Source organism: Dipteris shenzhenensis, chromosome 5 (assembly GCF_047967505.1).
Source record: "Dipteris shenzhenensis isolate YYH24624 ecotype China chromosome 5, Dip_SZ_1.0, whole genome shotgun sequence".
Lineage (NCBI taxonomy): Eukaryota > Viridiplantae > Streptophyta > Polypodiopsida > Gleicheniales > Dipteridaceae > Dipteris > Dipteris shenzhenensis.
Genome location: NC_141600.1, coordinates 60,215,293 through 60,359,471, shown reverse-complemented (window position 1 = coordinate 60,359,471; position 144,179 = coordinate 60,215,293). Strand labels below are relative to the sequence as shown.

The following is a 144,179-nucleotide window of genomic DNA, read 5'->3' as shown; positions in this document are numbered from 1 at the left end:
TTTATATTTATTTATTTCATAATTTATATATATATTATAATATCTTTATAAGAAAAAACAAAAAGAGAGGAGAGGGAACCCTTCCTTGCAAAATTGTATTTTTTTGCCCCTTCTTCGAAGGCCCATTTTCTTGGTCATTTGGAGGCTAAATTGTACCCGTATTGAACCCAATTGTCACACATGTAAAGATCTACTATAAATCAAGTTTTTCAAAATGTTTAGCCATCGTTTTTGGGCTCCGGTAGTCGCCTCATGTAGGCACTAATTTTGACCCGCCACTTGCTTATTTTTTACCATTTTTGAGTCCACGAATGTCGAAATCATAATTGGACTTCACAGTCATATGCACCCATCTAAAAGTCACAAATAGGACTTGTTTATGCACTTAAGATCAGAAAAAAGGCTAGAACCTACCTACTTCCGGGAGCTTTCTTCGACCCTCAATGCTCTTCAAGAATTCAACCTCTCACCATCGACAAGTAGCATGGAGGAAATCACAATGGAAGAAGCAATAAGTAGCGATGATCAAAATCCTTTAGAACACCTTAAAGAACAACGCAACTACAACAACAACAAAAATGGCAGATGACACTTTGGTAAATTGGAAATGCTAAAGTATAATGGACAAGGGGACCTCGCCAGGTTCTTTTAAATCTTCGATGCAGCATGTTGTGCTAAACGTAACCAGTCAAATGAAACCAAAGCCGCTTGGTTCTCGATGGCCCTAACCGATGAGGCTTCGGAATGGTACCTCGACCTTCTCGTAGAGGAAAGAGCCACATGGGCACTGCTATTTGACCAGTTTCGAAGAAGATTCCAAACAAAAAAGGCTACAAGATGGCCCTGCATTCAACTAGGCAATATAGATATGCGCAAGAAGGAAAAGGTCAAAACATAGTTGGGAAGAATGAAAAGATCAATAGCAAAGTGTGATCCCTGTCCAGATGACAAGTATATCATAGAATAGTTCATTTCTACTCTGAAGAAATCCGTTCACAAGGACATGAAAAAAGTCAGTAGCAGCTATGCACATTTCAGCGACGCTCATGAAGTTGCAATTGACATTAAGGATGGCATGACCAATTCTGACAGTGATAGTGATGGCTATAAATCAAGTCAACGTGATAATAAATCTTCAAATAAGGGAAGCACTTCCCACAAAGATTGCACCACCGAGGACAAAGTGGAAGCCATGGCCCTAAGAGTAAATGATGAAATAATGCAAGCCATCAAGCAAAAGTTGCATGTCTCTCAGCCACCATAGTACCCATGGAGAGAAAATGTTTGGTGCCCACACTATATGGCCAACCATACAGCCAATGAATTCCCAATCTTAAGGAGTAGACTAAACCCACCAAAAGTGGCTCAGCCCCCACGGTTATGGTGTCCCATTTGCAATGCTGTAGGGCATGATGTAAATACTTGTTTCTCTAATATGAGGGTAGCACAACCCCAGCCACAACAATACCAACAGCTACCAATCCTAGTGTACATACAACCAGCATTGGCACCTAATGCACAAGTGCCACATCTCAACCCACTCCCAATGAGAAAACAAGTACCTCAACTAATGAGGAATCCCAATCCTTCATAATATCCACGGGCCCCCAATCTTGCTCCAATAGTTCCGGTGCAACAACTCCAAATGGAAGAGCTAGAACCTCGTTATGAGTATGAAACAGAATACCCTATGTACTACATGGATGGTGCCGAATGACTCATCCCAGTGTATGTAAATCAAGTAAGACCCACCACATATCGAACACTCATCAAATGTTTTGGTTGTGGAGAAAACCATCACATTGCTGAATGCCCACACAAGGGTAACCCCATTACATTCCAACCTGTGTGCAAGGAATGTGGAGTTAGGCATGCTTGCATGGATTTCCCACTAAGAACAAATCCTCAACCAACCACGGAAGTAAAACCTGATGTACTCCTGGGGATGATGTGTGGGAAATCACAGTGTGGCAACATGAAGTGTGGCATCACAGCTAGTCTTGATCATAACAAGACAACAAAAAGGAGTAGCACGACAAAAACTCCTTTTCACTCAAAAAGCAAAGAGCCCTCTAGCAAAATAAGCCATGTCAATCCCACAACATGCCTAGCATGTCCACGGAAAGTGCCACCTAAGGAGCCAAGGAAGCATGTGACCCCAATGCTGAGGCTGAAAAGACATGCTACCAAGCCTTGAAGCAATGGGTTCAACAAGAACAAGAAAAATTTGAGATAAATAGGATGGTAGCAGTAGAGATCACAGCACCATCAACACCCAGCATTGACATGATCATCCCAACAATTTCCAACAGGTGATAGAGCAACATGCAAAACATCCCCAATTGGATGGCACCACACTAGCAAGCTTGATAAGTTACCTCATCACAATGCCAATTGGGACCTTACTAAGAAATTGCCCTACAATGTGGGAGAGTTTCAAGGGATGGATCGAATCTTCACAATACTTTCCCCCACCGAAAGAAGAGAAAAAGGTAATTTCAGTAAAATTTGGTGCTCGAGATGACAAAAAATGTAACCATTCTACTGGAGCATAAAGCCTATGGTTAATACCTGGCAATAGTGGATGGTGGAGCCAAAGTAAACATTTTGGCTAGAGAGCTATATGAAGAATGGGACCTACCTCCAATGCAGAAGGCCACATTTAACATTCGCCTAGTTGACCACACAAAAATGAAGCCATTGGGTATCATTGACAATGTGTCAACAAAAATTGCTGGAGTATGATTCACGCTCCAATTTACTATCTTGGATCTTCCCAAGGGTGCCATAGCATACCAGATATTGTTGGGAAGACCATGGCTTTAGGAAGCATCAGTATTCCATGATGGGGGCACCGATAGGATCGCTATCCAAAATAGAGAAACCGCTGTCAAGATAAATCTGGGAACAAGGGAAATCAAACCCACTATTCCTAGAAATGTTAAAGACACTTATTCCACTATAGCCACCAGTCATGCATCCCCTATACCTACCAATGCACAAAAGCCCACAGAAGGGGATACACAAAGTAACATCAATAATTGGATACAAACGTTGGCTACAATAGATAATTGTAAAACAACACATCTAATGTTGCCAGATGTGGATGCCCAAATGATACAACTAGAAGCACGAATCTGGGATGATGAATTAGAAGTAGTGGAAATGCCAGTCTTTATGACAAGTGTCAAATGGGACAGTGACCCTAAAGAGTCCATAATAGAAGGCTATGGTGCCGACATAGAGTGGGATATGGAAACAGAAGTTGATAAAGCAACCTTGGAAGGCCAAGTATTTGACAATGACTTGGCAATCCTATAGGCACTCATGGCCATTGAATACCCCAAGATCGACCCTCCAACACTATCCAATAGCAACCGGTCTAGGAAAAAGGAGGGTGTCCAGTGCCAAAAGGCCAAGATAGAACACTTCAACGAATTCGAAAGAATGCAGACCAAAGTGGTAGGATTGTACTTAACTAAGCCCACAAAAGCACCTGAGTCCCCAAATTTTAAATGGGATCCTAAAGGGCTTGAAGGTGTTTGTATGGCCGAAGAGCCACTCCTTGGGAGTGCGACTCCTATTGAAAATCCATCATTGGTCTCACAAATTAAAAAGCTTAGAAAGTTCAAACCCAATGTGAGAATGAAGAGTGAAATGGTGAGTAGTAACAGAAAAGAACAACAAGGGAACACAGGTGAATTGGACCAAATATCTTCTAGTGGAGCTAGCAGCCAAGCAAGCACATCAAAGTGCCATGAAGGACTAAGGGAAGTTCCCAATTACTTCAAAAACTACACTAGAGGAGAAGCAACAATAGCAATGCCTAGGCCAGTCAGGGAATCAGAGCTCAAAGAAATAGAGAATATTGAGGATACCCCAGTTTAGCCAAGACAAGGAAATTGAATCTTGCCTTGAATGGTGAAGATGAAAATCCTATGTACATCGGTGAATAGCTTACTCTAGAAGAAGAAAAAGAATTGAGAACAAATGCAGCAACAGCTCCTTGCACAAAATGCTCTAGCAAAAAGTAGAAAGGATTCCCTACAAGCCACGGTTTCTCTCCGAGAAAAACACCTACAGTTATCTGATGCCTTGAACCAAAAGGAAAAGGTCGAGTTATCCCTTTCCCATATGCAAGCCACTTGTGATGATATGAAGAAGGAAATGGTGCACTTAAATGAAAGATTACTACTTAAAGAGGATCAGCTCCATGCCACATTAGACACATACAATGAGTTGCAGAACATCATCAAAGAGGGTGAACATCAAATTCAAGTACTAGAGAAGGAATGCATGGCATCAAGAGAGATACTTGTGCACACCAAAGCAGAACTGGACGCTCAAGAACAAGAGATACTCCAAATCCGCATACTTAATGATCAAATTCCAGGGCATCCAAAAGCAGCTCAACAATTCAATAGTCTAAAGCTTGCATACACCTCCACATTGGGTAAGTATAAACATAAGTGCATGGAGTGGCAAAATAAAAAAGCAATAATATCCAAGTTGGAAATTCAACTACTAGGTCAAGCCGATGACGATGTAGAGGGGTCAGCACAAGATCTTTTGCTACAAGGCATCACTACATTATACCAAGAGCTTGTTGCCGACCTCCAGTAAGAGGATCACCTTGAAGGAAGAATACGCATACTCTGGAAACACTTGCAAATCAAAATGTTACATGCTACTATCTTGTCTCGATTGTACTAGACCAATAAGCACAAAGACTCTACGAGATCTATGCTAGCATATGCAAGATCTATCTACCAGCATATGGGTGCCCACCATTAGTGAATTTTAGAGGCAATTCCCAAACATGCAATCAAGACGAGGATGGGACCTCTCCGGAATTTCAATGAGTATCTTGTTGAGATATCAAGCTCCACTCGTGATATGCCAAGGTGATCATTGTGCATTTATGTCACCGACTTGTTAGCTGCAGATGCGATTGGTACACTGCCCATGAATAATAGCTGGATGACAGCTATCCTTATGTACTCTAGTTCGTGGCTCAGTTAGTATGCCACCTTAGTTAGCTGAGTTTAGTTTGAGACCCACATATAGGGTTCTTCTATTTCTTTGTACTAGAGTTCTTTTGGCTTTCACAACTAAGAAGAGGAAAAGTGTTTTCAGCCTCCATCTTTGTGTGTATTCCCCCATTGTGTATGTGAGAAGGCCGCAAGTGAGACTCCTTCCCTCTCTCCCACTATCTTCACATGGTATCAGAGCCTGGTTCGTGGTAAGGAGCTCAAGAAAGCAAACCAAGTTCGCGGTATCCTGGTAAGAGAACTAGTGTTGCTTTCCTTTTTCGAGTTTGGGAGCAAATCTCTACAGGTAGCATAGCCAGAAAGTGCAAGAGTGCATTGTCTCAGATTGAGATGCCCTTCGCGGTGTGGCGACAGTGTCTTGATTTTTCTGATTCGAGGCCATTTTGGGGCCCATTTTGGTGGCGGGGCCCTGTTTTTGCTGTGCGACCACTGCTCTGTAGGTCGGTGAAAGGTTGCCGTAGAAATTGCATCGTATGCCTATGTGCAGAGATATTGGGAGTTACAGAATCATCCTTATTGCCTGTTGATGCAAAATCGTCACTAGGAAGTGACTATGTGGTCAAATACCACTTTTGTCAGTTTTGTAGATTTGCCCTTGTGAGGCAGAAGCTGTGTTTTTTGCAGTGACAGAATATTTTGCAGTGTTCTGTAATGGCGTCTGATTCTCTTTCACAGATTGTCACTAAAAAGCTTGACAAGAACAACTTCCAAGCATGGAAGTTTAGAATGACTAATTTCTTTATGGGAAAAGGCTATTGGGAGTTCATTACAGGAAATGAAGAAGAACCGGTTCTTCCTAATGTTCCCAATGAACAGGAAATGCAGGCATTTAAAGGATGCCATGAGAGAGCTAGAAAAGTTATGTACTGGCTATCTATCAATATTTCAGATTCTATGATTGTGCATATTCAGGATGCAAGTACGCCAAAGGAGGCATGGGATACTTTGGCAAAAATGTACAGCACAAATACAAAAGCTAGGAAAATGCAGCTCAAGCAGGAGTTGCACAATGTGCAGAGAGAAAATATAAGCATCAATGACTACCACATGAAGGTGAAGAAAATTGCATATGCACTTGCTTCCATTGGGTCGCCAGTGGAAGATGATGATCTAGTTTCTGTGACCTTGAATGGTCTAGGAAAGGATTATGCACAATTCCGAACATCCATTGCCGTCCGTGAAAAGTTTCCTGATTTTGAGGAGTTGTTTGCTCTTCTAATTTCTGAAGAGCAGAGAAATGGTGGTGCATCTTCTTCAAGAGGAACTTCAAAAGAAACTGTCTTCTATTCAAATGCTAGAAGAGGTAGAGGTAGAGGTAGAGGTAGAGAAGGCCGATCTGGAGGCCGTGGTAGAAATCAGAATATGCAACAAACTTAAGAAAACCAGGCCTATGGAGGAGGACGTGGTAACTCTAGGCGCAGGGGGAGCCAAAGAGGTCATGGTGGATGGCAGAGAGGCCAAAATGCAAACGGCAATGTTGAATGCTACTATTGTGGTAAAATGGGTCATATGGCTAAAGACTGCTACAAAAAGCAGAATGACATTATGAACGGAAAATTGCAGCAAGGCAATTATGCATCTTCTAGTAGACAGGGTGATGACAGAAATGAGCATCTATTTATGGTGCAACACATGACCAATTCTGTGACAAGTGTAGAAGAAAGAAATGATGTGTGGTATGTTGACTTAGGTACATCAAACCACATGATAGGTCATGCAGAATGAATGCAGGATGCAAGGAAAATGGAAAAACTAGGATTTGTGGAGACTAGTGGTGATACTGCACATCCTATTGTGCAGATTGGTAAAATTCCTTTGTCTATGCAGGATGGGGAAAAGAAATACCTGTCTGATGTATTTCATGTCCCAAATATCACTAAGAACTTGGTTTCTGTTGGTCAAATGGTTGAGCAGGGCTTGCAGGTCAGATTTAATGTTCATGGATGCTTTGTTGAGGATATGAAAAATAACAGTCGCTTCATAGCAAAAGGAAAGAAGAAGGGCTAGATGTTTATGTTGGATGTGGACATGCGTGAATTGAGTGCAGCGATGTTTGCACATGGGACCGGTGTAGTTACAGATATTGATATCTGGCATAAACGCATTGGTCATATTAATGTACGATGACTTAAATCAATGCAGGCCCAAAACATTGTTGCAGGATTGCCTAAATTCAAGGTTGCAGAAATGCATAAGGTATGTGAAGCCTGTTAATTTGGAAAATAGGCAAGGAAACCATTTCCTAGACATGTTTAAGAGAGTAAGAAGCCATTGGAATTAATCCACTCTAATGTGTGGACTACTAAAGCTGCATCTATTGGAGGCTGTCATTATTTTGTCACTTTTATTGATGACTACAGTAGAAAAGCTTGGGTGCATTTTATGAAAAAGAAAAGTGAAGTGTTTGGGCATTTCAAAGCTTTTAAAGCTATGGTTGAAAAAGAAACAGGCCTGCAAATAAAATGCCTAAGGTCAGATGGAGGGGGAGAGTATCATGCTGATGATTTGATCATCACAGGTGATAGTGATGAAGATATCCTTCATGTGAAAATGCTATTGAAGCAGAAGTTTGAGATGAAGGATTTGGGAGAGCTGCGGTATTTCTTGGGCATTGAGGTGATTAGATCACCAAGTGGGATATGGCTCTTACAGATGCAGTATAGATTGGACATGCTATCCAAATATGGGATGATAGGCTGTAAGCCTATTTCAGTTCCTTTGGAGTAGAATGTGAAGCTGAGTGCAGATGCAGGTGAGTTTCTGGAAGACCCTACTATGTACAGACGCATAGTAGGAAGTTTGATTTATATGACTATTACCAGGCTAGATTTGAGCTAAGGATAGCTGTCATCCAGCTATTATTCATGGGCGGTGTACCAACCGCATCTGTAGCTAACAAGTCAGTGACATAAATGCACAACGGTCACCCTAGCATATCACGAGTGGAGCTCGATATCTCAACACTCCCCCTCGAGCTCCAATCCCAATTCTTGCACACCAAGAAGGTCTCTGAACTTGTGTAGCTTCTCTGCGCCCAATGCCTTTGTGAATATGTCAGCTACTTGATCCTCTATGCTGACATAAACTAGATCAATAAGACCTAGTAAAACCTTCTCCCACACATAGTGATAATGCACCTCAATGTGCTTTGTTCTAGCATGATAGACTGGGTTATTTGCCAAGTGTATACTACTCATGTTGTCACAATAAATGACAAATAGCCCATCAGTAGACTGATGCATATCATAAAGTAGCTTATGCAACCAAGCTACCTAACATGCAGCCATTGTTGCACCCCTGTACTAAGCCTTTGTGCTCAACAAGGCAACTGTAGGCTATTTCTTGCTGCTCTAAGTGACTGCAGCACTCCCAAAAGAGAACACATATCCACTGGTAGATCGTCTATCAGAAATACTACTAGCCCAATCAGCATCAGTCTATCCATGCAACTGTATCTGAACCCTAGCCTCATAAAATAGTCCATATTGCAATGTGGACTTCACATACCTCAGTATGCGTCTAGCCGCATCCAAATGCGGTTTCCTTGGAGCCTGCATAAACTGACTTACCAATCTGTAAGCATTTGGAAAAGTTTGCATCAAGCAATAATGAAGGACTCTCATTCATCAAGATTGGGCCTTCAACTTCTTGGTTCGTGAAGAGCACAACAACCATGAAGGAACCCACATATTCTCACAGCTTCAACTAATCAGCTCCCATAGCATTTCCAACAAATTCACTTAGCGCATGGTATGCAATCAGCTTAAATATTCAACTTGTGGGTGTTAAGGAGCAACCCATGCTTCTCCATTTGAAGAAAGCTCACTTGTTCAAGATGAAAGGAAGTAATTGAATGACTTAGCTATTGACGAGTCCCTATAATTGAAGGTTTTTTTGGATGATCCAAAAAGCCGAGTTTCAAATATCAAATGAGAAAGCAGATCTTCTCAATCATAAGGATTTAAGAGTAGCATATATGGATGCAAAGATGCAGCCCAACACCTATAAGAGCAACTTGCAATATGAAGAAATAATTCAGCCCAAGATTGGGGATATACTACAATAACAAAATGAAGAACAATTTAGCTTGTATATGCAGCCCATGTACTTTGCATTTTAAGAAACTAAAACTGTCTTGAATGGGAGCAGCAATGGAATTTCGAATAGGAAATTCTATCAATGCTCAAGCTTTGGGACTATCAATAAACAATCCAACAGTTTAGTATGCATAATTTTGAAGCTCAAATAATTCGGGACATGGAGTAGAGGTATTTTTATCCCTACAATTTCTGATTTCCATCAACAAAAAGATTCAGATTATCATCATGGCAAAGTCTAAAAAGAAGAGTTAGAGCAAGCAATGTCATTTATGCAGTAGTGTTGATCATAGTCTGAAAGATTACTATATGTATTTGTGCAAGCATTGCAAGAAATACGGGCATCAAAGGAAGTATTGCACTGATCTTTTGGAGCAAAATTTCTATAAAATATTTCCAACGTTATGTGAAAAAAAAGCAATCCGAAAAGTCACAAAGCTCTTGGATAAGCTTTTAGAATATTCAATTTTACTTGATAATGCAAAGGATTGGTATGCCAAATGATTGCAGATCTTTTCGATATATTGCTGATATCTTGGAACTTCAAGAAAGAGTTCAAATTTTGCAGTCCAAATATTCTCATGAGGAAGATCATGATTTTGATTCCAATTCAGATTATGAAGATGATTCCAAAGATGAGCAAGATATTTGCTGTATTTATTCAAATATTTCAGTTTCTAATCAAATTACAGATGTTTCAAATCAGATCAGATCAAAAAGTCATTCCAAACAGTCTGAAAGCAGTTTCAGACATTCCGAAAGCAAGTATGGACAACCAAAGAAGTCAAGTATTTGTGAGGATTATGCAATGACAATCAGTTCTGGGTATTTTCATAGACAAATGGAGCAACATGACAATGATCTATCAAGTAATGACAAGGATGATAAACATGATTTCTTTCTAACAAAGAATGATGGGAATATTGAAGATTCATAAGATGATTGTGCATGTTATGCATTTGCACCAACTTTTGCTATTGATGTGATGTGGAAGCAAGAGAAGATCAATCCGAATGCATTCTTTGAGGAGCCTGACTATAGAAGCCCTTACAACAAAGAAGGTTTGGGATATGTTTCTAATTCTAAAGAAAGTCAAAGCAATGAAGTTGATATTGTTTTTGATAGTTATGCAATTGATTATTTGAAGATCTCATCTTTCATCTATGATGATGATGATGATGATGATGGAGCTCTTGAGGAGTATGCAGAAAGAGTACCAAATGTTTTTTCTGTGTTCAATGAGCAAATGGATAAACAACCAAAGATAAAAGAGTACCAAAGGTTTGATGCCAATGTTGAAGATAATGGTTCATCTCATGATGTATATGAGGCTGATGTTCCTATGATGCTCATATGTGTCAAGAAGGTGCAGTTATTCAGCAATTTCTATTGTCCTTTGAGGATGAGTATGCCTTGTTGGAAGGATTTGTTCAAGCACAAAGACAACCAGAAGGAGTTGATAAGATAGTGATGCAAGGAGGAGAAGAAGAAGAGCAGCTTGAGAGCCAAAGAAGCCAACATGATGTCATGGATGAGGTGTTATGCTTCAATGATAAGCATATTAATGAAGAGGATGAAGTGGTGGATCAGTTCCTACTTTCTCTTGAAGATGAAGATGATGTATCTAATCAGGTTCATGCTTTGATGGATACACATACTATGCAAAAAAGACAGGAAGCATGTAGTCCATGTCTATGTAAGAAGGCAAATTCAGCTTTCATTTTGAGTGACCTAAAGATGGATTCTTCTCAAGTGGTATTATGGATTCCAAGAAAAATGTATGGACATAAATCTCATCAACTTGGATCGTATTTTGAATATTAATTGGGTGTGTTTCAGTCTATGCCAAAATGCATACCTAGTTGGGAGCAACAGTGCAGTTTACTGATTGGCAATTTTGAGGAGCTTCAAAATCAGGTCAAATGGACTGATTTGACTGATGTTAGATGGCTGAGAGTTAGTCATGGACATGGTTTATACCCACCTAAAACAGTTTTTGATTTGGATAACTCTAACCCATTCATCCGAGTGTGTTTTTTCAGCAAGAAAGTTGATTTTCTGCAGTCCACAAGTGACAATGCATGGCAAAGTGATGATCCAATTGAGGGGGAGGTAAACAAAGAAAAGAAGTCAGATGAAGATAAATCTGAAGACCAACTTTTTCAAGATTTCAAAATGCAAATAAGTTCAGTTCAATCATTGGGTGAAGAGAATGGTAAGGACAATGTTCCAGAGGAATCACTCATTGAAGTGGTTTCCCAAACAGAAATTTCAGCTTTGAAGGATGATATATATGGAATGTTTTATGATGCTTTTATTGAGTTTGAGGATGAATTCTATGATGCAAAAGATGATATTATGCAATTAGAATTTGGTTTACATTCAAATTTGAATGATGGTATAGTTTTTAGCCTTTGGCAAGATGCAAGTGCAAGAGCACAATGTGAAAAATCAAATGCAAATGCAACAAAAACAAAATCAAAAAATGAGAATGCTGATGTTGATGTTGATGTTGATGATAAAGAAATGCAAAAGGTGAAAGATGAGGGTAAGTGGAAGAGCCCAAACTGGATCCAAAAAAGCCCAAAAAGGAGCCAGAAGAGACCGGAGGAGTTCCAAAATCACCTCTACTTCATACCACAAATATGCAGACACTTGGCAAGTATTCAAGGTCAAAATGTACAGCAAATGAAAGCTTGGAATCATGAAAAACAACAAAAAGAAATTCAGCAAATAGTTTGGAAGTATGTCCGACAACAGAAAACAGTTTTGGCATGTTTCGGATAGTCCGAAAGTCCGATTATCAATTTGATTTCAAAGAGAGGAATTTCAAAAAGTCTAAATGACAAAAAAGCAGTAATTTTTGTGTTCTTTAATTCAGTATATGTTGTTCAAGCAGTTCTGATAATTTATACCCAAATTTAGAATGTTCAAATGTGGTGGATTTCATTCCGAAATCAGAATTCAATCATTGAAATCAATGAAATTCAGAGTTCAGATTTTCAGTGGTGGTTTGATGAATGGAATCTAATTTAGATTTTTCAAAGACAATAGGAATTCAAGAAAGACAAGCGTCCAGGACAGAGTTGAAGCTCCTTCTCCCTGCATCCATTGCAATTGTGAATAAAGTCTATGGACTTGTACTATTTCCATTGTATAGACTCTCTGCTATCTCCTATGTTAACTATTGATGTGCTACATTGGTGTCAGAAAAGTAAAAGAGAGTATTTCCCTTTTTGGTTATCATTAGATGTGTGTGTGGTATTAAGAAGAGAAAGGTTCCTCGAGAGGAAACTTGAACGTCTGAGCGGTTACCATTACACATAGTAAAATGGCAAGAGTGGTTGCCATCACACATGAGTGGCACAAGTGGTTGACATCACACATAGTAAAATGGAGCGAGCATTGGTCCTCCCAATCACTAATTGATCTCATTGAACCATTTATGTTATGAGAATTGGGATTATCCTATTATTTTTTTAATATTTCAATATTTAGTTGTGAGATCTAGCATTTTGTTGCACAGCTGATGCAGTGTCTGCTTGTTGTTCGTATGAGTGTCTAGCACTATGTGCACCACTTATACAATGAGTGTGTAGCAGTGAGTGCACCACTTACGCTACGAGCGATGGTATGTGTAGCAGTGTGTGCACCATCCGTATGCATGGCTGGATATATGGCTATGTCCATATGAGTGCGTAGCAGTGTGTGCACCACTTACGTGATGATAGTATGTGTAGCAGTGTGTGCACCATGTGATGGTATGTGTAGCATGTGTGCACCATCCATCTATGATTTGTTGATTTTGCATCGCCTAAATGCTAAAAGATTGAATAATATTGGCGATTGATTCCAAGGTGTCTTATGCTTGAAAATATTTGCATTATTGATGGGTGTTGTGAATTCATGGGAAGAGTAACTAATCGGGCGATGGCTATTGGTGGCGGTAAGCATTTTTGTGTGCATAAGGTGCAACCAGTGATGTGGGGAATAACTAATGCTTACTTTAGAAAGCCTAGTTTTTGAAATTACAAACACTCATGTACATATTTTAATTTTTGGAACATAAGAGGCTTAGCCTAAGCATATTAGCTAAAGTCGGAAAAGCAAACTCTATTTCTAGAAAAGGCAAGCTATTTTGGAAAGGTTGTGTGTGGCTTATCTCCAGTTCATGCATGGAAGAGATGTACACGAGCGTGTAACAGTTGTTGCTCGAAATTCTAGAATCAATCAGATACATAGGAAGTGGAAGACGAGAACCACTACTATGAGGGGAGATTGCACCCAGTGCGCTTGTCTTCTTTTTCGTTTGTGAGCTTTGAAATATCATGCATATTCTTGTGTATAGTTTTTGTTGTGTTTTTCAACGATTTGCAGGGCCCGTGAGGGATGCTCATTGTAGTGGTATCAAATCAAAGGCTTCATTGATCTGTAGCACGGGTTGCACGCGGGCCTACAAGGAAAGCCGCAAATGGTTAAAGTGTGAAAGAAAGTGATGCAAGGGCACGAGAAAAGATTCCTTCACATGCCATACTCAAGTGAGGACGCAAGCAAAGCAGAAGAAGAAAAGAGTGCGGCAAAAGAAAATGAAAAAAAAAAATCACAGTTTCGCAAGAGAGAAAGTATTGCACAGTAGCACGGAGAACAGTCGGAACCCACCACCAACAGTCGAAGCTCCATCAGAGCATGCAACCAAGGTGGAGCTAAACTATTCCACATATGATAAAGAATTAGTTGTTGTAGTCCATGCCATTAAACTTTGGAAGCACTATCTTATGGGTTTTGAATTACTTAATTAAGACTGATCACCAAAGCCTTAGACATCTCCTTACTCAACCAGTGATCTTTGATAGACACATAAAATGGGTTGCCTTTATTGATGATTTTAAATTGATGATCCAATACCAACCAGGCAAAGATAATGTAGTTACTGATGCACTGAGCTAACGACCTAGATTATATAATATCTCAATCATCGAGGGAGACCCTTTTGGGCCTATGAAGGATGCATATGCTAATGATCGAGACTTTTCAAAAATTTGGCATAAAATTAAGCAAGCCAATGGTACCCCTATGGCCTCTTATTCCATTCATGATGACTGCCTTTTCTACGAAAAATGCTTGTGCATCACTGTATCATTTCGGCGTTTGGTACTAGAAGAGGTGCATCAACCAACCTACATGGGGCATAGAGGTATCATTACAACGTATCAAACTATAGTTCAAGATTTTTTTTGGCCCAAGCTTAAAGTTGATGTTGCATCGTTTGTTGCACAATGCCTTATTTGCCAAAAAGTCAAGAGCTACAAGGGCAAATATCAAGGTTTGCTTATGCCTTTACCCATTCATGCTAGTCCATGGGAACAAATCTCTAAGGATTTCATTACTGGATCTCCTGTAACTAGCTCAGGTTTCAATATGATTTGGACTATCATAGATAGATTTAGCAAACAAGCTTATTCTATTCCGTGTAAAAGGACTTTGACACCAATTTAAGCTGCTCATTTGTTCATCAAGCATATTTTTATTCACCACAACCTTCCGAAAGTAATCCTCTCACACCGAGATAGTAAATTCTGTAGTAACTTCTGGACAACACTTTTTAATATTCTTGATACGAAGTTAGACTTCTCCACTGCTTTTCATTTGGAGTCCAATAGTCAAACTGAAGTCACACAAACTACTATTTGTGACATGCTGCGTGCTTATGTATCAGGTCAACCAGGCAAATGAGACAAATATTTACACATTTTACAATTTGCCTACAACAATACTACACACTCTACTTCAGGTAAACCACCATTTTAAGTTGTCTATGGCATGACTATTCCTACTCTATTGACCCATCTTAAGCATCAAGTAGAGGCTGCTAACTGATTCACTCAGGACTTCTCTATAATTTTGACTATTGTTCGTAAGAATATAGAGCACACTCAAGCTATATATACTAAACGAGCAAACAAGGGGTGAAAAAGAGTTATATTTGAAAAAGACGACCTAGTGATGTTACAAATTGAAAATCGTCGACTTAAGAGACACAGCATGTTGTAAAGTTGGCCCCTAAATCCTATGGTCCCTTTAAAATTTTAGAGCATATCAATGACAATGCCTATCGGTTAAAATTACCGCCACATTGGAAAATTCATAATTATTTTCATGTGCATCTCTTGAAACGTTTTCATGGAAACCCACCAATTCGACCTATTATAGAGGGGGCACCTTTGCTTGAAGGAGAGACCTAACTATTAAAGCGAGATCATATCATTGATACACAAATTACTAAGACAAGACGTGGAAATTCATATCCCATTTATCTTGTTACATTCAAGAACCACTCTGTAGAGGATGCCAAGTGGATGCTCGCAAGATATTTTCACCAGTACCCTAATTTGTTGACTACCTTTCTGTCACGCAATTGAGGATCATTGCGATATCAAGCAAGAGGGATGTTACGAGAATTGAGAGTATCCCATTATTTTTTAAATCTTTCAGTATTTAGTTGTGAGATCTAGCATTTTGTCGCACAGCTGATGCAGTGTGTGCTCATTGTTAGTATGAGTGTGTAGCAATATGTACCACTTACGCGATGGGCAATGATCTGTTTAGCAGTGTGTGCACCATGGCTTGATATATGACTATGGCTATATGAGTGTGTAGCAGTGTGTGCACCACTTACGCGATGGCAGTATGTGTAGCAGTGTGTGCACCATCCATATGATTTTATGCATGTGTACCATGCGATGATATGTCGCATGTGTGCACCATCCATCTATGATTTGTTAATTTTGCATCGCTTAAATGGAGAAAGATTGAATAATATTGGTGATTGATTCCAAGGTTTCTTATGCTTGAAAATATTTGCATTATTGATGGATGTTGTGAATTCAAGGAAAGAGTAACTAATTGATGTAGGATCAATAGGCAAGGAGAGAGAGAGTGCAGGTAGCAAAGAGTCGATAGAGTCTGCTGTCAAATCTTAGATAATGAAAAGATACAAGTACAAGGTACTTGTACCTAGACCTAGGACTAAGTGTCCTAGGTGTCACATAGGACTAAGTGTCCTATGTGGCCTAAAAGGCACTAACACTACAAGTGCCTACACTTATGCCTACAAGGCACATACCATGGCCTATAGGGCATCACTAGAACCACCAGAAGATGGCCTACAAACCCCCCTCCATGGGATGGGCTGAAGTACTCTGGAAACGTCTCAGAATACTTGGTAGTTTCTGGTCATGGTGGCACATGTTCATCCAAAAGGATATAGCCACCTATGAATGTACAAGGGATGTCAGATCATGTAACAAAGGGAACCAACTGTAAAGCCTGTTGGAAAACTTTGAACTTGGGACGAGGAAGTGCCTTTGTAAACATATCTACTATATTGTCCTCTGTGGGAAGATAGGACAACTCTACGTCTCCTGCTGACAACCGCTCCCGAACATAATGATAGTGAACTTCAATATGCTTGGTACGTGCATGAAACACTGGGTTACATGCAATGGCCAAAGCACTCTGGCTGTCAGTGTAGACAATAGTGAAAGATGTCTGGCAAATACCAAGATCTGTAAGTAACTGTCGAAGCCAAACGCACTCTACTATAGCGATGAAAGCTGCCCTGTACTCAGCCTCACAGCTAGACGTCGCAACTGTTGGTTGCTTCTTGCTGAGCCAAGAGATACATGAATTGCCAAGCAAAAAACAATTGCCAGTATGTGATACTCTGGTGTCGAAACATCCTGCCCACCGTGTAAGCATGCATGGTAAGTGAACCCTGATCACCATAGAAGAGGGCTAAATCCTGAGTGCCTCTGAGATATCTGAAGACTCTCTTCACTCCCTGCCAATGCTGTGAACTGGGCATGTGCATGAATCTGCTGAGCTGAGATACTGCATCTGCAAGTCAGGTCTGATGTGACATAAATAAATAAGGCATCCAACAGCCTGCTGATAAAGAGTGATATCACATGGTGGGCTCCCATCATGAGCTGAGAATTTGAAGCCAGGGTCCACTGGAGTAGAGATTGGCTTGCAATCATCAAACTGACAATGACCAAGGACCTGTCCAATATACTTGGACTGAGACATCATGATACCCCCCTCAACATGAGCAAACTGAATGCCCAAATAATAATGGAGCTGTCCCATGTCTGACATGTCAAAAATCTGCTGCAAATCAACCTTGAAAGTTGCAATTTGCTAAGTATCTGGGCTCGTGATAAGCATATCATCCACATATAAAATCAGCACTAAAAAATCAAATCCACTCCCACGGACATAAAGAGTGGGTTCTGTGGGACTATTCTGAAAACCAAGGGATAGTAAGTGTGCATGAATTTTGGCATACCATGCCCTAGGTGCCTGCTTCAAACCATAAAGGGCTTTTCTAAGCCGGCATACCTTGTTTTCAGAATTAACAACCTCAAAGCCAGGAGGTTGTGTGACATAGACTTCTTCCTGCAGATCCCCATGAAGAAAAGCGGTCTTGGTGTTAAGTTGGTGCACTTGCCAATGATGATGGGCTACAATGGCAATGACACATCTAATGGTAGTAATCCTGGATGTGGGAGCAAATGTCTCCTCAAAGTCAATGCCTTGTTGTTGGGCATACCCTTTTGCAACAAGACGGGCTTTGTAGCGATCTATGCTACCATCAGATTTCCTTTTTAGTTTGTAGACCCACCGCGTTCCAATGGCATGCTTTCCAGGAGGGAGATCTATTAATTGCCATGTGTCATTTTTGGCAATAGATTGTAACTCAGCTTTCATTGCATCCATCCACTCTTTGCTGTCAAAAGCATCTTTATGGCACAGAGGCTCTTCATTGCAAGCTGTAGCAAGGAGTGCAAACTCAAGAAAGTGACCATGCTGTCTATTCCCTAATCTTGTCCGGGCAGCAAAAGGCTAATCTTGTTTGCTGTCCCTCAATGTATCAAGAAGCCATCTGGGAACTTGCCTTTGCTGTCTATTGACAGCTCTTTCTTCAATGACTGCATCATGAGTAGTGGGATCATTTTGTGCTGGAAGAGAAACCTGCAAATCAACATGAGGTTGTGGCTGATTATTGCTTAGTGGAGGGCCTGCAGGAGGCTCATGTTGCTGGTCAAAATCCTCTTCTGATGATGGTAGAGGTAACCAAGATTCAAAGGCATCAAACATGTCAACATCTGGCTTTGCTTTGCAGTCCACAAGAGGAGAAGCTGAATGTTCAGCAAAGATCACATCTCTACTAACAATAATCTTCCCAGTATTTGGTTGATATAACCAATACCCTCTGCTCTTCTAGCTGTAACCAATAAATATGCATTTGATTGCCTTGTCATCAAGCTTATGTCTCAATTGAGATGGTACATGAACATATGCAAGAGACCCAAAAACTCTCATGTGTGAAAGTGAAGGCGTCCTGCCTTTCCATGCTTCATAAGGTGTAATAATCTTCAATGCCCGTGTAGGTGATCTATTCAGCACATAGTTGGCACACATTACTGCATCAAGCCAAAATTTATTGGGCAAAGACTTGGCCTTAAGCATGCATCTGGCCATCTCCATTGTGGACCTGTTTTTCCTTTCAGAAATAGGATTCTGCTGGGGGGTGTAAGGAGTAGTGGAATAATGCCCCGTGAAGACAGAAATGCATCAAACTCCTTTGACATATACTCTCCCCCCCATCTGTGTTGAGGGTGACAAGCTTGCATCCTGATTCATTCTCAACCATATTCAGCCATCTCTGAAAGCATAAGAAAACTTCAGATTTGGACTTTAAAGGATATACCCAGCAATATCTTGTGAAATCATCAATGAGAGTCATGAAATACTTATACCCCCCAATGGCATTTGTCCTCATTGGGCCACAAACATCACTGTGTACTAGTTGCAATTTCCTTTGTGAGAGTTTTGGACAATTCTTTTGAAAAGGAAATCGATGCATCTTACCCAAAAGACAACCCTCACACACATGTTTGGAAACTATGTGAGTTTGAGGTATATCAATTGCCATCTATTGTGAATGTTGCTTTGCAAGAGCTCTATAATTGAGATGGCCCATTCTCTCATGCCAAAGATGACTTTCAGCAAGATGTGAATCTGAAATAGCCAATGCTTCAATAGAAAGTGCAGCTGAATGATGATCAAGGTGATAAAGCCCTTTTTGCAAAGTGCCAGTGAGAACTATGGCATTATCATCACAAAGATAATAAACTAGACACTTGTAGCCATCAAAAATTACTCTGAAACCTGAAGTAGCAATTGCTGAAATTGAAATCAAGTTGACTTCAATGCCAAGCACAAAAAGAACATTTGTTAGAGTGACAGGATGGCTTGAAATGGATGTGAGTTGCACATCTCCAACTCCTTTTACAGCATATGAAGCATTATTAGCACATGTAACAGTCCCCCATTGAGGTGCATCAGCTAAAGAATGGAACAACTGTCTGCAAGATGTGACATGCTTGGAAGAACCACTATCAAAGTACTAGGACTGAGCATCATTAGCAGTAAAGAGTGCATCAGCTTTGGAGGGATCAAATGAGCAATGGACAACCCATTCCCAATCATCCTGAAGAGCATGTGCATGTGAAGCATCTTCTGGCTCATGGGATTCAATAGTATGAGGCATTCACTATCAATCTTGCTTTCTTTTTCTCTGAAGCAATGCGCTTCCTGCATTCTGACATGTCATGTCCAGGCTTGCGACAATAGTTGCATCTTTTCTTCTTTGCCTTATCTGCTGTATTTTTAGATGCATGGGAGAAATTGCAGCTACTATGTGCAGATTTTGGCTTGCCCATAGGCTTGGAAGCCTTGCCTCTTCCTGTCTGCTGTGAAGCAAATGCATGATCAGGAATAATGGCTTGTCTGTTAGCTCTACTTTGCACTTCCTGCAAAAGCAAAGTAACTAGCTGATCAAAAGAATAGTGGTCTGGATTACCCATGGTCACTAATCGAAGGGTTGTAGCAAACCCTTGATATGTATCTGGTAGTCCATTCAATATGGTACTGACAAGCTGTGAATTTGGCACCACCTCATCAATGTTGGCAAGCTGTTCCATGAGGTCCTTGACCTTTGTCAAGTATGCATCCATTGACTCACCTTCATTCATACTGACTTCCTGTAATTGCCTTCTCAAATATGCAACATGAGCTTCATTGTGAATCTGATAGAGAAGCTAATTTATCCCAAGCATCCTTTGATGTCCTGCAAGACCGGATGTGTGGAATAATGATTCTCTTGCATGATAAGGCAATGCATGAATGTGCATTTGCATCTCTTGCATCCCATCTTAACTATTCTTGAGTTGGAAGAGCAGCAGCAGGAGTGCTAGAGGAAGAGGCATCAGGAGGAGTACCCCTTGCAGAAGGACGAGCAGTAGAGGCAACCACTGTAGCATTGGCTGGCCTCAGATCAGCCCCAGAAACAATATTCCACAAATGCTTTGCAACAAGAATATGTTTCATGAGATAAGACCACATCGGATAGTTGGTGCCATCCAACTTATCATCTTCACAAAGAACTCCAAATAAATCTTGATTGTTCCCAGCCATAACAAATGTGATACCCTAAAAAAGACCTGAAAACCCAAAAGCCTCAAGGCTATCACTGCAAAAAGCTGACTGTCCAAAAAGACAACAAATATTAGCAAATTTCTGACCCAAATCAAAGGGCAAATGCAGATCTGACCCAAATGGGACTGTGACAGGCAATGTTCACTGCAAAAAACAGCAAATCTGGCAAAAGCCCCAAATTTAATGAGGGCAAATGTAGAAAAGCCCCAAATTTTACTGAAATTTTTTGCAAATGTGACCCAATGTATGCAAATTTGACCTGCAGAAGTAACTCAATGTCTGAAAAATTTGACTCAATGTCTAAAAAATCTGACTCAATGTATAGCCTCAAGGCTTGAAGCTGCAAAAGTATGAGTTACTATCCCAAACACCAGTTGAAATTGAGCTCCCAACACAAAAACCCCAAATTTTGTTGACCTGAGGGATGACGTGGCACAATGTGATAGTCCTGAACCAAATCTCGAAGCAAGTACAACGTACGACACAGGTATTGAACAGACATACAAAATAGTACAAAATCCAATGTATAGTTGTACGGATGCAAGATGTACAACTGTACAGAAACACAGTACGGGACAGATATGCTGACTGTATGGAGAGATGTACGGAACCCTGTATGGACAGCTAATCTGCATGTGAGACTGTATGGAAGAACGTACGGAGCAGATACGATGCAAGTACACCTGTACAAAAATCAATACGAGATACCTGTACGTCTACACGCACTATTGTACGAGACTATGTACTTATGCAAGTATACCTGTACGAAACAAGTACTGTATGCAAGTACGACAGTACGAAAAAGTTGCTGTGCAAGAACTATTGTACCACACAAGTACAACGTAAGTACTTTGTACAAGCACAGGTACGAAAGATGCAACACAAGGGAGTACAGTACAGCGCAGTTGATACGCAAACGTACGCGCAGCACTAGGGACGCAACTGGGTAAAAAGACTTGGTGATCCGTGCGAAAGTCTGTACAGTCGTATGGACTGTACGAATGGAGCGCAGTTGAGGCTGTTGAAAGCTATGAGCGACGCAAATCCGAGGGCAGGAGCACGAGTTGAACGCAGCTCTGATACCACTGTAGGATCGATAGGCAAGGAGAGAGAGAGAGAGTGCAGGTAGCAAAGAGTCGATAGAGTCTACCGTCAAATCTTAGATAATGAAAAGATACAAGTACAAGGTACTTGTACCTAGACCTAGGACTAAGTGTCCTAGGTGTCACATAGGACTAAGTGTCCTATGTGGCCTAAAAGGCACTAACACTACAAGTGCCTACACTTATGCCTACAAGGCACATACCATGGCCTATAGGGCATCACTAGAACCACCAGAAGATGGCCTACAATCGAGTGATGGCTATTGGCAGCAAGCATTTTTGTGCACATTAGTCGCAACTAGTGATGCGAGGAATAAACAAGGCTTACTTCCGAAAGCCTAGTTTTTGAAATTACAACTACTCATGTACATATTTTAATTTTTGGAACATTAGAGGCTTAGCCTAAGCATATTAACTAAAGTCGAAAAAACAAACTCTATTTTTAAAAAAGGCAAGCTATTTTGAAAAGGGTGTGTTTGGCACATAGGAGATGTACATGAGCTTGTAATAGTTGTTGCTCAAAATTCTAGAATCAATCAAATACATAGGAAGTGAAAGACGAGCAGCACTCCTATGAGGTCAGATTGCACCCAACGCGCTTGTCTTCTTTTTGATTTGTAAGCTTTGAAAGATCGTGCATATTCATGTGTATAGTTTTTGCTGTGTTTTTTTATGATTTGCAGGCTCCGCAAGCAATGCTTGTTGTAGTTTCAGTAAAGGTATACCTAAAGGCAAGACAATGCTCTTGCGAAGGAGATCTAATTGATGATCTAGTGAAGAGAATTGAAGGACGGAATACAACCAACGTGAAATCTTCAAGCAATTATAGCTTCTCTAAGAAACAACTTGGTAGGCACTTGGTCTACATGATTTTGATCCACACAAAGTTGATTTAGGTGAGTTATCCTTATTGTTGTGATTCAAGCTAGATATGGTAAATGGCCTATAAAATATGTGTGGGCATATGTTTTGGTACATGCTTGGAGAAGAGGCCATAAGGGACTACTTGTTGGCTAAGTTTAGGTTGTAATAGAGTTGAGGGTGATAGCTCTAAACCAGCACAGTGGTTGATAGTTGAACAAACCAACGAGGTACTTGACCATTAATCCAAAGTAGCGAGGTGGTTGACCAAACAATGAGGTGTCTGATTGTTGACACCAACAAGATTGTTGACTATTGATTCAAACAAGCGAGGCAATTGCCTAAGCAAGCAAGGTGATCGACCTATGGATCACAGTGCATGCCAATACATTTTGTGAAAAATCTATGGGTTGAAAACGAGCATGCTTGCTAGAATTAATGCATTATAACATTTCAAGCAACTTGTAGGTTGCTTAAAAAGTGAATGTGCCTCGTTTGAACTTGCAAGTTTAGTAACATGAACTCCATGGTGCACCAGGTGATCACCCAAGTCAATCAAATTCCTTCGCCATGACCCTCCCGCTTATCCGAGGACGATGTTTAGGAGACTATGGCCAAGATAACAACCTAGCATTTTATAGGTTTTAATGTGCTGTCAACTTGCAACCCCCCTAGTCAATGCTTGGCTAGAAATTGCTTATACACGTGCTCAATTTGGAACAAAGGCAAGAAGGTTCCAAAAACATCCACAAGCGTCCTACACGCTTCCATAAGGGTTGGCCCCACATTCTCATAAATAAAGAAATCCACTGATTGTATAATGTGACCACTAGCTGTTGGCGCTTGCTCCACGATAACCCTAAAAGGACCCTAAGAGGACAGCTAAACCATGAGAAACAGGCTGAAATAATTGGTCGCAACCTTTTGTCAACACCCTTGGAAATAGTTCGTCTCTACATGATTTTTAGCAAGAATAATATGAGTGGTTCTTTTTTTTAATACATCCAAACCATGAAACATTCCTATGATGAACAAAATCCCAAGGCTAATTTACAATAATGAGACTGAAAACGAAAGTGAGATAACTAGTCGTGTAACAAATTTCAGATCATTCATTCCTTCTCTCGTTCAGTCACGGGCGATGGCAACTAGATTATCCACCCAACCAAACTCTAGGATAGGATTCGTCTCATTACGTATTTCTTCATGATTATTCCTCATCCTTATCCTTGAGACCCCAATCTCCCTAGATAGTTCCTGGCCACATGTCACATTTTAGGCCCTTACTTAGATGCATCCTTTTTCACCCCTCTCTTGGAGTTCCCTTTTAAAACAATTGCCCCTTGGCAATTTACATATTAGATGCACCTAGGCCCTAGCCCTATTAGAACTATCTAGTCGATGCCATTACGCCCTCACCTAGGACCTTGGCAGTTACTTCTCTTGACCATTTAATTACGCACATTAATTATTACAAAAGTTGGCCATCTAAGAGAAAATGCCCACCGATCTATCCGAGGTCATGCTATCTCGGCTAGAGCATAACATTCCTTCCCTCTTCAAGCATCAGCGTCCTCGATGATGAAATCTGGGAATGCTCTCCGCAACTGGTACACGGATTCCCAGGTAGCTTCCGATAGAGGCTGACCATGCCATGCAACCAACACCGTGGGTATCTTCCGATTTCGTATTTGCATTGTTCCTCGGTCCAGGATCCTTGTTGGTTTGCGTCTTGCAGTATCCTCTATCTCCTGAAACAAAACCACACCTTCGATTAGTGAGTCACCTGTATGCAAAAATTTCTTTAAGCGTGAAACATGAAAAACCGGGTGCACCTTACACCCCTGTGGCAATTCTAATTTATAGGCTACACTGCCTATTCTTTTCAGAATTAACCACGGCCCACAGTATCGAGGTGATAACTTAGCACACTCTCCTGAAGTCAACGACTTCGAGTGCGAAGGAATTCTGAGAAAAACTTTTTCTCCTTCTTCAAATACTCTTATAGACCGATTTTCATCCGCATACACCTTGGCTCTATCCATAGCCTGGCGGATGTTAGCTCTCGCAAGTGCTAGCATCTCCCGCATCTGAACTACAAAGTTCGCGGCACTAGGCACTTTCTGAGGTACTCCAACTATAGTCGGATTGGCTGGTCTATAACCATAGTTCAGCTCAAACGGACTGAACCCAGTAGATGAATGTTTCCTATCATTGTAGGCAAACTCCAACAATGGCAACCACTTGTCCCATGTATGTTGCCTCAATGACACATATGCCCTCAGCATATCCTCTAAAGTCTGGTTGACTCTCTCCGTCTGACCATCCGTCTCAGGATGATCCCCACTACCCATTCCCAACTCAGTCCTTAGTGTCTCAAATACCGCTGTCCAAAAATGACCGGTAAACCTGACATCTCTGTCTGACACTATGGATCTAGGCAATCCATGCAGACGAAATATATGTCTAATAAACAAATCCGCTACTTGCGGGGCACTAATAGACTCTCTAGTCGGAATGAAGTGAGCCATCTTGGTTAGACGATCAACCACCACAAGGGTAGAATTATACCCTCCTTGTGTTGCAGGTAGTCCTACAATAAAGTCCATGGAAATGCTCTCCCACTTACTTAGTGGTATTTCCAAGGGCTGTAAAAGTCCGGGTGGCTTCACCCGCTCGGCCTTACTTACCTGACACGAGAAACACCGTGTCACATATTCATGAATATGTTTTTTCATCTTTGGCCAAAAGAAATCTCGCTTCACGAGATCATATGTCTTCTCGACACCTGGATGTCCCGCACACGGGCTATCATGGGATTGTCGAATGACTCTCTGCCTGAGATCATTCTGACCAGGTACTACAACCTTGCCATTTCTAACTAGCATACCATCCCTTATGGTATATCTTGCATAAGTTTGGCCTTTTCTGGATGCCAGGTCATCCTTTTCACTTTCCCCGGGTTTTAACACATGAGCCTTGGGCCATAAGCTCTGGACAAACTCGTCCACCTTCTGAGTTTTTCTGATCTCGGTCATTAGAGCACTCTCTAATACCGTGAAACTCAGATTGTGTATAATGCGAGACAACGCATCAGCTACCTTATTGTCTTTTCCTCTTCGGTACCGAATCGTTAGATTAAACTCCTGCATGAGCTCTGCCCACCTAGCTTGGCGGCCCCTCAAGTCAGGCTGTTTACAGAAATGTTTCAGAGTATCATGATCCACATCCACATAAAACTCTGAACCATACAGATAATGCCTCCATGTTTTCAAAGCATGGATAACAGCATACAACTCCAATTCATGAGTTGGCCAATTCCTTTGAGAGGGAGAAAGCTTCTTGCTTTCGAAGGCTACTGGCCTTCCCTCTTGAAGGAGGACTGCTCCCACCGCAATGCCACTTGCATCGGTTTCTAGGAACAACGGTTTCTGGGGATCAACTATCTTTAACACCAGTCCTGAGACTACAGCTTGTTTTATGGTGTTAAAACTTTCTTGTTGATTCTGTCCCCAAATAAAAGGTACTTTATCTGAGGTCAGATCAGTCAATGGCGATACTATTTCGGAATATCCTTTGATATGCCTTCTATAAAACTGGACAAATCCCAAGAATGATCGCAGCGCGGTCAGACTCTGAGGGATTGGCCAAGTTAGTATCGCAGCCACTTTCTTCGGATCCATTTCTACCCCTTGTGGAGTAATTATGAACCCTAAGTACTCAAGCCTAACCATACACAGTATAGTTTTCTTTTTATTCACGTAAAGACTGGCTTTCCTCAAAGTACTGAACACTATCCTTAAGTGTTCACAATGCTCAGTAACACTCTTACTGAATATCAAGATATCGTCAATAAAATGTACTACGAACTTTCCAATATACGGACGTAGTAAATCGTTCATAAGCATGACGAAGGTCGCTGGAGCATTGGTAAGTCCAAAGGGCATTACCAAAAACTCATAATGACCAAACCTGCTTCTAAAAGCAGTTTTATGCACATCCTCGGCTCTAATCCGGATCTGATGATAGCCGCACTTAAGATCTATCTTGCTGAAAATCACGGCTCCATGTAATGCATCTAGCAAATCATCAATCCGAGCCATCGGATACCTGTGCTTAACAGTGATATTATTCAATGCTCTGTAATCTATACAGAGGCGAAACGTATCATCATTTTTCCTCTTTAATATCACTGGTGAAGCAAAAGGTGAGAAACTTGGTTGAATCTGCCCCAGCTTGAGGTATTCTTCCAGTTGCCTACGCACCTCTGCTTCTTCAGTAAAACTCATTCTATAGGGAGGTCTATTTACAGGCTCTGCCCCCGGGATCAGTTCAATCTTATGCTGAACTTTCCGCTCTGGAGGTAACCCATAAGGTAGTTCATCCCTAAAGCATTCAGAGAACTCCTCTGTTATAAGATTAGCCAGCTTGGCCATCTCACCACTCTCATAACATCAGTGCTAGCCGAAGACTCATCCACCGGCTCTACCGATGCGGTGCAAAGGTACAAAAACTCTACTTGAGCCTTCCTGATTTCCATCACGGAAACCAACGGTCCCTGAGGTATATCTTTTTCACCTCGCAAGACATAAAGCACATCATTCATCTTGAATTGATATACGTGCTTTTTCCAATCAATGGCTGGATTCTTACTAGAATGCCACGCCATTCCCAGGGCTATATCCGCATGAGCAAGCTTGGTCATTTCAAAATCAAGCTTCTCAGTATAGTCCTGAATCCGAAGCTCCAACTGGGTAACCCTTTGGTCCCATACTTCAGTTGAACTTCCGTCTGCCATCCTGACTGTGTACGCATAGTCAGATGGACTTGTCTTTAATTTCAGCCTCTTCACGAGCTTGGAGTTAATCACATTGTGAGTTGACGCTGAGTCAAACAACACAATGACATCATGATTGGCCACTTGCCCTTTCATTTTGATTAGCTCCGTATCATTGAAGGCTGTATACCCCGTTGCTGCGGGCTTAGATAGGATGTTATCAGGTGCACTCGTCACTAACTTAGCAACAGATACACATAACAAACAAGGTACTAACCTCTGAGAAGGTCCCGCTAGTTGCATCTGCATATGTTCCGCACTGGGACTCTCCTGCATTTCTACGTCGCATTCAGATATTATCATATTAGCCGTGCGACGATCTTTGTTCAGTGGACAATCCTTCCACTGATGTCGCTGAAGGCAGCCGAAGCACAATCCTTCTTTTCTAGCTTTCTCCTTTTGTTCAGGGGTCAACGAGGACTTTGACCAAGCCCGAGCTGCCATTGGAGTTATTTTCCTTTTCACCCCAACGGTGGTACTTGTTTTTAATGGTCCCTCAACCGGCTTCACCTGCTTGGTTTGGCCACTTGGCTGCGAGACACTTGTCTTTGAAACCCATTTCCTCTGAAATCCCCCTTTCCGCGGGTGCTCATACTGAGTCCCTGCCTGCACAAATCCACCAGATCTGCCTCTGGCATCCTCATAGTTCAGGGCTACTGCTATAGATTCATCTAGTGTAGTCACATATTTAGCCCGAACTTCCATTTTTATTTTGTCGTTCAGTCCATAGATATAGTCTTTTAACTGGACCGACATAGGGAGAGGGTCTGTTATTTTCATAACACATTCCCTAAATTTGTCAGTGTACTCTGCCACTGACAAGCTCCTCTGACGAAGATTTCTATAAGCATCCCAAGCTCGGGATTCTTCATCAGGTGGGAGAAAGTGTTTCTTGAATTCAGTTTTGAACCCTTCCCAGGTGGTTGGAGCAACTTGATCCTTCTGTTGCTTTATCCACCATCTATCCGCTGCCTCAATAAACAAGTGTGTGGCCTCGCGGATTTTCTTTAGATCGGATTTAATCTCACAAATGGCGAAGGCTTCTTCCCACTTGTGCAACCAAACCTCGATCACATCAGAGCTGCGCTCGGTCATCCGACCAGCGTACTTCTCCGGTCTATAATTAGCAATATTGGGCACTTTGACCCTAGCGCGCTCTAAGGAATGTACACTGGGCTCTGGCTCTGCTGGAGCTTTGCCCTTGTCAATCCTAGACGGTCTAGCCGACAAGGCTTGCACCATCTCCCTAATCTCATTTTGACCAGCATTCACCTGAAGCTGCTGGTTCATAATCTGCTGTAAAGCATCCTCTAATATCGAAATCCTACCAATCAATGTAGGTGCTGCGTGATGTGACATCTGTTGTGTAGATTGAGCTCTAGACTCACTAGGATTCACCCTTGAACTCTGCCCTTCTGGTTCCATTTTGTTGAAAGGGATTTTTTTTTTTTAATTATTATTTTTTTTTCTCGGAAACTCTAAAAATGCGGCACTTCAAATCCCTTTCTGTACCAAACAACTACTGCAGACTGAAAACTCGAAATATATGAAATAAAAGGAAAGAGGCGCCCCCTGGATATCCTCGAAGTTCGCAAATAATTCTGCCTTCTTCACCAACTGAACATCTTCAGACTCTCACTTCAAGTGCTGGCGACAGCTTCTTTGAAGCATTTCCATTACCAGGTGTCTTTCTATGGATATGTCATTCGTTTTTTCTATGTATAAGAAAGGGGCCACGGGTGGTACGTGAGGGAGCTACGCTTCCCTGTTCGTCACCACGTGAGCGCTGATCAACGAATCCAAACGACGTGGGTAAAAAGCTGGGGCCGTTCGTAGCCGTCGAATATCAGCAGCGAAGTATAACCAAATACACTGCGCTACTTCCCTTTCGCCACACAGGCCCGTTGTTGCTCCGCCAGAGATCGTGCCACGTCCGTTCCAATCTCGTTCCTCGCAGGTTTGAAATTGCTGAGATTAATTTTCATCACGGCGAACCGAAGGTATTTCGATGCATCATCTCTCCCCGTCGTAGCTCGTCGTCATCTTACGTGATACCAAGTGTAACAGATTTTTCCCCCTTGATTTCGTCTGAAAATCCTGTGTAATAGTATTCCTGCGCACTGGCTTTCCACTCTCACGCTCAGTTCGCCCAATCGCTTGAAATCGCGATCACTTTGCCCCTTCTCAATTCGCGGTACCGGTTCTAACTGCAACCCGTATGATCGACAATTCTTTCGCATCTCCTAGTCGTTGATCTCCCGCTTGCTGCGCTCTGATACCAAGTGTAACAAATTTCAGATCATTCATTCCTTCTCTCGTTCAGTCACGGGCGATGGCAACTAGATTATCCACCCAGCCAAACTCTAGGATAGGATTCGTCTCATTACGTATTTCTTCATGATTATTCCTCATCCTTATCCTTGAGACCCCAATCTCCCTAGATAGTTCCTGGCCCCATGTCACATTTTAGGCCCTTACTTAGATGCATCCTTTTTCACCCCTCTCTTGGAGTTCCCTTTTAAAACAATTGCCCCTTGGCAATTTACATATTAGATGCACCTAGGCCCTAGCCCTATTAGAACTATCTAGTCGATGCCATTACGCCCTCACCTAGGACCTTGGCAGTTACTTCTCTTGACCATTTAATTACGCACATTAATTATTACAAAAGTTGGCCATCTAAGAGAAAATGCCCACCGATCTATCCGAGGTCATGCTATCTCGGCTAGAGCATAACATTCGGGTGCTCCAAAATCGGTGTTACCAGGGAACAGGGTTTTCTTCATATGAGACTTAGGAACTCATTCCGCCCATGATGACCATAGGGAGCTTCTAGGGAACTCTAGGCATAAGGGCGGGCTACGAAACATCTAGGAAAAGTTCCCGAATTCCTTTACCCTAAACCTGGTCTTTTGGTTTTGAGACTTCATAATTGACTTGTGAACTCATTAAAATGTCATGTGTAGCTGTTTACAAACATGATAGGATGATGTGTATGATGACGTGGTGTTTGCTCCCGTTCTCTTTCCCTTCATGTTTGGACTGCCAATCTAAGGGGCCGAAATTCTGGTCGGCATTCCCATTCCAAGTAACTATGACCAAAATGTCACGAGGGTACTATGGGTGTGAGTGAAAAGAAATATCCTCCATGATCTCACTCCTTTGTGAAGAATCTTTCCTAGCAGTAGCTGTTCAGGAGGATATCTGAATCATGCTCTAGGTGGCCATGAGGTGTAAACTATGTCATACCAAATGATACGGAGAGACTAGGCTACATCAATGGCCTCTATGCATCTAAATCTCCTAGTCATCCCTACTGAGGCCAAGTCTTTATCCAATGAGAGAGAGGAGATCTGCCCCACTGTAAAAACTAGCAATTATCTCACATGTTGAGCCCACGGAAGAAGAGTTACACCTACCACATCAAAGCGATTAACCTCGGGGTAGCCCCTGTGTGAATCCCTAGTGTGATTTTGTAGGAGGTTTTAACAGGATTTATCATAATTCTTTGTATTTTGGTCATATTTATAGTGATTCACTTTTTAATCCCCCTCCCAAACAAAAAAAAATACGGTGCAGAAATCTACAGCAATAGGTTGCCTCGTGGTTAACGGCTGTAAACTCAACAAAGTAGTCCAAATCCTGTCTTTTGATAGGGGCAACTCCATGACTGCAGAAGACACAACAATCTGTTTGGACATGCAAAATTATCTTGACTCAAAAGTGTGAGTGTGTCAGGTCCACGACTTCTCCAACAGTGCAGTTTTCACACATGATTGTATGGAACTCCACATGTTTGATGTATCCACAAATTACCAATAGATCTTTTGTCCAAAAAGATGCAGACATGTTGATTTTGTATGTTTCCCGACTAGATCGCTGCAGAAATTGGAAAAAATTAATCGCAAGGGAGCTTGCAAGAATGCCAAGATTTAACTCCCGTGTTACATGGCACTTTTGATACCACTACATAACATACCTCTCGCTTCGAATCCAGAAAATGGAAAAAGTCACATCTATCTGTAGGCTTGATCACAGATTTCTCATTTACATCACTTGCAGGACAAGAAGCGAAGGAAATCCAGAAATCCACCTCTTGACTGAAGGTTTATTGAAAAGTTGATGTCAGATTACAATATCCCCATATTTGAAGCTTACTTTGTCTATTCAGCAGCCAGATGATTTGAGTTGACCACCTGTTTTTAACATTTGGGCAAGTGGCTACAAAAGTAAGTACAACAGACACATCCAGTCACTTAGAGAGACCTGGTACTGACTATATAAAATATCAGTATGGCAGTTTACCAACACAGCTGATGTACTCCAAGACAGCATATAGAAATATTGGGGAACAATTTCACAAAAAACTGGGAAAAGGAACAAAACAAACACAGGACATCACTTCAAATCAGCCTGAATAAAAACTAAACCAAGCAGACCAAACTAATGGGCTGTATCTTAGAGAGACCATCACCTTGAATATTCCACAATCCTTTTGGATCATTTCGCTACTGTGGAAAGGCCACTAGCTTGAAAACACCTCATGGAAGACAAGATCATTGACAACAGCCACAGGATCACACAGAAATAGTGCTCCTTTCAGTGACACAAACAGATGAGCCTTTCTGACCAATATGTTGCACCCCAAACCTTCGCAATGAATACAGATCGACTCCTGCCTTGTGTGCAGCCATCACACCTAGGGCTTCCCAATAGTTGGCAACACGTACCTGTTCATCGACAATCCACATATCATCTCTATCTCTCTCTCTCTCTCTCTCTCTCTCTCTCTCTCGTGTGGTGTGTAGGAAAGGAGCAGGCTATGGCGAAATTTGTCTACCAGGCTCTCTAGAGCTCAGCCCTGCAGCGCTTCCCTTCTAGGTGTCCTCAGCCTTCGTCTGGACCTGGCTTCTATTGCAACTTGTTCTGAGGTCTACTGTCCTGCTGCGACCTGCACTTTGACTTGCTTCCCTTGCTTTTCCCTTCTCAGGCCTCGGTGCTGTCAAACGACTTCCTTGGTTTTCTGTGCACAGCTTTCAATAACTCCCACTGCCATGTGCCTCTGCACAGGTCAATCCCTGGTCTGTGACCTCTCTACAACTGTTTCACCACCCTCTTTTTGCTCTGTTTTTGCTGCAGCCTCCTGCGTGCGTGCGTGCCTCTGTGTGTGTGTGTGTGTGTCAGTGGGCTGCCTTTCTACAAGATTTCCTCAGTTTTGTGTGCTGTTTCCTGCGTTCATCTGATTTTCGCTGCCTTGTACAGCTTCCTTGCTCTAGGGCTTTCTGCCTTCTTTGTCTGTTCATCATCCAGGGATGTCAATACACCTTTCCTCCTCTTGTCTTGCTGTAATACTGCGCTGTTTTTGCTAGCTTTTTACCTCTTCAAAATTCTGAGTTTATAGGCTTTTCCTGCCTCATTGTTCATAGTTCTAGGTGTGAGTCTCCATACTTCTATTTGAGGGGGTTTTGTTGTGTTCAAATGGCTCCCAATCAGTTCGTAAAAACTTATACCAAACAAGTGTAGCTCAGAACAAAAAACAAAAATATGCCATGGGTCAGGATGACCCCACTCATGTCTCGCATGAGGCGCAATTGCTGCGACGCCAAAAATTAATATTTTTTATTTGGCATTGGTATTGTTTTCTTCTATGTTTGATAAGAGTTTGAGTATCAAGTGATAGCCTAGCGGCTCTCACTTATTTCTATTTTCTAAGATATTATATGGGATTGAGAGGATGAGTGGAATGGATCATTGTAAATACCATAGGTATGAATTATAAATACCTTGGTATGGGGTGAGAATTATTTGTGTATAGAATATTGTGGGGTTTTCAGAAATTAAGAAGAGTGAGTCATATAAAGAGGTGGGCTCATGTCCATGTGTTCCAATAATATAAGAGAGGCCACATGCCAAGCGTGTGGAAGAAATGTGGAGGAGTGTGGAGTCAAGAGGAATTCTTCTAGAATTCCCGTGTGGAATACCTATGGACTCCATGTGAGGAGACTTTTGACTTTCTCAATATTTTAAGAGTCTTGAGCATCTTTTAATGGAACACATGGTAAGAGTAGCCAAAAAGGACATGGACGGTGACATACAGGCTTATTTGATTGATGGGAAAAAGAATCTACAGGCAGCAAATGTAAATGGGTAAAGAGGGGTGACAAAATCTCTATAAAAGGAGCCCTCCTCTCCCTTGTCCATCATCTCTTCCACAATTAGGCCTCATGTTGTTGTAGCTCTAGTCTCCTCAAGCCTCTTCCATGAGCCTTCTCTCCCACTTGTAGATATTCTCTTATGTAACTCTTGAGTCCATCTCTCTCCAGTTCATTCTCTCTCTATGAGTAGTCTTGGAGCTTTCGCTTCCTCTTGTACGTATGAAACCTCTTCTTCTCCCTTGTGTTTGTAGTATTTTGAGTTGCATTGAAGTGGAGTCTCACTCTATTTATAACGAAGGTCACTTCAGGTTCTCTCTCTTGAGTGTCTCTTTCCTTTTTCCATTGTTTTCTCTTCCAAAGCGCTCAGAAGTGTTGTCTATTCAGCTACTCATTGCGCATACATGGTTTATCTATTTCCAAAGCCATAAAGGGAGCTCTTCCTTTCCTCCTAGGCGATCTCTATGGGACTTAGATCGTTGATGAAGTCTAAGCATGGAGGTAGTATTCTCCCAAGTCGGCACCAGTAGTAGAAGTAGGTGTTATTCATGACAATTTGACCCCCTGTCAGTATTTTACTCATAACTTTTTGCTCGGTCGTCCGATTTGGACAAAACTTATATCAGCATGAAGCTCTCTTCAAGGAGCATCATCATCCTATGTCTTCAATTATTGTATTAGATTTCAGACCAAAAATCTATGACTCTCTATGTGTGACTGTTTCTTTTTCATATAGTTTTTACCCCCGTCCAGTAAACTGTCCGTATCTTTCCGACCGCTTCTCTGTTTCTTAGAAACTTATATCAGAGCGAAGCCCATTTCAAGGTGCATCTGGATATGTGTTTCAATATTTTATATCATGTCTCTGCTGAAAGTTATGGGTCTCTATGTCTTATGACAGTTTGGAGAGTGTTTTGAGCTAAGTGTAAAGGTGTCTATAAAGGAGGTTCAATACTTTCACGGAACCTACCCATCCGACCCAATCAGCCCCTTCAAAACTCCTCGATATATATCAGTTCATGTCATGTTGAGCCACAAGATCTTTCAACAACGTATCGCTCTTCTCTTTGGCGCAGACCAACTTGCTAAGATTATGGCCTCCGCTGATCCTTTCCTTCTCCCTATGCTTGAGTACAACATCACTTGGGATGTTACCATCTTCATTCTCATCTAAGGGAGGAAAGTATAGTGTGGTCTCTTGGTATAAAAGCTTCTTTTTAATGTCCCTTTCCCAATGATAACTATCTCTATCAACTCAGTTCGAAAGCAGTAGGAAGTAAAGAGGTGTATGAAGTTTATTCCCCCAACTTCATGTCACATCTTTTGGTGGAGACGCCGGGTACGTTTGTATTGGATTAATCCCACCTTACTGAACAGACTCGGGTGTACTTGATTGCATGTTATGCCTAGTATAGACATGTGTTTTCTGATATGATAAAGAAGATGCCTGAAAGAACTCCGTTAGAAGAGATTGCAGCCCGTTTAAGAGAACTAGAAGATTGTAAAGGTGATGCTCAAGCTATTCGCACGGTCATTATGATCATATCCTTTATGTTTGCACTCTTGAATATGTTGGTGAATTGACAACGCCGGTAACATGCACAATGATAAATTGGGGATTGTTTCATGCACTAGGACCCTGTGGGCTAGTTTAAGGGCAGGAAAGAAGGCTGGATAAGCCTGGGCCATTGGCTGGAAGCCACGTGGCCAGGCAACAAAGGCCTCCAACTGAAGCCCTGAAGGGCATTTATAGAGCCCCCCCATCCAGTTGGCTGGTAGGGGGGATTCCGGTCGGCTGCTAGAGGCTGGCTGGTCAGCCATTTTGAAGGGGGCCCTTGGGGCCTCCAAAGGCATCACTTGGATGCAGCCCTGAGAGGAGCAGAAAGGAGCAGCATGTAGCCTTCCTTGGGCCTATATGAAGGAGGTGAAGGAGGCACAAAGAAGCTGCAAACTTAGCTAACAAGGTGCTGCCCACCTCAGCTGACTACCTGGGCAGTAAGGTGGAAGGATCACTGGAAAAAGAGTCTACATAAGCTCAAAGGATCATGCCGGCTTAGAGATCTAGAGGTGCCAGGCAGATAGGAGGAGTTTTGGTAAGATCGGAGGACCACAGTTTGGTGGGACTCTCTTTTGTATTTTGTCCAGTTTGGGACGGACAGAAATATATCATTGTTGCTTCTATATTTGTCTTGGATGCACTGTCTATTTACTGGCTTGCACACACATCTATGGTTGTGAAGTACACACAAGTTAAGAAGTTTGATTCCACAGTGAAACACTTCCGCATGTGATTTCTGGGCCCATCTATCAGCCTTCCGCTGCTGTGGGATACCCTCTGGTGGGATTTTCATTTCTAACAACCTCACAATGATTGAGTGGGTTGGCTTTCAAAGACTATAGGTCATGATGCTCTCTTGCATGATCTGTGGGGAGAGATGCACTCTAGGTTAGCAGGGTGCTCGACCAATCCCAAGGCAAAGGCATGTCACCACCATCTTGCCAGGGTACCGGGAAGGTCAGGTGAACCTATCCATTTCATTTTGAAAACATGAAACGAAATGAAACAAAACCTATCAAAACGACAAAACAGCGAATACAGACGAAACGAACTTTCTTGTGACAGTGCTTGATTGTGTACATGTAACATCCGAGCACTAAGCTTTCAGACCCGACAGAGTTTGGTGCTGGAAGGAGAGGAAAGACTGAGTGCAAACAAGAGCTAGAAGAAGGCCATGCCAATTCGGGGGGGGTAGAAGGTGATTCTTTGGAGAAGGTGTTGCAAGGCATGGACAGCAAGGAACTGCTGAGAACGCGTTGCAGGTGGCAAGCATTGGAGCAACCTCTTCTCCTTCCCACATTCTCTTCTAGCCTCCTCTCTTCTTTCCCAAGCTTCCTATCTCTTCTTCTTTTGTTCCCCCCTTTCACAAGAGCTACTTCTCCAACCCCTCTGAGATGGCAACTTTACTCGAGATGGCTAAGAACCAGATCAAGATCTCCATTCTACCCGCCTTTCCCATTGACCATCAGTTGGATGGCGGCAACTACGGGGTTTGGAGAGTGATGGTGGAGTTTGTACTTCAGTCTTATGACTTGGCTAACTTCATCCTTGTGAGCGTTACCAAGCCAAATCCGCTTGCACAGAACCTTGGGATCCTTGAGCACATGGAAGCCGAGACCTTGGCCCAGCTCTGGGATTGGGTAGATGCACACGTCCGTTCCTTTATTTTCTTGACCTCGAGTTATCAACCACGTCAATGACATGATGTATGGGAGCACTTGGCCTCCCTCTACAACGGATTCTGCTGGATGAAGAGGGCCTCCATCGAAGTGCAGATGAGAGTGTTGAATCCCGCCAAGTCAGCCATGATGTGGGAGCACATCAACAAGCTTCAGGCACTTCAGCAAGAGGCTCTCCAGGCAGGGAAGGAGATCTCATCCGAGGACATGGCCATCACGCTGGTGTCTCATCTTTTATCCCAAAATTCAGCTTTCTATTCTTCTCTTATCACTAGTGGGAGGTTGAACGCTCTCACGTGGAAAGAGCGCTTGATCATGAGAAACACTTTCAAACTCCTCCACAAGGAGGAGTTGCAAAGGCTTTGGCTTCCCATCAGAACCAAGGACGGAGCAAAGGTAAAGGGAACTGGAACTTCATTCTCATCCTCAAAGAAGACTGATGCAAAAAGAGAGGCCTTGAAGGCAGAACGTACATGCAACCATTGTGGCCAGAAGGGTCAATACTAGAGGAATTTCCCTGAGAAAAATCAAGGCCAGGGTATCGGTACCACTACTATAGCTATCATCACCGCCTTTGTTCATTTGCGGGTCCCAGATTCTTCATCTTCTTTGGGAGGAGAGGGGCTTGCCCTCAAAGTTGGTGAGACTAGGGGGTGGATCCTTGGTAGTGGTGCACCTCAACACATGATGCCATTCCTAGTAGAATTCCAAGGCTTACACTTGATGCCAGGTGATGGGTTCCTCAGCGACAGTGCCACAATTCCAGTTTGTGGAGAGGGAGGGCTCGAGACCATTCCGAATGGCAAAGGGGGAAGCAGTCCTCCACGCTCCAACGTATTGTTTATACAATCACTGGGCTTTCAACTGTTGTGCCAGACTAGCAACTGGGTACAACTCGATGGGCATTCCGTGGCCATCTTGGACGTTGTCACAGGATAGGTGATTTGGGCGGGAGAGTGGATCATGGTGTTTACAAACTCTCTATTCCAACTTCTTTAATAACAGTGGACAAGAAGGTGATGAGTGGAAGTTGGCTACAGATACACCACATCAAGCTATTCGGTACCAGACGGGGGATGGCTTGCCAACTGATGGCAATATGCAGAGACACTATTGTACCTACAGATGTGGGCAGAGGCATATGGAGTCGAGTACAAGGCACGCTTCCAATTTCACGACCACAAGAGTTAGTTCCCGCTAACTCGGATGGACCTATGCAGATAACCAGCTCGTGAGTAGAGATCCTATACATGAGCCTTTGTTCATTTGCGGGTCCTGGATTCTTCATCTTCTTTGGGAGGAGAGGGGCTTGCCCTCAAAGTTGGTGAGACTAGGGGGTGGATCCTTGGTAGTGGTGCATCTCAGCACATGATGCCATTCCTAGTAGAATTCCAAGGCTTACACTTGATGCCAGGTGATGGGTTCCTCAGCGACAGTGCCACAATTCCAGTTTGTGGAGAGGGAGGGCTCGAGACCATTCCGAATGGAAAAGGGGGAAGCAGTCCTCCAGTTTCCAACGTATTGTTTATACAATCACTGGGCTTTCAACTGTTGTGCCAGACTAGCAACTGGGTACAACTCGATGGGCATTCCGCGGCCATCTTGGACGTTGTCACAAGATAGGTGATTTGGGCGGGAGAGTGGATCATGGTGTTTACAAACTCTCTATTCCAACTTCTTTAATAACAGTGGACAAGAAGGTGATGAGTGGAAGTTGGCTGCAGATACACCGCATCAAGCTATTCGGTACCAGACGGGGGATGGCTTGCCAACTGATGGCAATATGCAGAGACACTGTTGTACCTACAGATGTGGGCAGAGGCATATGGAGTCGAGTACAAGGCAGGCTTCCAATTTCGCGACCACAAGAGTTAGTTCCCGCTAACTCGGATGGACCTATGCAGATAACCAGCTCGTGAGTAGAGATCCTATACATGAGCCGCTATATACTTTTGGGTTATCAAATTGCTAGCGAGGGGATCCGATCACTAGTTATACTATGGATGGTCCTTGTGAGCAGATTGCTTCCCCATTGTACTGAAACATGTGCAAGTTCATCAATTTGGTTGTGGCATACCAAATTGGCCCTAATACGTCCAGAGGGGGTGTCGATCTTGTTTGTGCACATGCGCCATCCAAAACGTTGTCACAAGACAAGTGGTTTAGGATCAGAGACGTGCTTACAAACTCTCCATTCCATCTTCTCTCATCATTGGATAGGACGGTGATGAGTGGAAGTTGGTTGCAGATACACCATGGCAAGCTATTCGAGCCAGATAGTGGATGGCTTGCTAGTTGATGGCGCAAGGACACTGTTGTACTTGCACATGTGGGCAAATGCATATAGAGTTCAGTACGAGGCCGGCTTCCAAGAAGACTTCATGACCACGGGAGTTAGCCCTTGCTGACTCAAGTGGACCTATGCAAACCACCAACTTGGGAGAAGTGATTCGGCAGATCCAAAGGGGGCGTCGTGTTTCGTAGAGCAACGGTTTGTACATGAGCCGCTAGACGCTTTTGGGTTAGCAGATTGCCGCTGAGGGGATCTGAGCTAGTTGTACCATGGATGGTCCTTGCGAGCAGATCGCTTCCCCATTGTACAGGACACGTGCAAGTTCATCAATTTGGCTGCGGCATACCAAATTGGCCCTAAGGCTTCCAAATGGGGTGTTGAGCTCATTCGTGCAGATGCCTTGGTACCCAAGATTGCGGTTCTTGTGGCACCAGCAGCATATGAAGGATTGTACGCCAATGGAATGATGTAGAGTGGGGAGAAGCTAGACTCAAGGAGATTGACACCAAGATTGGGAGCATGTGGCTCCGCATCCAAGGTGGTCTACTTGAGGAGCATACGCAACAGGATGGGGCTTTTGCTGACTGAACCCATGAGTATTCAATTCGCTGGTCTTCTTCAGCACCGATGAACCACGTAGCAAACCTATTTACCAAGCCGCCTCCACAACAGCTGCTTGGAGAGCTTTCCAGCTCTCTTGTGTTTATCCAACATCCACGAGCTGAGAGGGGGTGTTTGAGTTTGACATCTCCTATATGTACAATATGGCGCATTTTTCTTGCTATTTGAGTTTGCTTGGTGTGCTCTCAGTTTGCTGTTCACATTCCGCTGCACTTTCTTGACTTAGCTTATGCTTCTTTTGATCCACCTGTTTTTGAGCTCCTCACTTGGGTTCTCTTCGGGGAAATGTCATGATATGTTGATCCCCCTTGCATGATCCCCAATACCCTCATCTTCAAGGGATGAAAAGCAGTCGTATGCATCACACTACCACACACCAAGTGCCATTTATTGAACATCTCCCAAAGCCCTTCCATCTACCATACTTCCATTTAACAAACATCCTCAAGGCGCTCACGAGGTGGATGGCCAGATGAACAGAAAGGAGGCATGGAGAACTCTTTGATCGTGGCACAGGATTTCATGCCTCCCTTGTGTGAAAGCAGTGGATTTACCAATGAGGCAGCACAGCACCATCAATCACCATTGGAGGCCAAAGCCAGCATTGATCCATGGAGTTATCCCGTATAGTTGACTGCTTTCAAATTGTCTTGGGTTTTTGCTCCCATCCAATCCGGTTTAACTCTATAGACTTTTTCTTTTAGCATCTACGAGTATGATTCTTTGCAGGGCCTCGGTGAGAGAAAATTCGTGGATGATTTGACTTAAACAAAGATTTGTTGGAACGCCCTCTTATTAGAGGCATGAGCCAAGTGACATTGATATCTTTTGATATTAAGTAGCTAATAGCTTTCTATTAATTGTTGTACCACAGAAACCTCTAAAAGTTTTTAATGAAGTCACCACAACATTCACCACACACGAAATGAAAAACAAGCTAGATTCAAGCAACGTAGAGACATACCACATCCAAGTGTAGCTTCTCGGGTGTATCATCTAGAACTGTTTCATTCTCTTCTACCGCGATCAGCAGAGGCTGTGTCATTGCCACAACACACTTTGGCATCAATTCAAGGTAATTCAATTTCCAGAGAGCATGCCTCCAAACAAGGTAAGTTTGAATGCATACCTTATGTTTGCTATTGTTAAAAGCAAGAGTTCCAGAACCTCCACAAGCATTGATAGGAACAACCACACAATCTATATCATTTGTCCATATCGAACCTTGGAATGAGATGCCTTGTCCCACCATTTTATTTCTAACAATATATTGAGGAGCTCTGCTAAGGCCGGCAAGTACAGAAGGCAAGAATGTGTAGCCAATCTGTTAAAGGAACAGCGATGAAGACCAACGAAAAAAAGTCTTAATCCAAAGCTTTGCACAGTCTTCTGTTCTTGATTGATACATACATAGTAGTACATAGAAAAATTAAAATACCTCTTCCGCAGCTGATCGTGGAGAAACAGTTGGATCTAAAGGTAAGGGAGAAAGAGCAGGTGCATGTGCACAGGGGATTTGAAACCGTTCCACAACCATGTGACTAATAATTGCCTCAACACCCGCCAAGGCATCAACTCCCTGATTTACAAAATTAGAATTTAGACTGCAAAACAAGATACTGCATTTAAAATATAGAGAACAAATATATAAACACTCTCATCACAAATATCATTTTAAAACTGCTCTGTGGAAAAAATCATCCTCTAATTACAGTTAACAAGACTTTAAAACCTGTGAAAAAGTGTTAAAACTGCAAACCTACCTGACCCTGCCGATAGTCACTAATTTCCTCTATGCTATCATCCGGGAATCGAGCAACCACCGCAATTGCATTTACATTTGTCTGTTTCACCAAGGTGTCCACAGCTCTCATCAAAGAATCTGATTGAAGCAGCCTGCCTGTTGACTGACCCGTTTCTCTATCTATCCATTTCTCCACCTGCATACAACACTCTAAATTAACGAATACAGAACTATAATCAAAAGCTGGTTAACAAGCCACATTTTATAACTACTGAGGTATTCAAGTCGCATGGAAAACTCCTTTCTGAGCTGCTTGCCAAGTAAGAGACATAAACAGGAGTTTCAGCAGGTACAACATTTACTGTTATCTAAAACAATAAAGCATACCCCCAATGGCATATCGGTGACAATGTGTTCCACAATCATTACACCTAGAGATGCATGAGCTGCATCAGCGACTTGAAGATGCCGTAATTGCAAATCCCTTTCAATCCCCGAGTCTAAAACAAGTCCAATCTGCATGGCACGAATACATCCAAGAGTCAGAAAGTTTACAAGATTGGTTACCTGCTGTATTCCCCCTTTCTTTGATATCCTAGTGAAGGGAGCGGAAAGAAAGCACGTGTGAACAGGCACGTAATCAACATACGGGAATAGGGATCGCTCAATTATTATTCCTACTACAGGGCTGAAAGTCATATCTTTCTAGAAAAATGTTGCATCCCATGGCTCCTCATTTCCTCAAAATCTTTACTTGGGATCACACATAAGATTTTGTCTTTCTTTTGAACCAAAAACCAGGATACATTCCGAAGTTATCAAGGGGGTGTAGTCTCCAATAGTTACCAGGGAACAGGAACGTTCCAGAAATTTGAATGTCAGAACGGGAACGTTCCGGTAAGGGGGAACGGGGGAACGTGAACCAGAACACCATGTCATACACGACACGTAACCATATGACATAAAACTATGCTAGAAAACGAAAGAAACTAACGTTTTACAGCTTTAACCTTTCTATATAAGCTCTAAAATAGCCATTTGAAACTTTCAAAGAGCAAAACCAACCACCAAAAAAAAAAGGGGGGACGTTTAGTTCCGGCTTGCTTTCTAAAATGGCATTCCAGACATTCCGGATGTCGGAATGCCATGCCCTGGTAACTATGATAGTCTCTTCCCTAAAAATTCAAGGTGACATTATAGACAAATGCTTTAATGCTGAGGGAGGTAATTTCACAAAATGCTCTATAATTTGGAGTCCTGTAGAGTTTTGATAAGCTTTGAAAAAGATTTAGAACTAAGCTGTCCACTAGGGCACTGTGTAGACCAATCACTTACAGGCTGCCACACAAAGTTGTTGGCACACTGCCAATAAGCAGCTGGAAGGAGCCAATTTGGGGGATTATATAAAAACTGGATACCTCTATCCATGAGACACTACGAGATGCCTAGAGGCTGGATCTTATGAGAGCATTGCGATGCCTAGAAGACTTTGAAGAGCCCTCCTGACCATCTCCTAGAGATTGCGGAGAATTTGGAGTGAAATGGCTACCAATGTGGCTAAGAGCTAGCTTTATGTGAAATGGCTACCAATGTGGCTAAGAGCTAGCTTTAATGAGCTAGTTATAGTGATGCTAAATTGTCATCCTCAAGGAGCAGAGCTCTCCAATAGGGCACTGTGTAGACCAATCACTTACAGGCTGCCACACAAAGTTGTTGGCACACTGCCAATAAGCAGCTGGAAGGAGCCAATTTGGGGGATTATATAAAAACTGGATACCTCTATCCATGAGACACTACGAGATGCCTGGAGGCTGGATCTTATGAGAGCATTTCAATGCCTAGAAGACTTTGAAGAGCCCTCCTGACCATCTCCTAGAGATTGCGGAGAATTTAGAGTGAAATGGCTACCAATGTGGCTAAGAGCTAGCTTTATTAAGCGCCCACCACCAAAGCGACCCAGATATGCCAGGTAGTTATAGTGATGCTAAATTGTCATCCTCAAGGAGCAGAGCTCTCCAATAGGGTATCCGAATAACCAGAGAGAGCTTGGATCTGCTCAGCAAGCCACCTTGGATGAAATGAGACCAAGAACTACCGCCTATCCCTTTGAAGTAGTAAACCTACTCCAACTCAAAGAGCCACACAACCATCCTCCAAGGCATCTAACTTGTTGTGTTCATAGTCACATGAAAACCCGTTTCGTCCTCTTCGAAACCTCGAAACGCGAAACAGACGAATAGGACAAAACGCTCTCAACGAAACCTTTGTTTCACCCAAATCAAAATAAACGTTTTTGCCCCATTTTTTCTAGAATCCAAGGTGTTTATGTTTTGAATTTCCTTTAGTATCTTGACTTATATTTCTCTTTGTTCACTCTAACTTAAATATAACATATCTTTTTCTCCCTGTAAGGGTATATATTAAGTATCAATTCAAAACCTATCCATTTCGTACGAAAAGCTGAAACGAAACGAAATGAAACTTGTCGAAACGACGAAACAACGAAACAGATGAAACGTTTCTTGTGACTATGGTTGTGTTCCTTGCCATCTCCAAAGGCAATGTTGGATGATCTCTTGCGTGCCACTAGTGCAACGGTTGCAGAATCAAACATGCCTCATCTACTCAAGCCGTAGCCAATAGGAAGCTGTGACCAGCCTTAAAAAGTAAACACTTGATAATTGGACCACAAGTGCACCTTAAATTTGGAGGATATTTGGTGAGGGACTTCGTCATGAAGTGTAATGAAGGCCAAAAATTGGTCAAGTTGTTAAGGGTTAGGATTACTAGTTCTTGGGGGTCTTTGCAAGATAGAGAGGTCAAAGGGGATAAGGAGTTTTCCATGCGACTTGAATACCTCAGTAGTTATAAAATGTGGCTTGTTAACCAGCTTTTGATTATAGTTCTGTATTCGTTGATTTGGAGAAATGGATAGATAGAGAAACGGGTCAGTCAACAGGCAGGCTGCTTCAATCAGATTCTTTGATGAGAGCTGTGGACACCTTGGTGAAACAGGCAAATGTAAATGCAATTGCGGTGGTTGCTCGATTCCCGGATGATAGCATAGAGGAAATTAGTGACTATCGGCAGTGTCAGGTAGGTTTGCAGTTTTAACACTTTTTCACAGGTTTTAAAGTCTTGTTAACTGTAATTAGAGGATGATTTTTTTCACAGAGCAGTTTTAAAATGATATTTGTGATGAGAGTGTTTATATATTTGTTCTCTATATTTTAAATGCAGTATCTTGTTTTGCAGTCTAAATTCTAATTTTGTAAATCAGGGAGTTGATGCCTTGGCGGGTGTTGAGGCAATTATTAGTCACATGGTTGTGGAACGGTTTCAAATCCCCTGTGCACATGCACCTGCTCTTTCTTCCTTACCTTTAGATCGAACTGTTTCTCCGAATAACCAGAGAGAGCTTGGATCTGCTCAGCAAGCCACCTTGGATGAAATGAGACCAAGAACTACCGCCTATCACTTTGAAGTAGTAAACCTACTCCAACTCAAAGAGCCACACAACCATCCTCCAAGGCATCTAACTTGTTGTGTTCATAGTCACATGAAAACCCGTTTCGTCCTCTTCGAAACCTCGAAACGCGAAACAGACGAATAGGACAAAACGCTCTCAACGAAACCTTTGTTTCACCCAAATCAAAATAAACGTTTTTGCCCCATTTTTTCTAGAATCCAAGGTGTTTATGTTTTGAATTTCCTTTAGTATCTTGACTTATATTTCTCTTTGTTCACTCTAACTTAAATATAGCATATCTTTTTCTCCCTATAAGGGTATATATTGAGTATCAATTCAAAACCTATCCATTTCGTACGAAAAGCTGAAACGAAACGAAATGAAACTTGTCGAAACGACGAAACAACGAAACAGATGAAACGTTTCTTGTGACTATGGTTGTGTTCCTTGCCATCTCCAAAGGCAATGTTGGATGATCTCTTGCGTGCCACTAGTGCAACGGTTGCAAAATCAAACATGCCTCATCTACTCAAGCCGTAGCCAATAGGAAGCTGTGACCAGCCTTTAAAAGTAAACACTTGATAGGACCACAAGTGCACCTTAAATTTGGAGGATATTTGGTGAGGGACTTCGTCATGAAGTGTAATGAAGGCCAAAAATTGGTCAAGTTGTTAAGGGTTAGGATTATTAGTTCTTGGGGGTCTTTGCAAGATAGAGAGGTCAAAGGGGATAAGGAGGTACCATATAAGTACCCTCCCCTCATGTGCGATGTGACATGTAATCCTATCTAATCTCCCTCCTCCTTCCCCCTACTTGTAGCCTACACGCTCAGTCTCCCAATCTCTCTCTCTCTCTCTCTCTCTCTACCACCATTGTGCCGATAGACAAAGCAGGGAACCCCATGGATACAGGGAACTACCACACTCTTAGCGTCAATACTAGAGAGGGAGATCAGCGGCTACACAGAGGCACATGGGTAGCAGGCTCTAAGACAAGCACGATTCCAGAGACATCACTCCACCCTAGACCACATCTTCACCCTGCGGGCTATCATTGAGGAGGCAAAGTCGAGATCCCAAAAAGTCTACGCCTGCTTTATAGACTTTCGGAAGGCCTTTGACATTGTCCCACGATCTCGTATGATCAGGAGACTTCAAGAGAGGTAGATTCCAGAGGTCATCATCTAGGGGGTGATGAGCCTATAAGAGTCCGTCAGAGGGAGAGTTTGTGGCCCAGGAGGCCTATCAGATTGGGTTGAGAGCACGATCAGAGTGAAACAAGGATGCCCTTTCACTGACTCTCTTTGGGTTCTACATTGATGAGATCACATCCTTTATTGATCGTCTAGGAGGCGATGGATCACTGCTAGCTGATTTGATGATACAAATACTGCTATATGCAAATGACATAGTCCTCATATCATCTTCAGTAGTACGACAACGGACACATTTGGAGGTCCTAGAGGTGTTTTGCAAAGAGAGAGACTTGACAGTTAACCTTAGGAAGACCAAGGTTATGATCTTCAATAGCTCACGTGCAGCACTCTATCGAGTCTCGACATAGCTTCACTTACCGAGGTGAGACAGTGGAGATAGTGCAATCTTACACATACTTCGGGGCAGTCTTCATAGGGCCAATTTTCAAATGATCAATGTAGCAAGGGCACAACTCACACAAGGACAGGGAGCTTTGGCCTGACTAGAGAGTCAGTGCTTTCTGGCGTACTTCCAGGATGCCATGTATGCAATACCCTTTAAGGGAGGTGATCTCTCGGCAACAAATTGGAGGAGATTTGAGCAGGCTACAGGTGATTATGGGATCTAGGATGATTTGGAGTAAGCCATCAGTTCCCCATCAAATAGTACAAGCACCAATTGAGATTGATGCCATCTTTTAGACAGTGACATTTCTTCACAAAGTTTGGGCCTTACCTAACCAAAGACTACCAAGGCTAGCACTAGAGTCATCTAGACGTTTAGCAAAGCGAGGTCAACACAGCATGGTAGGCACGTGTATCCCTATGGTTGCCAATCTGGGTATTCAGATGGACCACCTTCCCCCCTTTCAGTACACCATGGATGCACCACCCAAGTTGATCCCATGACATGGGATTAACCTTATCATACGGTTAGATCTCCTCCTACTCCATACATCTTGGACTTTTGGGGGGAAGGGGGGACCAGGAGTTCCCCACCAAGATCCAATTCTATCATGACTACTTCTTGAGACTTTTGGAGGATGGACTCATCATTAGACCCCAGTACCTAGAGGACAAAGGAGTCTCACATGCACAGAGGATTGCCATTGGACAGATGCAGGTCTCGTCCCCACATCAGATGAGGATTGAGATGGGGAGAGTTGCAAGCATCTCATAGCACAGCAGATCTATAGGTTATGCACGCGGCACGAGAACATTGTTCCAAAGTTCTGCCCTTGCATTTACAGCACTCCTATGAGGTGCCATTGTTCTCATTATGGCTGCTAAGTCTAGAAGGCAAAGCTCCCAGGTATGCTCACCTAGTGAGCAGCAGTGACAGGCATTAGGTATGGTAAAGTTGTGGCCACATCCCCCACTATCATGCTTATGAATGTGTTGTGATGCATATCTTGTTCTTGCTGCAAAAGCTGCTGCTCCTCATTGTGTGTGAGTTTACTTTGGCATCCTTTGATATCATCTTTGTGGTCTTCGATATTTTCCCCTTTTATGGAGGCCATACAATGCTGGATACTCACCTCTTCAAAAACTGTCCTCAAAGTTTGCATGCCTAGAAAGATCGAGTGTAATTGCATCCACATCCTTATCTTCCTGTGCATCTTCATCAATATCACAGAGTTGCTCATCATTGCTTCGCACCTCATCTATCTTTCACCCATCAGGTCTGCTTCATTGTCACGGTTATGGAGGCGACTTTGAATATAGGCATTTCTTCCATTAGTGTGTGCTGAATTGCCAAGGCATCATCTGGAGCAATGTATCAGTCCTGCAAACTGATATAACAGCCCCCTTGCTGTCCATATTTGTTTCCATCATGTGGGCTGCTCTTTTTATCTAAGCAGGTATCCCCAAAAAACCCATTTGTATTTGCAGCTGTAATCGCCTTGAAATAATCAGATTTGTGTCCTGCATACAAAGGTATGTTCACTGGCTTTGAAGCATGATTTGGCTGTGTACTAGTGGGAGGCATAGGATGGCTTGGCTGCATTGGCTGTGTTACCCACATTTGCACATGTGCATTCTCCTCAAATGTTGGGGTGGCTATTTTTATCGGCTTGCTTGGCCTGTGTCATCACCCCTCTAGTAATCATAGCTCCATAAAACAGGTGGCTGCTCTATGGCATTTGTATCTCCACATTTAGCGTGGAATAACCCTAGGAATGACATCTTTGTCGGTTCTAACAGCTGAATGTGTAATGTACAGCCAACGTCATATATATCCCGACCTTGCAAGTTGTTTCGTGCTTGCAATGCACTAGCCTGTGAGGCATAGTGTAGTTCAGCTTGTAGACACCTGAAATTTGATGCATGACAATCTTCTCAATAAGCCCAAAAGGGGGAAATACTTTATGTAACACATCCAATGTAATAGGGTACAAGAGGTTGTAGATGGTAATCGAAAGAGTTCCCTTGGACTGAAATCCTGCATTGCGTGCAACGTCTGCTATAAAACCTCGGCGTGGTATAGAGAATGCATTCTTGTTGTCTAATTGGACCCCAAGCTAGGGTATAGGCCGCTTGCCTTTGTCCGGTAATGCATGTGCGACAACCTGGCCAATCTACTGAGACTATTGACTAATCATCTGATGTCCCAACTGTAAAGATGTATCCTGCTGGAGCATGGAGGAGAATGCTGCAAGGAATTGAGTTTGAACAACCCGAGATGTGCCTGAGTGGTAGTAGGAACATTTGTACCACTAGTGGATGCACCCACTGTGGAAGGCAAGTGCTCATGCTGAGCAGCCTCATCACTGTCATCAAGTGACTCAAGAGGGGGACGTTGGGGTGCCATGGTGAATTGCCACGGGAGAGAGAGGAAGCTTGAATGTATGGCTTTCCCTGCAAAGAAATTCCCAAACTGATATAGTGTGTAGAACCAGGAAAATGTCAATGGAGAAGCTCAAGAGAAAGGTCAGCGAAGCTGCAAAATGTGGCCCAAATAAGCCCGAACGGGGCTGGGAAAGGCCCCGAAATGGCTGTGAGAAAGCAGCTAGAAAAAGTTTTTTTCCTTTTTTTCTTTTTGGGGGGGGGGTGGTCCTAAGTCACCTAAGATAGTTATGACAGCCCTAAACTAAGACTACTAGGACTGTTAGGACACTGAATTAGGCTAACCTAACCCAATTGCTTAACCCTAGTTAGCACTAACCTAACCTAGCCTTGAGTTAATCTCACCCTAGTTAAGTTGATCTAACCTAACCCCAACTAACTAACTTGACCCAAATTAACTAAGCCTAACCAAACCTAAACTACACCCTAACTAGTAACCTAGCCAACCAAACTAACCCATGTTAGACTAACCTACGAAACAAACCTTGTAGGCTAAGGTTTGCAGGGCAGAAATGGGAAGTAGGGAGGCGGAGGCAACACATGTGCGTGGACGGTGGCGTAGGTGGAGCAACGAAGGGTGCATGGCACTAGCGACGGGTGCAGGGCTAACGCTGATAGCATGAGGTGATGGACGACGGATTTGGGGAGTGGCTTGCATGAGGCGACAGACGACAGATTTGGGGAGACGGTTTGCACAGTGACGCGACTGCGGGTAGGGGTTGACGATCAACCACGAGCACGTCACAGGCGTAGCTCCATGGTGGCTTGGTGTCAACGGGCCTGAGAGTCACTGCGTGAGGTGGGGCTGTACAATGCTTGCGTGGTGCAGTTCTTGCATGCCAGGTCGGATAGAGATGCGTAACCTCCACAAATGGCCTACGGTCCTGCTTTACCAAGCTAAGGGAATGGCTACGTAGAGGAATAGGGCTTGTGCCAATCTAGCAATGGCACTAAAGGGCAATAAACCATAACTATCTTAGCATTCACACCTTCTACAGCCACGTTGCATCATTCCCAACCACTTCCATTAATTAACTGTCACTAAAAAACACTTAGAAATGAACGGAAAATAACTGAATGGAGGCTAGAATGCCCCTTCTCAATGAAACATCACACGAGACACCACACTGGCCCCAAATACCTTGGTGCCCCTTTTGGTATTAATTTATTTCTTCAAAAGTGGAATTCTGCTTTACAACAAGGGCGCACCCGTATACTGTTCTGCTTGCATTTTCCACTACCAGAGCCAACACTTGCCCTCTGCCTGCACCCAATTCCAGTGCACCACTAGTACTCCAAACAACAAAATGCAAAGCAACAAGCTTCCAAGATAGTAAAATCAAACCTGAAAGAAGTCAGAATGTCCATACCCGCTTTCCATGAGAGAGGGATAGACTGCGGGAGATGTTTGTGGTCCTTATGTGAGTGTCCACCTGAGGTTGAGTCTGTCAAGTCGTGCACTTTGGCTCTCTACTATGTCTAGTTCCCTGTTTCTGCTGGCTCAGGTCACTGAAGAAAAAGTCTATAATCGTCCTCTGGCTGGGCTCTGAAGGTCTCATGCTGCTCAGCCCCTAGCCCCTAGCCCCTAGCCCCGCCACCTCCTTCAGCCCTCCCGGGCATATGCAAGAAGAATGGCGAAAGGCGAAAGGGAAGAAGGATGAATGGGAAAAAGAGAAAGAGGCATGGGAAGATGAGAAGGTCAACCTCAAGGACAATGCAGGCCATGGGGACAGAATTACAGCAATTGAGAGATATGCAGGGGGTACCAGAAGGTACGTGCAAAGCAATGGAAGAGATGCGAGCCGAGAATGAGATGCTTAAGAAGGAGATAGCAGCGCTACAGACAACCATACAAGGGAAGCATGCTGAGTTCACACAGCAAATCACTAAAGGTAACGTAGACATACTAGAATGGAAGAATGTGGTTAAGAAGGGTACGGCAGCCCCCAAGAAAGAGATCATCTCTGAAGCCCTAGAGGAAGAGAAAAGGAGGAGCAGCAAGGCATTGAATGTCCTGGTCAGAGGCCTAACAGTTAGAGACACCCCTATGTCCGATGCTACGACCTTGTTCACCAAAATGGTAGTCAACCTCACATGCAAGACAGCATGGAGGGTTGGTAAAGCTGAAGCTCCAACAAGACCACTCGTAATGAAATTACGAACAGCTATGGACAGGTCCACTCTCATGAGCATGAGGGCAACCCTAAAAGGGACCAGAATATTTTTGGATGACGATCTCATGCTGTTGCAGCAGGAGCATCAGAGAGAAGGGATGGACGGGCTATGGCAGCAAGAGAGGCAGGGAAATGGGCTGCCTACAGAGATGGCAAAGTGATTATTCGAGAAAGAGTCGACAAAGGAGACAAGGGAGAAGGGAGAAAGGGGAGAAAGAAGAGGGTGAACTATGACGGTGCCAGAGCCGGGAGAAGAGTGCATAAAACAAGCTGAGTATGGCTGTATGGAACTGTAATGGCACACTTTGGTCCAACCCAGGTGGCTTCTCGGAGACATACACAGGCAGAGACATCATCTTCTACACTGAGACACATGAGAGCCTAGAGAGAGGGCTGCCCACAGTGATAGGATACGCCTGGGAGTCTGCTCATAGGAAAGAAATGAGGAGAGATAGTGGGGTACGAGGCTCTGGAGGTGTAGCTGTCCTTTTCAAAACACACTTGAGGCCACTCATATCTGTGGTACGGAGAGAGGACCATGCACGTCAAATGTGGATGCAAGTGCAGCCACTAGATGCCCGACCTATCTTCATTGCAGTATGCTATTTCCCTCCACACACGTCATCATATGCCCATGATGTCACTACAAAGGGGCACAGCCCTTATGAAACGATACATGAGGATATCATAGAGTTCTCCAGACAGGGAGACACCCTCCTTCTGGGGGATTTCAATGCAAGGACAAGGGACAGGCAAGTGGGCTTACTTGACTTCGCATATGAGAGAGATCCCCACATGATGCCAGAGTTAGATGCAGTAGAACTTGGGACTCAGAGACTCTCTGCAGATACTTCGCATGTGACAGCATACGGGCGACACCTGCTTGAGTTGGGAGCTGTCCACGACCTCATCATCTACAATGGCCTTCAGAGATGGCCATCATCTAAGGGATTCACATGCTTCCCACATGGAGGTGGGACTAGCACAGTGGACTACCTACTGGGCCCACTGGCTTTTGTCTCACGGATACATGACCTCACCATTACCCCCCCCCCCAACTTGGAGCTGACCACTCATACCTGGCCTTCGATGTTCTTGTTACTACACCAGGCATAGGGAGAGTTCCTACCGCTACCCTTACCCAGATCCACTTTGACCGTGCTCTTGATCCAGTGTATGTGTGCCACTTAGCCAGAGAGCTTCCGACCTTATTGGAGGCTGATCTAGACCTCGCCCACGCCTCCACTACCTAGTTTGATGATGAGTGCAGAGAGATGGGAGCCCACCTCACACGGGAGCGAGCCTTGGGTCAGTTGACGCCACACGAGGCACACAGGATATTTCAGCGGCTGACACGCCGCAAGAGACAAGCCTTCCTCACACATAGGATGCCCAGGCCCACTATTTGTCATCTATTCACTACGCAGAATGTGCAGGCTGCACTTCGCCAGCTCCACAATCAAAAAGCACAGGATCACGAAGGCCTTCGGACAGAGCACTTCGCACATGGGCAGGAGGTCCTAGCACCGATCCTTGCACATATGTTTAACCTTGCACTTTGCCACGGCTTCCCACCAGCATGAAGCACCACTACTATCGTACCAATACACAAAGCAGGAGACCCCATGGACACCGGGAACTATCGTACCCTCATAATTGGCCACACACTGGCCAAGATCTATGGATCGGTGCTAGAGAGACAGATCAACAGTCACACAAAGGCATGGGGGCAACGAGCACTAGGGCAGGCAGGATTCAGGAGGCAGCACTCTACTCTGGACCACATTTTTACTCTAAGGGCTATCATTGAGGAGGCGAGGTCCAGACATCAAAAAGTCTACACATGCTTCGTAGACTTTCGAAAGGCCTTCGACACGGTTCCATGATCCCGCATGATCAGGAGACTACAAGAGCGGCCTATCAGAGTGGGTCGAGAGCACCATTGGAGTGAAGCAGGGCTCCCCTCTCTCACCGACTCTTTTTGGACTCTACATTGATGAGATCACATCTTTCATAGATCGCATAGGTGGTGAGGGCTCATCACTAAAAGAGAGAGGTCTGACGGTCAACCTTGGGAAAACTAAGGTTATGATCTTCAACAAGCAGTGACTAACCGACTTACTTTCACCTATCGGTTCGTGTAAGTCGGTTAGTCACTGCTTGTTGAAGATCATAACCTTAGTTTTCCCAAGGTTGACCGTCAGACCTCTCTCTTTTAGTGATGAGCCCTCACCACCTATGCGATCTATGAAAGATGTGATCTCATCAATGTAGAGTCCAAAAAGAGTCGGTGAGAGAGGGGAGCCCTGCTTCACTCCAATGGTGCTCTCGACCCACTCTGATAGGCCGCCTGGGGCACAGACCCTGCCTCTGACTGACTCATAGAAGCTCATCACACCCCAAATCAGTATCTCTGGGATCTGCATCTCTTGTAGTCTCCTGAGCAATCTTCACAGGACCCATCTTCACGATGAAACATGCAGCCCAGGCACGACTCACACGAGGGCGTAGTGCTTTGGCTAGACTAGAGCGACAGTGTTTCCAGGCGCACTTCCAGGATCCACCAACGAAGGGCTGGCTTTTCAACACACTAGTGCGGCCGACTGTCATGTATGCAGCACCTTTCTGGAGGTGTGATCTTCCGAGGACACATTGGAGGAGCTTCGAGCGGCTATAGGTGACGATGGGATCCAGGATGATCCGATGTAAGCCCTCAGTTCCACATGAGATAGTACAGGCAGAGTTCGCCATGACACCTCTCCAGGTTGATGCCATCTTTCAGACAGTGACTTTCATCCACAGGGTGTGGGACTTACCCCATTGGAGACTTTCAAGATTGGCCCTAGAGTCATTCAGACGACTCGCAAAGAGCCGGGCAGACACATGGTATGCACGCATATCTACATGGCTTGCCAGGCACGATATCCAGAGGGATAGACTTCCCCCCTTTCAATCTCCTGAGTTGATCCCGCAAGATGAGATCAACCGTATTACACGGTTAGACCTCCTCCAGCTTCACACATCCCAGACTTGGGGGGAGGACCAAGAACTCCCCACCAAGACCCAGTTCTATCGCGACCACTTCCTACGAGTATCAGAGGAGGGGTTCGTTATCAGACCCCAGTATCTCGAGGATAGAGGAGCATCTCATGCACTGAGGATTGCCATTGGTCAGATGCGGGTTTCATCCCATCAGCTGAGGATTGAGGCAGGGAGAGCAGCGGGTATACCTAGAGAGCAACGGATCTGCACGCTATGTACGTTGGGGGCGGGTGAGACAGAGGAGCATTTCCTTTGTGTTTGCCCAGCCTACTATGAGATTCGAGGACACTACCCGGAACTACCCAAGAGAGATTCTCATCGAGTGGGATATGTGAATCTATGTGTATCCTGGTGGGTCAATGAAACCCTCCGCTGTGATATGTAAGAAGTGATCGCTGTAGAAGCTAAGCTTCATTGGGAGTTTACTCGGTTCCAACCAGGTGCGAAAAGTGTGTAGCTATAGTAGATCCTCACGGATAACCTGGTTAACCTCGTGTGATAAGAGGGGAGAGAACGGAGCATCCATGCTTTACTCGAAGGGAGGTAGTCTATCCATGTGGAGCCCCAGTCGCTCAAACCATCTCTCTGTACATGCATACCAGCACCTCTGATCTCCTCCTGCTACAAGTGCCATGAAAGAGGATAGAGCTATCCATGGTAGCCTGCTATGCCCCGAGGTATAATCCCCATATTCCCTAACTCGGTACAGATATGTGATGACCTGAAATGCAGCATCTAGTTGTAAAGGGGGTGACCAAAACTCAGCCTGAATGATCTGGTGAGGAACGGATGACTTACCACGAATCATCCATGATAGCATGAGAACCTGTAGCTGCTCCACACGGGCCCACTCTGTATCCGACAAGTCTCGCCCCCAACAACGGCTGTCGTACATCCCCGCTGGGCGAGCCAAGGAGTCAAAAAGCAACCCCTTGGTGCGTGGATCCTGAAAGTGTGAGCGGAAGCACTGCCTCTCTAGCCTGGCCAATGAGGCATACCCTCTACTCAAGCGTGCCTGCATCGCGGGTCTCATAGTGAAGCTCGGTCCGGAGAAGATAACCCCAAGATAAGTGTATGATGACACTATCTCAACAGATGACCCCGCAAATGTGAACTGCTCCTGACGCATGATGACTTGAGATGTATTGAAGATCATGACCTTGGTTTTACCCAGGTTGACCTTCAAATCATGAGACTCACAAAAGGACTGTAGTGCGTCTAGGTGTCTCTAAAGCTCCTCTGCTGAGGAAGACAAGAGAGCCACATCATCTGCATAGAGCAAAATCTGGATCAACGTGCCCGCAAGAGAGCAACCTACACCCCCCTCTGTCTGCATCACTGTCTCAAGCTCGTCAATGTAGAGGCCAAACAAGGTAGGCGACAAGAGAGAGAGTGTTTGCAGAGTGTTTTTGTGGTGAAGATTTCATTGGTATGAGAGCTTAAGGGACCTCCCTGCCTTTCATGGTGGGAGCGATCAAGGGGAAAAGAACGCTTCTTGCATTTGATTTGCAAACAGGTGTGCAGATTGGCAGGATAGCACGAATAGAGCCACGTCCATTGCTTGCATAAGGCCCGCTAACATGCATGGGATGTGGCGTACCTAGCAAGCTAAGCTAGTAGTCAGCATGGGTTTACACGTTTCCTCGGAGAGAGAGGCCAGAGTAAATGATTACGTGACAATCGGGCGGAGAATCAGTGGCACACTGGCTACCCACAGGACAGAGATGCATGACGCGATGGACGGAGGAAATGGACAACGTTAATCCTTTGCGCAAAGTTCCAAATACTTCTGCCCACAATTATCCGAAGGAAGAACTTGTAGAGAGCACGGGTGCACGCCTGAAGATTTAGAGAAACCTTCGCACAACCATCAGCTTTGAGGTAGCGCAAGGTGTTTTTCAGCGATGACCAACGGGATGCCTTAGTCGAGATGACCACAATTCCGTTTGAGGGTCGTAAGCATTTCAGCAAGGACGGCGAGTCTTGTGGGCTTTTAGGAAAGCAACCAACACCCCTCCATGAGAAAGATCTTCTCACATACAGACCTTCACGTGCGCTGAAATCTTCACGTAGGCGCGAGCTGAGAAGAAACGCAAGATTGGCGAAGGCTCTCAACGCGACCTGGTTCTGGAGTTTTACTAACCGTACCCTGGTTAGTTTCTAGTACCTTGGTCAGTGCCAGCTCCGAGTACACGTGGCATAGGCCTATGCAGATGTTTACGTGGTGCTGACACGTGCGAGCTGACATGGCAGTGTACTTAACAGTGCTAACGTGGCAGACAAGGTGGCAGTACACGTGGCAACCAGCTCAAATGCCGACATGGTAGGTGAATGGCGTGGCACACTGCTGACATGGCAGCCAACTCAGCAAATGATGTGGCAAGACACGTGGCAAGCTGATGTGGCAAACCAGTGGGTAAGTTAACTTTGGTTAGTTAACCTTGGTTAGAGGTTCAATTAGTTGGTCTAACCAAACCAAACTGGTTAGACAAACCATGTTTGACCAACTAACCTTGGCTGTAGTTAACCAGACCATAGTTGGTTAACTAGACTACAGTGGGTTGAGTTCAGTTGGGAGCCAACCAAACCAGACCAGAACTAGTCTGGTTAGTGTAACCAGCCGGTTACCCATCCGGTTACTGTCCCCAAAAAAAAAAAAACCCAAAAAAAAATAAAGACAGTTGCAGAGACAGTTCTGGCCATCAATTTTCACTGATCTGTCAGACTTTTACGGTCAGTAAAGCAGCAGAAACACAGTAAAATCAGAGATTTGCAGAAAAGAGAAAATGCATGCTTTTGTGCACAAGAAAGACAAACCAAATGCATTCTGAGTGCTTTTTGCAGAAACCAGGAAAGGGGCAACACAATCGTTGATGCTTTGGCCACTTTGTATGTATATGCTTTGAATTGACAGCCCATTACTGGCACAAGTTGTGAATGCAAGACACCTCTTGTTGAGGTACTTTCTCTTAGAAAAGCAAAGGCTGAGTGCATCAGTTGCTTACAGTGTGTGTGAGAGAGTTGCAGATCTCAGAAAAATTGCAGAGATGGCTTCACAACAGCATGCCCAATCATCCCATGAGGGAATGGCAGAGTCTAACCAAGTACAGCAGGTTGAAGCTATATAGATAAATAAAGAGAATGCCTACAGAGAGTTGATTACTCAGTTGGAAGAGGCAACAAGCGATCCCTTGTTTCGCAGGATGGTACAACCTCTTTTTGAGGGAAAGCCAAAAAAGCCTCCCTCTGGAGCAGATCAGGAAGAAGTGGTGGGCAAAAAGAGAAAAAGAGTAGGTCCTCTTCCCAAGAAGAAAAAGGCGAAGCATCATCACAATTCATCCAGTTCGTCTTCATCTTCTAGCTCTACCTCATCCTCAACATCACCTCCTTCTTCGGGATCATCAGTGTCAAAGAAGAAGAAGAAGAAGTCCAGCAGGAAGGCAGATACTAAAGAATTCAAGGACGGTGGGAAGTCAGTAAGATTTGCCACTTACAATGGCCAGTATGGCCAAGCTGGGGACGAGCATTTTCCGAGCGAAATCTTCCGAGCGTCCGAGCGAAGGAAAAAAAAAGCTTCCAACTATGCAAAAATATGACAAAAAAGGATCAAAAGAAAACATAGTTTCACTTAGAAATATGAAAAGTATTATAAGAATGTCTATTTTATACACGAATATTTATGTGAATCTTTGGGAATGGTGAGAACATAATGGGATGGCTTTTGAAGAAACCCACATGTAGAGTAGACTTCTCTATGAAAATTCCCTTATGATCCTTCTTACAACTTTTTACTTAATAGGGGGTGACATTGAAAAACCTCTCTCAACCTATCTTCATGAAAGGGTTTCTCCAAAGAAAACTCAGTGAAGCAAGCCATCAAGGTAGTTTTGCCAGCAAAACCCCTTTGAACAAGGTCTTTCAAGGTAGTTTCGCTGGCGAAACTACCTTGGACAGCACTTTTAAAAGTGACATAACTTTCACATCCAATCTCCAAATATAGTCATTCAACCACTCAAAATGATCGGAAAACCCCATTCGAGCACATCTATGGGGTTATATTTTGGAAAACCTTGCATATATAGTATTAAATATTACATGTATTTTATGAGAGTGATATATAAGCCCAAGTTAATACTTATTTACAGTAATTTAAACTTCTATAGAAACATGTCCATAAATATCTTGTTATTAATACTATAAAAACACTTGAAAGATATTGCCATATGATATAAATGTGTTTAATAAGTAATTATTTATGTATAATATTATTATATTGAGAGTGATTATGAGGGGCGTTTCTTAAATGAATTATTTTTCAATACTTTTTTGAGGTAATAACAAGGGTACAAAGGGATGTCTATGAATAAGAAGATTTATATTATGTAAAAATGAATGAGTGACTAGTTTGTATATTTTTATGATAAAGGAATCTAGTTCTAATGAAAATAAAAGTGTAAAAACCATGTTTCCTAAAGAAATACTATTTTTAAAATCTCTTGAAAAACACGCTCGTATAAACTTGCTCATAGGTTTTTGCTCGTAAAATTGACGCATCCGGCCAAGCTGAAAAGGCTATGCAGTTCATAAGACAGTTTGCTGCTGCCTTCAGCCTGAAAAATTTCAGTGAGTCCTCAAAGCTCCATATGGTTGGTTTACACTTGATTGGTACAGCCAGTGCATGGTGGATAGCTAAAACAGCCAACTATGTAACCCCCAGGAAATGGAAGGACTTCAAGAAAGCTTTCTATAGACAGTTTATTCCCAAACAGTTTCGGGATCATGTCCTTCTGGGGTGGGAAAGCATTCATATGGAAGCACAAGATACAGTTGAGTCTTACAACCATAAGTTTTGGGACGCATACTTGCAGGTTTCGCCTTTCAAGAATATTTATGACAAGACTCAACTCAGAAGTACAGGGCAGGACTCACTCCAAAGATACAAGCCCAAGAGAACACCAAAGATATTAAAGAAATATCATATCTTATGCATTCATCCAATGTGGCTAGTCTCATGCACATGCAGGATCCTACCAGTGTGCCTTCACTACAGGCAGGGTTACTGGGGGATAAAAAGCCAGTGACCCCCAAGTTTGAAACAAGAGAGTTTCCCAAGGCTCAAAAGAGGGGATTTCAGCCTCAGAAGGTGAGGGGAACCTAGGTGCAAAAGCCCTATAAGGGAAGGCCACATTTTACACCTGAACAGATTGAAACTTTCAGGAAAGAGGGTAAATGCTTCAAGTGCGGCAAAGAGGGGCATGTGGCTGCCCAGTGTCCAGAAAAGCCTTCAACTTCGAAGAGAAAAGAGTCAAAGAAGCCATGGGGACCGCAAAAGCCAATGGCAGGAGGAATTCCTGACTAGGTCATGTTTCAAACCTAGAGGAACAAGAATTGCTGCTATCTTGGGGCAAAGTCAGAGACCAGCAAGCGCTGATATTATTTGATCCAGGGGCTACTGATAACTTTATATCAGAGAATCTAGCCTTGAGGCTGGGAATAAAGACGGAGGAGTTGGGCAGGGCTTTGGATGCCGATCAGATGTTCTGTGGGAACCCTGTGCCAGTCACTCCCTTGATAGGGAAGCTCCGTCTTCATGTACAGAGTTATATCACTGAAACATCATGATGTAGTCTTGGGTATGCCTTAGTTTCATCGCAAGGCAGTGAAGTTGACTCTTCCTGAAAGAGTGTTGGAGTTTGTACATAGGGGCAAAGTACATCGTGTGGTTGCTAGGAATAGAGGGAAAACTATTCCCATTGTATCAAATAGTTCTATTGGAAAAGAATTAAAGTCTGCAGTTTCAGCTTACATGGTTTTTGTAAAAGAGAGATATGGAAATGCCCGCTGAAATAAGTGATCAAGAATAGATTCCATGTTCCGTGCATTGATGATGTGCTGGATCAGTTAAATGGAGCTTCAGTTTTCAGCAGGATAGATTTAAAGAGTGGCTATCACCAAGTGAGGATACAGCCTCAGGATATGCACAAGGCAACATTCCGCACTACTTTTGGGTCGTATGAGTATCTGGTGATGCCTTTTGGATTGACAAATGCCCAAGCTACTTTCAATAGGATGATGGATCGTATCTTCCGACCCTACAGACAGTTCACTGGTACCTTCTTCGATGACATAATTGTCTTTTCTAAGTCCCAAGAAAAGCACAAGGAACATCTTGCTATAGTGTTTCAAGAGCTGAGAAATCATCAGCTCTATGCAAACAGCAAGAAAAGTAAATTCTTCCATTACTTGCGGCATATAATATCCAAAGATGGGATACGAATGGATCCAGCAAAGATCCGTGCCATTCAAGAATGGCCAGAGCTGAAAACTGTGCATGAAGATCAAAGTTTCCAAGGCCTGTGTTCTTACTACAAAAGATTTATCAGGCATTTTGCGGATATAGCCGCTCCACTCCACGATCTTAATAAGAAAAATGCAGCTTTCAGATGGGGAATTCCTCAAAAGACAGCATTCATCACACTCAAAGAGAGACTGACCACAGAGCCAATCTTAATAGTTCATGATTTGTATCAATCAGTGGATTGTGATGCTTGTGGGGAATCTGTTGGGGCTGCATTGCATCAGAATGGTCATGTAGTGGCCTATGAGAGCAGGAGACTCCGGGATGCAGAGAGATATTTGCGAATCTATGAGAAAGAGTTATTGGCTGTAGTCATGCCATCCATACTTGGAAGCATTATCTTTTAGGTGCAGATTTTACAGATCACCAAAGTCTGAGATACTTTTTGACTCAGACAAAACTTTCCGGCTCCCGAGAAGCATATGAAATGGGCAAATATGCTGTCAATGTATCATTTTCAGATTGTCCATACCCCAGGAGTTCGGAACAGAGTGGCAGATGCTTTGTCCCGAGGACCCCAGGTCAACAATGTAACTATTGCTTATCATCAGGACCTAGAAGATATGAGGGAGCAATATGCTAATGATGCAGATTTTGGTGAGATTTTACAGCAAATGCAAGAGGGGCAGTCCACCAGTCACTATTCCCTGAAAGATGGGTATTTAATGAAAGATGACTGCCTATGCATCACCCAAGAGATGAGGAAAAAGATTTTGGAGGAATACCATGCACCTCCCTATGCTGGACATAGAGGAATTACAGCAACAACTCAAGCACTAGAGAGGTATTTCTTTTGGCCAGGGATGTGGAAAGATATACATCAGTTCGTTATTACTGAATGCCTTACGTGTCAAAAAGTGAAGTATGATAAACGGAAGGCACCTGCAATGGACTTCATTTTTTATTTGCCAAGATCAAAGTCAAGGAATGATGGGATTTGAACTATCATTGATAGATTCAGCAAGCAAGCTCATTTCATTCCGGTTCGCAAAACCATGAAGGCAGATCATATGGCTAAGCTTTTCATGGCACACATCTTTAAGCACCATGGTATGCCTAAGTCCATTGTCAGTGATTGAGATCCCAGAATGACCAGTCTATTCTAGAAAGCTTTATTTGATAATATGGGAACAAATCTGAAATTTTCTTCTTCTTTCCATCCCCAGACAGATGGTCAAAGTGAAGTAGCAAATTCTACAGCATTGGATATGCTGAAATGATACGTGGGTGACCAAGGTTCAGACTGGGAAAAGTACCTACCATTGGTAGAGTTTGCTTACAATAATACAATACACATCTCTACAAGGAAAGCCCTCTTTGAGGTCATTTATGGGAAGGTGATTGCAGCTGATCAGTTTGTGAGAGACCTCCAAACAGCTTTCAGCCAAGTCCGTACAGCAATTGAAAGGTCTCAAGAAAAGGATAAAAGAGCTGCAGATAAGCATAGGAGACAGTTAAATCTCAAGGAAGGGGATTGGGTACTTTTGAAGTTCGAGAAAGCTAGGCTCCGCAAGTTTAAAGGCAAACAGAAAGTGTATGCAAAGTTATCTTCCAGGTACTATGGCCCTTTCAAGGTTACAGAAAGAATAAATGAGGTTGCATACAGGTTGGCATTACCAGAGCATTGGAGGATTCACAATGCATTCCATGTGAGTCTTCTAAAGAAATTTCAGGGGCCAGAGCCTACAGAGCCAATATCAGAGGATCCACCAGAAGTGGATGAGCTAGAGGAAGTCCTTCAGCCAAAGCAAATTGTGTACCATACTGTACGCAAAGGCCCTCAGGGCAAGGAGTTTTACAGGTATCTTGTAAAATTCAAGACTTATACAGCATTGGATGCCAAGTGGATGGATGAAGACATGTTGTCCAATCATCCACAGCTTTTGGATGTTTACAAAGAAGCTTTTCAGTTGAGGTCAACTCAATAGAAGCCAAGGGGATGTCACCACAATGTAAATATCCTAAGTCCAAGTACAGTTGACCATTTATCTGATCATAATTAAAGAGTTTTCATATGTGTTAATTATGGTCAAAGAGTTCTTTTGATGGTCAAAGAAGTGACTACAGTCAAAGATACTTGACTCTGGTCAAGTAAGCCTGACTTCGGTCAGAGAGACTTGGTTTATTATCAAGAGAGTTAACTACGGTTAACCAGAGAACCACAAAGCTGACTACGGTCAAAGAGTGTTGAGTTCAGTCAACGAGACTTGGCATACGCCAAAAGGATTAACTACAGTTAACCAAGCTGTGCCAGCTTCGGTTGGAGAGATGTGCCAGCTTCACTTGGAGAGACTTGGCCATAATTAAGGCGCCACGACCATTGGTCAAAGCTCCTTAATTACAACCAAGAGGGTTGACTTCGATCGACCAAGAATTGTGTTCTATGTTTTGTTCACATGTTTGTTCAATGGGGACGCCCACCTGTGACTAGGATTAGTCCACAGTTTATTATTTGCACGCAAAGAGCTAACAATTAATGGGTGCCGTGGTGGTGCGCTTTAATTAATTGTTCCAGGTACTATGAGGGGCTAAAGACCCAAGTAATTTGGAGCATAGCGAGTATTTCAAAGGCCACCCGCGTGACCAAGTGCTACGAAGACCCCAAAAATTGCCCTTAGAGGCATGTAATAGGACTTAGTCTAGATTTTAGATAAGTGGCATGTTGCCATTTTGAAATGAACTTGAAGCTCTTGTAAAATGAATTCACGTTTTGAATTGGTAAGGAGCAGCTCTACGCTGAACTCTTGTACTCTGATCTCTTGATGAATAAAAACCTTCAGGGGGGTCCAGCCCGACGATTGTCCTGGGCCCTAGTGTATCTGTAGAGAGAGGGAGAGAGGGAGAGCAAGAGAGAGAGTGTTTGCAGAGTGTTTTTGTGGCGAAGATTTCAGCTTCAGAATGCATGGAGCAGCCCCAAGTACAAACGTAAAAAACGTATGCCTTAGAGGGAGAGGAAAGGGTAGGTGGGCATGCATGAGGGGCTGCCACGTGGCCCCCTCATTAATGCTCTAACCCACCAAAACCAATGAAACATTGGTTTGCCCCTCACATTAAAATCCTAACCCTCTAAACCAATGAAACATTGGTCTCTCTTGGGCCTATCCTTTGGACCCCTCAACCCCTAGCATTTGGGCCTAGTAGGTGAACTGAAAATTGGACAAGGGACTTCTAGGAAGTGGGTGCTTCCTCTAGGCCAGCCCCCTCAGCCAAAGTGACCCGGAAGTAGCCACGGGGTTAGCTACACATGAAATTCACGTCCCCGTGACACAATGTGGCAGCCCCATCCTATCATGACCCACCTCCCCCACGCTCCCCTCATATGGGAGCTTACAAATGGGGAGGTGACCATCTAAAATCCAACACTCGTTACTTGCATATGATGTGTTTAATGATGCACTTCCACAGGACATGTATGATGACAGCCACAATGGCGTATAATATAGAGCATAGTCACTGGTCAAGGATGGTCAAGTATAATACCGACAGTGATCATACCAGCTTACTCTCTGGCATAGTCTTGATAAAATACCTTGTCAAATGGGAGCAATTACCAAACAATGAGGCATACTGGCAATCGGGGAGCCATTTATAGCACCTTTTTGCAAAAAGCTGGTTGGTACGCCTCTCCTACCAGCAAAACAGATCCAATTTGGAGGCAAACATGCAATTCTTCAAAGCCATCTCAACGCAATTCTAATGAAAGCCTTTCTGTGTGAATGGTTGATTATAGCACAGGGTTAGTTAGAAGGCTTAGTAGTTGTAAGTGGTGGCTAGAACGAAAGCATCTTTGAGGATTTGTTGCCCACTGAGTAGAGAGGCATACTGGTTTGTACTAAATTAATTATATGGCATTTGCTTTAGCAATACAGCTTTCCTTGTTTCCTCTTGGGCAGCAGTCAGTCCCTCCCACACTATATGAGGCTTACTCACAAAATTCCTCATACAGTTGACATTTGGTACAACATAAGTATCCATTTAAGGCACCTTGAAAAAGATCACGCAAGTCTACGTTCACCTTGTTTTGATGGACCGGTGCAAGTCCCCACTCGCCTTCAGCAAAACGATCAAGAGCAAATCCTTCAACATACAAAGTGTTGGGCATAGGCCAATACAGCATTGCTGCATTAAGCACCTGTAAAATATCCCAAAAGTAAGGAGCCGGTTTGATTTGAGCATCACATCAAACATGCTGAAGGTATATGTAAAAGAATCTCACATTTGGATGTGTTACTAAGCAATCAGATATGGAAGCCATTGCCCGGGCAACAGGCAGCGCATCACCAGCAAAACCACCAATGCTAGCACCGACTCCTGTGGGAACTATTAACACTGAAGAGTAAGGCCTCTCAACTCGATGTGCTGCTGCCACCTGATACAATACAACTTATACTCAGATTGAAATTTTTAATAATGAAACAAAACATTCATTTACCTTATAGAACAATCCTCTCTTGCACATAACCTGTGAAGATCCACGCTTTTCGAAAATGCAAATGTGTGCAATGCATGCAGAATTTGAATGCCGATTGGCCCTCCAATGGGGAAGAGCGCCCTCGTGAGAGTACTTGTTTCTTTTTTGACCTACATGCAAGGTGGGAGAGAGATGACGGATGAATGCAATGTGGTAGAAAGAATGCTACATGAGATTCACAATGAAAGGGTGATACCCTTTCATTAATGTCCCTTGAGATCACTCAAGTTCCATCTTCCCATTTACACCTACCCTTAGCCTATGACCCATGCACCTACCATTCAATGCACTCTAATGCACCCTTTCCCTTTCCTATTGCCCCTAGGACCTAGACTCGTGTGTGCACATCTTTATTACTAATCATTGGCCAATGTTACATAGTTTTGGCGGTACTATTTACACCGCTTGATCGATCATAAATACAAACATATAACCGCACCATCAAATTGGCGCCTAACAATAATAAAGTTCTAATGACTATTAATTAACTAAATAATCATTTCTCTTGTCATGACACTCCCTCCTGCTTGAATGAGCAGAAGTCCTCTTCTGGATTATTGCTTGTCTCTTCCTCTTATGTGCACTTTCTCTTGTTACTTCTGCCATTGCATCGCCTCTTTGTAATCTGCGAGTATCTGTGGAAAATCTGTAAAGAACTCTTCTTCCATCCATTGTGCATCACTAGCTGGCTGGTTTTTAAACTTCAGTAAATACATATATCTCTTCTTTCCACGAGTACTCTTCTCTTTATGGTATACGATCTGTTCCGGAGTAAGAACTTCAGTCCCATCTTCAAGTTCAGGTTCTTCTTGCTGCTGAGTATCCAAAAACGCAGAAGTATCGCCATGGTATCTCTTCAAATTGCTCACATGAAAGATGTTCTTCATACGCCAGTGGGCTGGTAACTTCAGCTCATACGCTCTGGATCCTTCTTCTGGATATAAAGCTGCTGAAATCTGAAATGGACCATAAAACTTCGGTGCTAGCTTGACATGTTTGGTACTTCCTCTCACTGACTTGATTCTTCTTTTATCAATCTTCAATAAAACCCAATCATCCTCCTTGTAATAAACTTCTTTTCTTTTTTTATTGGCTGCCTTGGATTGTTGAACCTGGGCCTTCTTAATATGTTCTTTTACCTGCTCAATAACCTGTGACATATCCTCAGCAAACTGGTCAGCGGCAAAAATTCGCTCCCCCAAGTGTGTTATTGGAGTGGGTAAACATTGCCCATAGATGATTTCAAATGGGGCTTTCTTGGTGGAAGTATGTACAGTGTTATTATAAGCAAACTCTAACATGGGTAAGAACTCTGGCCACCTTCTAGGTTGGTCATGGACATAAGCTCGAAGTAAAGTAATTATGGTTTGATTGGCATTCTCACTTTGTCCATCTCCTTGAGGATGGAAGGCTGTAGTAAATTTCAGTTTGGTTCCGAGATTCTCTAATAGAGCTGTCCAAAAGTTGCTAATGAAACGGCCATCATTATCGGATACAATGGATTTTGGTAACCCATGTAACCTGAAGATTTCCCTAATGAATAACCTTGCTGTTTCAGGAGCAGACAACTCTTTTTTACAGGGAATAAAATGAGCTTGTTTACTCAGCCTATCTATAACAGTGAAAATCTGCTCAAACTGACCAACCTTGGGGAAACCAGACACAAAATCCATTGTAATGTGTTCCCACCTTTCCGAAGGAATAGGCAAAGGCTGCAAAAGACCAGCAGTCTTACTTGTGTCAGATTTAATGCGCTGACATACGTCACATTGTTGAACAAAGGTCGAAACTTCTTTGCGAAGTTTAGGCCAATGGAAGTATCTCTCAATATTGTCAATGGTTCCTCTAATACCTCTATGTCCAGAATATGGACTCGCATGTAACTCACTCATGACTAGATACCGAAATGTTTTGGGTACACATATGGCACGTCCCAAAAATAAGTATCCATCCACGATGGAATAAGCTTCTAAATCCCCAACCTCATTACGTTGAATCTTCCCATAAATGTCAGCGAAGTCCTCATCTAAAGGATAAGCTTCAACCATTGCTCCTAATGATTTCTCCTTAATCACAGAAACGTGATTAACTTGGGGCCGTCTACTCAAAGCATCAGCTACTAAATTCTCCTTTCCCGGCTGATATTCGATATTTGGTTGCCCAAAGGATTGAATATATTCAGCCCATTTGATTTGTCTTGAAGAGACAATGGGTTGAGAGAACAAGTGCTTGATACTTTGATGGTCAGTCTTAATCTTGAAAGCAGAACCATATAAATAATGCTTCCATAACTTTAGAGCATGAATGACTGCCAATAACTCCTTCTCATACGTGATATATTTCAATTCAGCCCCTTGAAGTTTTCTACTCTCATAAGCAATGGGATGCCCTCCTTGCATCAACACTGCCCCAATCGAGGTACCACTAGCATCCGTACATACAACAAAGAACTCTTTGTCCATGTCCGGAAGTGTTAATACTGGTGCAGTCACTAATGTTCTCTTAAGCTCCTCAAAAGCTACTTGGTGAACCTCTCCCCACTCATACAAGGAATGCTTCTTCAACAAATCTGTTAGTGGGGAAGCAAGACGTGCAAAATTCTTAATGAATCTGCGATAATAACTACACATCCCTAGGAAGGATCTCAGCTCATGTAAGTTTTTGGGTATTGGCCATTCAATTATGGCCTTGACCTTTTTAGGGTCAACCCGAATTCCCTCGGCAGACACAATGTGTCCCAAATACTCTATTTCTGTCTTGAAGAACTCACTCTTCTTGATATTTAGGAACAATCGATCCTTCCTTAGGAGCTCCATCACCTTAGCAAGGTGATCCTTATGCTCTTCCTCATTCTGGCTGAACACTAAAATGTCATCAAAAAAGACTATGACAAATTTTCCCAAGTAGGGTCGCAAAACCCTTCTCATCAGCCTATAAAAGTGGCTGGAGCATTAGTTAGGCCAAAAGGCATGACCAAAAACTCATAATGTCCAGTGAGAGTGCGAAAAGCTGTCTTATGTTCATGCCCAGCTTTCATACGAAGTTGATGATAACCAGATTTCAAATCCAATTTGCTAAAAACTTTAGCACCTTTAAGCATATCCAATAAATCATCCACTCTTGGAATCGGATACCGGTTCTTAATCGTAAGTTTATTCAAAGCACGGTAATCTATACACATACGATATGATTCATCCTTCTTCTTAACCAATAATACAGGTGCTCCAAATGGAGAACTGCTTGGTCGAATCAGGCCTTTTTGCAACAGATCTTCAATTTGTTTTTCTACCTCCTCCATTTCTATCCTGTTCATCCTATATGGGGCTCTACATGGAGGGGAAGCTCCTGGCTCTAAGTCTATGGCATGATCATCTTCTCTCTCCATGGGCAATTCGAATGAGTCATCTCTTGAAAATCGATCCTCATAAGCTCTAAGGAACTCATTTCTCTTCCGATCTTCTTTTGAGATATGAAGATCTCGTGAATCCCGTATATACACAAGATTACAATCTACCCCTCTTTTTACCAATCTTTTGGCTTGGGTAGGAGTAATCAATGGAATTGTATACACGTCCCGATCCCCTACGATCCTTATGTTTTCATCCTTATGTACAAAGCAACAATGATGAGTATGAGGATGAATAGCAGGGTTAAAATCATACCGCCATGGTTTACCTAGTATCATGTCAACGTCTTGTAAAGGGGCTACTAGAAAATCCCTTCGATCTCTATATTTTTGTATACGAAAAGGAATATTTCGTACTATGGATGTGTCTTCTTCATTGTGTCCCCTAAAAGCTCCTGAAAGCGACATGTTTTTTATAGGTTCTGGTTTAAGATGGAGTAATTTTGCCAATCTATCACTTACTAAGTCATAATTACATCCATCATCTAGGAGAACCACTATTCTCTGTCCATTCACGAATCCATACACCTTAAAAAGATCATGAGGCCCAAAGGTATTGGCTGAATGGACAGCATTCACTATTGGCTCAATAGTCACAGTAGATTTCGAGGGTGACAAGGTAGAAGCCTCACCCTCCTGCTTGGATGCCTTGGCTTTCCCTTTTACTGAATTCGTCTTGGCAATCTTAGCCAAGAGAACGGGACACTTATGCCATACGTGCCCTGGCTTATGTTTCTTACAACCGAAACATTTTCCTTCCTTAATCAACTTCCTCTTCTCTTCGTCAGTCATAGAAGGAAATGGCACCCATCCAGGACGTGATTGGCTATTCACATTCCTTACAAGAGCTTTACCCTTCCCTTTATTATTCTTAAACCGGTTTGGTTTCCTAAAAGTGGGTATATTATTGGTCTTAGATGATGACCCATACTCCTTATTGAAGGGTTTACGAGGATTCAATTTTCTCTCGGCTATTTCAGCCAGCTTAGTGAGGTCCTTAAGCGTGGTCGGGCTAAACATTTCAACCTCGTACCTTACTTTTGGGCTTAAAGCTGCTAAATACTTCTTTCTCCTATCTTCCTCACTCTTTTCGGGTAACTCTAGAGAGAGTTTCCAAAATCTGGCTGTAAAATCTGCATTACTCTCATTATCGAACTGCCTAAACCTCTCCCAACGAAAGGTTAGGTTCTCTTCATGCCTCGGTGGCATGAAAGTGGTTTTTAGTTGCTCCACAAATTTAGCCCATTCATGAATAGGCTCTTTTCCTGTTTGTGACAAGGACCACCACATTAGAGCATCCTTCTGCAGATGCAATGTGGCAAGAGCAAGCTTCTCTTGCTCGGTCTTGTCTTGATGGGCAAAGTATAGCTCAAAATGACGAATCCAATTGAGGATTTTGTCAGCCTCCCTTGCCCCATCATATTTGGGGAACTCAATTCTCTCTCGCGGTTGGAATTTGGACCTCTTAGAAGGGTTACTCAACTCTTCATCCCCGAAGTTTAAAGTCCTCTTAGTCCCTAATCTTGTCATAATGGACTGCTCAATCATATTGCTAAGCTGGAAAACCAGCTTATCAACAGGAGTCTCCTCTCTTCCTCTTGCACTTGGATTAGAATCCATGTGTATTGGGTTTTGAGTTAAAGGTGTGAACTCATCACCTTGTTCTTGGCTGGTGAAGTCTCCCTGTGCTTCCGGACCCCACAGTAGAAGCAAGGAATGAGCGAGACTATTTGCAGGGGTGGAAACTGCGGCAGTCAGAAAATTGCAACGGAGAACTCCCTATCAGTAGGTTCTTGAAGGAGAGACTGCTGTAAATCTATTTGTGGGTTATCATACTCAAGATGTGTATAACTCTCACCTAATCCATCCTCTTCAAGAGGGGGTGAAGGTGTTCTTTCTCTCTCTCCTTGGGGTAATGGAGGAAAAGGAATAAGTTCATTGTTATACGTCCCTTCCCCTTCCATTCTTTCCTTTTATTAATACAAGAGAGAAAATGTCTTGCTGTAATTTCAAAAAAGAAGGTTTATTTTACAGCAAACTTCAAGTGTTGTAGAGGTGGTGGTACTTATCCGACTCCCGCTTCGTTTGTGTTGAGAAAACACTTAAAATGACCTCCTTTCCCTTCTCTTTGAAGCTTTTCTTCTTGTATTTCTGCTGTAAACTGGTACGCTCCGTTTGGGCTACTTGTTTTGAGCGGATTGGAGCTCTAGATACCGTTATAGGGGTTACTTGATGGGTGGATCACTCCCTTAAAATCTTATTCCGATCCGACTTCCGGTTGGGTAGAACGGGAATCCCTTTTTCTCACGGTTTAAGGGTACATTCACATGTGGGGGGGGGGGGGGGGGGGGCAAAAGAGAACACCCCGTTCGCCGTTCGCCGTTGAAGGCCAAAATTTTTCAGGAAAAAACCCCTTGTCTCAGAACCTCGAGATCGGTCGATCGTGATCCTTTTCCGCCAACCTCTCTTGCGACTTCCGTCGTTCACAACTGTCGCCCTCTCCTCGTCCCGTTCGTGGATCGTCGCCGCTCTGATACCAAATGTGAAGATCCACGCTTTTCGAAAATGCAAATGTGTGCAATGCATGCAGAATTTGAATGCCGATTGGCCCTCCAATGGGGAAGAGCGCCCTCGTGAGAGTACTTGTTTCTTTTTCGACCTACATGCAAGGTGGGAGAGAGATGACGGATGAATGCAATGTGGTAGAAAGAATGCTACGTGAGATTCACAATGAAAGGGTGATACCCTTTCATTAATGTCCCTTGAGATCACTCAAGTTCCATCTTCCCATTTACACCTACCCTTAGCCTATGACCCATGCACCTACCATTCAATGCACTCTAATGCACCCTTTCCCTTTCCTATTGCCCCTAGGACCTAGACTCGTGTGTGCACATCTTTATTACTAATCATTGGCCAATGTTACATAGTTTTGGCGGTACTATTTACACCGCTTGATCGATCATAAATACAAACATATAACCGCACCATCAAATTGGCACCTAACAATAATAAAGTTCTAATGACTATTAATTAACTAAATAATCATTTCTCTTGTCATGACATAACCAGCAAGCACTGGTAAAGAAGATAGCAATAAATCAGTGCATCAGATGCACTGAAAGTAACAATTTCAGCATACATAATAATAGGAGAATACACATCCTCAACATCTACATTGTTCGTTCAAGGACCAACAGGAGCAAGAGAACTATCCTGGAACTATGCCTCCCATGGCTTGACTAGAAATCTGAAAGCATCCCCATTTTCCGGGTATGGCATTTGGCAGCAGAATGCCTTATGTGAAGCCCTATAGACAACTAGATGCAAAATGGAGAGAAAATCCTAACGTGTACCAGAAAAATAAGATATTAGAAGAAGCATACCAGGGTTATCATGGACAGCAGACAGAAGGCAAATTTATGTTTCATGTGCAGTCGGAAATGGACTCTCAAACACATGGAAGTATGTAAGACAGACAAGTTACTATGATTGTGGAGCTGTCTGACGATTCTTGATGTGACTCATGAGGAATCAAACAGTGCCAACAATGTAGAACAAACATCATGAGGCTGGAGCCCCTCTTTTCCCTTTGACCCCGGTGGTACTACATGACCTAGGGCATATGCTCATGACACACATAAGGTTCATGACGACGAGACAATTACTCCTAATCCCAATGCTAATATCCCACGTCAGATTTCCAAAATTGCATCTGCTGAGCACCACATCGTGATGCCATTCCATGCACAGAATGATGCTGAGGGTAATAGTCCAGTGGATACGTAGTAGTATACCCTGCTGCACCCTGGCTGATCCCGCTGCCCCCCCGCCATCTCTCCCTGCCCGCAGCCTACTCCGCCTCCCTCCGCCCTCCTCCCCCATATACCCTGCTGCACCCTGGCTGATCCCGCTGCCCCCCCGCCATCTCTCCCTGCCTGCAGCCTACTCCACCTCCCTCCGCCCTCCTCCTCCGTCTCTCCCCCATCATCTCCTTCCCCCCATCTTCTTCTCCCTCCTGCCACCTCTTCCGCCTTCCCTTCTCCCCCCCCCTGCCTTCTCTTCTGCCCCCCCGCCTTCTCCTCGGCCTCCCCCGGCCCTCTCTTCCACATCCCACCGCCTTCTCCTCCCCCCCGCCATCTCCTCTGCCACCTCTTCCGCCGCCCCCCCCCCCTCAGCCTTCTCCTCGGCCTCCCTCCCGCTACCACTGCCCCTCCCCCCCGCCTCCTTCTGCTACCCCCTCACTTTCCCCGCCTTCTCCACCTCTTCCCCCCCGCCTCTTCGCCTCCTCCTCCCTGCATTCCCCCACTGCCACCCCGCCCCCTTTCCCGCCTCCTTCCCCACCCTCTCCCTCCTTTCCGTTTTCTTCCACTCCCCTCCTCACCTCCTCGATCGACTTCTCTCCGCCCCATCCCGCCCCTCCTTTTATCATTCCTCCCTCTACAGTGGGGTTTTTTGTGCTTGTTCGGAGAAAGAAAATCTTGGTGGTGACCCTTGGTCTGGCCAGAGAGGCTCTATGGCAACACCCTCGAATCCCACAGCCGTAAGTTCCTTCTTTCTCCAGCCGACAAGCAACAGGTACAACAAGCAGTTCAGTCCCTCCAAGACAAGGCGATCCTGGGCAGAATTGTGGGCCTCACACCCACAAGGAGACAGATGCGAGAGTGGATCCAAGCGAGCTTGACACTACAGGGTGACCACAATCAAGAGGTCACTATATATGGAAGAGGCCGTCTTCCTCATCCACCTGAGCTCCCCCGATATTGCCTTGACACTTGTGGAGCAGAGCCCCATCCTCCTTGGCCCGCATTTGGTGTACCTCTTTCCTTGGTACCATGGCTTTATAGTGGAGGACATGGACATGACACACCATGTTCCCTGTTTTCCGGTTACGCTCTTCTTCCCAAGGCTCCCAAAGGAGTATAGAGCCATCCTCCCCTCCGTTGGTCGGGCATTTGACACCGTGCTCGAGTCTCCACCAGATTGGGCCGCTTCAATGGTAGCAGATGACAAGGTCAGAGTCAGCAGGCCAGTGCCCAACACAATTATGACTTTGTTCTCACATATTGATAGCAGACACCTCAATGGAGTTTTTTGATGTCAACATCTTTAGTTGGAGGTAAACCAAGCAAACAGGCCCGCAAGCGTCATAAGTAGAGGGCTAGACGCAGAGAGAGAGACAGGGCTTTTCGAGAGGCGCCTGAGGAGAAGCCACAGCAGGAGCCCTCATGTGGAGATCCACCTCCCCCAGCGGAAGGGGCCATTGCCCAACCAAAGGATCCTCCAATGATGGAGGTTCAACGCTCACACTCACCCTTGCATCAGCACGCATCAGCAACGAGCTCCTAACGTTGCGATGGCGGAAGCTGCGGATGTTAGCCCGTCAATGGCGGAGGAGGTGCGAACCCAGAGCCACGGCGAGCCTGATCAATATAGGGGACCAGTGGTCGCCCCTACTCCCCCACGCCCCCCTCCCCCTCCAAATCCCGCTCCCTCTCCACTCCCCCACCTCCCTCCTGGATTGCCCTCGCCCCCCCCTCACCCCTCCTGCTATGGTCACCCTCACCACTCGCCCCCCTCCCTCCCCACTCCCCCTCCCCCCCCCCTCTCCACCTCCTCAACAGATTCTTCAACCTCCCGCCCCTCTCCTGCCTCGACATCCCTGCCAGCAGGCAAGGGTAAGACAACGTCTCCTTCCGCTTCCTCACCCGCAGCATCCTGCTCAATCGCGGAGGGAGCCAAAGGGAAGGGGCTCGTCCTCCCGGTCAATAGCTCCCAATCTCCAACTTGGGCGTCCCTTACCGCGAGACTTCTGGAGATTGGGACCCTGGAATTATCTGGAGATTCTGGACTCTTACCCTCTACCCCTGGAGGTAATGCGCGTGGTCTTGCAACCCTCGAAAGGGGGCTCGATCAGCGTATTGAACAGGCCACTCACAAGAGAGCCTTGTTTTCTGCATCCCCGTCCTCATGAGCTGGACCATAGTAAGTTGGAACGTGCCTAGGCTCCATGACCGTGCTCATAGTCAACCGCAGTACCTAATCCTTCAGCAAGAGTTGCAAAGGGCAGTGGTAGGGCGGACAATGGATATCCTTTTGATTCAGGAGCATATGTTCTCAGCATCAGACATCGGACGGCAACACCACCTTCTCCCAAGGAGAGGTCAGAAGGAGTGGTCCCGTGCAGTAGGACGAAGCGGAGGGGTCTGCATCTTGGTCTCACAAACAGTGGCTCCAGAGGTCTATGATCGGGGCAAGCTTATCCCAGGACACGCAGTTTGGATGGGAGTTAGGATGGAAGAGTCCAGGATTGGGATCCTGAACGTGTATGCCCCAGCGTGCAAACAGCACCGTCCAACCTTTTGGAGGAGGCTATCAGAGTGTCTTTTAGATGTAGTGTAAGGGAAGACCGAGAAGGGGAAGAAGGAGCAAGAGGGAGAGAGTGTAAGAGACACACTAGTGCGGGTGTGAAGTGATGAGTGAGCCACACCACAAACTCACTTAAGTTTTATTAGGATTAGGTTTACCCTATGACTGTAAGACAGTCATAGGTGTCCTATCTTTAATTCTTTAATATAAGGGTAGGCAATGTGCCTTTACCCCAACAACCTCCCACCTAAAGGCCAATGTGCCTAAAGGGGAGAAAAGAATAAAAATTACAGCAATATACAGTTACTGTATACAAGACCATAAAGTAAGAATGGTCTCATCCCAATCCCATGATGTGGCGGCAATGTGCAAACCGCTCTGTAGGCAAGCTCTTAGTGAGCAAATCTGCAGGATTATCATCAGTATGTACTTTCACAAGCTCAAGACGCTTGTCTTCCAGTACCTCCCTGATGAAATGATATTTCACTTCTATGTGCTTGGTCTTCTGATGAAAGACCGGATTCTTTGCCAACATGATAGCACTCTGACTATCACAATGCAGAACTGGCATATCTCCTGTAATGCCCAAATCTCCCACCAGCCGAGTAAGCCATATTGCTTCCTTGCAAGCCTCAGTGGCTGCAACATATTCAGCTTCTGTGGTTGATAGTGCAACGCATTTCTGCAACCGAGACACCCATGATATAGCACCTCCTGCAAATGTAAAAATATAACCGGTAGTAGACTTCCGGTTATCTGCATTCCCTGCATAGTCTGAATCTGTAAAACCATGCACCAATGCATCCTGCCTACCATAGCATATGCACAAGTCTTTGGTACCTTTGAGATACCTCAAGACACCTTTCACTGCTTCCCAATGCCGCTTGCCTGGATTTGCCATATACCTGCTGATGACTCCCACCGCAAAAGCAATATCCGGACGCGTGGCAACCATGGCATACATCAAAGATCCAACTGCAGATGCATACGGAACCTTGGCCATTTCAGCCTTATCATCATCTGATCTGGGGCTGTCCTTACTGCTGAGTTTTAAATGTGGAGGCAACGGGGTACTAATGGACTTCCCCCCCTCCATTTTAAACCTCTGCAGTACTTTGTCAATATACTCTTTCTGTGACAGAAACAAAAGTCCCTTGGACCTGTCACGAGTAATACGCATGCCAAGAATATGATTTGCATCACCTAAGTCTTTCATGTCAAAAGACTTATGCAGTTGTTTCTTCAAAGCACTAATCTCATGCTGAGATTTACTGGCAATAAGCATGTCATCCACATATAGAATGAGTAGCATCAAACTGCCATCCTTTGCCCGTTTGGTGTACAAGCAATGATCGGTCTCACACCGATGATACCCTTGGGACTGCATGAAGGCATCAAACTTTTTGTACCATTCTCTTGGTGCCTGCTTGAGTCCATACAAGCTCCTTTTGAGCTTACACACAAGCTGCTCTTTCCCTTTAACAGCATATCCCTCTGGCTGACTCATATAGATCTCATCATGAAGATCTCCGTGAAGAAAAGCTGTCTTCACATCCATCTGACATAAATCCATGTCATCATGAGCAACAAGAGCTAACACTGCTCTCAAAGTAGTCATCTTAACTACAGGGGAAAAGATCTCATCAAAGTCAATGCCCTTCTCCTGCTTAAATCCCTTGGCAACCAATCTGGCCTTATACCTTGGTAAAGCATTTGAATCCACTTTGACTTTGTAAACCCACTTACATGGCAAAACTTTTCTGCCTGCAGGTAACTGCACCAAGTCCCATGTATCATTCTGAAGTAGAGAGTCCATTTCTGACTGCATGGCTTTCTCCCACTTCTTTTTCTCTGTTCTTCCCATAGCTTCCTTGAAGCTGGAAGGCTCACCACAATCTGTCAGCATGATAAAATCAGCCACATTATTGGCTCCTGGAACAAACCTGGCAGGAGGCCGTTGTGCACGGGTGCTCCTCCTAACAAACTGTTCCGGATTAGGCTGCTGTCCAGCCTGTTCTTCATGCATAACAGGTGGCTGTACCACCGTATCTGGCTGTTCTACAGCCCCATCTGTTGGCACATCCAGTGGTGCATTATTGGCAAAATTTTGTGGCTGATTTTCAGCCTGTATACCCTCTTGAACAGGGTGATCTGCAGCAGCCTGCTGCTGCATATAAATAGGCATTCTTTGCTGTCCAACATCATCATAAATAACCCGCCTGTATTCAACAGGTTGCACGGGTTCCTTGTGTACACAATCTTCTTTAAAGATGACATCATTGCTGCGTATAATCTTCCGTTTAACGGGATCCCATAATCTGTACCCCATTTCACCTTCATCACCATATCCCATAAAGATGCATCTGATAGACTTTGGATCTAGTTTGGTGCGTAGATCTTTGCGTACATGAGCAAAGCACTCGCAGCCAAATACCCGTAAGTGCTTATATGAGGGTGGCTTGCCAGACCACACCTCCTCTGGCACTTTCAACTCCAAAGCCTTATTTGGTGACCTGTTAATAATGTGAACTGCTGTTTGCACGGCTTCTGCCCAAAAGCCATGGGGTAATGCAGCATAAGACAACATACATCGAACCTTCTCCTGAACAGTTCGATTCATCCGCTCACTTGCACCATTTTGAGATGCATTATGAGGGGCTGTGAGTTCCTGTTTGATGCCCTTAGCTTGGCAAAACTGCACAAAAGCATGTGACACATACTCACCCCCATTATCGGATCTAAGGCATTTCAGCCTACGACCTGTCCGATTCTCCACCTGAGCGACAAACCTCTTGAAAGCATCTAGGGCATCTCCCTTATGCTTCAAGAAATAGACCCACACCTTACGTGTGGCATCATCAATGAAAGTAATAAAATATTTGGCACCCCCTAGTGATAACTGTGGCATCTCACACAAATCAGTGTGCACTAGATCAAGTGGTGCTCTATTCTGAGGAGTTCTCCTCCTATGAGGAGTCACAGAATGCTTGCCAAAAATACAATGATCACAAGTAGGCAAATCTGAAAAAGAGAGAGGCGGCAGATAACCCAAATGTGACAGTTCTTTCATTCCTTTAACAGACATGTGTCCCAACCGGCTATGCCACAATGAAACCTTTGGCAGCTCGGTTATGGCAACAACATGATTACCGACACTGGAAACATAAAGAGGGTACAAGGTATCACTCTTGAAACCCTCAGCCAACACAGTCTGGCCATCAGTAATCACCCATTTGGAATCCCCAAATGTGGTGTGGTAACCACTGTCATCTAATAAGCCAGTGCTAATCAGATTTTTCTTGATTTCCGGCACATGGCGAACACCATCAAGCATAAATGACTGTCCATCAGGAAATACTATCTTTATACTGCCAATCCCTGCAATTTGACATGCATAGTTGTTCCCAAGATGAACAACTCCATGAGTACCTGTGTAGGAAGTAAACCACTCCCTGTGAGGTGTAACATGAAAAGAGGCACCTGAATCCAAGAGCCAGGTGTGCATGTCATGGCCATCAATAACCAAAGCATGTGCTATTACAGCAGAAGAGCATAAAACATCATGCATGTCACTGTCACTGTCCTCTGCTGCAACATTTACTGCATCCAATTCAACTAGCGTGGCCTTGCCTTTGCCTTTGCTGAAATTTCCTGCATCGTTGTTTTCAGCCTTCTTGGCTTTCTGATCCCGTATGAACTTGAAGCATTTTGACTTCACATGTCCCTTCTTGCCACAATAAAAACATTCAATGTCCTTTTTGCCACGGGACTGACTGCGGGATTTGGACTTACTAGCAGATCTCCCCTTCTGCTGAGTCCTGCCTCTATCCTGTACCTGCAAAGCATTTGAAGACTTGCTGCCCGCATTATTCTTCCTGCTCATCTCCTCCATAAGGAGAGAGCTCTCTACATCAGCATACATAAGAGTAATATTTGAATTAGACAGGGTGGTCTTGAAAGTGTCCCAACTCTCAGGGAGGGTACACAACAAGAAAGTGGCCTTGAACTCCTCATCAAGATTCAACCCCTGTGCAATCAGCTGTGTAAAGATAGAATTGAACTCACTCAAGTGTGAGGTCATAGCTGTACCTTCCTTCATGCGAAGATCGACCAGCTTCTTCAGCCAATAAACCTTACTGGCTGAGCTCTTTTGGGCATACAATTCCTCTAGTCTCTGCCATAGACCATAAGAGGTCTTTTCAGCCTGTACATTGAACACAAGAGTGTCTGAAATAGTGAGCATAATAGCTGCCCTCGCAGACAAATCAAGCTCTTCCCAATCATCAGCTGCCATATCAGATGGCTTGACACCCTTTACCCTTATGGGCTTAGCAATCTTCTTTAACAGAAGAACATTCAAGCACTGTTCTGCCCATAATGCATAGTTATGTGCTCCTTCCAGTTTCTTTATGTTCAGAATTGAAGAATCACCTCCTCCTGATGCCATATCAGATGAGGAAAGTACCTGACTCCCTGGAAGTAAAAAGACTGAATAATAAAGTTCTGATTTCTCAGAAAAGTCTGCTCTATTCAAGAGCCAGTAGCACTCTCAAAAGTGCTGTTCTTACTGTCAGTAAAATCTGCAGCAAAACAGTAAATGTCCCTGCAAGTACTGTACCTTCTGACAAACTGTTCTGAGCTCAAAGAGGCATAAAAACAGTAATTTCAGACTGCTGCTACTGCTCAACAAGAGCTTAACAGTGCATAATTATCTGACAAAACCACTCAGACTGCTGTAAACACTGCTGTACTGACTGTACTGACTGTACTGATCACTTCTCCCACCTCAGATGAGGTATGTCACTGTCTCAAATTGCAGAAGACACTCCAAAAAAAAATGACTCTTCAGCCTGTCACACAAAACCTGCAACAGGAAATGGGATAAATCCCAAGCAATCACCCTTATACCAAGGGGAGAAAATGCATCTGAAGATCTCTGTTGGTGACCCAAGTGCAATCAAACAAAGTCCGGGCAAAAGCCCCTTGATCTGACACCTGAATCAAGTGGAGAACACCTCAACAATGAGGTAGCATGCAAAATGAAATCTCTCTGACACTAGTACCTGACAGTGTGTAATGCATAGACTGCTTCTGTGAACTCGGTAACAACACAACTCACAATGTACAGACACCAGGAAGAAAATCTTTTGAGCACTGTCAACGATGGGCAGTTAGGGACCGAGTAAACTCGATGCGCCCTGACCAAGCGTGGCTCAACTGAGATTTTCAAAGTGTGTACAAAGAATGTGACCTGCAACAAATGTCACCAAATGCACTGCGGAAACAAAGCAGATGTGTGCTCCCTGTCAACACACTGCCTCAAGGCATACAATGCACCAACTGCTAGGCAAAAGCCCTATGATCTGCTCACCTGTAAACTGAGATTCAAACCCAGTAGAAGCATATATCCTCTTGCAGAATCAAGGCATTACCTCCCTACCAAAAAAAAAACGGAAGCAGCTCCCTTCTCCATTGAAGTGCCTATCAACGTACAGTACTATAGTCTGTACTGTACGGTACAGGGACGTCCGTACGGATGTACGGATGTGCGGCCGTACGGCCGTACAGATGTACGGCGTTGACGCGCGAACCTGATCTGCAAATGTGCACTGCCTGCACCGCCCTGACCTGCGCGATGCACAGCCGCCCTTGGAGATGCCCTGCGAAAGTGCGCCGCCCTAGGGGCTGACCTGCGAAATGCGCAGTCCTAGGAGCTGGCAGCGCGACGCCTCGAGTGGCTTAGCAGCTAGTAGCAGCTATGCAAGGAGGCCCGCGCCCACGCCCGTGACCACGCCCAGCACGCGCCCGCGACCACGCACCCGCGTCGCCTTCCTGATCTGCTGCCCCGCAGCACTGCGCCAATGCGCCGCCGTACAGCTCCTGCACGCCTCCGTTCTGCCTTCGTGATGCCGCCCTGCACCTCAGCTCGCTGCTCGAGCTCCGTCCGTACAGTTGTACGGACGCCGTACAGCCGTACGGATCTTTCCGTACGGTGGGTAGGCTAGGAAGGAAGGGTAGGCTAGGGAGTGAAGAGAGGCTAGGCTCTGATACCAGTTGTAAGGGAAGACCGAGAAGGGGAAGAAGGAGCAAGAGGGAGAGAGTGTAAGAGACACACTAGTGCGGGTGTGAAGTGATGAGTGAGCCACACCACAAACTCACTTAAGTTTTATTAGGATTAGGTTTACCCTATGACTGTAAGACAGTCATAGGTGTCCTATCTTTAATTCTTTAATATAAGGGTAGGCAATGTGCCTTTACCCCAACATGTAGACTCCTGGATTGTTGGAGGGGACTTCAACAACCTAGAGTTTAGGGAGGACAAACAAGGCGGCGCCTCCTCTGAGATGCCAACAGCAGAGCGGAGCACCTGGGAGCAGTTCATTTTCATGATCAATGGAAGCAAACCCCTGTGGCAAGAGCCAGATTTCAATAGGATATCTAGCAACCTCCTCTTCTCTTTCGAACAAAGAAGACATGATGGACTGCTTGAGAGGCTAGACTGCTTCTACACTAGGGACTGGACACTACACAGAGGCAGCTCTATCGGGATTCTGGCAGGTACCACGACATCAAACCACTTTCCATCAGTACTTCACTTAGAGCAGCCCCTCTGAGGTCTTCCCAGAAAGGGGGTCCACATTCCAAAGGACCTCCTGCAAGACGAGGAGATTCAACAGGTCATGGGATTTTGCAACAGTCAAAGACGTCACCGTACGAGGGCTGGGCTTCGTGGGTGGTTGATGCGATCCAGAGGAGCAGTGAGGAGTTGCAAGCCCATGCCCTTAGGCGGAGGACTCTTCAGAAGCGCGAGCAGGCATTGAGGAGAGACATCGCCTCCATAGAGCGGCTCAAGGAGCAGGACCCAAGATCTCAGTGGATTAGTGACAGGTTCGAGAGCGCTCGCCTTGAGCTTCAAGACACGGAGATTCGGCAGGCAGGCTGAGTTCTCCTATCACTCTTCATGGGCCCGGTGGGTACACCAGGGGGACAAGATGACGAAGCAGTTTTTTCATGCCACTGGGCCCCGTTCGACAGGCACGCAGCTGCAGCGTCTCCGAGATCCGCAGCGCATCATGCACACTGACCCGCAAGAGATTTTAGACCTGACCAGTTTTTACAGCCAGCTCTTTCAGACAGAGAGGATGACTCCATCAGGTCTTATGGCTCAGGAGGTAGTTTGGGATCACGTTCTGACAATAGTCTCGGGGATTTGTGCAGCAACTTGAGGAGCCTTTCACAGATGAGAAGCTTTGGGAAGCCCTCAAGGCTCTCCCGACCCTGAAGTGTCCTGGCGAGGATGGCTTCACTCTGGCGAGGATGGCTTCACTTCAGGGAGGTCATCTCCACCCCTTTCCGACTAGCTTGCCAGGAGATTTTTGACACGGGCTCCCTCCCTCAGTCCCCTAGCAAGGGGTGGATGTGTTTGCTCCCGAAAGGGGGAGATAGCTCAGATATTTGGTAGTGGAGACCGATCACTTTACTTGATACTGCATACAAGATCCTCGCCAAGGTCTTGAGTTTGCGGTTAGGGCCCCATCTTACTGACATCATTCACGACACACAAACCGGGTTTGTCCAAGAGCGTAGCATCCTGGACAACATCTTCACGTTCTGGGAGGCAATGGATTGGTCCACGGAGGAGTCACAACTGCTGGCCGTCCTCCTCTTGGATTTTGAGAAGGCCTACGACAAGGTGGAGTGGTCCTTCCTAGAGGGTACTATGCGGAGATTGGGTTTCTCAGACAGACGGCTTAGAGGAGTTTCTGCGCTTTATGCGGGGAGCTCTAGCTAGATGCTTATCGGAGGACACATGGGCGAGGCCTTTCTCTCTCTCGCTCAGTCCGCCAAGGCTGCCCCCTCGCTCCCTTCCTCTTCTTGTTTGTGGCGGAGGCTTTGGGCTATTACTTGAGATCACAAGTAGCGGGCCTCACACGGTTGAGGCAAGCCTCACAGGGTTGAGGCGGGCCTCACAGGGTTGAGGCTCCCAATCAGGTAGGAGGAGCTGCTGCTGGACTCTAATATACTAGAGCCCGGGTCGCTTGGCAGACGGTGAGCATGCCACAGGTACTCGGAGGCTTGGGTATCAATGATCCAGAGATGCAGAGCACAGCCCTCTTGGGCAAGTTAGTTGTTCACGGCCTCACCCCAGGTGCAGAGTCTTGGAAGCTCCTCTTACAGCGACGGCTTCTCAGGAACACCCCACGCACTAGGAGCAGTGGCAGCTTTCACACAAATGGATCTTCTCAGAGGCCCCCCGTAATCCTCTTACAGCGATGGCTTCTCACGAACACCCCACGCACTAGGGGGCAGTGGCAGCTTTCACATAGATGGATCTTCTCAGAGGCCCCCCTTACGGGGAAGGGTTCCCCCTTGATGAGGAGCCTCCATAGGATTGGCAGAGATTAGCAAGTGGCCTCATTCGTGCTCAGCCCAGATGCAAAGAGGAGTTCAAGCGTCAGCCCCTTGTTTGGCACCCAGATATCCGAGATCAGGAGGGGCGTATGCTCAGACAACGGACTCACATTGGTTGGGCACAGTGGGACAGTGGACCGGCCGGGTCCTTAGGTAGATGGAACAGATTACCCATGGAGGCAGAGGCGAGGCTTAGCGCCATAGCACATCTGCGAGGGGCGGGGCAACGGATGAGAAAGAAAGAAAGAAAGAAAGTTTATTAAAGTCTTCGGAAGACCGATGGGTCTATGAGACTGTGAAAATCCTGATACAACGAGCTGTGGTAGTGGAGCTACTAAACGAGCATCCATACCAATGCAAAAAATGCAAAAATGCAGAGTGGCAGTACTAAGTCCTAAGTACAACATAGTCATGTTAATGGTCGACTATATATCAATCTCAGCATCATCATCAATATCATCATCATCCCCAGCAACAGCAAGATATCAGGATGGATGAGGCAGTGGAGGCATGAAGTCGGCAATAGAGTGTTGTCGACCACTCAGAGGTGCGGTCCTGGCACGTCTCTTGGTCCTAGCTCTGCGTCTAACCAGGGGTACTGTGACCCCCGTCGGTCGGGCTCCGACTCTAAACCAGGAGGGGATGTCTCCAAGTGTGATCTATGTGTCGACCCTCTGTCTGAGCTGTCGGGTCACGGGCTCCGAGTCACAGTCATGTCAAGGCCTCGTCTCGTTGGGGTCCATGTGATCTAGCTAAAAGAACTCCGTGATAGAGCTCTGAGAGGGATCAACCGAGGAAGAAGTCTACTCCTGTCTCCGTGCTCGGAGTATCCTCTCGCAGTGTCTAAGTGCCTCATGAATGAAACCTGCCAAACACCGCTGGTCTGGGTAGAAGAGGAAATGGGCTAAAATTCCATAACTATCCCTGAAGAGGCAGTGGAAACATCCTCGGATCTCATAGTACACAAAACACCTGAAGATGAAATGCTCCTCTTTCTCAACCTCCTGTATGTCACATAGTGTGCATATGCACCGCTCCCTGGGTAGTCGCTCTGCTCTTCCACTCTCGATGCGAAGTCTGTGTGAAGAGACCCGGAACTGCCCAAGAGATATCCTCATCGAGTAAGGTAGGTGAATCTGTGTGTATCCTAGTGGGTCAATGAAACCCTCCGCTGTGATATGTAAGAAGTCATCTTTGTAGAAGCTAAGCTTCACTGGGAGTTCACTCGGTTCCAACCAGGTCCGAAAAGTGTGTAGCTGTAGTAGATCCTCACGGATAACCTGGTTGACCTCGTGTGATAAGAGGGGAGAGAATAGAGCATCCATGCTATACTGGAAGGGAGGTAGTCTATCCATGTGGAGCCCTAGTCGCTCAAACCATCTCTCTGTACCTGCATACCAACACCTCTGATCTCCTCCTACTGCAAGTGCCATAGAAGAGGATAGAGCTATCCATGGTAGCTTGCTACGCCCCAAGGTATAATCCCCATATTCCCTAACTCGGTATAGATATGTGATGACCTGAAATGCAGCATCTAGCTGTAAAGGGGGTGACCCAAACTCAGCATGTATGATCTGGTGAGGAACGGATGACTTACCGCGAATCATCCATGATAGCATGAGAACCTGTAGCCGCTCCACACGGGCCTACTCTGTATCCGACAAGTCTGGCCCCCAACAAGGGCTGCCGTACATCCCCGCTAGGCGAGCCAAGGAGTCAAAAAGCAACCCCTTGGTGTGAGCGGAAGCACTGCCTCTCTAGCCTGGCCACTGAGGCATACCCTCTACTCAAGCGTGCCTGCATCGCGGGTCTCATAGTGAAGCTCGGTCCAGAGAAGATAACCCCAAGATAAGTGTATGATGACACTATCTCAACAGATGACCCCGCAAATGTGAACTACTCCCGACGCATGATGGCTCGAGATGTATTGAAGATCATGACCTTGGTTTTACCCAGGTTGACCTTCAAATCATGAGACCCACAAAAGGACTGTAGTGCGTCTAGGTGTCTCTGAAGCCCCTCTGCTGAGGAAGACAAGAGAGCCATGTCATCTGCATAGAGCAAAATCTGGATCAGCGTGCCCACAAGAGAGCAACCTACACCCCCCTGTGTCTGCATCACTGTCTCAAGCTCGTCAATGTAGAGGCCAAACAAGGTAGGCAACAAAGGACACCCTTGTTTGACCCCGATGGTACTCATGATCTCGTCTGTCCACCCGGATCTTGTCCGAACTCAGCCAGAAACTCTCTCGTAAAGTGCCATGACAGCCCAAATGATCTCCTGGTCATAACCCAAGTCTTGTAGGCGCCGTATGAGGCGGGCTCTCGGGACCGTGTCAAATGCCTTGCGGAAATCCACAAAGCAACAATAAACCCTCTGTTTCCGTGACCTCGCCTCCTCGATGATACATCTGAGAGTGAGAATGTGGTCCATGGTTCCATGATCACGCCGAAATCCGGCCTATCCTGCTGCTCTAAGTCCTCGACACTCTGCAAGGTCCTTGAGGGAGGTCCACTGGGATCCGGAAGAGTGGTTCTGGCCCTCCAGGGGCATCCTTGCCGAGCAGGTGGACGAGATGCCCTTCTTTTCCTACACCACATGGATTGGCAAGAGGCTTCAGATGGACTCTTCGATGTGGACCCCTTCGAGGGAGAGGCACTGGGTGGCCCAGAGAGTGCCCCAGGATGTCCGTTCCAGGTTTTGGACACGGTTATGGTCCAGTTTGCAACCGAGGACAATATCCTACTTCTTTTGGCTGGCCGCCCACGGAGGCTTGCTCATCGGCCCGTGGTTCGAGCAGATGCGGGTGGAGGGGCAGTGTCATTGTTGCTCTGCTGGTTTCTTGGAGACGATCCCGCACTGCCTCTGGAGCTATCTTAGCGCAGCGAGGATCTGGATGGGAGACCTCAAGATCATGACCCGTATGCAGAGTCTTCAGAGGGACTACACTTGGGGATGGTGGCCTGGTTGACTAAGGGAGGACAGGCGTTCTAGGTTGATGAGATCTGCCCAGCTTACCGGATACAAGGTCAGAGCATTCAGAGGATAGAGCTCCATGAGGCGGTCCCTCCTGATAGCTTGGCTCCGTCCTCCAGAGGACAGCGTATGGAAGGTAGTAGCCAATATCACTGTGTGGAACATTTGGGTTGCTCGCTGCAATCTGGTGATGGGTGAGCATCCGGTTCCACCCTCGGCTACCTTGGTCGCCATCTGGCAAGATATCATCTACACCCTCCACTCGTGGGACCCCAAGTTCTAGGGCGACTGTCACGAGGCGTGCTTGATTCTAAAAGGCTTGGCCTGCAGGAAAATTTTTACATTTTCACTCCGCGAGGGATTCGGTCGTTGTATAGTCCCCCCACCTAGCTGTTAGCCCCAGTAGCAGCCACAAAGATTGTCATGAGTAGAGAGTTGAGGTTGACAACACATGATGTTGCCAAGATGTGCGGGTCCGACTCTCACACGATATGCGACATTGTTCTAGGATGTGATTGGATGAAATCTCTTGGGGAGTTTAGTGTTTATCTGAATGTCCTGACCCTCCATTTTGCACACAATGGCAAAGTATTGGTGTTGCAGGGTTTGACAGCCCCAAAATTGCAGCTGACACCTTCCACCTGTTTCTCATAGCTCCCTCCGTGGGAGCTGATGGAGCATCTCTTTGATTAGGTGATGTAAATGGGTCAACTCCCCACCTCCGAGCCCCGGGATGAGGGCATGGGGGATTGACACCTACATAAGGTATCAGAAAGAGATTCGTGTCACATGGACAGAGCATGCCATGTGGACAGGCATCATGCATGCAAATCTATATTATATAATTGACGTTGTTCTCTCTCTTTACACGTGTAACCTTCACAAAGCAACACTTGAATCATGATGCAAAATGCATGTTGTGCTGCAGGCGGGTCCCCTACTAGTTGATGATAATCGATAAATGAAGGAGTGTTTTCCCCTTTTTATATACATATTTGGAAACTAAAGAAAGCAAGGGGTTGTCCATGAGCAACGGCATGGGAACCAACGGCTGGCACAGTTGCTGAAATGAAGCATGGACTGGGACCTTTTATAGGCCTGTGCCAGTCCACAAACTGGTCGGCCAGTTCAAGGCAGTAGGTGGGCCCTCCAAGGTGACTGACAAGATCCACCCTAACTGAATTTATCAGTCGGCCTAATTATGGGAGTAGTTTAAGCAATTGCAGAAGTTCAGGACCTGAGTCTCCCATAAGGGGTAGGGGCTCAACTTTCAAGTCCTCCAGAGTAGGTTAAACAATGGGACCTGGGTGTCCTAGAGAAGCTACAAGAAGCTATGCGGCAGGATGAGATAAAGTAGCAGACAGGACAGAGATCTGGGCCTCAGAGTAAGTCTGTCAGTGATACAATCTGAAGGGCAAATAGATCCAGTCCATTTTTTAGTTTACGCATACATCCTTTTGGCTGTCTATTTGACTGTACATCTCGCAGATATGTGGGTCTATTTCAATCTACTAGTGTGCACATCTAAATCAAATGTGATCTGTGGGGCTTCTCAAAAGTCATGCGTTGGAGGTCCGGCTTGGCTAGCAAGTTTATCTGACACTCAACATCTATTTCAACCTGCAGTGTTAGGCCTCCCCCAAACCTTGACGGTCATCTCGTGTGTGAAGAGTGGATAATTGTGAAGCGACACGTGCATATCTAAATGCTCACAAATATGCATGTGTGGGCTTTTCATATGCGATCGTTGTCGCATCCTTTGATGGCCTCCGTGGACATTGCCTTGTCCATATTCTTCCGCCATCAGTACATTGAAGGAGTAAACAAAGTCCAGGATCTTTGGAAGAACAGAAGCACCATATGTAGGGTAAAATCTGTCTTTAACAAAGCGACAGACTATCCATGGCATGATTTCTTTCAAAGGCCTACATTGGGGCTGGCAAAATCAGCAGCAACGCACTTGATAACACCACATCCTTCTCTGGAACGATTTAATCAGCAGCAGCAAAAGCCAATGCATTGGACAGAAAGCTTGAGAGCTGCTCCGTTGCTGCTCTTATACAAAGCATTCGCAACCGACCTGAAAGAAGATGCGTCTCCTGGTTCGAAACACAGATTTGGGATTGAAGAAGCTGCAGAAGCCTACAAATTCGGTGCCGTACTTCGTCCTTGACGCGAGAAAATTTACGGCAGCCATGGTTTCTATTGAGATAATAGATTACATGTACGTTCACGTTGGACCAGTAGCTCTGCCTTTTGTATTTTGACCTTTTCTTTTATAAATTCGGCAATTTTTAAACAAGGTGGGTATCCCACTTAGGCCCGCCCTTTTGGAATGTCATTATATGTTTCCTTTTGAGTCTCCCTAGGATTTTTATCTAGGTAGATGAGTGAAAGAGACTAGAGAAACTAGTTGAAAGAGGGGTATGTGTGTGTGTGGATGGTGGTGGATGGACCATTAAGTAAAAGTGGGAACGTGGCTATTTTGGCAAGAGTGGTGTCGTACAAGAGACAAGAGAGCCTCCATCTCTAGAGAGAAATACCCTATAAAAGACAAAGGCATTTAAAACCTCCACAAGAGAGGACAAAAACTTGACCCTAACAACACATTGGGAGCAGATTAGAAAGCCTTAAACAACTTAAACGGTTCAAGTTGACCAAATGAACTTAAAGAACTCAGATGTCATTAGCAAAAAAACTAACCTATCCATCACTAAGGACCCTTGCAGGGCCAAAAACCTAATTTGTCCATCCCTTAGGACCCTTTGCGGGGCCGAAAAAAGCAAGGTGAATTTCCTTCATTGGGCCTTCCCTTTTTGGCCTGCCCTATGTGAATAGGGTGTAGTGATGGTTGTTCTCTTTTGAAAGGTAAAATAATTTCTTCTGATTATTTGCATAAAGTTTATTCGTTTAATTCAAGTATTGGTCTACATTTATTATTCAGCATGGCTTTAAAGGAGGAACCTGCATAATGTTTGACTTTCTTGGGTTGTTTTATTGCGTTGATCCTTTTTGTCGTTCAGAGCCTGGTGCACCTTTGAATGCCTATTGAATACTAATTGATATACACAGAACGCTCTTTCCATCAACCTTGCTCGCAATTACTTGCTCCAAATCTATAGGTTTTAGCTTATGCTTGATGGATTAGCTAAGAGCTGTACGTTTCTTCTTTCTTTTCATCGCCTTCCCAAAATTCTCTCCAGCTATAAATGTCAACCTTCTGCTCTTGATTTTTGTTCACAAGAGGCACCCCAGCTCTCTCTTAGGCACCTCCAAGTGCTCATTGCCCGCAACTCACCAGCTACCCCACCATCACTGCATTCGCAATTCTCATGGATGTGTGCACTCCCATTGCTTTGGAAATCAGTAGCGTTGCATCATTTTCCCTAGTTTTGGCAAAGTTTTGGGAATTAGAAGGTCCAACGAGCCTAAAAACAACCTTTGCATGATCGATACTCCTAAGCAGAAGGCTTCGCTTTCATTATGCTTCCTTTGTGCCATTGGATGAACTCTCTATCCACCTTTTGTCTCAAAATCTTAGTAGGGAGAGACTACTTCCCCACTCATTCCGATCGACTATTCTAGTATATTGCTTCTTGCATTTTACTGTCTGTGCTCTAGAGTTTCTAATGTAACGATGATTGGCTGCACTTGTGGACGACGATGACATTATGGAGGACGTCCACAATTCAAGGTTGTGGGAAAGGTCCAACAAAGAGATGATCAGTGGCACGTCATTACTACAAGGTGTCTTCTCCAGGAGCTTGATATATGGATCTCTAAACAAAAGAAGGCATCAGATAACAACGAGGCTCAAACTCAATCTCTTGGGATACCTCGAGAGGAGATGGATGAAATAATCAAGCACATCGAAATGGATGTGTTGGAGGACGACGATGATTCGTCCCCTCCTAGAATCCTTAGAGAAACAGAAAACTGAGGTTACATGGGAAGGTTTGCACCTGAACTTGTAGCTCATATTTGACTTTTCTCCAACCTCAAAACCCCAATGACAGTGGCCTTTATATTCGCTTGGATTGCAAATTCATCTTGTATTTTATCGTGCATAACCAGTGTAATGCTCTTATATGTTTTTTTGTATTTCTCATTGGTTGCTTCTGATTCAAGTAGTGACAGAATTTGTGTTTCACACATCGGTGGCCTCAAGAAGCCAAACCTTCATGTCTTCCTTCCTTTCTTAATGTCTTTCTGTGCCTATGTGTTTGTATGTTGGTATTCGGTGGGTCCAATAATGAAGAATTTGTGTTAATGTAGGAATCTATGAAGGCCACTATTTCTTGATTCATTCAAGCCATGGTCATGTTGATTGCCTCATTCTGGAATTCTGTTATAAAGAAATAGTCCAGCACTTTCCCCATAATTGTTGAGTCCTTTTGTAGGAGATGCTTCATTACATTGAACCTATGTACATAATATCAAGCTGTAGTAGAGTGACAAGGTCTGATCGGATCATGTCATGTATATCTTTTTGCATTTGCAAATTTTCTAGTTGGGTTCCATTCTTTCTAAGTTCTTCCAAGCATGAAATCAATGGTTCCCATAGTTTCTCTCCTTCTACGGAAAAGCTTATGAAGAAGGTTGGAGATCCTAGCTAGCGCACCATTGCAAATATGTCTTCTTCCATGTCTATAGTGTAGCGACGTGCAAAGGCACACCGGGCCTCTATACCCGATGTTTGAGTTGAACAATTTCTCAATGTTCATATTAATTATTGCATCCTTCACATGCAGTATTGTATCTCATGCACGTGCCTAGGTCCAAGAAAGCACTTGGAGAACTAATATTTATGTTGTTGATATGATGTGCATGATGGTATTTTGTACGTTCTTGGCTGCCCATAGAAGATAGTCGGGAATGCTAACTCTTTGCTATGCTTATCTTTGAATATGCTAAGAGGTGTGAATCCTCTGATGGTGCAAAAATGATCGCTTGACCTTTAAAGTCCAGGCTACTATCAAGTCCATGAACCAGTGTATCTGTTTCTATGTTGTCCTCTACTATTGTGGCAAGTGTCATTGCCTCATCGTGGTTGTTTGTAATTGTTTCATCTTGCATTGTTTTAATGTGTTCTACCCAAGCGATGTTAAGTTTAACATTATGCATTTGGTATAAAGGATAGTTCATCAACTCCTTTAGGGCTCGCAATGTCAAAGTTGGTCATATGATTGACATTGAGATGGCAAGACTCCATGCTCTTGTAAGAAATGTTTGGTTGATGTGCTGAGCTTCTTAAGTCTCATATGGAAGGTTAAAGTTCCACAACAAATGCACACAAATTTGGGGGTCTGATATTTCCTTGTTGTAAATGTCACGTTGAGATCTATGTTGCCTTTTCCTTTTCAAGCCTTATTGTTCTTTTGAGTCTATAGACTTAGGGACAAGAGTGTTGGTAATTGATTCTTCGTGATGTGTCTTTTAATTATTCTCTATCTCTTCTTTGTATGAAAAGGTCCCTTGTTTTGTTTTGTTCTTGTTTTGCAATTTATATATTTTGTTCACCACTTCTTGCATCGTGTGACTTGTTTCTTGGAATTTGATGTGCATGCACATGAAATCTCCCTAGCTCGCAGATTTAGAAATGTGGTAATCATATTTTCAATTCAGCATCATCATTTGTTGTCCACACATTGTAATGTCTTTTTTTTTGCTCTTTTAAAAAGTGGGCATAAGATTGGTGGGTGGCATGTCTCATTTAACAATATGGTGTGCATGTATTGGTTTGTATTCTATGAATATGATGTATGGCCGTTGCTTGTAATCCGTCATACTTAATGGTATTGTAATTCACTTGTAACATGGTCGAGAATCTTTGCAGGAAATCAAAGATGATTTCTCTAGAAGTTGACCCAAGTTGACACGGTATGGACATATGTTGCAACATATTATCTTGTAATTTGATGTTCATGAAGTGTATGAAGCACTCTTGGAAGTAAGAACCATAGAGTTGTTGAGAGTGTTGTATAGAATGCTATGGAGTTTCAGAGAATATTTAGTAATGTTTTATAAGTTTGTGAGGAACAAAATAAGCCATTGATGAAAACTCTTGGTAAGATGCAAGTACGGGTAGTATAATAGCAAAAACAACAATTGCATGGTCCTGGTGGGATATGCTTTCACTTATATAAACACCCATAGATCACCTTGTTGGAAGCAGGAGGCACGCATCCGAAAGGGAAGCATGCATACATGGTGAGGAGGGCGGAGAACTAGCAAAAGATTACACAACCATAGCTTTTGCTTCAGCCTATCTATGTAGCATTTTTTCGGTATCATCGTTGGCGAATCACGCCATAGCAGGCAAGAAGAAGACATGAATAAAATCAAGGCAGTGATCCATATCGTGGGCAAGAAGATCGAGTACATTCAAGACAACATAGAGGTTGTGATCCATATTGTGAGCAAGAAGATCAACTACATTGTTGGAGCATGCAGTGCATAAAATTATGCATGCCAACCAATCACATGAAGCTTACGCGCAACAAGGGAGGCAAACCAATAGGAAGAACCCAAAATTGACTACCTCAAGAAAATACCAACTTTTGGATTTCGGAGAACTACCACCGGTCACTATAACCTAAGGCCAAAAACCTCATAGCTCTACCTCATGCATTATGTTTATAGTTTGTTTAAGGTGTGCACCCATAGTGCATTGAATGCATTTAGGTTGTGGATCGGGTAATCTTGCCCATCCATGATCGCCCATGGCACACTGGTCTATTGAAAACAAACTCCAAGCATTGCAAATAAAATTGCGGCAACTAGAAGCCCTAGTAGGCCGATCTCAATCAAGTCTCATAGCCCTAGGTCAGATCTTGGGCCTCCTTGATCAGTTTGCAGCAGGGCCTTGGCCTCTTGGAACAATTCATAGCAAGTTCTAGAGCACTGGGGGATGCTCAAAACCTTATATAAATATCATTTTTGGGATTTAAAAAGCATGTTGAAAAAAAACAAAATACATACTTTTCGATTTAAAAACGCATTTTAACAGCCTAAACGCAAAAAAAACTGATTTTTCCCACCTCGACTGGGAACATATCGCGTGGTTTGACAAAATACCGTGTGGTATGTGCCTTCACACACCGCACAGTATAGGACCATACCGAGCGGTAAGAGAGACCCCGCACAGTGCCACTCCCATATCGCACGATGTTTTTTAGGGCACCATGAGACACCATAGGATGACATACCCATACCACGTAGTGTTGTTCAGGGCAACACGTGTGACATCAAGGACCATACGATTTGCAAGGATCTCCAATCATCGTCATTGAGACATTGCATAGTTTGGCAAGGTACCGCGTAATGTCACTACTACAAAATGTTATAAAAAGTCCCCGCCCTCGCCCCCACCACACATGCACTTATCGATTTCATCCGCTTGTCTCTTTTGCTTTCGTCCCTCGGTGAGTTTATTTGTATAAGGCCTTCGTGTCAGTCAGTCGGCTAGGTGATAGCACGCCTCGGCCGATCAAAATCACCTTGCCCCAGCTGACTGTAGGATGTTAGAGAGAGAGAGGAAGGGAAGAGAGAGAGAGAGAGAGAGAGAGAGAGAGAGAGAGAGAGAGAGAGAGAGAGAGAGAGAGAGAGAGAGAGAGAGAGAGATATGCATGTTTGTGTATCAATCAGGCCAGGAATCACCTCGCTTCAACTAATGTTTGTAATAGCATAGTAAATATCAAACCCGGGTGATGGCCCGCATCTGCCAGTCGGTTCCCCTCACTTTGACCTTCTTATGTATCATATCTATCTATGTATTATTTACATACATAGGTGTCAATAGAGCTAGGTTTTATCCGAATGATGGCCCACTTTTGCCGATTGGTTCATCCCAATAACAACTCTTCCCAACTAGATGTGTGATTGGCAAAGATAATCTAGATCATATTGGTTATGTGATGCTGCTATATGTTTCCTGTTCTAGCCTCCACTAGCTGATAGGTTGACAATCGATAGGTGACTTTATGAAATTCTCTCTATAATAGGGGATTATGTAGTGAGATGCTATAGTAGTGGATTATATAGCGAGTTACGAACTACTTGACATAATATTCCATTGCCTTAGAAAGCAAAATGTAATTAGTAGTTTATTATTCTAAGGATCATAGCTTTTGTGAAAGTTATTTTGGAACATGACAATTAGTTGTGTTCCATGTCACTTGTGAGTTGCTAAATTTACATTAGCATTTATATTTGCATGTGTAATTCGTGTGTTCTTTATTTTGAAGTAGTTTGAGCGCTTACAAAATGATTGTTGCATGCATTAGATCACTACACACCCATCCTTGATGGCAACACAAGAGCATGAGGTAGTCCAATTGAAGACTGAGGTTATAGGGCTTGTCCATAAGTTAAAGATCAAACACTTGATAGGATTGAGTGAGGAACAAAATTTCTGCCAATGCAACCTCAAAATATTTATGTGATTAAATGCTAACTCGAGCATTTGACCTTCTGTACATGAGCTGGCCCGGACGTGGCTGAATGTCACGGTCGGATGTTAAATTGATAGTTGATCAATATTTCCCTCGGTTGTTGGGAGATCCTATAGGTCAATGGGAAATATATGCAAAGATGAACAATGCCACCTTGCCTATCAATGGAGAGGAGAAGCTTGGACTCTGGACATTTGAATGGAAGGCATCGAAGATTTCTACTCGAAGAAAAAACATGAAGGAGAAAGGGGCTGTTAGAAAGGCAATAGCCCTAGTCCATATGACTAAGATGGCTAGTGGGCCAAATGCAAATGCCAATCTAGCCCAAGCTGAAGGGAGAGCACAGATAGAAGTATGTATAGCATTTGCTGACATGTGCTCTCACACAGTGCGCTTTCCATTGCAAGTGCTAACCTTGCATGAACCGTGGGCAATGGAGGAGAACGAAAGGTATTCTGGATACAAGTTATGGGTGTCCCAGGTCTTAGGCCAACATCGTGGTACACTGGCAACAAGAGTAATAGAGGTGATGCCCATGCTCATCTAGCACTAAAGAATGAGCTACCAATGACAATGGTCCATAGAGCTGTCTATCAGGTATTGGGGTACTCACATACCCAAGAGCTTTGGGTCGTCACTACATTTTTCAATGGTGGAAGTGTGCATGATATGCTGATGTCTCCCACATCGTTACGGAACATATGTGAGATGGGTTAAGACCACACATCCAAGAGAAGAACCTCGCTTTGATTAGAACTCTCCACTTACTAAGTTGCGAGCAAGGTTATGATGTCACCATGCTTTGTCCATTGCTGTTGCTACTATTGCCAGTGGTTTGAGAGCAGTCCACAAAGAGAGATATGCGCACACCGATCTACAAGCAACCAACTACATGTTGGACTTCACAGGGGATGACAAGTCTATCTGAGTAGGGATTACTGATTGGGGAAGAAGTCTCCACTTGACCAAAAGTAGGTATTCGCAGGACCCGATTTATGCTCCTCCAAAGGCATTTCCATGGTTAGCGCCAGAATTGTATGCCAATACAAATACACATACAAATCCCAGGGGCGCATGGCACCAGAGTCAGATTGTTTTATTGTTGGTTGGCTATTTAGAGAAATTTCCAACTTTCTCATAGATGCTGCAGGAGCTCTTGGTGACAACTCAGTGAAGGGAGACACTGCAATCAAACTCTTGGTTGATTCTGGGAACTCGCGATGTAGTATTGATCCAAAGGATTGAGCTACCATGGAAGTAGTTTTGACCAAAATGCATAGTTTCAATGTAAATGAGGATGTGGCAATGTGACCCATTGAGGATATGAAGACATGTTGAACATAGGCTACATCTTTTTTTAGCTTGACCCATATGACCACAATTTTGATTGCCAAATTGGTAGTGTCCTTGGATTGTGGTTCTTATAACATGTATCTTCAACTCGATTGTAACAATTTGCAAGAGTTTGCTTGTTTTATTTGTTTAATTTAATTGATCATGGTCAATCCACAATTAAAATAGCTAGATAAATTTTTACATCTTGTAATTTGAATAAACTTGTATATTACAAATTAAATGTTTCAATAACATGTCGCTCATTCGTTATTGGCATGGTTACTAGATCTTCACTTGCTCTCTCACTCACCATGGCATCCTCATCTAGCAACAATCAACACAAGCTGCATACAAGTCCCAGGACCAAAACATGAGGGCGAAGATACCAATGAAACATATAATGGAAGTGGCTAATGCTACCCTCCTACCAACAAGGAAAGATGAGGCTCACGCAATTGCTAACGCAAGCCTCTTTCATGATCTGAATGGTTGGAAGTATGACCACATCAACACCGTGGTCTCAAGCAACAACATAGCAACAGTTTGGGATTGCAACAATGCCTCACATGGACGGTGGCCCATCAAAAACTATCGCCACCAAGCTATGAGGGAAAATGCACATTATATTCATTGCATGATCAAATCAGAGAAGTCTCATAGTGAGGCCATGCCACTATACTTTGCAAAGATGTTATATGCAAATTTCATGCCCCATGTTCCTGTAGACTTTGAATCCTTTTCTTGGACATGCACATGACGACCATCATAGCCAAGGACAGTCGTTGCCACCACTATCCTTGTGGTTGCATCACCCCCTGCTAATGTGGAAAGCACTGTTTCAAGTGAGTAAAGTACATGCCAATTTGTTCCATATGTGCTCATAGTTGTTATATTGCAAATAATGTACTCATTAGCCATATTTTTCTTCCGTGTAGTTTCTGTGACAAGCTTTACACTTTTTATGAACGTGTGAAGCCATGGGAGATGAAGGTGTAGAGGGGGGTGATGGTGCAAAGGGCCTACAACCAACATTGGAAAGTGCGAAAGAAAAGATTTGACATTTCCAAGCATCGTAGCTTGTGATGCTATGTTTGAAATATCGATGAGTGATGAGTGAGAACGAGCGGCTACTTACTGAATTGAATCGCCTGAATGCATTGCTCCAATAGTTTGGACACAAGTAAGACATAAAAAATGTGTACGAGGAGCAATGCCGCATCTCCACTGTATATTGTCAACAAGCACGAGGCCACACTCCAACATATTGAAGAAGGAGGCCGTGTTTGTAACTAGGATCTTAATTTTGTTGGCCTGGCTGTCTAAAAACCCTCTACCATTCAAGGGCGTATCACATTTGTGGATGATGAACCTTTATGTCCTATATGCCAAGATTGTTTTGATATGACGACCGGTTATTATGCGCTCTCATGTCACCATTGATTTCACCTGGCATGCCTTGTAAGTACTTTAAAGGTTAGGACTGCATGTCCAACCTATAATGCTCCTCAAGCTCGTCAATTGTATGAAGTTCTTGGCATAGGAGCAACATTTTTTGCAGATCCTCGGTTGTGAAGATTGTAATTCCCATATATTATAACGACATATATTAATTTTGTTAATGGATTATGTACATGATGCGATGAGTTATAATATGTTCCCCGGCTATGTTTTGTATTTGCAAATTACTGTCTTTTTCTATGTAAATTTTTTTACAAGAGTTTTGAGTGCTGCATTTTAAATGTTAAGATATTCTAAAATGTTGAGTGATTTTAATCATTGAGTTTTTACAAATCGATATTCTTCAGACACAACCACTCACGATCATGTTGGTCATCATGCCCTCCATCCTCACTACCCCGGTACTAATGATCTTGTTATGTGGCCTCTTTACTGTATTGTTGAACAATTGTCGCCGGTGCAATTGTTCGCATGGACCACTGAGCTGATGTTGCTTTGAGTGACTATGAGCTGCTAACTTTTTTGGCTTGCTTTCTAATACTTGGCCACCTATGTTTTAAAAAAATTTGTAGAATGGGCACCACTTGTATTTTTTGACCACATGCAGTTTACCTAAATTTTTTTGTAAAATGAGCACTCCCTATACTTCAATGCTCATATCGTATGTGGTTAACAATGTATATACAATGCCCAAATTCTATGTGGCTAGGCATGTAAACTTTGAACTTAAATAGTATGGCATCCTGCTATTTTCATGTCTGGTGCAATGTTGATTAATGTAATTTGGCATGGTTACTCATCTTACACTTCAAAATTACACTCTGATTTTGTTTTGCAAATTGTAGAAGGAATCTACAAGTTTTCCTTCACAAATTGGCCTCCAATGAAATTACAAATCTATCCCGCACACTTTGATGAGGTTTAAGCTCCCTGAGTAAAGTGTGTTGGGAAAGATTTATGACTTCATCAATCGCTAGCACACATCACTCCAGCGCCTGTTATTTGCAATGTCATGATGCGCATGTCAAAGAAATTGGAAGGAATTGCATATTGCATACAAGAATTGCAAATGATGATGTAGAGGAATTGCATTTTAATTGCAACATCTTAAATGATTAGCATTTTAGAAGAATTGCAACATTTCATTGATGACAAAAAAGAAGTGTGAATTGCAATGTCTCATTTGCATTTTCCCTCCAATTGCAACATTAATTAGACACATTGATGTACATCATGACATCACCTCTTCTTCCAAGTTGCTAGAATTTGGTTCAGGGTGTGTAAGTATAGGGGCATCATGCAAGGGACCTGAGAGATCTGTGTGTACCCACTTTGGCATATCACCATCACTACACACCCCTTTTACATCATCCAGCACCCTACCATTTGCATAGAGGTATACTATCTTCTTTGATCTCTCTAACATCAAGCGGTTCCTTGTGACGGACTGTATGAACTTGTAGTTACTCCAATTTCATTCACTAGAGGAGTTGCTATAAGGTTGTGACAATACCTTTATAACCAAGGCTTGCAAATGAGGCATGGATGCTCCACACTCTTCCCACCATCCCCAAGCTGGCATATCTTTGGCTAATTCTTTAATTCTTGGATAGGCAAACAATCCTTCCCTATTTCAAAAAGTTGAGAGTTCCTTAATAGCAGAGACATACTTTGTCCTATCCTGAAAGAAATGTCCAAGAAGATCATGCCATGACTACATAATCTGTACATCTGTCTCAATATGATAGTCCCACCATTGTGGATCTAATATATGGGTGGCATAGTGCAAAGGGTTGAGAGCTTGATTCCATCATTTTTGCATCATCTTTTGCAATAGGGTCCATCGACTCAAACTTTAGCCACCTTTACCCATGCTTAGCCCTTTCACATCCAACCTACAGATTGCAAACCAATTTGGCTGCATCACTTCCACTGCATCAAATACCTTCTTTCAAAACGCAAGATTTTATTACAAAGCATCTTTAACTTGGTGAGTTTGGCATGGGTGCCACTCGAGCATGGATCAACTATCGAGCTGTAGCCTCTACATTGAATAATGTCTCAGTTACAAGCCCCTACTGCTTTAACAACTGCTCCATTACTATATAGTTTGTGCCAAAATCTGTCTCACCTGGCTTCAGAAGCTCTAGTGGGTGATTTGTAGGCTGGTGATTCCTGAATATTCCAAGTAATTGCTTGTGGTTAAGAAGTTATAACACGATTTTTTGAGCCTCATCCACAACAACTTTGAAGAACTGGTTCTCAGGTGTTTTGTACCAATCCTCCAAGACAAGGTCTTAGTAGTGGCGTGAGCATGGCAATGCCCAAATACGTTGATATCTATGATTTATAATTTTTCAACCTTTCGACAATTCTTAGCATTATTAATAATCAATTGAATAACATTGTCGAGACCAATTTCTTCAATACGTCTACTTAGCTACTCCACAATAAATTCTCCCGTCTTGGCCTCACCGTTCATATCAATCAATTGTCAAAAAGCCTCTCCTTTAAATGTCACAACCATGACATTAAGCAAGTTGCTAATATTCTTCCATCTGTTTGTTACGATGGTGCAAGCCATTTTCTCAATGCCATTGTAAACCACTTGCTGCATCTCCTCTTTCATCCTATTGTAGTATGCATCCAACATGGTATTACGGATGGCATCATAACTAGGCATTGTGAAACTCGGGCCAACTTTAGCGATAGAAGCCATGGCTTTTTTCCAATGTGGGCTTTACACCATGCTCAATAGATATCCCATGTAAAAGAGCTTCAAACAAGTCTTGTTGCACCTTCTCAATGTGTCGTGCTTTGAAGGAAGCTTCCAAGGATTGTTGTTGCACACGTGCATGTGCATTCGAACGAGGCACATTATTGCATCGTCCTCTTCCATATGCACATTTGAGCAACTTGTCGACTATGCAATGACACTACTATGTGCAGTTGCACTTTGTGAGCAACTTTCCATAGCCATAGATTGCTCACCCAGGGATCTAAGACCCATTGTTCTTTCTTCGATAATAACAAGTTGAGTCTGGTGGTGTGCAACTCTGTCATCCACAATCGTGTCTACACTTGCAGATGTTTCACCACCCAAAATGGTTGCAGCTCTCTCCACTCCCACTTCTCTGCACTTTTTGATCTGTCCTTGAGGATCACCTAGGAAGAGTTTGCACATTCGAGTACCTGAACCCGTGTACTCTTCATGGCAGATGTTACATCTCCACTTTGTGGCAGTTAGGAGTGTAACATAATCATGTGCTTTTGCAAGGTTAGGCATCCACATCCAAAGTATATTTCCCAGCAATATGCATGTCATCAGCATATAAAATCAAAATAAGAAGGCTGCCATTTGATGCCTTCTTTGTGTAGAGGCAATGATCTCTCTCACTCTGTGTGTACCCTTGGGATCACATAAATGCATCAAACTTATGGTACCACTCCCTAGGAGCCTGCTTCAGCCCATAAAGACTTTTATGAAGCTTACATACCATCCATTCTTTGCCGTGCACAACAAACCCCTCTGGCTGCTGCATATAGATGTTCTCATGAAGATCTCCATGTAGAAAAGCTGTTTTTACATCCATTTGGACAAGCTCCATGTCCTCTCTGGCAACCAATGCAAGCACTATATGAAGGGTAGTCACCTTCACCACTGGGGAAAAGATCTCATCAAAATCAATACCCTTCTCTTGCTTAAAACCCTTGGCTACCAACGTTGTCTTATATTTAGGCAATGCATCTGCTAGAGACATCTCTAGCTTGTAAACCCATTTGCATGGCAATGCATGCTTTCTTTTGGGCAAATAAACCAAATCCCAAGTAGCATTCTTCATCAAAGAATCCATCTCTGATTGCATAGCCTTCTCCCACTTATGCTTGTCATTCCTAGACATAGCATCCTCAAAGCATGAAGGCTCACCACAATCTGTCAACATGACATAATCTAGAGATGGAGCATATCTTTGTGGAGGTCGTGAGACTCTAGTGGAACATCTCAATACTTGCTCACCATGAGCATCTTGCTGTCCCAATTGATTTTCCTGCATAACCTGAGGTTGTCCACCTAGATGTGGCTCTCCCACCTCACGATTTATGGGCTGTCCATGCCCTGCATCATGTGGAACAGGTTGTGCATGCCTCTCATATGGTGGTTGTCCATCCTCTTGAAACACCACTCTGCATATCTCAACAGTCTTTTCTAGCTTCTTGTGCATCTTGTCCTCATTAAAGATAATATCATGGCTACGTACTATCTTCCTAGCCTCTAGATCCCACAATCAGTATCCCATCTTGCCTGAATCACCATATCCAAGAAAAATGCACTTCCTTGACTTTGGATCAAGCTTGCTGCATTTTTCCTTGGGGATATGAACATAAGCTTCATAGCCAAATACACGAAGATGCCCATAAGATGGTGGCTTGCATAACCAAACCTCTTCTGGAACTTTCCCATCTAGTGCCTTGCTAGGCGATCTATTGATAAGATGTACTACTGCCTTGATAGACTCAGCCCAAAATCCATGAGGTAGACCGGCATTAGAAAGCATGCTTATATTCCTTTCTTGAATAGTTATATTCATCTTCTCAGCAACCCCATTCTGAGAAGGATTCTTAGGAGTAGTCAACTCCCGCTTGATGCCACGTAGCTCACAAAATTTCTTAAATGCATGAGAGGTATACTCTCCTCCATTATCAGTGTGCAAGTGTTTGAGCTTCTTGCCCGACTGATTTTCAGCAAATGCTAAGAACTTTTGAAATGCATCAAAGACATCACTCTTCTTCCGAAGAGGATAGACCCACACTTTCCATGTAGCATCATCAATGAAAGTAGCAAAGTAAGAAGCACCACCCAATGAGACAGTAGGCATAGGTCCACACACATCACTGTGAACCAACTCCAATGGTTCAAGCCTCTTGTTGCCCAAAGATTTTTTATGTGAAGACCGTGTTTGCTTCCCATACATGCAATGCTCACACATGCTAAAATCTGAAAAGTTAAACACGAGAATATGCTGCAAACCAAAAAGTATCTTCATTCCTGTCATGCTCATGTGTCCCACCCAACGATGCTACAAAGAGACAGATGGCTGCTCGGTCACATTGATTACATTATCTCTTATGCCTGACACATGCATTGAGTACAACGTTCCATGCTTGGAACCTCTAGCAATCACAAGCGACCCTTTGCTAATTTTCCATGTATTGTTGCCAAAAAACACATGATAGCCATCATCATCAAGCTGTCCCATACTTATCAAGCTCTTTTTTAGATTTGGAACATGCCTAACCTTCTTGAGTACAAATGTAGAACCATTAGGAAGAGACAAGTGGATATCTCCCACTCCAACAATGTCACATGGATAATCATTTCCAAGTCTCACGGTTCCTTTCCTTCCTGCATCATAAATGGTAAACCACTCCCTATGTGGAGTGACATGGAAAGATGCTCCTGATTCTAGTATCCAATTCTGTGACAATGCATCATCACTAGTCACAAGAAAAGCATGGTCAAACATAGAATGTCACCCTCATCACTATTGTTACTTATGGCATTCACTTCCTCTTTATTGACCATGGATTTCTCTTCCTTCTTGGGCTGCACATTAGCTTTGCCTTTGCCTTTATCGTTCTTCCATTTGTAGCAATCCTTTTTGAAATGGCCTTTCTTCCCATAATAGAAGCATTTCTAATCCTTTTTGGCATGGGATTTTCCTCTAGATTTGCTTCTAGACTTGCTTGTATTTCTGTCGTGGTATTCTCCCCTGGAATGTGACCTCCCTCTCACATTGAGAGCACTTGAACTTTTAGTTCCAGCATTGTTCTTTCTATTTACCTCCTCAATGAGAAGGCTACTCTCAACATCACTGCTTGTCAGGCCTCCTACAAGGGCTGAATTGCTTATAGCAGTCCTAAAAGTGTCCCAACTTTCAGGAAGGGTGACCAATATGAACATTGCCTTAACTGAGTCATCAAAGGCAATTTTTTGAGCTGAAAGTTGACTAAAAATTGTGTTAAACTCATTTAAATGGCTAGACATTGAAGTCCCTTCTTCCATGCAAAGATCTAACCACTACACTTGACAAGCGGCACTCTGCTTCTCATAAAGATCATGCAACTTTGTCCACACACCATAGGCACCACCTGCAGTATCTTTCACATTGAAATACACTGATTTTGAAGGTGTGAGCATGATCGTGGAGCATGCAAGCTCATCCAATTCCTTCCACTCTTCATCATCTTTCCAATCCTTTGGCTTTATGCCTTTGCATTTTATAGGCTTTACTTGCTTCTTCTACATCATAACATTGTAGATTTGCTCCAATAGGAGAAGTTTGTGCCATCCAACTTCTCAATGTTAAACAATGCATTCTCTGATGCCAAAGCCATCACAATGGATGATAGAACAACCAGGATACACTGCACCAATGTACCAAACTCAAGCCCAAAAAATATCAACTACAATGGCAACAGCCACACTGTCATTGTCACAAATACATGTTCTGCTGTAAGTGACCTCAAGGCATCCCAAAACTAGCCAATAGCTTTTGCACAATAGCTCTGATGCAAAAGATGTAAACAGAAGAAATGTAGCTTGTAGATAACTCTACAACTTCTCTGTTTACAGCAAGTCCAAATTCATTATGGATTTTTTGATATTCATTGCTAAATGCAGCCCCCTGCTCACTTTTTCTAGCTGGTAAACTGTCAAAACTATAAATCATGGGCATACCGGGCATCATAACTTTTTCTCTAAATCTCGAATTGAAACGCTTTTAAAAACAAGATTGTAGATTGTCCAAAAAACTAAAACTTCTTAGTTAAACTTAGAAGACAATTCCTCATGGATTCTCTGATATTCACTTCTGAATACAGCCACCTGCTCACTTTTTACTGCTGTCACAAGACTGCAAACTGCCAATCAACTTTTCTTGAAGCATTTCAGGCATAAAATCCAATGAAATAGCCCAATAATTCTGATAATTATTGTCCAAAAAATTCCCTTAGTGGGAAGAGTATTGCACTCACAAAAAAATAATCCCTTCCTGGGATACAAGACAGCTTCAGAAAACACTGCTCACTTATGCTCACTATCTTAGCTAAACAAAGGCTCAAAATGCATCAATTGTAAGCAATCACTTTTAGCCAACATTTGGCTTGATATGCATCAACTTGAAGGCATAAACCCAACTAAAATCTGAATGTACCAGTTGCCTTTAATCAATTGGAGTCCGCCATAAGCAAAAGACGTTTTTGCTTTCGGGCCGCAAAAAAGCAACTTTCAGTGGCTGGAATTGTAGAGCAACAGGTCGTTTTTGACCATAGATGGATAATATTCCTTCTCCCCCACTCAAACAAGGCAATAGATTACTGGAACAGTCGAGGCAACCTGATATATAAGGCTGAAATAGTAAAAACGAGCTAGTATATGTCAAAATACAGCTCTCAGGGGCAACCCACGGGCAGTAGGAAACTCCATGCAACAAGTTCGGGCTCTTGGCATAGCAACACCACAATGCTACAGTCTCCTTGTTGGCTTCGCTCAACTAAGCTCTGATACCAGTTGATGGAGAGGAGGTCTTATCGGAGAGCAACAAAGAAAAGGAGAACACCGAAAATTGTGGGTGCTAACTCACCCAAATCAAGGTAAGCTCTTATTATGTATGTATGGTACAAAGGGGTATATACTAGGCTTTACCCCAACAAGGAGGTTGAGGAAGGTGGGGACAGGTTGAGGGAGGGGGAAGAGAAGGGAGGGGCATGGGGCAGGGCAGGGGGCAGACTGGTGGCAAGGGTGGGGGGAGGGAGGGGGGGACGGGGGGGAGGGGGGCGGGGCAGGAGGGGGTAGGGGGGAGGGCGATGGGGGCAAGCAAGGGAAGTAGGGGGCAGGGCGATGAGGGTGGGGGGGTTGGAGGAATTAGGGTGGGGGCAGGGGCGGGGGGCATGATGAAACCCTAAATGTAATTAAAAGGGGTGTAAAAAGATGATGGGCCTATATAAAAAGTTTTTAAAAACCCAACCCTCATTATTCAATGGCACGAGTGAAGAGCGCTGCTAGACCCACAGGACGCTGCCTCTACCCCCTCTCTACCCTTCCTGAACTAGCTCCACCACCTCCATGGCATGTGCACACACGAAGCTCTTCGGGTCCACTAGCACCTCATCAAACTCTCATGAGCCCTCCCCCAACTCCCAAGAGTGTGTTCCTTCCCCTAGGTCCCATGAACCCTCCCTCAACTCTCATGAGCCCTCCTCCACATCTTGTTAGCCCTCTCCCAAGTCCCCGTGAGCCCACTCCCAAGTCTCATGAGCCTTCTCCTCCTCATGAGCCTTCCCAAGATCCTCCTCTCTTATTGTTTCCAAAGACATAGTTGTTGCCATCAATGCCCTATCGTGAATGTTCGATCCTCAAGCATTGATAGCAATCAGGTGGTGCACCAAAGTCACCTTGTTGGCATTTCAAGTAATTTGCAGCATTTGATAGCGCATGACAATGCCTTGCATTTTAGCAGTTCCGCAGGCCCTCGAGGAGAAAACTTGCTATGGAAGACCACGAGGTGCTCTATGACTTCGTCGAGATAATGGGCCAAAGAATGATCTCTTCCAAATGCACTGTGAACATTACCCCATCGAGATGAGAATTCATCAACCTCAAATGCCTTCTGCAAAAATTCAACAAACATTATAAGTACGACAAAACAAATTACACCAAAAGAACATCAAAATACAAAATATTGTTCAAACTTACCACTACAACGTCATCGGCTTCTATCGCTTCCTCATTTGCAATGTTGATGGAACCATGTAATGTGTGATGTTTCATGTGCGAGGTAGAAGCTTCCTCCTAACTTGTCTTGGAGGTGGAAGCTTTTCCATGAGAGGGTTGTGCATCATATATGCACCCTGGGGCGTCAACTCCCTTTAGTAAGAATTCCTATCAAAATCTTGAGTATGAGATGAATTTAACAAAATGCCATAAGTAGAAATTAGTCAAATTAGCATGGTGGTCTTTTGCACGAAAAGAGCTTTAAATATGTCTTTACACCTTGAAATTTAGATAACACATGAAAAAGCTACATTAATTTGAAAGGATATGGGTTTTCATATTTTAGTGTATTTTTTGTTTTATCCACCCCCCCCTCCATCTAGAAGACTCCCCCCCCCTTGGGCCTCACATATTATGAAAAATATGTACATATCTTAAAATCTTGCATATTTTTTAAGGTATATAAATTATACTTTGTGGGAGGGGGACATGAAAATTTCATATTTTTTCCTTGCATATTTGAAAATCTTAAAGGAAATCCATGCATATTGTAGATGGACCTTGTCCCCCAATACTTGGATTTTGGACGAGGGTAGTAACATATTAGATATTGAGTTGGTGCCCTAGGATATGCACATGTCTGCATGAGAGGGTTGTGCATCATATATGGACATGTCTGCATCCTTCAATGAAACTAGCATCGTCAAGAGAAACTCTTCCATTGTCTAGCTCATAACATTCTTTAGCATGTAATTTATAGGTTGGTACAAGCTGGCAATTGCAAGCTACACAACCAACTAGACTTTCAATGGGTTGTTATCAGGTGGCAAATGCGAGCCACAATCAGCCAAAGCCAAGTATTTCTCTTTTCCTAATAAGTATCTATAACCTATAATATATCATTTAATATTTCACATCCATGTGTGAGTAGTTAGTGGTCGGCATATATGCACCGCCCAATGGCACATGTTACATAGATATCCTGTATCCATATGTGAGTAGTTACGAGTCGGCATATGCGGACTCCCCACATAGATACTTGCTTTCGAAACCATCTATCTTTTTTACTGTTTTTTTGTAAACTATATAGCAATGACTACTAAACATGTGATTTTTTTACAAGTTTATAAATACTAAAACATATATGGTTTTGTGGCTACCAAAAACAATTTCTTTTTTCACTAATTTTTATAAAATTAAATAGCTAATGCCTATTAAAGCATCTTTCTTTTTAAAATTTTCATGAAAATAACTTCAAATTTTCTTTTTTTTTAAAAATCCTCTTCTTTATGAAAATAATCCTTTCAAATCACAAAAGATAAACTATAAACTAAGAGCTTTACATTTATCCATTTTGCATCCTAGTGTGGGTAGTTATCAGCTAGCCTAAGCGAAACCACCATCGACATTGGACATTTTTCAAAAGGATACAAAAACTTACAAATTAGTTTGGAATCTTTCTTTATCCTTTTTTGCTTGTCCTTCTTGGTTTTTTTCGAGACTCCAAGCAGAGCTAAATTATTGGGAATGCACATAGTATGAGGTGGGTGCACAGTATATATAAGATATTGCACTACAATGTATATCAACAATACTGCATGGTATATATGTTAATCCCACATGGTATTTACACCTGGTATGCATATCCCTCTCGGTATAGATAAATACTGAGTGGTAATGCTATTTTCTTATTGCTCAGTGTATCCTTTTACAACGTAGTAACTGGTTGAACTCAGTGCCAGTAAAAAAACATGACTAGGCTAGTTTAAATTGCTCGAGGGACCCCTTAAAAGCATTTAAAATGTTTTAATTTGCCGGTTTTTAACACCCATTTTAAATCCTTGCTCTTTTGACAACTCAGGTGTGCAAACAGTAGAGGAATCTCATGCCAAAATTAATTGCACCACAATGGAAGACTTGGAGGAACATAGATAATTATTTGCATCAAGAGAAGGCAAGAGAGAAAGAGACAATACATAGCACTAGGGCCCATAAATAAGGGCTGGGCCACCTCAAAGGTCTATATTACAATAACAATTAAACTTTGTACAACTTGCTCTATGAAGAGCATGAAGCTGAGCACAATCCTTGAATGAATCTAGGAGCTATGAGGCCTTTCTTTTATAAACTTAGCCTAGCTAAAAGCTAGACTTGCTTTTCTAAAGTTTTTTTGCTTTTGTCCACTGTGGACTAGCTTTTGCATCCTTTTTAGAGGCCATGCCATCTTTCTTGGTGTTTTTGCCTTGTAGGACCTGCTTTTTGCCACTTGGTTCATCATTTTTTATCTTTTTAGGACTCTTCCAATCCTACACAAATACCAACACTTCAACCCATTAAAGGCTAGCAAAATCCATGCATTCCTAGTTCCTGGACTAATCCTAGTCCCTTGTGGGCATCCCCACAGTTCTCTTTTACCAATGTAAAGTAGAAGTAAAGCAATAAAACTTATTCTTAATTAACCAAAGTCACTATTCTTTGACCAAATTCAATTCTAATAAAGATTATACTTTATTTCTTGAGAGAAGTATCAAATGGTGATATTTGTGAATGCCCTTAGATGCGTGGTTGCATCAGAGCACTTGCCTACACAGGCTAGTGGTCACATTGCAGCTTTAGCCTAGCATCCACAACATTGGCGATTCTTGCCCAACCTTGCAATACCCAAATATTGTCATTGGCCCAAACATTTTGGCATCAACACGATTGAGTGCAAAACATTGTTTAGCCTGCAAAACCTATAATAGCATGCAATTGCAAGCCTTTATGGGGTTGCCTTTTTTGCAGTGCTAGTAGGTGGGTATTGGGCTGCTACACTTTCAACCCTAGCTTTCACACATGGAAGCACTCTTAGTCTCAATATGCATGACTTATCATTCTTGACAAGTTGATCACACTTTTTCAAACCTTGAGATTTTCTTCTTTATATGAAATAGCTTGTTCTAAACATAATCTTTTACATCCATTGTCTTCATCGAACATGTAATGAGAAACTAATATGAAATAGCTTGTTCTAAACATAATCTTATATATCCATTTTCTTCATGGAACCTGTAATGAGAAACTAATATGGTTGCATTACTTGATAGGGTTTGTATCTTATTGCATTTGAAAATTAATTGAATCAAATGTCCAATTTTTTTATGGGGTGCATAATAGTTAATTTAGAATTAATCTCCATTTGATAATCTTAGCATTTTTAAAAAGGAGGTAGAAAAAGTAGGAAAATTTTATAGATGAGACATGACACAAGGTCCATCAAACTTAATCTTCCCAACTGTCAATATCTGATAAGATTAGCACTTTCTAGAAACTGAAGCCCAATGAATACATGAATAAGGGATTGCTCACATGAGCTTGTGACTTCTCTCTTCGATAACGTGGCATTAATTATCATTGCAACCTTTGAGATACTATGAATCGGACTATGATCACATAAATGATGGTGTTATCGCTCGTCAATTGTGCATTCACCATAGTCATTCTTTGGTCTCACTCACCATTCAAAACATGCATTATAAAAGATAGGGCTCATTAAGTATAATCATAGTTTAAGTCTGAATGTGTTGTAAAATGGAACTCTGCTTATTCAATTGATGAAGGCATTTGAAATTCTTTGTTGGACCAAAAGATGATGCAAGCAGCGGCGGCAAGGCCTGTGTCTATATAATTTGGCTTTTATGTTCAAAGCTCTACTGGGGTAGTAACAAACTCTCAATCCCCTGTGCAGTCTCCTTGTTTCAAAGGTGTCACTCTATTTGAGATGAATCTCACTTTCCATCGCTTCCCATCTTCCTTTGAATGCTCTTCTTCCTCTTTCTTATCAATCAAGAAATTGCCTTTTTTGATGTCATGAGAATGGGAGAATTGCATAGTTGGCTATCTTCGTGAGCTTTCAAACAAGACTCAAGTAGCAGCTATGGCTACATCAATTGCAAGGAAACCTTTGGGACAGTTTGTACTATCACGTTGTTTGCCAAATAAGATTTTGAATGCTCTTGATATGGAAAAAAGTGGAAGACTACCTGAAGCTTGGGGATTCAATAAGCTTTTGTAGTTGGGATCTTCTCTGGGCTATATCAATTGCATCGACACTTTATCAACAATGCAATACTCATGAACTCTGTGCCTGCCTGAAATTATTCTTCCTTAAGAAGATGATTCAAACAACTTCTTCAAGAATATGAAGCACGACTTTTATTGTAGTTATCCCCATAGCAACAACTTCTGTTCTTTCACATAGCACCGTAGTAGTCCTTCCATCTTGAACAACGTCTCTTCATGGTGGAACAATAGCTCCTTTTCTTTGCAACAGTCTTCAATCTTTCCAATGTAACAACTCAGCATCTTGAACAACCACCATTCTCTCCACATTCTTCCATTTGCCTCAATGCCAAGGTCTTTTGAGGAATGAACCAACTATAGGATCACCAAATGTGTTGTGGGCTAAACTTGCCTAGAGCAAAAATATGCATAAGCAATGCAAAGAAAACAAGATAGTGTAGAAACATAAGCTAGTTGGATAGATGCTAGTTAAACAAAAGCTAGTCAAACAGAAACTAGTCAGACATAAACTAGTTGAACAGAAGTCGGATTGTATTACAAGCTCAAACATGTATCCTTCAAGGCAAAAGTAGATACAACAAAGAAAGATAGATTTAAAAGCTTTCTTCTCCCAACAACACACAGCCAGGAGCATGGAGAATTGTGTATGGGATTAGCATATGATCAACATCCAACTTGCCACAAAAGGGGAATACATGGTCTAAAATCCTGGTTAGACAACAGTTTGACTTCCATACATCAAGATACCATTATCCAAAAGGATTTATAACTACCCATAGTGGTCCTTGGTAATAACTGCCACTCATCTATATGACTTGTGACCTTCCAACTTCCACATGACTTGTGATCTTCCAAATTCCACATGACTTGTGACCTTCCAAATTCCACATGGATCTATTTAGTCTATGACTTAGCCTAGGTGCCTAAATACCCCTCAACAATTGGTATCTAGATTCACCCTAAAATGGAAGAAGTTGAAAATATGCAATTTGTGCATGTGCAAAGATCTTTTAATAAATCCAACACTATTTACAAGATTGAATTGTATCTTTTTCCATGCACTTGCTTGCTATATGGCTCGTAAGCATGCCAAAGGTCATTGCATTTCATAATACATGGCATCAAACTCGATAGTGTGCTCTTTGGCCTATTTGTGTTTTGAAGCATTTTAGGCCACATTGCACTTGTTTGGGATATCCAATTTTGCTGACATGTATCATCGGAGGGGAGAAACTCGGCGGGGCTGAAATTTTTGCTACTCCCACAAATTTTGAATTTTTAGATCTTGGGATTGCTATGTCTAGCAAATGCTCAGGATCAGATATGTGAGGGTTCCAACAACAACTGGGTTTTCCAAATTGTTGTGGTGTAGTGGATGTCACACATATATGCATTGAGTGTCATAGTGGGGAGACAGCTCTAGATTGCTATGATCACAATGAGTGGTTCTCCATGTGCTTATAGGCCATTGTGGATACTTAAGAGGATCGAGGGAAATCCTATAGAGGTGGCACCTCTCAAAGACTGATCTAAGGTATTTGAGGTGGTCATCCGCCGATGCAGAATGTATGCATAGGTCATAGAAGAACACCTCTAGGAAGTCTCTCAAACAATCCTAATCATCAACCTTTGGAATGTGGTGTGAGCATTAGTGAGCCCAAAAAGCATCACTCTGAAAGCATAGCTCCTCATTCCATGGAGAATTTTGTCTTTTGCCAATCTGCCAATGCTACGGATACCTAGTTGTACTTAGAGAATCCATCCAAGAAACTATAAGCTTTCTTTCCTATGACTCTCTCCAACAAGTGCTCTATAAAAGACAATGGGGTCAGATAGTGGTCTATATGCATAGTAGGATTGACCCTTTTTAGATCAACACATACTCAAAATTTTCCATTCTTTTTCAGCACAATGATGGTGGGGGATACCCAGTCTATATGTTCAATCTCGTAGATGAATCCCGTGTCGATGAGTTTTTGTATTTCCCCCCTCACAATTGTTGTGCATTTGGGATTCATGGCACAAGGCATTTGCCTGACTGATCTAATGTCATCCATCATTGGGATGGTATGTTGAATGGCTCCAAGAAATATCATATTATCATAGGAGGGCAACAAGGCCTTTTCTTACCCGATTGTGAGGTCATCAACTATGTAGACCAGTTTAGGGTCTTCATCCTCTGATGCAAGGTCTACTTCCTTAACCTTATCCAAACCATCATAATCGTATTGGTTCCCCTCCTTTGGCAATCCATTTGGTTGCTTGAGAAGTATCTTGGACTTAGATCATATAAGATTTAAAGTGCTTGGGGACCTAGTGTAGGGTAGCCTCTTCTTCTTCTTCATTGTCCTCTAAGCCTTTTGGCTTGGATTGCTTATCCATAGAAGAAGTCTTATTGTTTTTTACTCTTGGGATCTTATCCTCAAGTGGGGCTTAGTTTCTAAGGGGGCCTTGTCCTTTAGTGGAGGTGCTTCCTATGCCTTTAGGGACCTTAATGGGGCCTTTATCCTATCCAACTTGGCTGCCCAATTAGAAAAAGCCTCGTAGTGCACCGTGATAGCACCAAGATACCTTAGCCAATGGAGGTCAGTCTTAAACTTCCTTATCCCCTTTCCTTATTTATATGCCTTTAAGATATTAATCATATTTAGTGGGGTGATAGTCCTTGGCACCTTAGAGTCATATGCCACCATTTGTGTTCTTGTCTTCTCGACGATGTCTATGGTCACAAGGGCATGCACCAATTATGGGAGAGCTCGAGCTCTAGCAATGGATCACACTAGTGTTCACCTCACTCCTTTCCTGCATCCTTTTCATTAACAAGCTTGGAACACATCTATAGAGGTGGTCCCCACTAAGTAGTATTGGACTCAACTATGAATAGGTTAATGGACATGGGTTGGGCCTTCCAAGCTTGAAGATTGACCCTAATGATTTGCTTGTGTTTGCATAGATATATTCAATTACTAGACCAATTGTGGGCCAGTCCTATTGTACCCATGAAGGGTCTTCCTAGGATACTATCATAGCCATCTGGTTGGTCATGGAAATCCATAACAACGAACCATACATGGTAGATGAGTCCGAAGGTCTTGACCTTAATGTCCCTCAACACTCACACTAGTTGGTTTATTGCTTCATCCAGCCAGCTTTTGACTACTAGATTGGTACTCTCCATCTTGGGCTATCCCCACTTAGCCTAACATTATTTGGTGACTATGCTCACCCCTATGTCTCTATCCAAGATTTCCATGGCATCCTTGTTCTGGTGATTGGGAGTATAGCATCGGTGTCATCACCGTCTTGGCCTAGTTTATTGACCAGTATCTTGAGAAGGTTTGAATCCTCTAGAAGGGCTTCTACTACCTTGGTGGGCACCTCTACAAAGGTGACCATTTGTCCATTCATCTAATTAGAGAGAGCTCTCCAAAGGATGGGATTCCCTCTTAGCAGATTGCAATAGGCATTTTTCCCTCTATGGATAGGAATGCGGCTAGGCTAGCCACATCTCGAGGCTAGGTAATTGGCTCTTGGCCTATTGATTATGGCTCTTTGAAGCCAGAGAAGGACATGTGGTCCTCTTCCATAGCCTAATGCTATGTGGAGTTCTTATCAAACATTTTGTGTCTTAATAGAAAATGCCCCACTAGAGGGCCACCCGATCCTTCCTCATCCACCTTTTCCAAAATGAGAGAGGCTTTAGGGGCTTTACTAAGGGTTTGTTAATTTGAATGGATCTTATCCTAGCCCTTGTTGGTCTGCTCAAAATTCTCTAGGTAGTCCCATATACCAGCTACTACACCTCAATGAGGCATTGTTTTTTGATAATTGGATGTGCACATTCACCTTGAGCCTTAGGGGTTGGATTTTGCTTCTGACTAGGCACCTCCCTTGTATTATCTTTGCCTCAGGTAGTGGGTTTGAAGTATTTTGAGCCAATAGGATGTGTTCAAAAGATGATGAAGTGAACAAGGTGGATGTGTCCACATTGGACCTACTTTGAATGATTACGCAAACAACACCCATACAGTTCATATATCAAGGTTGGACTATAGCCGTTTTATCCTTCTTGGCTTGCTTACAAAATTACTTGCTTAGAGCTTTGGCCTGGGCCCTAGTCAAAACATTTAAGGACACTAAAGAAACTTGGCCTCTCTTTATAATTAGAAAATTAATCATAGTCTTAGGATCCGTGGCTGTTGAGGGGTCCTTCACATTGGACAATCCTTGTAAAGATGGCCCACCCCATAGCCAAAACACAACAGAGCACCCATATTAGCATTGGTTGTTGTGAGAAGGGGTTGAACATCCTTGTAAGGGGAGTCCCTTAGGAAGTGAGGTCCTTGGCACTTAAAGCAAGCCACCAGTTGATCGGTTGGCATCTTATACGAACACTCACTCACTCACGGATCCTTAACATGTATAGCATTGAATAGCTAGTCTGCACATCAAGGTATAAATATCCTGATATTTTAAGTGGCAACAGCTGGTTGGTACACCAGGATGTATTGCTGATCTTGCATGATATATTTGCAGCATAGGAGGAGTTGCTCGTGGGGCAGGAGCAATAGTGTGTTCCCCCCAAATTTCATTTGTTCATTTCATGGAACTTTAAGATTCGATGGCCACTAGCTAGGTAACTTGGGCTCAAAGGACTTGATAAGGATAAATCTCCCTCATAGATCTGCACATGCAGTCCTGTAGGATTTGCCAATGCAACTGGAATTGGAATACTCTATAGATGTTGTGGGAAGGTGCTATGGCTCCTCAGGCACTTTGGTTTGCCTTGGAATGAGATTACCATATCAGGGTCAGACCGAGCAAACCTCTCCATAATGCTAGAGAGCAATTCCCTAAGCTGTAGGTTGTGGACGAAGGTGTTGGGAAATGGGATTTGACTGACTGAGAGTTTTTTGCCATAGAGGCCCCAAGATTCGAGTTGTCACCTATTTTCGCATCAAAGCTCATTGAGTCCTTTGAGCCAAAGATGTCGGCTTATGGTGGATTGTGCATGGAGTATGAGCTCAAAGCTGAGCTCCTAGATGGGGCCAAATCCTAGGAGCTGAACTAAAGCTGACAGACAGTGGTTTCAACAAAGTTATATCTGATCAAGTAACCACCTTAGTATCTCCCATACGTTGATTGTATGTAGGTGGGTCAAGGTGAGTGGACCGGCCCTGGTTCTGGTCAACAGATCACTTTTCCAATCAACTGGCTAACTCAGTGTGTGCTAGGCTATTAACTTGATGTACACTAGGTTATTAGCACTATGTGCATTATGTTATATTGCAACATACACTATGTTACGATTACTATAGCAGCGGGTTTTGTTTTTGGTAGTTTGGGGGATCAGTGAAGTTTTTAGTGACTGTGGCCTATTCTTGGAGGTGATATGGATTCCCAGCTTACTTGTGGGGTGAGGTTTAGTTTAATGGTCTCTTTAGAATTTTTTATTATGTTTATTTTATGCACACCCCCACCCCTATATCAATTTTTGGAGGGTAAATTTAGTGCTTCTAGGTGGTTGGTGGAGGTTCAAAGCATGCAAGATCACTTATTGATCAGACTTGTATCACAAAGCTTGGTTGACCATTGACAAATTAACCTAGCATGCACTAGGTTATTAACCTGACATGTGCTGGGTTAGTAATGCAATGTGTTCGCTATCTTACTAACCTCGGCATGCATTGGGTTAGGGTGACCCCTATCTTGGCCAAGATTTTGTGCATGGTACACCACCTGGCAGATTTTTGTCATGTGTCAGGCTGTCAGTGGATGTCAAATGATGTTAAAGTGCCAGTTTGGTAATGTGGTGTGGTCAATGCTAATGCAACATGGTCAAAAATTAATGCAACATATTTTTAATTTCCCATGTGTTGTGTAATAATGCAATGTGTACTCCACTAAGCTAATGTAGCATGTCACTCCTAGACTATCTGGACAATGGAATTTTTGGAGATTTCTGAGCTTCTGGAGCTTTTGTGCAGTGTTTGGACTGCTTGGGGACTACTTTTCTAACTATTCAACCTACTAAGAAGCATGAAGCAACACAAAGGAACCAAAAATAACAAAAAAAAGTATGGAGTGAAATGGAGTGTTTTCTTCCCAAAATGGGTTGTTTGTCATTCCCCATACCTTGAAACTTCCACCCAATCATCACATATCAATTTTTCTAAGGGATGTGACTACATAAAAGATTTAAGCTCATTCCTCACTCAAAACACCAAAACCAAGCTCTTGGCAATGGGAGATACTAGAAGAAACATGTGCAAGCAAAAGCATATATTGAACTCCTTGACAACGATGCCAAAAGTTTGTAGTTCGGTAATGAATCATGTGTCATGGGGATCTTGAAGGAATGCTGACAAAGCCTCATGCTCCAAGCTACTCCTTATGAGAGCAATGCAAGCACATGTGTTCCAAGGGTATCATGCCAATGGCTTTAGGAATTATAGCAATGTGAATCCTCAAGAGAAGAAATGGAGAGAACAAGGGGAGAGGGGAGAGTGATTGGAAGAAGAAGAGGGAAGGGGATGGGGAAGCATGGAGCAAAAAGAGGAAAAGGGGGTGATAGGCATCCACAAAGGCAAAAGCAAGAGAAACATTGTTTACTCTTTCCTACTGCTTTCGTAGGAAGAGCTGGGTATTCTATGTTGCAAGGTTCCGAGGCTTTTTGTCACCTACAGATATATTGGGATTGTCGGTTGTAGTATATGTGTAGCTTAGGACCTCGAGTCGTGTTCCGGTGAGAGACGTAGGCTTAAGTGTGGTAAGCAAACAAAGTGCAAGCATGTGTAAAAGGCACGTAAAACATCTTTGTTGAGGTAATGAAGGCTTTCGCCTTCATTGGGAGTTGTAGGGTTTAGGAGGAGTTTAAGGGTTTAGAAGGAGGTTCCAGGGTTCAGAAGGAGGTTCCAGGGTTTAGAAAGAGTTCCAAGGTTTAGAAGGAGGTTTTAGGGTTTAGAAGGAGGTTCCAAGGTTTAGAAGGAGTCCAGGGTTAGAAGGAGGATCCAAGGTTTAGAATAGAGTACATGGTGGAGAACTCGTCTCCCTCATAGATCATGGAGTTTAAGGGTTTAGGAAAGCATAGGAGTGGGAGAGGAAGAAGGTGTAAGAGCATGGGTGAGAGAAGAGAGAGGAGGAAGGAGGAGGAGGGAAGAGGAGGAGGGAGGGGGAGGAGAGAGGAGGAGGAGGAGGAGGAGGAGGAGGGAGGAGGAGGAGGAGGAGGAGGAGGGAGGAGGAGGAGAAGGAGGAAGGAGGAGGAGGGAGGAGGAGAGGGAGAGGGTGGGTTGCAAGGTTGGAGGAGAGGGGAGAAGGGTTGCAAGGTTAGGACATGCTTTTGGACGTGCAGCGCAAGGAAGCTCTCACCCAGCTCCACAGTAGCTGGTACAATAGGTTTGGGGGAGGCATAGCTCAAAAACCTCCAAATTGTATGAGCTCTAAAATTATGTACATAGATGGAGCTGAAGCTATCCTCTTTCATCTGCAATGGCAGACGATAATTTAGGGGGAGCAGCATCATCTGTAGATAGCAAAGGTGTCGATAATTGCTCCAGCAACCTGGTTGTGGACTGTGGTTCCTTTTCACTGATTTTCTCTAGGATTGTGTGCAGCTGCTGAGATGATAGAACTTCCTGTTTAGGTTTGGGGATTCTATTGGAGGCTTGGGAAAATGGTTGGTTAGGGTTAGATGAGGGAAAAAATGAATGTGAATCAATCATCGCTTTATCAATCTGTGCCTGTTGTGTCGGATCCATCCCAACCAATGCTATTGCAATCTTCTCGTTCACATTGGCAATGGCTTTGTGTACACTTTTTCCCAAATATTTGCTCTTATCACCATCCCACAGTTCCACAGCTTCATGCCTAGAAAATACAGAGGAGGAGCTGTTAGGAATGAAGTTAGGACAAAATAGTATTGTTTGCTCTTTCAAGTTAGTTATTATGAGTAAATAGAATACTCGTTATGACTAAATATACTATTTAGTGTTAATTAGTAGTGTGTGATGTTTGAAATTGTTTGTATTAGAGAAGGACTTCGAGCATAATCATTCTCTCCTTACATTGACCCTGCTACTAGTTCTATTTAGTACTATCTAGTACTATCCCTTGCACTAACCCTGCTACTAGTACTATATAGTACTTTTTAGATATTATTCTCTTTCTTGCCTTAACTCTGCTATTACTACTATTAGTCCTATTTCGTATTATTTTGTAGTATTTTAGCACTATTTAGTACTACGTAGCACTTAGTAACATTTCGCATTGAGTAAGTACTATTTATTGAGTACTATTTAGGACTCAATAATTCTTAGCGCTTAGTAATATTAGCACTTAGTAAGTACTCTTCAATACTATCTAGCACTTAGTAATATTAGCACTTACTATTCAATACAATATTACTATATAGCACATAGTAATAGCACACTTACTTGCTATTTAGTACTAATAGTACTACAGATCAAGCATTTACTATTTAGTAATATTAGCACTTGCTATCCAACACTTGCTAATATTAACACTTCCTATTTAGTACTATCTAGCACTTATTGTTTAGTACTATCTAGCACTGGTAATATTAGCACTTACTAATATTACCACTTAATATTTAGTACTAATAGTACTATCTAGCACCTAGTAATATTAGCACTTACTAATATATGGAAGAATTCTTTCTTGCACACTCAATAGATCTTTGAAGGCGCCTCCAATGGCACAAAGGGGTTATTGTTTCCAGCATTTCATTAAGCCTTGTATGAGTTAATTCTTCATGCTTAGTGTCTTCATCAACAAGCAACATATCCATCAATATGTCTCTTGTAACTGTCATCTCAATGTTATAGGATGCATTAGGAGACACCTTAGCACGCATCAAAACCATGTCATCTACCTGTTGTCTTTTCTGCCTTGAGATTCCTTGTTCCACAGGGTGGTTGTGCATACCCATATGAATTGCGCATCTGCGAACTCTTTCACGGTCATGCGGGAGACAATAGTACATGATTGCAGCACATGGTTCTACACACTCTAGTGACTCACCACAATGCTTGCAAACTAATGTTCCTATCTCCTTGTTGAGTGGCCCTATAGAGGGTGTCTTCTTTAGCTTGCCTTTCCACTGTGTTTCATTTACTAAACCAGTGCACTCATTGTAAGCACAATCTACATTATAACACCTCAAATAACCTCCACATCTGCTAAATCTTACAACGACGACAAGGGGAGGCTAGAATGCCCCTGCTCAATGCAAAATAGTACACAAGACACCCACTGGCCCTAAATGCTTGGCGCCCCTTTCGGTATTTATTTACTTCTTATGAAATGTGAAAAGCTTTACAACAAGGGCTCACCCTTGAACTGTTCCTCTTCCAACTCTTATGTCAAGCTTTGGGCATCTAATTCACGGTGCACCACTGAGATCCAACTGGCAAACCCACAGTCGCTCTTTCTTCTACCGAGGCTGAGTACAAATCAGCATGTTTTGCTTCTTGTGAGGTAGTGTGGTTGAGGAGGATTTTAGGGGACATGGGTGTAGTGCAGAACATGCCTACATAGTTATCATGTGATAATCAGAGTTGCATGGCAATTTCAAAGAACCCTATATTCCACGCTCACACAAAACAATTTGAGATTCAATATCACTTTGTACGTGAGCTCATCATGGATGGAGAGGTTGACTTGGTGTACTGTTCGACTATAGAGAATGTTGCGGACATCTTCACGAAGGCTCTTGGAAGAGACTTGTCGGAGAGGCATCTTCATCGACTTGGCATCTGTGGTTGCATTTCTCCAACTTCGGCATAATAATTTTTGTTCTCTTGAAAGTGGGAGGTAATGCAGCATCTTGTGTGATCAACCATACTCATTTCCCAATGGAAAATACAAGTTCTCTCTTTTCCCTCCATTCTATTTTCTGGCCCTCCATTGTACACAGACCTTACAGCCAAGCAATTTGAACCAGCGTTATCTACCATAAACCCTCGAAAGTCAGGTTTCTCAAATCCATTTTGCAACATTTGCTCATTTAACATGTGCCAAAATTGCACCTGTGCATCCATGTTCTATACTTTAAACTCACATGTAGCAATGGTCAATAGCTCACATATATGGGGGTCATATACATGAGCAGCCATAGTGGCCCACCCTTTAACACATTGTATGTGATCAAAATGCACCCACATTTGACCAAGATTTCCCCAAGGCCTCATTCTATTAACAAGATTTACTCTAGAGGCAGGGCCTATAGAGGACATTTAAAAAATATGGAGTTACCTACACCCTACTGGGAGACTGGGTGCGAGAGAAGAACTTGCCCCTCTTCCACAGATAGCTGGTATAGTTGTATTTGATTTCCTTTTCTTTACTTTTTGTTATTTGGAAGATTTTGCTTTGCATTTTGTTGCTTGGAGGGCCCTCCTGGGCCTTGCAGGCTCAAGCAGACACCCAGTTATAGAGGGTGTGCCTGGGAAGAACCCAGAGGGCCATTTGGATGCAATTGAAAGCCTTGAGGCTGTTTGAGCAGAATTTGGGGATTTGTATTTGATGCCTTGATGCCTTTAGTTGGCACAAATAGAGGGGAAATGCCAAAGCATGCTAGGCCCAAGCAAGTAAGGCTACGAAGCAAGTGATGCTCCTTCAACGAGCTTTTGTAGCCCGATAGACCATGGAGGGACGACCTAGTGGCCAAGACTTTGCAACAAAGATTCCTCCTTCAATGCAGTTTAGAACACCAAAGTAGTACAAAACATAGTGCTTGATCGAGATATCTAGACTGAACTCTTTGCCACTCAACGAGGCTACTTGGCAAGCCATAGAGAGTGCATCCAGTATGGTTTTGACACAACTCCAAGCTTATCCACACTGCCAATCTACGTTCTAAAGGGTAATTTTGTGCCAGGGCAGTAGGGAGGGTGAAGAGATCTACACCATGGAGGCCCCTCAGCTCCAAAAATACACATACTACCTGGCTCCACACTCTCAGCCATGGCTCTCCTTCACCACTGGATTTGTTATCCACAGCTACACGCTCCTTTAGCTCAAGCTCCTTCAACAGCAAGCCCAAAATGCCTATAGCATCAACGGCTATTAACGGGCTCCCAGCTCTATCGCCGGCTTCAATGCTAGCTCTCCCGCAAACGGAGATGGAATATTCATGATTTCATCAATCCTTCCAAAGATTCTATGGCCACCTTATCTCCCTGGTAACCACACACCTAGGTGTGGTTAGGAAGTGGACACATGGCATTCATCCACATCAGTGGGACCTCTACCAAGTCAGTAGGATACGTGACACTATTACCTCAGCTGCCCAATCAGCATGCACAGTCAATAGTGCCACATGGCATAGCCTCTTTCTATGCATAGTTGCCTCCTTACAGGCACACTTTGTACTCTACATGTGACTGCATACTATCAAATCACCCTCTAGGCCACATCATCATTTTTGGGCCTTCTTGGGATCAAAATCTACCTATCCTTCTGGGGGTCATATCTTTTGATCCAAAGGGAATTCGGAGGTGATCCAGAAGGCAAAATTGCTCGCTAGTTTGGGGTCTACAAAGGGTTACCTCAGATATTCCATCTGACATTTTCATAGGCTAGCATCATTGATTCCTCTTCATCGGAACCACCTCCTAATCCTCTGCAGTGCACTCAGCACTTAAAATGAATTAAGATAAAATTCACTTGCTATATTTTTGCACATCGACATGTAGTCTAGTTGTAGACTATAAGCACCGCCATAGAGGAGACCCAACTCCACAAAGCCAAGTCAGCCATTGCCACATTACTCTATTAGTTCCCACCGGTATTCACTTTCACACATCTGACACCAATTCAGTTCTCTTGGCATTTGGCAGTTCACCACACCAACGTGACACTTGGCAGAGTTCTCCTCCTCAGATTTACGATTGTTGCATTCTTCTTGCACTATATAGCCTCTTGGCTATGCCTGACACTTAGTTGTCATCTTCATTTCATAGGCTTGATCCTTAGCACACAGTTGTTCTCACATGACTTGGTTCTAACAGTTCAGTGTAAGCCCCCTAGTGGCAGCTCCTTTATAGTGTTCTCATGGGTAGACACTCTCGCTAGTACACAGGTAAGCCTCTTGCACCAAGCACCACCTCTAGCATGGAGTTATTCTCATCACATAGATGATGATACATCAGTCATGACTCCGGATGAGATCTGTGAGTGGAAAGAGAACCTTCTTTGACCATTTAATGCCACAGGGTATGTACCAATCTATGATGCAGACTCGAGCCTTATTGGCCTTGACAGATCAGATGCAGTTGTAGATGCCTTAGATGTTAGCATGAATCAGCCCACAATTTTTGATCATGCACATTCCTCTGTAAGCCCCCAATATGAGGCACACTTCTTGGTGAGCCCTCAGCATGAGGCACATTCGGTAGTAAGCCCTCAGCATGAGGCATATTTGATTGTAACTCCTCAGTACGAGGCAATCCCATCTACATCAGCATAGGCTGATTCTAGTGATGTACAACCATCACATTCATGCATGGATCTGACTCCATCTATTGTCACATCATATGTAGATACTGAGCAAGAGTTTACTAGTGATCATGCGATTGTTCAACAGGTAAGTCCTCCGTACGAGGCACTCACATCTCTTGCCACATGTAGAGATATATGCCACATCGCATTCAGCTAAGCAGGTGATTCCATTCCAGCATCCATGACTGATGCTTTCATCTTTGACATAGAGCATTCCTTGGACACAGTTTCCATGAGTAGTTCAGATCAGCACATTAGTCTTTAAGACATTTCAGCATCGGCTCACTCATGCCGCATTGCACCCTTGGATCCAGTGATCACCACCTCTTTTGATTCGTAGATCATTCCTCAGCATGAGGATACTTATGCATCAGTGCAGTCCTACTCTAGTGTAGCATACATCATCAAGTTCAGCCATAGCATAACCTGGGGAGACTCAGTGTTTCATCATGCACTTATGGTTGTCGTATACAGTCCATACTTGATGCATATCAGTGGTTGGATCCAGGATTACAGATTAGTCCATCAGCATTCAGCACCACATATGCCTCAGGGACATCTTATGATTTTTTAGTTGTATTTCAAGCTTCTAGGCCTTTATACTATCAGCTCCTTCTCGACGAGCCTATGATAGCTGCTACATCCCATGCTGATGGATGTTTAGCTATGCACACATCAGATGACCTCCAGGTCATGACAGTTGAGCATACAGGTTGGATAGGTTGCCATACCTTATCATTTGTACGGGCCTCTTATTCAGTAGAGTAGTGTATCATACCTGTACCTTTGGCCCTAGATTTTCAGCCCCTGGATCACTCTGTCTACACTGACTATGCGGTCTTCTTTGACCCTGCATCATTCGATAGAGATTACATTACTGCAGCATACCTCACACATTGCTATCAGTTCTTTTGTGTTGGTGACACCCTTGTATGTCACAACCTACCGAATCACATCCCCATAGCTACATCGACTAGCCTCACATCCGGATGCCTCTTCTTTAGAGCAGCTGCATAGTCCATAATGACTCATGACATGTTCAGCTTCAGCACACAGCCATACACACAGACATTCACGCAGTCATCTTTTGATCAACCAGTCTTTGATTTAGGTGGACTTAACCTTCTGCATATTTCCTTCCTCTTCCCTTTGACCTATTTTCTGGGTTTCATTCCCAAAGGCGAAGGATGATCCACAACTTAAGAGAGGGAAATCCACATTATGTAAAGGATCATAAGTTGTACTCATTGTACATGCTTCCGCTACGGTCACTGTGCTCACATACGCACATACCACTCTGATTTCTTTTCAATTTTGGATGCTATCATATGCACCAAACAAAATCCACAAAAGGTTCTTGTACATGCACCCTCTACTTACCCAGTGCAATTTAAAAGGGGGTGTTAATGATAGTGTAAATTGCACTATCCACATAGGGCATAGGGGCAAACCCTAACCCTAACCCTAAGGGGTTCACATGTATATCTTCATGTTCGTTGTTAATACACTTAGTGTATAGGTAGCTATATCATGTGCGCTCCTCTCTTTCTCCCTCTCTCACTTTCGCTATCACTATCATCATAGGATGAAGAGCATAAACCAATCTAGATCGCTAATGATCTCACACTAGGACAAGAAGAAGCCTTGATTTCCCTCCTCTAAGAATATGAGGACTCCTTTGCATGGAATTACATAGACATGAAGGGTGTGCCTCTAGAGGTTGTGTAGCACACCATTCCTATGATCGATGATGTTAGATTGATTAGGCAAATACCTTACTTCATGAATCCCAAATAGTGACAATTGTGAGAGAAGACGCGGGATACATATATGCAATCAAGCATATGGACTGGGTATCTCCTATAGCCATCATGCTAAAGAAGAATGGAAGGATTAGATCTAGTATGCATAAACCTAAAGAAGATAATTGTTACCACGTGAAAAGACCACTATCCGTTATCGTTTATGGAGCATGTACTAGAGAGAGTGGTAGGAAAAGAAGCCTACAACTTTATTAATATGTTCTTCGGTTACAACTAGGTATCCATAGCCCTGGATGATTACCACAAGATAGCATTTACCGCAGAATGGGGAGTCTATGCTTCATGCGTAATGCTCTTCGGGTCACTAATGCTCCCCAACATTCCAAAGGTAGATGATCACAACCTTTAAAGAATACTTGAGGGAATTTTCATAAGTATTCCTCCATGATTTGTGCATTCACTTGACATGGGATCATCCTGCTAGTGCAAAGGGTGTACAAAACTTTATTGGGTTTATGGGCTATTACAGCCAATTTATCTATATTTTGAGCACCAGATTGGGATTTAATATTCCATTTGCATATAGATGCCTCAAAGTTTACAATAGGATGCACGTTGGCATAGCTGGTTGAGAGTATAATTTGGACTACTCTATATATTTTGCAAGTTGCTAACCTAACAATGCCAAAATAAATTACACAACCATGGAGAGAGAGGGCCTTGCAATGCTTTACACTATGAAGAAGTTTCACCACTTTTTATTGGCAAACAAATTTGTATTCTTTGTAAACCATCGAGCGCTTCTTTCTTTAGTGAACAAACTGCTGTCTTTGACTAGATGCATCGCATGGTGGATGGTTATATCATTAGAATTTGATTCCACCATTACACTTCACAAAGTAAGTGGACCATAAGTCTAGGATCCCTAATGGAGAGCCAACAACTAGCATTGATATTGAGCTCCTTGAGGCCCCATTATTCCTTGTTGATTTAATACACAAATGGGCTCAAGAGGTTGGCCACTTTTTGGTGAATGAGTTTCTGCCAAAACAAGGCCCTTAACAAGGATAGGGCCTAGAAACTCATTAAGGATGCATTACCCTATCAATTGATGCAAGCACGAATGATCCCTAGGCATCGCTCCAATGGCTCCTAGAGTTGATGCAAATGTGAATCCATAAGAGGGAAAGGGGAGAGGGAGAGGGGAAGGAGAGGGGAGAGGGGAAGCGGAGGGGGAGGGAGGATAGTGCAATGACAAGGAAGGAGGGAGGGTGTATGTGGCATTCACAAAGAGGCAAGAGCAAGAAGAACATAAACAACACTCTTGAAAAGAAAAGAGAGTTTAGATTTCTTAAACTTGCAAACAACAACTGGAGACCAAATTTTGACTCTTGGCCTTTTATACATGCAGCCTTTTGAAGGGAGGGACATGCCTATTCTCCCATCCATTCTACCTCTTACTACTTTATTCTTCCTAGTTTTACTTTCCTCTTGGGCTGATAGGGCTTCAGGGCAACTCTAGCAAAATCCTAGACTCCGGAATTACATTGGAAGGCACAAAATGTGTCAATGTCAACCCATGCTGTTAACATGCCCCATTTTTGTAGTTGATCCATCCTTGGATCAAGACTTGGCAAGGTAGGAGGTAGTGATTGCGGATTGAATGATGGAGTGGCAATTGAGCAATCTTTGAGAGATTGGACAAAAGGGGTGATGCGGCTCCTAGAAATGTGTGCCAAACATGTTTGAGTATTGAGTTGGCATTCTTCGACAAGTTGTTGGTAGGCTAGAACATTTTAGAGAAAAATTATGGCCAACAAGAAAAAAAGGGTGGATGCAACCACTGGATCAGGGACACCTTCATATTGACCAATAATGAAGTGATGAAGTGGGATGGAGCTAAGGCTACGATGGGCAAGTTGAAGCAAGCAAAGTCATAGAAAAGATTTAGATAATTTTCATTCAACTTCCTTTAAAGACTCCATTTCCACTAGCAATGCAAGGGAATGTAAGTAGGGTGTATCCACCATTCGAGTTAGACCAATAGATTTTCTAAAACTGGGGCTACTTAAAAAGGGGATTCTCTATGTTGGTTGTAGGCCTAGATTCAATATCTAAAGTTGGAATCCAAGAGACGTCCAAATGTGCAGCCACCTTTGGTCTCTCATGGGTCTGCTGGCTTGGCACCAATGCTAGAATGTTTTTTCAATAAATTTTATAAGTGCTTAGAATTCCATAAGATTGATGGACTTGACATGAAACCTTGTAGTTTCCCCTTCCAAAAACTTAAACTGGTAATATCTTTAAATGGCCACACACGATTGAGGATCTGGTACCATTGGGGTCTAGAGAGAAGGACTTCTGTTGAACGTGTTAGATATGCCCAATGCCCCACCCTCCTATAACCACCAGTGGTCCAAGGTGCTCAAGTTGTAAGGCCCCCATATGAGGAGAAGCCATGTGTGAGAGCCCGAGACACTGGATGGATCTTGACTTGCATGTTAGATGAGGTCTATCAATGAGACTATTGATGGTAGAAAGGTGATTGTGTGGGAGCCCCTTATTCTTGCTAGGGCCTGGGGGTCGTGGTTCCACCGACTAGGCTCCATGGATGACTAGTTGGTTCCACTGACTAGGTTGACTGGTTGGCTCCACCGACTAGGTCGGCTGGTCGACTCCACCGACTATGTTGATCCGACTACCGCCCTCATAACTATAAAGAGGCGATCTCCCCAGTCCATTATATCAGATCAGTTTAGATGAGATCAGATCTTACAGCTAGTAGCTCTTCACCTAGTATCTATCTAGATCGCCATCTAAGCTCCATTGTGGGAGTGCACGGGTGGATGGAGCCATCATCTGTACTACATCAGTATTGAAGGAAAAGTTTGTTCCTCTCCAGTTTGCTATATACTCTCTATTCTTTGTTCAGTTTCTATTCCATTGTGCTGTGTAATTTAACAGAACCATGGTCCCATTGATCAAAAAATGGTTTGGTTCATTGTCAAGCTTCTTTGGAGTGTATGGCACGTCATTAGAAAAGGCTAGTTGTAATATTCTTTGGACTTGTTTGAGAGCAGTCATCGATAGGGCCATCATTTGCAACTTCTTCAATGAGATCATTAGTGGTTGACCTTATGTGTGTGTGTGGGGGGGGGGGGAGGGGGTACAAGGCCATGTAGAGGTGGAGGGGAAAATTGTTGTGTGGACAATAAAATTTCAAGGGCAATATCTGAGCCCTCTTTAGATAAGTGTGTGAGGTCTAACACCATGCTTAATTTGAAAGGTGCTCAAACCATTATGTTGCATTGTCTCCATCACCAAAAAACACTTTATTATAAGGATCTATTATGTTGGTAGGAGGATATTGGGATTCATGACACAACTAAGGAGGTAATCTCCTATCCACATAGTGTCATCTTTGCCTTATGTCCATCACCAATGTAGGTGTAGAGAGAGTGCATGGACATGCCGGTAGATTGGTTGGTTTGTGCATGTCTAGGACTTCATTCTATTGAAAATTTGGAGGATTCCTAAATAACTCAAGACCAGCCCTAAATATTGTGAATGATTGGGTGAAGGTGTGTCGCTGTCTCCTTAGAACTAGAGATACTCATTGAAAAAGGCCATTGCAACAATGGGGCATGCTTGGACGGAGTTGTGGCAAAAGGACATCTAAGAGAGTGCTAATTGGGAGTGGACTAGAGATATTAATATTGTATTATGAAAAGGTGATAATGAGGCAATTGAAGTGGAAGCAGAGGGTGTTCTCCATTGTGCATGGTTCAAGGTAGTGTGTGCCTAAGTCAGCTGATGCCTATAGGAGTTGCTTCAATTGTTTGTCCCATTGACTATCAATTTGGCTTAGTTGGAGGGTTCATGTGTGTTAGGTTTGTAGTTGTCCATGCAAGGCCTCAATTTGCTAGGACTATACACCCTAGATTTGTTCCATGTTCTTATGGTGGTTGTTCAATTCTTGCTCCAAGTTGGTATTTTATTCTTCCAGACCATCTGAACTAGCCTATTTCGTGGAGAGTTTAGCCTCTAGCCTTTGTAGTCTATCTTAGAGGGCTACTATAATGGTTGTGTCCTTCTTGGTTGTTTCTTCAAGGTATTGGCCGACTGCATGGATGGTAGCCATGCAAGCACATTTGAGATGGAGGTTTTACTCCATTTCCTCCATTTAGATTTTGGCTTGGTTTAGATTGGTGGAGAGAGTGAGCTCCATTTCGTGATTCCATTGGAAGATGTTGATAGCAGTTAGGGCATTACATACCAGATGTTCCACAAACTGCTTCTCTATCTTCGTTGGTTTTGTGGATTTTAGGCCAGGAGCTATTGGTACTGTTCTGTGGAGGAACAGTAGAGCCGTAACCCGTTGACCAGTAATGGCTCATTGCTTCTTGTATATCAATCTAGTCAAATCTCTAATAAATAGATTGGGGCACCATTTTTTATTTACCCTTGATGCTATCGAGGAGGCCGCCCAATGAGTTTAGTTCATGAGATGGGCTTGGAAGACCTGAACTAGAGGGGATGTCAAAATTCAGCATTAAATCACTATCCAGTTGATTGTCTAGACCTTGTTGCTACTCTTCCTACTATTGTTTCTATTGTTGTTGTTGTTGTTCACTTTTAGGGGTGATACTAGGGGTTGTCTAGGCTTAGCTACTACTGCTTATGGGGCTATTGTCAAATTGACGTAGATGCCTAGGGTGGAGGAGGTGCCTTGGTCTATGTGGTGAGTTGCCATGATTCTCTTTCACATGGATGTCACCTCTTCTTGTTGGGAGCCTGCTTGTTGCTCATTCCTTTAGGTTTGGCCACCAATAGATTGTATTGAGGTAGAAGGTGTTAAATATCAATGCTCCACTCTCGTGTAACTACGTGGAAACCAACTAACTCTACTTGTAAGCCCCCCATATGAGGAGAAGGCATTTGAGTAGCTCGATTATCGGGTAGGTCTTGGTTTGGACACCAGACGGGGGCCATGTGTGGCATGATGGCTTGACGGAGTTGGCACACTGCTAACTTGGCTACATGTAAGTGCGGGAAGGCATCCCATGACTGATCACACTGAGGGTAGATGGAGCATTTCCCGAGGCAGCCCACTCTCGGGCTGTGGGGCCCGTTTGGAGCCCCAGATGATCCTGGATGGCTCTAGGCCAAACGAAAATCATAGGTCACTTGCTCTATTTTGCGCACCGGTTCTATCGTGTGGTCACTGGCCTATTTTGGGACCGACCCCCAGTCGGCCGGTTTGGGTAGACTGGGTCGGTCACCAAATTGGGTCTAACTGACTATGACTCTGGTGGCTATATAAGAACAAGCCCATGAAGCCCATTTCATCACTGGCTACAACAACCCTGATTCCTTAGCATCCAAACTCCGTCCTCTACTGTTTCCAGCATGCCATCGAAGCTTCTCTCACAGGAGCATGGCTAGGAGGCAGCGCCATCTATTGTATCAGTTCTACAGTAATCAAAATTTTTTATTCTCCATACTATCTGCTTTTCTCTCTTGTGTACGAGATCCTGTTATCTGTTGAGCACAGACATTGTATTGTTTTCTTACATGGTATCAGAGCTTAGATTCTAGCAAGAAGATTTGGTGGTGTGTTTTTGTTTGCGAGCAGATTGTGAGAGATGGCCCAGCCCGCAAGACTGCAAATCCCACCGTTTGGAGAAAGCAAAAAGTTGGATGGCTCTAACTATCCACTCTAGAAGTTCAAGATGAAGACCATCCTAAGTACATATGAGCTTTGGGATACTGCTACTGGGGTGGATGTGAACCGGTTTGCGAGATCGAATCTAGCCAATGCAGGACAACAGATATTACCAACTGCAGATGAGATTCTCGCAAGGACGAGAAGAAATGCAGATGCGCTATGTTCTATTGTCTACAGTGTAAGTGATTCTGTCATGGCGTTAATTCAACATGTCACCATAATGGAGGAGGCATGGACGGTCTTGAAAAATCAATACAAGACCACGAATCAGAGGCAGATTCAGAATCTGGAGACTCAACTCATGAATGAGAAATTGTCTGAATCTGAAGTGACAGAGAAGTTCATCACCAGGGTAAAGAATTTGCACGATTAGATGACTGCAATTGGCATCACCATCACCAGTGAGAATCTAGCACAAAGGTGCATACGGATTCTCCCACCAATGTACAACGGTCTTGTTATAGTGCTGAATACGCAGAATAGAAATCTGCCCCTCAACTTTGAGGATTTCAGCGCAATGCTTCTAGAGGAGGAGATGCGTCAAAAGATGAGGAATGGATAAGATTCGGCTTTCTATGCTGGATCAAAGAAAGCTAAGGGGAAGGACTCTGGTAACCCATCTTCTTCTGATGATAAAAAGAGAAAGAAGAAGATCAAGTGCTTCTATTGCAACAAGGCAGGGCACAAGCAGAATGAGTGCCGAAAGAAGATTGCAGATGAGAAGAACGGAGTAAAGAAAGAGTCCAGCAACAGCGCGTAGGCAGTACCAGTAGAGCTGTTTATAGCAATTGAGGAGATTTGCATGGAGGCAGTTCATGTACCTGTGAATGAACCTTGGATTATTGACAGTGGTGCATCATGCCACATGACCAGTTGAAAGGATTGGTATACCTCTCTATAGCCGGTAGGGAATGACTTCCTGGTAGCAGTCGGCAATGATGCAAAATGTCCAGCAAAAGGAAAAGGTATGATTGCTCTCAAGTTAGATGGAGTTGTAAAACAATTGTCCGATGTTCTTTATGTGCCAGATATCAAAAGGAACTCGTCGCCCATTTTTGCAATCACGGATCGAGACCTCAAAGTTCAATTTGATAAGAATGTGCACAGATTTTGGATCTTCAAGCGAAGGTTGTTGGTAAAGGTACACAGTGCAACAACATCTACGAACTCTCAGCTTTCAGTGCTCGAGCCGATGTGAAGAACACTAAGCTATGGCATGAGAGCTTTGGTCATCTAAACCTTAGTTCTTTGAAGGAGATGCATAAAAGTGGAATGATTGCAGACTTACCAGAAATTACAGATCTGCCCGATGTATGTGAAGCTTGCATGATGGGCAAGTAGCATCGGCAGCCCTTTCCTAAAGAGGCCAGTAGGGCAAAGGCTCCTCTAGAGCTCGTTCACACGGACCTCTGCAAAAAGATGGAGATGGAAGCTTTGGGTGGTTCCTACTACTTCATGACGCTGATGGCGACGACTACAATAGAAGGATATGGACATACTTCATGAAGACTAAAGATGAGGCTTTTAGTAAGTTCAAAGAATGGCATGTAATGGTCGAGAAAGGAAGGTGAAGAAGTTGAGATCCGACAGAGGTGGAGAGTTCACATCAAGTGAATTCGAAAGTTACTACAAAAGTCACGGGATCAAGAGGCAGAAACCCTTGCCACAGCAAAATGGAGTAGCAGAACGCAAGATGCGCGTCATCTACAAAATGGGCAGAAGTATGATGAAAGGGAAAGATTTGCCAAAGACTTTTTGGGCTGAAGCATGTAACACAGCAGTTTACATTCTGAACCGTAGTCGTAGCTACATGAAGGCTATGAATGGGATGACTCCACTGCAGGCCTTTTCTGGTAAGAAACCTTCAGCTTCACATTTCAGAGTTTTTGGATGTGACTGTTTTGTGCATGTCCCTAATGCTAACAGGACCAAATGGGAACCGAAGTGCTGGAAGTGTATTTTCTTGGGCTACAGTGAAGAGGCAAAGGGTTACCATCTCTATAACCATGTTACCAAGAAGGTAATAGTAAGTCACGATGTGGTCTTCTCAGAACAACCACATCAATTGGACGAGGATGCTTCCTTCCCAAACAACCAGGACCAGGATATCCATCCAAGTCTACCACCAATAGCAGACTGAACCCCAACAATGCTTGGGAGGATTCAAGATAAAGAAGATGAAGAAGAGCCCGCATAACCACAATGGCAACAGTCATTCCCGAAGTGGGTAAAGCAGCTTTTGGACAGCAGAGAATCTCTAGCCATTGAGGAGGAACCATCCAAACATTGCTGGTCCAAGAGATTAGAGGAGTAAAGAAGGGCACAGGAACACTTGGTCAACTATGCTTTGATGATAGAGGTGATCCCTGCTGATGAACCCAAGTGCCTTGAAGAGGCACAAGGTGATGATAGGTGGATGGAGGCTCTGCAATCAGAGTATGGATCCATAATGAAGAACAACACTTGGGACCTTGTGGATCGACCACCAAAACGCAAGGTAATCAGCACAAAGTGGGTGTACAAGACTAAGTACAAGTCCGATGGCACGTTGGATAAGTACAAGGCTCGGCTCATGGCAAAAGGATTCGCACAAGTACATGGTTTTGATTATCAGAATACTTTTGCTCCCATAGCTCCACTAACCACAATTCACAGTGCTTTGGCTTTAGCTGCCCAAGGAAGTTGGCCCGTGTTTTAGATGGATGTAAAATCTGCCTTTCTGAATGGAGATCTCAAGGAGGAGGTATACATGGAACAACCACCAGGTTTTGAGATCCCTGGTTCAGAAGGTAATGTCTATAAAATGAAGAAGGCACTTTACGGGCTGAAACATGCCCCACGAGCATGGTACCAGTGGATTGATGCCTACTTTCTTCAAAATGGGTTCAGGAGGAGCCCATCTGATGCAAATTTATATATCTTCAGAGAAGGAGGCAGGTGTATGATCATGGTCCTTTATCTGGACGACCTTGTCATAACAAGGAACAATGAAGAGAAGATCTCACAGACAAAGCATTTGCTAGGAAGAGAGACTAATGCATTTCTATTTGGGGATTGAAGTTTGGAAAGAGCCAAAACAGATCTTCATCTCATAGCTGAAGTATGCTGGAGAGATACTATAGGCATTTGGCATGGCTGAGTGCAAGACGATTGGCACCCCTAGGGTGGTTGACGTGAAGCTCTCAAACGAGGATTCATCACCACTGGTGGATGAAGCGAAATACAGAAGGCTTGTGGGCATTTTGATTTACTTGCACAACACACGGCCGGACATCAGTTTTGCGACTGGTATACTAAGCAGGTTTTCCAATAAGCCCCGGGAGAACCATTGGAGGGTAGGGATGCGGGTGCTAAAATACATCAAAGGCACACTTGATTATGGCATCACCTATATCAAGGGCAACATCTTGATCGGATTTTGTGACTCGGATTGGGTAGGAGACGTGGACAATAGGAGGTGAGTGACAGGTTACTGTTTCTCACTTAGATCTGGAGCTGTGTCATGGGTCAACAAGAAGCAACCCACAGTTGCTGTTTCTTCTACCGAGGCTGTATACAAATTAGCATGCTTTGCTTCTTGTGAGGCAGTATGGTTGAGGAGGATTTTAGGGGACATTGGTGCAGTGCAGAACAAGCCTATGCAGTTATCATGTGACAATCAGAGTTGCATGGCGATTGCAAAGAACCTTGTGTTCCACGCTTGCACAAAACATATTGAGATTCAATATCACTTTGTATGCGAGCTCATCATGGATGGAGAGGTCGAGGCATCTTCATCGACTTGGCATTGGGCCAAAAAAGTAAGTTCACTTGCAGGTGGACATTGAGGGGGGTTGTTAGATATCAATGCTCCACTCTCGTGTAACTACGCGAGAACTAGCTAACTCTACTTGTAAGCCCCCCATATGAGGAGAAGGCATTTGAGTAGCTCGGTTATCTGGTAGGTCCTAGTTTGGACACCAGATGGGGGCCATGTGTGGCCTGATGGCTTGACCGAGTTGGCACACTGCTAACTTGGCTACATGTAAGTGCGGGAAGGCATTCCATGACTAACCACACTGAGGGTAGATGGAGCATTTCTCTAGGTAGCCCACTCTCAGGTTGCAAGGCCCACCGTTTGGAGCCCCAGATGATCTCAGATGGGGCCAAATAGAGACCGTAGGTTAGTTGTTCTATTTTGTGCACCGATTCTATCATGTGGTCGGTGGCCCATTTTGACCCTTAGTCAGCCGGTTTGGGCGGACTGGGTCGGTCACCAAATTGGGTTTAACTGACTACGACTGGTGGCTATATAAGAGCGAGCCCATGAAACCCATTTCATCACTAGCTACAGCAACCCTAATTCCTTAGCATCCAGCCTCCGTCCTCTACTGTTTCCAGCATGCCATCGAAGCTTCTCTCACAGGAGTGCACAGCTGGGAGGCAGTGCCATCTATTGTATCAGTTCCACAGTAATCAAATTTTTTGATTCTCCATACTATCTGCTTTTATCTCTTGTGTACAAGATCCTGTTATCTATTGAGCACAGACGTATTGTTTTCTTACAAAAGGATGAGGCGTGCGGGTCTTGTTATTTGCTCCATATTGGCTAAGGGGGCATGATGTATGCAATAGATGCATTATGATAGGGTTGCTGATTTGTTCCATATGATTGGTGCATCCTTGTAATAATAATTAGCCCAATTTGTTCGAAAGTTGTAGTCAATCAGTTGCGTAAGAGGAAATTATGTAGAATAATTTTATGGTGATCAGCCATTTCCACCCTGGTGAGGAACTGGAGTACATAGGCAAGCTTGACAAGATCAAGCTTGGTAATGTCTTTGAAGGGAATGCCGCCCTTGTGTTTTTTGATGTGCCACATGACAACGTGCTTGAGGTAGGCTTCAAAGCCTTGCTTTTGTACATAGGGCTCTATTGTCATGGGAAGTTGGAAGACTAAGTACTCTAATCGTATCAACCATTAACTACAAGTGAACGTCCCACCGACACAAGTTCTTGGACAGGCAGGTAATGTCCATCTTCTTGTTGTAGTGGTCCATGAATTAAGCCACTAGCTTCAGGTCCAAGTAGCATGGTAATCTATCAACGAGATAGTGGAGAGGCCATGTGCTTCCATGTGTGGGACTACACTTCAGGTTCACAAAGTGCATCATACCAAGGTGTTGTATGGTAGTAGAGCTTAAAGTCCATGTTTAGCTTGTATTTGTAGAAGGCATGCATGACCTCACCACCCAGATATTTCCTCCATTGCTAGCCCAATGGTGAAACAATGGACTTGCTTATTTTTTGCTTAGTGAAGAGGGATGCTTGGGGGGTTGCCTTCCTTCTTTTAGTTGGCTAGTGGCGACTGTTGGCTTAATGCATGGGACTAGGTTGGAATTTTAGCCTCTAGCTAAAGCTTTTTGATAGTGATATGCTCAAGAATATTGAGGGAGATGGAAGGGGTGGTAGAGGACGATGGAGCTACAAAAGTAGTTTGTGTTACGACTATAGAGGGGGTTAACGAGGGTGTGGCAAGGCCAAAAGTGAAGGCTTTAGAAGTTTTGGATTCCATTTTGCCAAAAGAGTAATAGTCTTGGAGGATTCCTCGGAGTTCATTGGAGAAGTGGATGACATGTGGAGGTTGTTGGAACACTGAAAGGAAAGAGTAGAGTGGACACAAACTCAGAATACTTGCTTATGGAATGAAGAAAAGTGAGGTCCTTAAGTAGGCACCTCATACAAGCTCACTGACATCACTGATGACCTTAGAGCTCCACAATCATCTCCTCAATCTGCTCCTAGATTCTCTCAATCATCCTGTGTGGCTCTCCACCACCTAACTGTGCTTGTGGGCACCTAACTGTGCCTCTAGCACTCACACATAGAAACATAAGGTGTGCCTGAGGCATACACCTTGAGATATCCCAACAAACCCCCCCTCAAGGAAATGCCTCAGGCTATGTCAAGGATACATCTAGTCTCATAGTTTCTCATGCCATCTCATGGTGGTCAAGGATAAATCTATGGCTAGGTTCTCATGCTAGCAAGGGTTTCCTTGGGTGTAAGGTAAACAAAAGGGATACAAAAAGACTTTCCAATGGTTATCTCCCCTGCATGTACATGCACACAATGTCTGCAGGAGGTACCATGGAACAAAACATACACATGGCCTACATCATAAGGTGACCAGAGGTGTTTACAAAACACACAAAACACAATAGTTTATTTCATTCATTTTGGAGGACTATCCAGGCTGAGTACCTTGACATAAAAAGAGAGATCTGGAGCATACATAGAGATGTGTTTAAAATGCATAATCTTCAAAGGATGCCTCATCTTGTGGAGGCTCATTAACTGTAAGTAGATTTGCATTTTCTGTCTTTGCTTTGGCTCTGCAAAACTTCTCATTATGGTTGTTCTTGCCACAGTGCTTGCATGGATTAACTTTGAAGCAGTCCTTTGAAAGGTGATTTGTCTTTCCACAGTGATTGCAAGGAGTATACTTGCCCTTCTGGACTTTTACAGCATAAGCAGTGTCATTGCCTTTCCTGAGCTCCATATGCCTTTCTTCTTCTTGGAGAGTAGAGATAATGCCTTCAAGGTTAGGATTGGGAAGATTCTTCAAAGTGCTAACAATGTGATCAAATCCTTCAGGCATACTCTTACGTAACACTGCCATAGCATCATCAGGAGTGATAGGAGAGTTGATAGAAGCTAATTGAGTCATAAGACTCCGCATATAGTTGACATGAGCTGCTAAAGTAGTACCACTTGCCATCTTTAATTCAAAGAAAGAGAATTTTAGTGATAGTTTAGAGATGTGAGAGCTTGCACCAAAAATCATGTCTAGCTTCTGCCAAGCTTCCGAAGGAGACTCTAAGTCAGAGATATGGTGTATATAATCATCACCTAGAGCAAGAGCAATTATACCATATGCTTTTTCTTCTCTTGCTGGATCCCTTGCCGGTCGTGTCAGAGTTGAGGATTGTCCAGCATTGGAGGCCGTAGAAGAAGCGGTAGGAGTTAGTTTGACAAGTCACCATAAGTTCTCCCTCATCAATGCAAATTTCACCTTCATTTGCCATGTATGGAAGCCCTTTCCATTGAACTTCTCAAGATTAAATATGGTAGCCATGAGAGGGTCTAACCCAGATATTGGGCAGTGTCTATCTCTCTTACAAGGCAAAAATAACTGAAAGACTTCCAAAATATGAGCACTTGATGTAGCAAATAGTAGTGACCAGATTTCAAACAATGATGCTTCTTCTTACATGCTTCATAGAAGTGGGTGAAATAAACACTTTCCAATCAAAACCAGGTCTAGCAAGTCAAAACAAAACTGAAGCAAAACTTGTACTAAAGTTGTTGAAAACTTCAAAAGACCAGAAATGCTAGAGTAGCATTTTATGTAGCATCATTTTCAAAAGCTTGTCAAAACTGTCAAAACTAGAGAGCTGAACTTGGAGGGCTTATAGTACACTCCTCAAAGCAAAAGAAAGGGGGCTTTCTGAGGCAAAAGAAAGCTGGTATACCACAGTAGATCCTCTGGGAATAAGAGGTGAAAAAATGCGTCAGGTCGCCTTCTCCTCCTTCAACAAAGTCGACTGGTTTTTCTCTGTTTTCTCCTTCAATATGCAGCCATTACTGCTCAGATTTCAGCACAAGGTAGCCCAAGGATGGAGAAGCTTGCCCTGAAAGGAATTAGAGAAAGAAGGAGCAGGCGCAGAGAAAATGCAGTAAGAAAAATCGGCGAAAATCGTACAATGGCGACCAGCAGATGTGGAGATACTTTAATTTTTTGCAGCCAGAAATTTGCCCCAACAAGATGGATCTCCAGCTGGAAGGGCATGGGAAATGGGTGAGAACCGAAGGAGAATAGGCTCAAGCAAATTTTGGAAGAAGAGGGAGAGATGGTGAAGAAGAAGAAGAGGAAGAAGATGATGATGTGGCAGAAATGGGCTCAAGGAGGATCAAATGGCTCTGATACCATGTTGGAACACTGAAAGGAAAGAGTAGAGTGGACACAAACTCAGAATACTTGCTTATGGAATGAAGAAAAGTGAGGTCCTTAAGTAGGCACCTCATACAAGCTCACTGACATCACTGATGACCTCAGAGCTCCACAATCATCTCCTCAATCTGCTCCTAGATTCTCTCAATCATCCTGTGTGGCTCTCCACCACCTAACTGTGCTTGTGGGCACCTAACTGTGCCTCTAGCACTCACACATAGAAACATAAGGTGTGCCTGAGGCATACACCTTGAGATATCCCAACAGAGGTGTGATTTTATGTTTTTGAAGCTATAATGGAGCCTTGGAGAATTTTGGTAGAATTCTATTAAAATCGCTAATTCAACATTTTTTGGGGTGGTACATGTCGATTTTTAATTCAACGGTGTTGAATTAGCTACAATTCAATGGCACTAAATTATTTCAGTGTTGATGCATTAGTTCAGTGATGTTGAATTAAGCTTAATGTAGTGCACACTAAAATAATTTAGCTACACTGAATTAGCCCTAATCCAACATTTTTCTCGAGATTTGACAATTAGGATTTTTTGAAGATTTTGGACTAGCCTAGACATTTCTTGACATTTCTTGGACATTTCTGACTCTTGATCTAGCTGGACTTTGAATTTAAAGTTTTCATGTCATCATAATGCCTTGAAGATTCTCTTTTTCAGACTTTGATGCACATCACTAGATTTGACCCCTCTCCCATTTAGGAGTGTGAGGGAACACCCCATATGCTCCTGTGCATGTCTTAACCTAGGGACCCTGGATCTTGCATGAGTCCTATTCACCTAGCACATGTTGACCATGTGCTGACAATTGATAGGTGCTTCATGATTTGTGCATGTATGCGTATGAATAGATAGATGTGGATAAGTGGATGACTGGCCTTCTTTATAGAAGTGGTGTGGAGTCTTTAGAACTCTCTTGTATAGAGTGAAGAGTAGAGTTGATGGGTGGCTTTTGGGCATCCCCGTAATATAGAAGTGGTTTCCATGATCCTCTCATGTGTAAGCTTCCTCTTCTTTGAATGTTCAATTTGGTATCATAGCAGTTGTTTGTAGGAAATTGCATATTTGCGAAGAAAAGTGTTGATACCAGAGGTTATATGCCCCATTGGTGAAGCATAAGTGCTTTTGTCCACATGAAACAAACTTTCGCCAGTAAATTGGAATTGGAGGATGCATATAAGGGTGTGTATGCCGAAAAGTGGATGCATGTGATGCCCAAAGCATGGGATAAATTTTTAGTTTAGCAAGCCAATTGCAAGAGCACATTTGGAAGGCAATTTGTGGCCATTTGATGCCAAAATACGCTCATTTATAGATAGTGGGGAAAAGCCATAAGTGCATTGGTACATGCTTGAATTTGTGTTCAAAAGTGGACTATTAGTGCTCATTTTTTATGTTCTTGGATGCTTCAAATTTGAGCAAGTATGAAAACTTGAAAAAAGGGTGAATTCTCAGATTTTGATGCCATTTACCTCACTTGAAGTTAGTGTACTCAAAAAAATCTAGAAAGTGCCATTGTCTTGAGGTTTGCATTTGGAAGCAAATATTGTTAATCAAGCATGGGTGAAACCACTCAAGTAACCCGAATTATGGGTGAAAAGTTGACAAAGGATAATTATAGTGCTTGGTCTTATAGAATGGAAAGCTTCCTCATTCTTGGGACGAACCCTCAGATGAGCTCAAATTGGAATACAAAACATGGGTTAAGAAATCAAGAAAGGTGTTGCATCTCCTTACGCATTTTCAATACACTCATCCCTCACAGCAAGAAGTCTAGCATGCCTAAAGAAGCTTGGGTTATCATTCACAAACTATATGGCACAAGCACGGAGGCAAGGAAAATTCAGCTCAAGCAATGCCTCCATGGAATGTGAAGAGGAAATAAAAGCATCACGGTCTATGTGGCTGAGATAAGGCAAATTATAGAAGACTTAGCCTCCATAAATTGCAATGTAGAAGATGATGATTTGGTGTCTATCATCTTGAATGGTTTAGGCCCTCAATACAAATCATTGGATATTTCTATTTTTGTGCGAGGCGATATGCACGATTTTGAGGAGTTGGTTGCATTATGCATGATGGAAGAGGTGAAGCCTCCAAAAGTAGTGGAAGAGACAATTTGTTCTATCACCAAGGTGGGAGAGGTTATTTTAGAGGAAGAAGTGGACCCCCATGAGACCATGGAAGAGCCTCAATGCCCCTCAAAACACTATGGGTAGCTCAAAGAGGACGTGGCTTCATGCAAAGAGGAAGGGGGAGAGCCACACCCTATGGTAGAGGAAGAGCCACTCATACTCCACAACCTAAAAACTATCACTTTTGTGGAAAATATGGGCACTTTGAAAGAGATTGTTATGCCAAGTGTAATGCCACATATAGAGGGTGTGGTGGAAGACCACAATTCAATCATTATATTGGTGGAAGAGAGCGTGCATATGAGCATGGATATGGCACTCACCTCTTTAGTATGGAGCGTGTTATGAGTAGCATGCAAGAGCTCTCTTTTAGTGATGATGGGTTCATAGATTTGGGATCCATGAATCATATGACACATCATGGTGAGTGGTCTATTTGCAAAGATGAGATCTCCGGTGAGGAGTTTGTTTCTACGAGAGATGATACTATGCACAAGATTACTCATATTGGTGATATTCCCTTGAGGGATAAATATGGTGTGGAGAATACATTGGGAGATGTCTTATATGTTCCCACTATCACCAAAAACCTTACTTCCATTGGTCAAATGGATGATGAAATATTATCAAGTGCGCTTTAACAAGTTTGGATGCTTTGTAGAGGAGTTTCATAATGGCATTGTGGATAAGATTGTTGGTAAAGGACAAAAGAGAGGAAGTTTGTTCACATTTGATGCAAGAAAGCCCTATTTACAGCCCATTTACAGCAAGGTATGTATGCCAATAATGGTCCCAAACAAGATCAAGAGGCTCAGCTTTGGCACAAAAGACTTGGGCATATTAACTATAGACATTTGAAAGAAATACAAACAAAAGAATTGGTGAGAGGACTGTCCATATTTGGTCACTTAGATTTGAACCATGTATGTCGTGCATGCCAATTTGCCAAACAAACATGATTGCCATTTCCAAGGAGGGGGAGAATGAGCAAGTACCCTTTGGAAATAGTTCATTCATATATTTGGGGACCAACAGATCATGAAACACTTGGGGGAGCAAGATATTACATCACTTTTATAGATGATTATAGCTGGATGACATGGGTCTATTTTTCGAAAGCCAAAAGTTATGATTTTCAAGCATTTTTCCAATTCAAAATAATGATAGAGAAGGATCTTGGGTGTTATATCAAGCGCTTTCATATGGAGAATGGTGGAGAATATATGTCCTATGAACTGATGAGTTTCTATATGCTCAAGGCATTAAGAGATGGGTCACTTGTAGATACACTCCTCAACAAAACCCCATCGTGGAAAGGAAGAATAGGGTGATTGGTGACATGTCTAGAACTATGATGGATGAGATGAATATGCCATTGACTTTTTGGGATGGAGTAGTGCATACAGCCATGTATATCATGAATAGAACAACCACGAATGCCATACATGGGTTGACACCTTTTGAAAAGCTTTATGGGTACAAGCCAACCTTGGCCTATTTGAAAGTGTTTGGCTACATTTGTTATGTGCATGTGCCAAGTGATATAAGGAAGAAACTAGAGCCAAGTTCTATCAAATGTGTATTTTTGGGATACCCACTTGAGAGAAAGGGATATAAATGCTATGATCCCATCACTAAACGAGTATATGAAAGCTAGGATGTAAATTTTAGTGAGCTTGAAGCATGGTATCAGCCCAAACCAATTGTTGTAAAGGATGAGCACATGCCAAATGTTGAAAAGATGAAATTACAACAAGCTAGACCCTTAGGTAAAGTGATGTCAGAGCTATCACAACATGAGGAAAGTGTTGATAGTGTGAGCCCATGGAGTGGTAGATTGAGGGGAAGCAAGCATGTGGATAAAGGCAAACAAAAATTGAAGTGGAAGAAAGTGTTGAGAATGCAAATAGTGATGAAGAGAGTGATTTACAGCTTGTGAAGGCTCAAGAGAGCAAGCATGCTTCAAAGAATGTTTCGCCACATGCTAGAAAGTTAATGGCAAATACACAGCCCTTAAGAAGATTGGAAAGGGTGAGACATCCTGTTGATAGATTAAGTTACAATGGTTTTGTGAGGATGCACTATGCATATATGGTGAGCAAATTGCAACATCTTGAGTAGGCTATAAAATATGTAGATTGGAGAGATGCCATGGATCAAGAAACGGATGCCTTGGATAAGGACAACACTTGGACACTTGTCAAACGCCCAAAAGGAAAGAAAGCTATTGGATGAAAATGGGTGTATAAAGTGAAGTGCAAATCAAATGGGAGTGTGGAGAGATATAAGGCAAGGTTATTTGCAAAAGGGTATGCCCAAACATATGGGTTGGAGTATGATGAAACGTTCAACCCAATGGCAAAGAGGACCACCATACGGACCATGATTGCTTTGGCAAGCATGCATAGATGGAAGCTATATCAAATGGATGTCAAAATTTCTTTCTTGCATGGTACACTTCAAGAGGAGGTTTATATGCATCAACCTAAAGGATATATACATCCCAAATATCATATGCGTGTGTGCAAGTTAGGAAACCCTCGTATGGGTTGAAGTAAGCTCCAAGAGCTTGGTGCAAGAGAATGAGTAAAACCTTGCTGAATATGCACTACAAACAATCTAAGGCTGATAGCTCACTATATGTGAAGCAAGAGGGAGCAAAAATGGTGCTTGTGATCATCTCTGTGGAGGATTTAATCATCACGGGGAGTATTGATGTAGAAATTATAGCAACTAAGGAGAGATTATCATGTGAATTTGACATGAAGGTCCTTGGACAGCTAGGATACTTACTTGGGATTGAAGTAATTGATTCACAAGGGACGAGAATTTTCTAAGCAAAATCTTTTAAGCATCCAAGCGAAGGAAAAAAAAACCTTCCAACTATGTAAAATATGGCAAAAATAGATAAGAAGATAACATAGTTTCACTAAGAAATATGCAAAGTATTATAGCAATGCCTATTTTATACACAAATCGACTAGATAGGCTTTGCATGAGCTCATGCGAGCCCCCCTCCCTCCCTTCCGCAGCCTCTACCTCCCTACCCTCCTCCGCCTCACTCCCTCGCCCTCACCTTACCCCCCTCGCCCTCGCCGCATACCCCTCACCCCTCGCCTCATCCCACCTCCATGCCCTCACCCCTCGCCCCTCCGCCCCTCGCCCCTCGCCTCACCTCTCGCCTCGCCCCTCGCCCTCACCCCCCCGCCCCTCGCCTCGCCCCTCTGCCTGCCCCTCGCCTCGCCCCTCGCCATGCCCCCGCCCCTCGCCTCGCCCCTTGCCCCTCCGCCCCTCGCCCCTCTGCCCTTCCGCCCCACCCCTCGCCCTTCACCCCCCCCCCCTCTGCCCTCGCCCTTCACCCCCCTCCGCCCCTCCGCCCTCGCCCCTCGCCCTCGCCCCTCCCCCCTCCGACCTCCGCCCTCGCCTCTGCCGCCGTCCCTCTCCCTCGCCTTCGACCTCTGCCCTCCGCTCTCACCTCCGACATCCACCCTCCGCCCCCTCACGCCTTCCGCCTCCGCCCCCGCCTTCGCCTCCGCTTCCCTCGCCCACCTCGATTCGTCTCGCCTTATCCTCTTCCGTCACACCCAGGCTCCATCCCTCGTCTATCTCCCCCCCCTTTTTCGGTGGCAACCTCTTCTTCATCGGAGGTCTCGCAGTTTGTCTTGGTGG

At 43.5% G+C, this 144,179-nt stretch overlaps 1 protein-coding gene across 2 annotated transcripts; it reads right to left on the bottom strand.

Annotated features, from left to right (window-relative positions):
• Positions 1-31,255: 31,255 nt before the first annotated feature.
• On the bottom strand, positions 31,256-88,509 carry LOC147902264 (uncharacterized). Of its 2 annotated transcripts, none has more exons than XM_087374967.1 (10): positions 88,358-88,509; positions 64,860-65,012; positions 64,659-64,775; positions 41,946-42,074; positions 41,578-41,754; positions 41,253-41,393; positions 40,944-41,138; positions 40,779-40,850; positions 31,986-32,241; positions 31,256-31,732 (listed from the first exon to the last, which is right to left on the bottom strand). In XM_087374967.1, exons 1-9 carry the CDS (start codon positions 88,472-88,474, stop codon positions 32,089-32,091), a joined length of 1,254 nt encoding a protein of 417 aa, XP_087231093.1. In that variant the 5' UTR covers positions 88,475-88,509; the 3' UTR covers positions 31,256-31,732; positions 31,986-32,088. The 2 variants fall into 2 exon arrangements, with proteins under 2 accessions (XP_087231093.1, XP_087231094.1); XM_087374968.1 differs by having other exon boundaries at positions 31,256-31,707.
• Positions 88,510-144,179: the final 55,670 nt, after the last annotated feature.

Excerpts from the sequence above, each read along its gene's own strand:
- LOC147902264 (XM_087374967.1), bottom strand. The coding sequence starts at position 88,474 with ATGGCTGCCGTAAATTTTCTCGCGTCAAGGACGAAGTACGGCACCGAA. Across the intron at positions 65,013-88,357 it reads GGAGACGCATCTTCTTTCAG|GTGGCAGCAGCACATCGAGT; the intron begins GTCGGTTGCGAA and ends GTATTGTATCAG. Across the intron at positions 41,755-41,945 it reads TCACCGATATGCCATTGGGG|GTGGAGAAATGGATAGATAG; the intron begins GTATGCTTTATT and ends TGTTGTATGCAG.